The 101,965-nt window shown below is 40.5% G+C and overlaps 4 protein-coding genes across 7 annotated transcripts; 2 read left to right on the top strand and 2 right to left on the bottom strand.

Moving 5' to 3' along the window:
• Positions 1 to 637: 637 nt before the first annotated feature.
• On the bottom strand, positions 638 to 17,263 carry LOC104361390 (serpin B12). 4 transcript variants are annotated; one of them, XM_032992003.2, is made up of 8 exons: positions 16,934 to 17,263; positions 8,715 to 8,899; positions 7,000 to 7,113; positions 6,506 to 6,637; positions 5,514 to 5,631; positions 4,128 to 4,270; positions 2,379 to 2,549; positions 638 to 2,255 (listed from the first exon to the last, which is right to left on the bottom strand). In XM_032992003.2, exons 1-8 carry the CDS (start codon positions 17,031 to 17,033, stop codon positions 1,851 to 1,853), a joined length of 1,368 nt encoding a protein of 455 aa, XP_032847894.2. In that variant the 5' UTR covers positions 17,034 to 17,263; the 3' UTR covers positions 638 to 1,850. The 4 variants fall into 4 exon arrangements, with proteins under 4 accessions (XP_032847894.2, XP_032847895.2, XP_009965820.3 ...); XM_032992004.2 differs by lacking the exon at positions 16,934 to 17,263 and adding an exon at positions 14,004 to 14,765; XM_009967518.3 differs by lacking the exon at positions 16,934 to 17,263 and adding an exon at positions 9,956 to 10,230.
• A 486-nt stretch (positions 17,264 to 17,749) lies between these two features.
• Positions 17,750 to 33,586, bottom strand: SERPINB5 (serpin family B member 5). Its single transcript, XM_009967516.3, has 7 exons — positions 33,423 to 33,586; positions 27,555 to 27,729; positions 24,721 to 24,858; positions 23,536 to 23,653; positions 22,010 to 22,152; positions 20,367 to 20,534; positions 17,750 to 19,278 (listed from the first exon to the last, which is right to left on the bottom strand). The coding sequence occupies exons 2-7, from the start codon at positions 27,726 to 27,728 to the stop codon at positions 18,886 to 18,888; spliced, it is 1,134 nt and encodes a 377-aa protein (XP_009965818.2). The 5' UTR covers position 27,729; positions 33,423 to 33,586; the 3' UTR covers positions 17,750 to 18,885.
• An 11,729-nt stretch (positions 33,587 to 45,315) lies between these two features.
• Positions 45,316 to 65,613, top strand: VPS4B (vacuolar protein sorting 4 homolog B). Its single transcript, XM_042806834.1, has 11 exons — positions 45,316 to 45,480; positions 47,914 to 48,025; positions 49,394 to 49,544; positions 50,811 to 50,878; positions 53,841 to 53,960; positions 54,197 to 54,353; positions 55,823 to 55,971; positions 56,146 to 56,227; positions 58,203 to 58,422; positions 61,415 to 61,552; positions 63,352 to 65,613. The coding sequence occupies exons 1-11, from the start codon at positions 45,454 to 45,456 to the stop codon at positions 63,451 to 63,453; spliced, it is 1,326 nt and encodes a 441-aa protein (XP_042662768.1). The 5' UTR covers positions 45,316 to 45,453; the 3' UTR covers positions 63,454 to 65,613.
• Positions 65,614 to 77,341: 11,728 nt separating this feature from the next.
• On the top strand, positions 77,342 to 101,671 carry KDSR (3-ketodihydrosphingosine reductase). Its single transcript, XM_032992002.2, has 10 exons — positions 77,342 to 77,634; positions 84,502 to 84,591; positions 85,681 to 85,737; positions 89,602 to 89,667; positions 89,818 to 89,913; positions 91,020 to 91,211; positions 93,024 to 93,107; positions 95,951 to 96,034; positions 97,824 to 97,925; positions 98,280 to 101,671. Exons 1-10 carry the CDS (start codon positions 77,527 to 77,529, stop codon positions 98,397 to 98,399), a joined length of 999 nt encoding a protein of 332 aa, XP_032847893.2. The 5' UTR covers positions 77,342 to 77,526; the 3' UTR covers positions 98,400 to 101,671.
• The last annotated feature ends 294 nt before the right edge of the window (positions 101,672 to 101,965 follow it).

Raw genomic sequence — 101,965 nt, forward strand, 5'->3', positions numbered from 1 at the left:
ATTAGTCTTAATTTCATAGCTCGTGAGATTGTGGCAGTAATAAAACTGCTGCTATTGCGTGTACCAGAAATGTCCTGGACGCATTCCTTATGCTGTGCAGGGCTCACCACACATCTTCATGTCTCTTGTACTCTGGCAGGAACAGCCTACCTTAGGTGGTGCTAAACAGGGACTTTTATTGCAAACCTCCCCCTCTATTTCTTTCACTTTCAGCTAAGGTTCTTCATTCTTCACTGGTGTCAAGTGCAGATCCATCCCCCTGCTAACCCACAGTGTCGTCAAAAACTCCTGCTTTAACTCAAGGGTGCCAAAAAAGGATATGCTGGGGGTTGGGGACTGTATACTCATTTCTGAGAAAAGGCAGGAATAAAGGGAAGTTTTTTCCCCTGTGGCATTTGCCACTTCACCACAGGAATCCCCGTCCCTGCATTTTCAAGAACATTGTTGATTTTTGAGGTTGCAGTGCTCAGAATTTTCCCGGGGAATGTAAACACTTGATGATGACAGCTTCGGGTAACAAAAATATCATCTAACAAGCAAACTGGGCTGCCAGCCTCCAGAAGGGAAACATGGACACAGCCTGGAGAACTGCTGCAGCTGTACTGCACCTTCAGATTAGACAGTCAAGAGCAGTTTGTTTATTTAACTCGTTTATTTTCCTGCCCCGGTCTGTTCTTGCTCAGTTATCATTCACACTTATTTCCTAGATTTTCTTGTCCAAAGAGCCCCAGGTAATTTACAACGCATAAACTATGGTAATCATGAATGCAGAACATGAGTGTGCTTTCCACACAATTATTATATGGTGAATGGCTAATGTATATTTTCCCTTTCATGGGTCATAAAGCACATTGCAAATGTTAATTTGTTAAATCTCATGCAGAATCCCTCTAAGGAATATGTCACTCATGTTAAACCATGAGATTAGCAGTAATGTCTCCTTGTCAGTCAGCGGCAAATTTTATTTTTCTCCCACAGACTAAAAACCTTTCCACTTTATGTTCAACTGATTTCTGTGATTTACACTGCCCTTTACAAAACCCTTCTTCATTTCTCAGAGCATGGAGAGAGCCCTGACTTTCAGATCTGCATCTCAGATCATTAAAATTCACCAGACAGCAACATGCAAGGAAGAAAACACATCTCTTGGAAGTTCATGGCTACAGTTTTCCATGTCAGTAATTTCAGTGGGGTGCTTTAGGCTATTTTCCTCCTATTCTTTGAGACTGAAATCACTTGATTTATCCCTGTATAAAAGGCAGCCTTCTTTACTATGTAAATAATTAACCATCTATAGAAATGTGTGGGTTTGTATCCTGTTCCTGCAGACATCGTACATACAAAATTCTCTTTGGAGACATCTGAGAACTTAGGAGCACTTAGGGGAGGTTGTCCAGAGAGGTGGTGGAGTCTCTGTCCTTGGAGATATCCAAAAGCCATCTGGACATGGTCCTGGGCAACCAAATGTAGGGATTGAGCAGGGAAGGTGGACCAGACAACCTCCAGAGGTCCCATCTAACCTCCACCCTATTGTCACCATTATTAATATGCAGGAACATATATGAATGCAGAAATACAGGAGCATATGTGGGCACTGAGGAAACAAAATGTTATTTATATCCAGTGAGTTTAAGGCAATATTTACTCCTGTTCTGGATTCAGATCAATATTTAGAATTCAAGGAGCCTAGCGACAGAGCATCCAGTTGATGGGTTCTAAGCTAAATTGGTTGTAGTGATTACTTTGAAATACAAACTAGATGTCAAAGGATTAAGAATGAATTGGGGGAAAAGTACAATTTCTGATTTTCATCCAGGTGTTTCTCACAGTGTTAGAAAATGGTTCTGATTTTAAGGTGAGCAAAGTTTGCCAAAGAAAAGAATGGTATTGCTTGGATTGTGTCTTATAAAGAATAAGAAAGGGTGGTCAGCCATAAACACCTCTGTGAGAGGAAGAGACCTCCTCACAATTACAGCTCCTGTACCAGCTGCTGCTACAGTACCTTCCTCATTGACTTCCACGTATGTCTTATGGATAACATTTGACAGCACCAGAGATTTTGCAAACGACATTGCAGAAAGATCAGCTTTTGATTCGGTGAAGATGTCAGTCATCCCCATCTCTTGTAATACCTCATTGAGGTTAAAGGTGCCTTCAAGCTTGAACCGGGGGAGGTATACCTCCACTGTTGTCTCAAACATGTGCTCTGAAGAGGCCCACAGCATTAAATTTTCATAGGTCATTGTGCTTTCAATCTAGAAGATGGGGGGGAAAAAGAGCTTAAAATAGGCGGGCAGCTTTGAAAAGTTTAGGTCTTTACCCAGCCTTAATTCAGATAAACAACTTTCAGCCACAGCCCAGGATCTATACTGCCTTACCTGCTCCAGCCCACTGGTAGATCCATCATCCGTGTCACCTGGCAGCAGGATGATCATGCTCAATGACTTCTGAGCATAAGGGAGTTCAAGGACCTGAGCACTCATCTCCTCAATGTAGCCTAATTTAAATGTGCCTTTCTGATACATCATCTGCACAGGTTTTTTCTCATTCTATTTAAAAGAAAATTATACAGTTACTTAAGCAATACAGCTCTTAACATTTAAACTTACTATAGGTGTAATATCAGTAGTCAGGGTTTCAGCAGTAATTGCTGTTAGGCTGAACATTTTTCTTTATTTTGTTGCATCTACACTGACGCACAAAACATCAGCTTTGCCATGCATAAATAAAAGGGATAATTCTTTGAAAAAATAGCACTGCAAGAATCAAGCTGTCATTTATCAGACTGATTGTTGAGACAGGAAGCAATAAATAGGTTAAGAGCAAAATCATAGCATTTCTCAAGCATCCTCTTCTAGGTCTTGTTATCTTGCCTTTTATGTGATGGGGTTATCAGAAAGCTTTATAAAGGTTCAAGTTTCCTTTTACAGTTAGATAACTTCTTAGCTAGCTTCTAAAGCGGTGAAAGAAGACTTTTGTTAGATGACACACTTTCAGCAAAAATCCTGCTAGTATTGACTATCATATGAAGAAAAATCTATACAGCTTCTCTAGTTTTTCCTACTGCAGCAGTGCACCAAATGTTCTCAGCTGTAGACCATTGCCAATATCCCTAATCAAAGACATATTTAAAGTCACAGATGTAAGTACCCAATATGACAATTTCTTAACAATGTCTTAACAGTGGAATGCAACACAATAACTAGAAATATATGTTTTTCTGATCTTTTCCTTTGATATATGAGGAACTCTCAGAAGAGAATTTTTCCCATACAAAGCTCTGCAACTTAAGATCAGACTTAAATCTGTTGGGTTTTTTTCTTTTGTTATGGATGAGAACAAACAGAATACTGGCACAAGTATGGAAAGAAGACAAAACTGAATTAAATGAAAGTAAATGTTTTGGGCTGTCTTTTTGATAATGTCTATTAGACTTAAAGGGCACACACAATACTTGGAGGAACGTGCTTGTTAAAGAAATAAATTTGCAACCATATTGACAATAACTTAGTTAAACAATGAAGGATTTGGTGACATCCCTAACACAGAAAAAAAGGGCTAAAAATTAAAATATATTTAAAATAAACTTTCAAATGTTGCAAATACAATTAAAAAAATGAAATATCCTATAATAATTTCTCCTTTTTCAAATTGCAATTGCATTTTTGTAGTTTGTTACTATCTGGGTTAGTGTGTTTTGTCTGTTTTAATCTCTCAAATGCATAACTAATGTTAAATTGTATTGAACTTATAAACACTGGGATGACCCCTTAGAGCCTATATGAAATGGGATGTTCAGATCTGCTTTCTATGCATGACAACTACTTGTAATGACTAGTATGTTCAAAAGTGCTAATCAGGGCTAACACTTGCATTTTGCCAGTCACCAAAGCAAAACTCTGAGTTGTTGCAAATTCTGAGTCTTAAATATTTTTTCAGTACAGATTATGCTTTTCTGTGAAAAACCCTCCTGCCACCTCTACCCAACAGGAGACGCAGGTTAAATTCCCAGCACACCCACACCTTACCCAAATGAGCCCTGGACATTGTGCTTTGATATTATGCTTGCTACAACACTCACAGTATCTAGGGTAAATAATGTTAAGATTTACAGAATATAGATGTACCTGATTCAGTTTAAAATCTCTCTGTACTGTTTTTTGTTCCTCAAACTTGTGTTCCCAGGATGCTTTGAAGTAGATTACATTCACCAGCACCAGCAATGCATGTGCATTGATCACACCAGGAGCAAAGAGTTCCTTGATTTTACCTAAAGGAAATTTTGGAATACTCAGTAAATTGTTAGTTGTCATTAAGACTCTGTACCAAGACTTAATTAGCTGTCTGTGAACTTAGTTTTGGAGAAACTTAGAAATCCAGTTCTTGGTTTATTCAAAGGACAGGGACAATTTAGGCAAACAAATGGTAGATTCCTCTGCACTGTTACTAGCCAGGCAGGACAGTGGGGAGTGGGGGTCACCAAATTAGTCAACTGTCAGTGACCATACGTATGTGCCAGGTGACATTAACCCAGGGAAGGAGGCAGCACAATAAATCACATACTTCGGGTTACATGAGGGCAACTTTCCTTTCGCACCAAGCACAGCAGTTAACCAACTGTAGAACTTTTGACTTTCTATACAGAGGCTGAAGTAGGAGTTAGCAGGTCCACAGGCTTCATATGAGCACCCAGAGCAACGATGACTCCTAACCCTGTGCAAGGTGGTTCCTGAACCTTCATCCCTCTTACTGGGAGCCAACTGGGGTTAACACCTCTTCCCCACACCAGTCACAGGCCACTCTGTCAGTACAAGGACAGGTTTGGTCAGGAGATGGGCAACTGAGAAATTACAGAAGCCTTCAAATCTGTTTGCCTGTCCCCCAGTAAGCTCTGGTTTATGTTCAGCTAGATTTAGAAAATTTTCATCCTGGTAATACTGCAGCTCTGGCAAAAACTAAAGGAAAATGGCATGTATCATGTTTAGTCTGATCATCAAGAGCCAATGACCCCTGCTAGTCTATTAAGGGAAAGAACTATCACTTGTGATAAGGAGTCTTGCTGGTGGTCACATCTCTTGTCTTTGTGGGCATTGCTCTCTATATAATCAGCTCCTCAGTCGTCCTCCTCCCTGCTCCACCCCAGGCTGTTCCCAGTCCCGCCATGAACCTCACAGCCTCCATCCCCTGCTGTCCTGTATCTGCATTTGTGGCTGTTCACGGAAGCAATTTGTCTGGTCAATCCTTATAGATATTATTGCAGTTATCATGCCAAGCATAAGGGTGAGAATACAAAATTCTTTGACAACAAACACACCTTTAATTCAGAAATAATTTAGCTGATAACTTACTCAAGTGTTTCAAGAGTGGATGGGAAGGCAAACTGTCTTTAAACAGCATAAGACTGAACACCCAGATATAGGAACAAGTCTTTGCTTTTCATACCCTGGAATTTCTTTTGTTGAAGCAGTGTAAAGAGGCAGTGATAGTATGGCTATAGTTTTACTTTGTTTTACCTTGTGTCTCACTTTCAACCCAAGTGTTAATTTTCATTCTGGCAGCTTCAACAGCACCATGAAAGTCCACTGTTTGCAGCATTGCTCCATACAGTTCCTTAGAACACATTAGAAATTTCTGTAAAGCAAAGTAGGAATTATTAATTAGTCAAATCTGTTAAGAACTTATTCCTTTTTGAAAGAAATCAATGGTTCAGAATTATTTTAGAAATGGTGAAGGACCTGTTGACTCCATAAGGCAAAATTTCATTTTGGAAACATTAACTATCTGAAGTTTATTCACAGAATCTTTGAAGAAGAGATAATTATTCTATGGCATATGCAAAAAAAAAAAAAAAAAAAAAAAGAAGTAATTAAGTAAAAAGAAAGCCCAAAGAAAGTCTTCCCACAGAGAACCACATACCTGAGGTCCAGATAAAAACAACAGATTAGAGAAGATGCAAGATGTGTTGTTTAATGCTTAAGTATCCAAATCATTCAACAGAAATAATTGACAGAAAAGCAAAGATGTGACTATCAATTTATCCATACTAGGTAGTCTAGAGACCACTCTGTCATTCAGTAGGAAAGGAGTAAGAAGTTCAGCACAGTAGCTCTACTCAGCAACTGTATAACATCAGTGATGAGCCCTCTCCAAGATTACTGCTGCCCAGACGTGCCACTTGCAAGCCCACAAGTAGCTCACAGAGAGTTTGAACAGGCCATTTTTGGCTGCAGTCACGGCTCTGGCTCAGTGTAGACATATGCCAAAAGCGAACAGACCCCTGCTTTATTTTCACTCTATAGCCATTGATATCCACCGGGTGGTTTTTCTTTTAACAAAAGAATTGAAAGTGGACACTTGTCTCTCTTCCAGCAGCCCCAAGAGATACAGGCTCCAAGAAGCACATGAACTGCTCCAATATACACGTGACGGGGACAACAGCGAGGATCACAGTTACAGGGAAGCTTGAGGTCAGAGCCACAGCAGTTAGCAGATACAGGTAACTTACCTGCTGGAGTACAAATCCTTGTTGTATAAAGAGATTGTTGGCCAGGGTTAAAACATATCTTTCACCAAGGTTTTGTAGTTGTAACAGCAGCGCCTGGAACTCTTTATGGTTAAGGTCCCCATCCCCGTTACACTGGGAATATTACAAACACAACATTTATAACAATTCCTCCATATAGTTTTGGTTGTTAGTTTGCATCCTAATTAGATTACACTATAGAGCTAACTCCTGCTGTACTGAATTTTAAGTCCAGCTAGTCTAAGCTTTGTAGCCTGGTCCTCCTGCAGATGAGATCACTGAAGGCTTTGGTATTGACTTCATGGAAGACTTGGCCCTTAATAAAGTAACACCTTGTATCAGGCATTTCCTAGTGAATTAGGCAGACTCCGTGCATGTGATCCTGACTCCCTCCAGTGGCAGATCCAGGGTTTTATACCTGGTAGCCTGCTCTGGAGTGAAGGAAAGGCTCGGGTGCTCCCCATCCAAGGACCCACCTGCAAGAGGGAAGGCTGTCTCTCCTGGCTTCGTTCTGGCCCCATTTCTGGGGCTGCGCTCTCAATATCAGATCCAAGGCTCATTCTTCCTGCAGTTTTCTTGACATGGAGCACCTGCAGTTGAAGATGTGAAATTATAGTCACTGTAACTGGGATAAAAGCATTTTCCTTGTTTAAAAGATTTGCTATACTGTCCTAGATAAATGGTGTAGATTTATGAAAGATATTTGCTCAGCTTCAGTCAGGCTGAAATGACAAACTTGAAATTGTTCGTATACCCATGTTCAAATTCACATTTTTATATTAGCAAATGAAGAAGAACTTGCTCTTAATCTCTAAAAATGTTATTCTCCACTACCTCAAAATGTTTGCATTTCATTTGTATTTTTATTGCTACAGTTGCCTTAAATTTCAAAACAAAAAGTTGCCTCGGGCAAAGAGATAAAAATAGTTTTCTTTGAAAACATCAGAACTGTCTTTTTGCAATCATTCTTAATCTTTGCATCAGCTTAGGAGATATATCAAAACCACAGTGCTCTTAATGGAAAACGGTCCTTCTTTCTAATGTGCAAATATCTCACTGGAGAATTTCCAGCAGCTTCTCCATTAGAATAATGTTGCATCATACGTAGACTTAATCTTTTTTAGTGAGGATACCGGATCCTCATTGCTTTCCTAAAATAAGCAAGATTCCCTGTGTATTGGGTTTATATGACAAGGTTATGGTAGCCAGGGGGCTGCCGGGGTGGCCTCTGTGCAAGGAGAGCAGGGGCTGTCCGCATGTCGAACAGAGCTGGTTCCAGCCAGCTCCAAAACAAGTGGACCCCGTTTGGCCCTGACAGTAATTGGTGAGTGATGTCCCTGTCCCTATCTGTACCCACAAGTTCTTGCATCTTATTTTCTCTCCCTGTCCTTGTTGAAGAGGAGGAGGGAGAGAGTGGCTGGGTGGGCACCTGGCAGCGGCCAGCCAAGGTCAACCCACCGCAGCCTGGGAACCGTGAGGAAGGCAGCCGGACTGTGCACGTGGCAGTGTTAGGATATAATGGATGAAGATCTACCAGTACAGAGCCAGCTACTGACAAGAACCTCTGCCTTGAGATTGTTGGTTTTTCCCTGCTCATGGGCACAAACAAGAGTGTAGAAAGCAGAGCTTGCACTGCGGGGAGTACAGGCGCAGGGATTGGAGGGGTGGCCTTTTTCACCTCCTCCCTGCCCACCTGGGTCCCTGTGAGCTCTGCTGGTGAGACATTTTGACTCTTGAATGCCATAAGCAATAAGTGAGCTAACACTTCCAGCTACCCAGGTGCAATCTCTTCAGGTTTCTGCAACTCTCCCCACTACCCACCCAGATTCACACTTTCAGGATTCTCATAGCAATCAGGAGAGGAAGCGCCTGCCTGTAATTTTGAAACAAAGTCTGACATTGTGGCAGCAGGCTGGGGGAAAGCCAGGGTCCCCCACTGTGCTGTATCTCCTCCTCTCATTCAGCTCTCTCCATGCTCCCGGGTCTGCAGGGGGGCATGGTGCGACTCACACAAGCAGACGGCAAGGATCATAGCTCACCAAGCACAGCTGTGAAGGCAGCATCTGTGCTTGTATTCCTGCTTGTTTCCTACAACACGCTTGCACACGTGTCGTGCTAGGATGCCAAACATTTCCATTAAGGGAACAGCAAGCAATGTGGAAGCATCTTGGCATGTTTCATTAATACTTACTTTTTCTATCTGAGCAGCAGTGTTGTTCTTTGCACCAAGGTAGACCAGGGCCAAGGCAACAGAAATGCTCATTGGAGAGAAGACAATGTTTGTGTCCTCTGCGTTTCTGTTGAGTTTATTGTAGAGATCAAGGCAAAACTCAGTAACTGGTCTAGAAATGGAGCCCATCATGAAGCAGCTGCTGACTGGGGGCACAAAGGAAAGAAGAAATTTAATGCAGCTTGGTGCCTAGCTAGATCACACTGTGAAGCATCTGTCTGCCCTGAGATTGTCGCATAGTTGGCTGCTAAATAATAGAAGTTTTATGAATTCTGAGAGTTTGAAACAGCCAACCTTGCACACATCTGTCAGTCTATGATACACAGCAGGAGCAAGGACACAGTGGGTTTGGAAAAGGGACCCACGCTCAGAACATACGTGAATTCCTCAGAAAGGATCATTTTCCTGTCTTATACTATTGTGTATCTTATTTCAGATCATGGTATTGAAATCAGTCAACTGTGGATTAACATCTTCCTTCTCCAAACTGGTTTGATGTATGCAGTTATGTCAACTCTTTCCTCTTGAAACATATACGACAGAAACTTGGTGACAGTAACTACTCCTGCATATAACCATGTCTGGTAACCACAGCTGTGGTATGAAGGTTTCAAACAACAGGCTTATAAAAATAAAAATGCTGTTAATCATATGTTTTCATATATGAAAAAATGTCATTAACAGCTATGGAGACTGAACTACATATGGAAACACGAACATTTTGAAATACACTTTTTTCCTCTTCATGACTTTTCCAGGAGCCACATAGTCAAGCAGGAGACACAATTAAAAAATTCAAGCAAAGAAACTGTTCAACAGCCCTGAAAATAAGTCTGCACATTTCTGCTTAATGATATGACAAGATCTGTGTCACTCTTTCCTTTTGTACTAGAAACATTACAATCTGATACATTTCCCACAGGTTATTTACATTAAATCCATTCTGTTAAGAACAAATTGGGACCAAGTTCCAGCTTGGTCCTTGCAAGCAGGAGGCCATCTGAAAAAGAAAAAAATGGGTTTAGAGACTCCTTTCCTATCCCTTAGGAGAAGAATTATAAAACTGTTGTGTGGGTACCAGTGGGATCACATGAGCTTTTCTGGAATCACTGTACCCAAAAAACCCCACATCACTTTCAGTGTCAAACAAATGATATTTTGGACAGCACACCACAAATGTGTGAAAAGCAAAGCATACAAACCTGCTTGCTTGTAGACACAGAGATGAGTAGCTGTGGCTGGTGATCCAGAAAGGTGCTTTACTTAGGGGAAAATGCACAGCCACAGTATGGAGAGCAGGCCCTCGTGTCTCCCGCGGCACAGATCTGGCTGGTTCCAGCTTTCAGCCTGCACTGGGACGAGCACGGGTCGGGTCCGTAGCAAGCTGCCAGACCTCCTCTCAGTTGAAAAGATGGGAGAGTGAACAGCCGGGTGGGTATTCCCACCGCCCACAGAAGGCCACGGCAGAGCAGGCGCTCTTTCTCAGCCCTGTGCTGCCCAGCTGCTGCAGCCTACAAGGCCAAGTTATGTGAGGAGCTCCAGCCTGCGTCACCAGAAGGGTGGAGAAAGGCTGGTGCAAAGCTGAACTTCAGCACTTTTTACCAGCTGAGCCCTTGTACAGCCTGTCCTGGGCTGTTGGCATCCAGCAGCCCCTTTGAGGGGTCGAGGGCCTTCTTGGGAAGGGGCTGCCTGGTGATGGGGACATCCATCCCCTTCCAGCCAATGCTCTACTGACACCCAGCACTCCCACCAAGGCACAAGCTCTTCTACAACAGCCACAGTCCTCTCCTCACAGAAAGCCTGACCTTCCCAGAGTTCTCTTTACTGAAAGAGCTACTCAAAATGTCTTGCGTTGTCCTCAAGATGCAAAATGCATGCTACCTCTCACTCAGCCATGAGCCAGACACAAACTTTGCATGAAAAGCTGGAGCTCAGGTGCCAGAAGTTACCAGGGTGTTGGGAGTTGTTGTGGCTCAGCTGAGATGCAGCATTTATCTGGTCAAGCCATCTTAGCCCACAGCAAGTGCCAGACAATGGGAATGAACTCTAGACCCCAGGAAAGCAGACTTAGCCTAAGACAGATTTCTGCAGTGGCTTGGAAGAGCTGAAAAGTCAAGTTGCTGAATATATGAAGGTGCCACATGTGGCAAATGCAGGCGCTTCTTGACCTTTTGACTAGCTTGAAAAGCATAACAATAATCAATGCTTCATCATGTTTCTGACTGATACTCTGTGGAAAGAATCTGCAATGCTGAAAGAAAAAGCTCATACATGTTTCATACTGAGATGTTTGTTTTACCCTGAAGTCCCAAAGTACTTAGCATAAAGACCTATTACAAATGGGCAAAACAGAGGAGAAATACTCAAAAGGTTCTCTGAACAAACAAAGTAAAGATGAGCTATATCTCATTAATTCTGAAAACAGCTGTTCTAAGCTCTGCTGTTTGTGTCTTGGTATGAAACACGGTTTTCATTTTCCTTTTAATAACACAGTCATCTTACCACAAGAAAAAGACATTGCACTAAATAATAATTTCTATTTTCTTCTACCTTTATTACATACTATCCAGAAGCTTCTGAAAACAAAACTCAGTGCTTCTTTAGTGCTGAAGTTTCTATTGCTTCACTTCCACACCTCTTGAAAGATCTGAACTGGAGCTGTGAAATCATTCACCACAAATGTAGGTCATGAGACGTATTGTAGGTGTGCCCAAACCTCCGAACCAGTCAAGGAGAAAAAAAGAGTTAATAAACTTCCTCATTAGGAAGGAGGCACCTCCACCCTACCCTGCAGGGAGAGAACTGACTGCCAAGCATGGAGGGAGAGCCCAGGAGCTGGGAACAGGTTTTAAAAGTGAGTGCCTGGTGTACTGAGGTAGCCACTCCTTTAGAAAACACAGCAGGCTGTCTTCAGGGAGATGTTCAGGTGCAAACACTATGGCCAGCTCTGTGGTTTTGTGAGTGGGAACTACTTAGAGAGCTGCCCTGGAAACCCAAAGCAAGGGAGGGGAGGTGTGGGCTGGTGGAGAAACTTTCTTACTGCAGATTGAAAGGCTTTAGTAAGCTTTCTTAATCTAAATTGGTGCAGGCACAAGTGTATGAATGATTCCACACCATAAAGCCATGTGTGTAATCCATGTAATCATTCAATCAGTGAGAGTTTTGGAGTTACTGCAAGGACAGTGGGGTTCGGAGAACAACAAATGGTAATGTTACTTTTAAAAGGTCTTGGAGTGGTAAGGAGAGAAGATATAAGATCAGAAGAAGTGTGCCAGGAAGATCATAGCTGCCGTTCTGCACTAGCCAAAGTGTCTGCACTGAACATTAACAATGGCGCAGGCAGCAAGCAGGGTTGGGGCTTTACTGCTGATGAAGGGAGATGCTTTGCACGATGGTTCAGTAGCTTTTAATATAGTCTGTCAGATGGAAATTGCTGGCGCTGTTATACGTGAGAAAGAAGCTACCCAGGGAAAGAGCTTTCTTCAGAAGAAACCACTGTATACCCGAGACCTTGTACAGATGACAAACTTCTTCCATGGCTCTGTGAAATGAAGAACACTCCTCTTCTAGAACTATTCATGATCTGTTCTCTCTTTACAGTTCGTTTTCAGCTAAGGGTAGATGAAATAAAGACAAAAGCTCTCAGAGAATAAAAAGCTGTGCTCAAAACTATCGTAATTAATAGGTGTATTAGATTATATTATGCAGTCAACAAGAGGAGGCGGTAAATAAGGTGGAGAGGCTAAGAGCACTGTAGCCTTGTTTTTAAGGTAATTCTGTATTTAATACAAGGTAAGCAAGAAGGAACCTGTTCTCCCTGATGCCACATGATTATTCTCATTTCATGTTTCACTTATTCAATCTGACTCCCATTAAGGTGCTTTAATGCACATTCGCTTCTCATGCACAAAGAAAGACAGACTTGGCAGAAATGGCATGTGTCTATCCTAGAAAAGGAGCACATGCCAGATTGTACTGTCTCCTCACATGAAAAATCAGTGGTTGGTAGAAGTGACTTTCTTATTTTTCATGACCATCCATAAAAAAAGACATTTCCAAGTGTTTCTGTGATGATTTGGAGTGAAAGTGACAAACAGAAATGAAATTCCCTACAACACAGAAATTGTAATCATCCCTATGTGACACAAAGCATTTCCAAAGTAACATGCTTTAAATTAAAAATCAATACATTTCAGTACAAAATAACTTCTCGAGGGAAATGTCACCAAGTTCATTTTCCAAACAATTTAGCCTCTCAGGCTGCTACTTTTATGCCAGAACAGGCTTTTCCTGACTGTTTTTTATTATTTTGCATCAGTACTTACAATATCTTTTCCACTTCTTTCTAGGCCAATTATTCCTGCATGAACAGTCATGGATGTACCTTGGCCTGTTACAGGCTGTACAGTGGCAAGATGTTTGGTATGCCTCTGTGCAGCTGCACAGGCTTCTCAGCAGGCTTTTAAACGTCGTTGCCAAACCCAAGAGCTAATATGTTGATAGTGAAGACTAGCACTCCCACTAACAAAACAAAATCTGAATACCACTCCACCCTTCCTATTTTATATAGTCATTCTTTAAGAACATAAACAGTCCCCCAGCAGCAGGGATCAGGGTACAGGGAAACGCCTAAGCACCCAGTCAAAGAATTCCATGCCCTCTCTCTCTTCTAGTGACCATTTCAAGGCTTTTTCTTGTGTCATGGAAATCTGAGTAAAGAAGGGAAATTAACCTGTATCTCCCACTCTGTAGGTGAGTTTGCCCAAGCCAACAGCACCATCACTTCATGTGAAGCCCATTTCTACCCAAGTGGGTAGAGGTGCTCTGAAAGAGCCTGCCCTTCAGCCCTTCTGGAGATACAGGCAGAAAAGCCTCTACTTTCTGGTATAAGCCACTGATCTGATCAGTCATGTGGTAATTAGAGCTTTCTGGATGGGCAGAGATGTCCTGAGGAAATTTCAGCTTCAGAGATCTGTGAAATTTAGGCAAGAATCTTTACATTCATAGATTTGGATATGTGTTCCTAAATTCCCCATCTATGTCCCACTGAAGACCAGCTCCCTTTGTGTGAACTCTTGAGCCTGAATTTTAGCAGTGTGTTTTGCTGCCTGCGGCTTGTAAAGGTATCTCCCCCCTCTGTCCCATCTGTAAACATGTTGCTTACTTTATCAATCTGTAAACTGCTTTGGATCTGCCAAAAAAAAATCACAAGTTATTGGGGAAAAAAAAAAAATAAAAATAATTGTTTACCTTATTGCCTGAAGAGGTTAAATGAAGAGCACAACAGCTGATCTCGGGAGCACGTTCTTGTGAATACTCTATTACAAAAATCTTGCACTCTCTTGTGGGAAAGTTCAGCCTCTAACCACTTGATGATAGCAGTATGTGGCAATTTAATGCAAATGCCATCAACATGAAGTTTGCTGCAGAAGACTGGTTCCCCTATATCTAGCAATATGCTAATAGTATTTCTCTCATAGCTGCCCAACAAGTTTGGCAGGCGGTATCTGCTGGCAACATCTGCTGATTGCAATGCCAAGTCACCCTCAGCTGGAAAATTGGGCATTAACCCTAGAGATCCGTGGCTGTACTGCTGTGTGTAGTCCCTTTCAGATTTGACGGGGTCTGGCCTGCCCACAGGGGTGTGCAGGGTTCACGCCAGGATTCAGAGAAGCCCTGTCTGGAGCAGAGCTTGCTTGCAGATACAGAGCAAATGAATGGGAAATGAATGAGCTTTATGTTGCCTACAGCCATCTCTCTCTCTCAGGTAGGGAGTCAGCTTTATGTGTATGGAAGGAGCTTAATTAGAGAGGGGAAACAAGTATTTCCTTGAACTGTAACAGGAATCCCCAGCCAGGGGGTATTCTTTTAAATCACTGGAGTTAAGAATAAAAGAAGGCCGGGAGTGGTTGATGACATAGGTTATGTCTCCAGCATAAAGTGAGAGGGAAGTAAAGAGATGGGAAGCATGGAACTGCACCAGCACAGTGTTTGATCTCCCCAGATTGGCACCACTTAGCTCAGGTGCAACCTTGGGTTATGGCAGCTGGACTCAGGGGTAAAAATTAAGTTCTCTAGGGTTATATGTGCCTTTGCAGCCCTGAAATTTTTCTGTCTTTCCTTTCTCACCTCTTATTTTTTCCTACAAAGCATAAAACTGGCTTTGGATTCATAGGATATTTGAGGGATCAGACATGGTGAATGGGGAAGGAGGAAAGAGGAAGAAGGTCTCCCAGCACCATCTTGCCCTTCCCACACTTCCCTTCTAGTGCTGAAGCTGGGCCACCCTCTTCCTCAGGCACAGCTCCCACCAGCTTTGCTGTTCCCTGCTCCTCTGCCAAGGTCTCAGCCCAGTTGCCCAGGCTCCAGTGCCCATCCAAAAAGAGGGATTTGTAAACAATGCAAAATACAATGATAAAATGAGTGTTCTTGTTACCCCTATTCTTTTCCTCGTTTTTTTTCTTTTTAGTTCCATCTGCCATTCACTTCTTTGTTTCTCTTTTTCCTTCCTGAATGTTTCTGTTGTGTTTCTTAGTCTTCCTTCTCAGTTCTGTCTCTTTTTCTGTTTGTTTTTTTGTTGGTTTTGTTGTTTTTTTGGGGTTTTTTTTGTTTGTTTGTTTTTTGTTGTTTTTTTTTTTTTCAATTTATTTCTGCACGTTGCCATATCATGTATCTTTTCTTCTGCTGCTTTTATGAGTCCTAGCCTCTTTTCAGTGACATTCTAAGTATTTTTAGTACCTTTCATGACTTCCCTTCTTCCAATCTCTGTGCTTTCTCCCTCCTATATTAACACAATTCCTCCATTAATTTATTTTACTTGCTCTGTACACGTATTCCCTCAGAACTTCCTTGGCATCAGTTTAACTGCTTTGCCTCAGGAAATGTCAATGTATGTGCAAATTCTGCCTTTTCTAGGCCCTTAGGATAGTATATTCAGGGTTCAAAACTGTACTGCTTTTCCAGTGGGGCCAATTGGCTCTATGTAGCATTTTTCAAGTGTCAAAACCAAACTGCTCTTCCCCACAAACAAAACATTAAGAGGTTACCACAAGACATTAAGAGGTACCCCTTCTCTTCTACAAAATACTGGGAGCAGGAAGTGGGCAATGACTGTGCATCTGAGCAAGTGAGGTGATGACTAGACACATAACACTGACATTTGCAACTGCCTGCAAAAGCCAGCCACAACTTGCTTTGTTCCATCAGGGCCATCACCCATCACTGAATAGTAATGCTCTGTTGAAAGGTGAGGTGGAGCAGCTTGGTGATCTGAGCAAGTCCTCAGCTATGTTCACTTTCTCCATTGTAACCAACACCTTTCAGCACGTAATACACAAGCTCCCACACACGTTTTCCCATGTCCTCCCATGCAATTTCTTGCCCAAGGCCCAGAGGACAGCACGGGTGGAACCGAGCAATAGACTGTAACAGCATTTCTCACAGCAGCAGGAGCTTCACTGATACTTCTCCCTCACCTGCTGCAAGATGGATAGGCTTCATAGTGGGAGTGGTAGAGAGAAGAGGCAGAAGTGAAAAATGAACCTGAGCTTTTCATGGGTAAGCTACCCTGTGTATAAATGACCCATAAATGGGCTTGCCTTCTGTAGACTAAGACAGCTTTGTATCTCTAACATCTGCTTGCCTTGCATAGGCTGGGATACCTTGGCATTAGTCAGGAGGTGCAGAAAGATGTGCCCCACCCCAAGGCAGTGTTTCTCTCTGCTTTCATGGGATAACCCTTCCTGGAAAAGCTACCACAAGGAACTCTCTGAGAAGATGTGCTTACATAAATTTGTGTGGATGTGCTAAGTGCTCTGGTCAGCATTTAAACAAAGTATGACCTCCACTGAATGTAGACTGGCTCCTGGACTGGAATGTTTTCAGAACCTGAAAAAGCTGAGAGAGTAATGTCTGAGTTTTTCTCCTTCAGGAAATCTCATCCAGTCAGAAAAAGAGGGATGGGGCAATCTGCCAGAGGATTTTTATCAGTCTAGAAGACCAGCACAGATGTAGCAATAAGTGTGACATGGCTGCTGGACAACTGGAACTACCTGACAAAGAGTCAGTGCTCAGACACAAACTGTACAGACTATAGGCAACTAGTCTATCTTGCCTAGGTATGGCCTGCCTGTGGAGCTGCCTGGTCAGTCAGCAACCCCGTGTGCAATGCCCTGACCCACCTCCTACAGAAGAACCAGTAGAAACCAGCGACGACAGCTCTGGATAACTCTGATCCCAGCCTCCAAAATAGATCAGACAGTGACAGGGTGTATAAAACATTTCCCAGTCATTCAGCTATCACTGAAGTTACTGAACTGGTAAAGATCTTCGCAGGCAATTCCTTTTCAGACAGGATGGACTGAAAAGAAATTGTTATATTTTGCATTCTTCTTCAGACTACTATCCATGTTATCGTGACACCTGACACATATCAGGAAAGACCCCCAGAGGTCTGCAGGATCTCACCTCCCATTGTTTCTGGAGGGAGTTTGTCCCTTCAGTATCTCCAAAGATAGGGGCCAATGACTTCAGTTAACCCTCTGGTATTAAAATGTGTTAGAGCCCATTAAAGGTCCACAGAAGGTAGGAAATTGGTGAAACCACTGGCTCATTGTGACTAAAGGCTTCTCGTGGGTTGGCAAGGCCAAGAATCAGAACAGAACTCCTGTCTCCAAATTCACAATAACCACAGCGCTGATCTCTGGCGTTAGAAGAGTACTATGCGTATTAGGCATTGCATATTCCCATTTAGAAATCTCTTTCCAGTTTCTTTCAGGCCTGAAGCACCAAGAAGAATTCTCAGATAAAAGGCTCCCATTTTTTGAGGATACATAATTGAATTTTCTGTGTACTGTGACCATCTAGTAACGTAATCCTTACTGGGAACTATCATCATGTGGTCCAGAAGGTCAATCTGGACATTGATTTAGTTTTTTACCAAACTAAATGTGTCAGTGAACACACAGGATTGAACACAGAGACTGATGCTGGAGGTGTTGCAGACATTTGACACGGGTTTTATAGTGTTTTATTTTGAACAGTAATTAGGTAAACTAGTACTGAACATATGCAGCAGGCAGTCTTTAGATAGAAATGAAATCTGATTACCATGACTTCATATGGAATTTGGAGACTGGTAATTACGATGTTAATCTTACTCAAGTTGAAGTCCTTATTTCTTTTTCATGCCTCAGACATTTAAGTAATTATATGGAGTCTCCTTAATGCTGAATCAAGAACTAGAAATGGCAGATAATCTTTGCATGAAAAGTGTGGCACTTCCAGTATTAATCCAACTGTTTTCTATCCTAGACTTGCATAACGTTCTTTTTCTCAGGATATATACAACAGGGCTCCTCACAGCTGCAGTGAACTGGTCCTATCTTCCATGTCTGAAGGACAATGAGTCAAAAAATCCCACGCAGCAGTGTCCAACCTCCCCCATCTATGCAGTGATGTAGCTCACGCTGAGGAGTCTTCCGGGCATATATTTTGTCACCATGATTACTGCCTCTTGCATCCATAGGTCTCAGTGCAGCTGCTGTTTCAGAGACGCAAGCTCTGCCGCTAGCCTGAATTGCCTAGCTATGCTGCAGAACTCGGGCACTGGGTCACTGGGCACTGGCAGGGTCTGGGAGGGCACCCTGGGCTAGCAGAGCATAGCCAGGTACAAGGGGAGGGCTGTCACACCACACGTCCACCTCTTCCCCTTCTAGGCATTAGGAGTCCACAGAGTGTGGGTCACGAGGGTGAGTGGTTGGGCTAGGGAGCAGGAATGTAGCTCTTCCTCCCAGAGCCCTTTCCAGCTCCTGGTCTATCTAAAACAGGCTCTCAGTCCACTTTGTTCCGGGAAAAAGATGTCACGGAGGAACAAAATATACTTGTCGCTGAGGCTGGGATACTTCTCCGTAAAATACGATGTGTTCTTCACAGTGGGAATCCTTCAGCTTAAGGGGATGAAACATAAGGAGATAAACTAGTTCTGCTGCATATGTAGAGTACATTGTATTACCCAGCTGATATATGAACCTCTCAGATTTCCTTTCAGAGGTGATAGTCAGGATGCCAAGCTTTACAGGAACATGCATCACCATAAATGTAATTGTGCTTTTTCACAATGAATACGCCCTGCTTAAGGGGAACAGAATCGGCCTGAAAGAATCACATTGCGGGTTTTGTTGTGCCTAAACAAAAAGATAAATGGATGGTCAGCTTTAAATTCATCTTTGTGTTGCAGAATCCGATATCCTGGTACCTCTCGGGACTCGCCACCTTGTTCATTTACTTCCAAAGAGACTTTATGGATGATCTTTGACAAAACCACACCTTTTGCCTCACACATCTCAGAGAAATCTGATGCACTCTCATTGAAGACATTTGTCATTCCCAGGCTTTCCAGAAGTGGCTTCAGGTCATAATCACCTTCCACACTAAACTTTGGAAGAAATACATTCACTTTGGTGTTGGCCATCATGCTGGGATTGGTCCACTGTAACAACGTCTCAGGGGTGAGTGCCTTTTCTAGCTGAAGACATAAAGGAACAAAGGAAATTCGTGAGCAGTCCAAGAAAAGAGAGAAAAAAAATAGACCATTCCTGAACTTCCCACTCCTATCAAAACCCAAAAATATAAGAGTTCAAAAGGGAAGATCCAAAAGTCTTGATTCCTGATCCTACAGAGTAAAGAAATCACTGGTATTTGGGACAGAAAAAAACAATAAATCCAGAGCCTGATCTCAATCAAACATGCAGCTGTTTGAGCAATTTTTTAAAAACTGGAGGCAGAATCTGGAGCCACAGCAAATTATATTGGGAAAGGCCTTGCTTGCATTTTAAGGTATGTGTGATCTGTAATTTATTCCTATGCATAAAAGTACCTTGCAGCTGCAAAGGCAGATTACTCCTGCCTTAAAACTTACGGCTAGTTGTAGCAAATTACAAAGGAGACTTGTGTGATCATCTGTCTCTTAATCCTTAAACTTTGAAGAGAGGTGAAAATATGTTCTAAAATTTTCATAGAGAAATGATATAAGAAATAGTTGTTCTCTAGGAAATGCCTTATTCATTTTCAAATTTATGTGGAATTTAATAAAAAATGTCTTGTTTTCAGGCACCTCTGCTGAAATTAAAACTTAGAGAAGTGTACAACCTTAGTAAAATAAACCACGGATACACGTCAACTGAAAAAAATGAGGATACCAGAGTAAATGTCAGCACTGTTACTGGGCACCCAGTAAGTATGACTTTAAGCACTTTACTACAGCAAGAACAAAAATCTTATGATGAAAATTACTTTGGGGGTCCAGATTTTCAAATTGATGCAGATTCCTAAAGCGCATAATGGACACCTTCTGCACTTTGTCTTCTGTGCACACCCTATGTAAAACAAAGCCTTGTTCACAACCTCACACTTGGCCACAGTAGAAACAATGATGTCACAAATATGAGATGAGGAAGAGAGAAGCAGAATGAGAAGGTAAATTCACAGGAAACTTGCTATTTGTCTCCTTCTATATAGCATTATAAATAATAAACATCTTCCATAAGCATGTGGCACTATCAGCAGATTGTTTCCAAGGGAAGCATCATACCAATTCTATTTTTTTTCTCTCACCTGCTCCAAGCCAGTGGTTTCATCTTCAATCTCTTTGGGGAGCAGAATGAGCATGCTTATATGTTTGTTAAGGCATGGAAGCTCAAGGATCGCAACATTTAATTCTTTTACATAGCCCAGGCAAAAAGTAGCTTCCAGATTCATCATCTGTACTGGTTTTGTTTCAGTCTGCAAAAGACAGAGGAAATAATCTAGCATTTCTTTTAATCCACAAATAAAATGGCAAGAAAGAAAAGTTTGTAAGCTTGCATGGAAGTGGTGCATTGAGGTACCACCAGAGAATTTGTTGAGTTTCATAGGTAATGAAACCAGCTGTGTGAGACCTTGTTGGCTTTTTACAGTAGGGAGCTTTCCAAAGAAAAGTGGAACAGACTTCTAATACAATAGCAACATATTGGGGATGTGCCTTGAAGGAGAAATCTACCTAATATCAGTGGCCCTTCGTGCCTGTTTCACCGAGTGCTACAAACTGCACTGTCTACAGGGCATCATAGTGCCAACATGTGTCAAGCACTGAGCACATCTCAAGAGTGAAGGTCAAGCTGTTCATATGAATAATTGAGATTTTGGTTCAGGAGCTGAAATAATAAGAAGAAATATTTCAGGCTTACCTAAATCCGTATGTCTTTGCTTTTAATGAATGAAACAAAACAAAATAAAACTCCTTATTTCATGGGGAAGATTTACGAACTGTTCTGATTACCTGGAAACTCATTTAAAGTTCAAATTCAGTAGAAAAAAGTTACTTTAGAAAAAAAAAAAAAAAAAAAACTTGAGATGTTTCACTTCAAATTTTTAGTGTTGATTGTATTGTATGATTTTTAAAACTTTTTCAGCTGAAACTGTTGGCTGAAGTGGTAATTTATTAATATTTTCAGTGAACCTGAAACTCCAACTTTTCTCATGCACATATATATATGTATATGTATGTATGTATAGATCTGGAGTATAATCTCTTTATCCCACACGTGCTGCCCATATTTTCATCTTGGTTTAAAACTGACTGTCTGAACACAATGTTCATCACTGGTCACAGATTCCTGAAGACAACGGCCACGGGTGCTGCACCCACTTGGACCTCGTGGCTAAGCAGGGCTGATGTGCAGAGGGCTGCCATCCTGAGCCTGACTGGGAGGTGGGAGATTGACGGGGCACCGTCCCTGAAGAGGCTCAGGGCACCTGAGGAGTATACTCAGAGAGAGCCCCACGGGTGTAGATGTTTCACTAGCTCTGTGACCACGAGAAATGCAATGTTTTGTGCTTCGCCCTGCTGGTTTTGGGATGCAGCCTGTACCAGAGGTTCCAATCTCTTGGAAGAAGCTAACCGTGAGAATGTGCACCTCCTTGTAGGCAATGGCTGCTTCTGATCATTTGTACTTGGCTCCTGTTGTCTAAATATAGTAACAGAACAGTCTGTTTTCACAGTGGGCCACTGAAAGATGGATGTGAAAGCACAAGCAAAGTTTTAAAACGCAACAAGCACACTGGTTTAGGGACCCTTGAAACAGCATATAGGTTTAGATAGAGTCTAAGAATGACGTGGTAATAATAAACATTTCTCATTTTCTCTTGTTGGGATTTCTGTAGCTCAAAGTTTGCATTTTCTTGAGTGGAAACAGCACTCTATTTTTTTCAGAACATACCTTGTTGAGTTTAAAAGGACATTCTTTGACCTCTGCCTCTGGGAACTTCTTCATCCAGTTTGTGACAAAATAAGCTGCATTAACTAGGAGGATCTGAGTCTGGTCATTTACACTATCCTCATTCAAAATAGTCTCCATTTTGCCTGTGAACGGGTTTAAGATGGTTGTTAATACAACAATACATTATCAGTATATCATTTGCTTCCACTAAATATGGAAACATTTCACTGAATTAAAAAATCTGTGTCCTGTACCTCATCAATAAGAGATTTTAATTCTAATAGAAAATTCCAAAAGGAAGCACTTACTTAAAACTGTAGCTTAATGTTTGAAATGGGATTTGGGATCAGTGCAGATCTTCCAAATGTTTTCTTGGCTTATATAGCATGGAATCAAAAATATACCTACTGCTTTTGTTCAGTAAAGAAGGTACTGAATTTTCAGCGACATTCAACAGGTGTAAGCGAAAAAACATTTGTCATTTGGAGAGCAAGACTTGAAAGGGAAGTTTCAGATTAGCAACTACTCATTTCTAGACTGATATATGAGAATGAGATAACAGAATAAAAAAACTCTGCTGCTCCGATTGCAGTTCATAAGTAAATGCTGCTAGAGACTTCAAAAAGAATATGGAAATGTTGTTCCCCGCTCACTCTGGTTTAGACCCGTTCAAGCACTGCTATAAAAGTCACTGGATTCAGAGCACTGGGGAGGCAAGTCCTGCCTTCATGCACAAATTGCAGAGGCAGGGCAAGGTGCTGCCACATGGGCACCAGTGCCAGACTGGGAAGGTCCAGACTCACGCACCCCTGTTTTCATTCTCGCACCACACAAGGGCAAGAGGCAGCAACCGCCCCCAGAGCTGCAGACAGGCCCCGTTATGGGTGCTGGGAGCTCGTGGGGGCCAGGGCTGGACCTCTGCCCCCACAGATTGGGCAGGCTCTGCCCAGGAACCCTCACGGTCACCAGTGAGCATCTCCTGCGACTCGGTCCAGTAGCTGGTGCGGGGAAAGTGCCCGCACCCCCGCTTCTACAGGAGGGCAAGTAAGAGACGCACATCTGCTTGTGGCACCCTTGCTGGCAAAAGCATCTGAGCTGAGCTAGGCTGAGCTTTTAATTAACAGCCGGAAAGTCAGAGTCCAGAGAGGTCTTCCTATTACAAAAAAAACTTTTCAAGGAAACCAGGTCCTGGCCTCAATGTATTGATGTCAGATGTTTGTAAATCTCCACAGCCAGGAGCTGTCATTCTCCCAAACTGTTCTGCTGCAGCCAGGGTGAGCAGGTTTCTCCAAAGCTAATTGCAAGGTCTGTCTCACATTTCCACCTTCAGAAATGCTGCTGTAGTGAAGTTATTGATTTCAAAACAGGCTGACATTGCTAATCGTCTTGAATCCAAATAGTAGGTCTGGTCCCCTTGCTTTCACTTCATATTTACTTCTAAAAGCATTAGTAAAGAAGTGTCATAAGGACAAAGTTCTCTTTCTCCAAAGAGGCAAACAGCATCCCCAAAGTAAAGCTGTACTCACCATCAGTCAGCTCTGAAAGAGATTTGTTGATCTTCTGCCGAGTTTCCTCAGTTTTTTCTTTGAACTCCACTAATTCCAGCTCAGATGGAAAAGGCCTCTTTGTGGAGTTGACAAAGTCCTGGAAGACACAAGGTACCAAAGTCATCCTTGGTTAAATGCCATCCACTTGATGGCTCTTTACAGAGCCTGAAACATCAGAATCCCAAGCTTCACCACAGGGTAGTTGGGGAGTTTATTATGATGGACAGCTATTAAATAAGGGTGGGTGACAACCAGGACGCACAGCTGATTTCAGCACATTGCTCCCAAGGTTGTCTTCAGCCCAGTGGTGTTACAGCAGCAGCTAAAGTAACTTTGGTATTGCAAGAGTGACCACGTTCCCAGAGTTTGAAAGGATAAAAAACCCTCAGTCCAGGCCTGGATAAGAGAGCGGACTGAGATAAAGGCCACAGGCTGCTCATACCATCTGTCCTCACCAGATGAGATGTTTATTGATGGGGATGGGTAGTGGCCTTTGCTGTAGCAGAGGCTGAACAGCGGGCAATCTGATCACAGAATCATTTAACCATGCTGAGTTTTCTGAAACATCAGTTTTAGGCTGATGTTGTCCTTGCCTGGGGCCCTATTCAAAGGCAACTTTGGGAAAAAAAAACAAACCACCACATAACATTTTTTCTCAGTTATTTGCAAGGTCCATATGTTATAAGACCAAACATCACCTTCCTCACTTGTGTTGTTTCAGTAGTCAGGCTTCTGCCTCCTCAGACAGATTAAGAAAACTACCAGTTATGCAGCAATTACTTGGGTGTGTGAACTAGACACACAGTTGCACCGCCAACTCTTTTTAAACTGCTTTTCACTCATACTTACAATGCAAAGACCTTGATGTGGCACTGAAGTTATGTTGCATTCAAAAACTACTGAGCTACCGACCTAAAGCATATTAATGAAAGAATTAGAAGTGTTGTAATAGTTGCATAGCTTGGGGTCAAGCAGCACACTCATCCATCCTCCTACAAACTTTTATGGCAGCAGAGAATATTATGTTGTTCATCATCCAAGTCCAGTCAAGTAACAGCCAAAAGTAAAAGAATTTATTTTAAATAACATTGCAGTCTGACACCACAACCCATCAACATGCTGGCCAAGCAATTCATAGCACCAGGGCTTTTCTGTAGTACTTACTGTGGTAGGATTAAGAGACTTGTCTACAAAGAGCCTTTTGACCATTTTCAGTGCAAAGAATGAGCTGAGTTTGGAAACATCTGAAGTTACTGTTTGAAACCCAAAAGAAACATCTTTGACATCTTGTAAATGGAGTACCTGTTAAACAAACATAATAAAATGCTAAGCATCTTTTTTTATTATTATTATTATCTAAACATTTCTAACAGTTTAGCAAAAAATGATGCTAGTTTGTGATCAGAGCTGTGGCTTTTCGTATTTAAGCTAACAACACAACTTCTGGCTGCTGTAACTTAAAAATAATTTATTTATTTGGCAGTCTCACATAAATTGAAAAACCTGATCCTACCAGAACTTTAACCAAACGCATTTCTTTCCTGTGAACAGTCCAAATAAATCAACAGAGCTGTTCTTGCTGGTGATGTAGCTTAGTTGATTAGTATGGAGTCATAATGTTTTCACCGAAGTTACATTTCCATCCAAAAACCTGGAGCTTTTAAGCCACAGGGTCCCAGTTAATCTCCTTTCTACAAGAGGGCTACACCTTTAAAAATGCTTAACAGATCATCAAGTTTTCTGATTGCTGTGACTGATACATGACATCACATGATATTTCAGCAAAAATTGATCAGATAACTACGTCTGTTTTGGTGGACAAAGTGCGAGCTGGAGGTAGGGCTGCTGACCCACACATGGCTGCCTCCCAGCCCCTGGGAATGATGAGTCCAGTAGCAGGAAATTCTGGGGTGCCCTAATACTCACTGCTTTTAGTCTCCAGAGGTGAGAGGTTACTGCTGGCTTTGTTTGAAATTAACCTTGTAAATATGAATTGAACTTCTAGTGCCTGGGAATGACAAGTCAAGTACTAGGAAGTTCTGGGGTGCACTAAAACTCGTTGCTTTTGGGCACCAGAAGTGAGAGGTTACTGCTGGTTCTGTTTGAAAATAACCCTGTAAATGTGGATTGAACTTCTAACGCCTACTGATTACAAGGTCTTTGATGGTGGCTGTTTCATTACAGACAGCCTGCCCAGCACTCCTCGCTTGTCTCAAATACCCACATGAAGCGTAGCAGGCGCTAACGACCTTTTTTTCCCTTTGTCCTTCACTCCCTCTCTTTCTCCACATCCTATCTTCACAGACACAACAGATTGCTGCACTGCCTTAGCCACCCCTCTGTGTCCTCCCCTCTCCTTGCTCAGTGGGAGCAGAAGGAAATAAGCTCCCGAGGATACAGCACCAGCACGGCTCAGCCAAACTCCACAGTCACTTCCTCAGAAACAACTTTCTCAATTTATTTAATTTTCCTCCAACAGTTTTATTTCTTAGCATGTTAAATGCAGAAAGCTTCTGTGCCTGGAAACTATGTCTGGGGAGAAAGCTACTCTACTGCAACTTTTCTACTTGGGAGGGCTTTCAGTACAAGTTTGCTAACTGATACTCCAGAGTAAGACTGACAGTCTGGCTCTTTTTGTACCTAGTAGTTAAAACCCAAGCATGAACTCAGGGGCAGGCAGAAGCTAGAACAGGCGTGGAAAATAGGAAATATTACATTTTAAAACATACCAGGTTTTCCTTAGTATCTGTAGTCAGCACTTCTTATATAGCACTTGAGAAATATGAAACATAAACTCGCTTGTGTAACAGAGCTCCATTTGTGGATGTGTGCACTAACTTAGTACAGGATGGTTCAAAGCAAATTGCAGACACAAGTGAAAACAAAATTAAGGGTAGGTTAATATTTTGAACTCTCCCCCCAGAAAGACAACGCCTGAATTTTGAAATGGTGGGGAAGCTATACGGTGTCATTTAAATAAATTAAAAAAAAATAATCTAGAGTTAATTTAATTTTTTTTTTTAAAATAACAATGCTGTTTGGAAAGATCTGCAATACCTGGAAGATCTTCATGGATATATTGCTGTGCAGCTCTGTGAATAGCACAAGACTCATTGTAATTTGTGGCATGAGTCGGGGCATGGGAGGCTGTGCTTGAGGGTATCTCCAGTGAATGGGGAAGTACAGGGAGGAATTCCCAAAGGAGGGAAAATATATTTAAATATGTACAACATCCCTCAGAGCCAGGTGATAATCTGCATATAAATGCATACTGAATTTGCTTCTCACCCACGTTTAGGTATCTGCAGAAACCGTGGGCACCCTCACTGAGATAAAAATGAACTACACAAATCTCTGCTTACACAGATGCAGCAGATGAGGCTGCAAGGCTGCCACTGCACCACAGGGTAAGTTTGATAAACTGATTGCATCATGACTGCCATGCTGCATCATGATATTGGAAACCCCCTAAACACCATGAGCTGACTGTAAGGAGAAACATGGTTGAAGTTGTGCCCTCCTCTGTGGCATCCACCTCCTCTTAGAGATATGGCAGGAGAAAGGGGGAATGTCAGTGACAGGGCTGGTAAGCATACTTGCTGCTGACAGAATATGGCAAAAATATTTCCAATTCTATAAAGCTTAGGCATTCCTGAATAATGAAAAGAAAGTGCAGTGATCTGGACTGTGACTTGCAGCCACAATCAACACCACACTAAAAGGAAACATGACTTTAATGCAACAGTTGAGGACTCTGCCACGTTCCCTTCAATCTTTTATACACTTGAGAAAGCTTTTTCTTTATGCCAGATTTTCAAGCTCTTTTACTCTGTGGGACCATGGAATGTGGAACTGTTCGGGAATTTCAGATGGACGGTTTGCAGCCTGGCTTACAAGGGAACCAGACATCCAGCTGAATATTAATAAGAATAAATAAGAAAGCCACCTCCGACAGCCATATAATTTTGCAGCCATGGAACAGGATGCTGACATCTTACCTGTTTCATTTGGTCTGCAGTATCACCTTTTGTAGCTTTATATGCCAGAGCCAGAGACGTTGAAGTACACAGTGGGGCAAAAATAATATTGGCTGTTTTGTCCTTCTCACATAGTTTTTTGAACATATCAACTGCAAAGGCAGTGTTCGCTAGTTGCAGAGCGTCCATTGTCATCCTGAAACAGAAAAGGCAAAAGAGAGATGACTCAGAGTGTAACTCTAGCTCCTACTGTGGTGGGACTGGGTCAGAGCACTGAAGGGGGCTGGACACCAGTGTGGGGACTGGGCAGCTTGAACCTTCAGGGAGAGGAGGGCCTGACCAAGCCCACTCAGCTTCAGAGCACATTGGCAGTCCCTGAGGAGCAGGGAAGGTCTCATCCATGTCCAACCAAGGAAATGCAAGTGGTTCAGTAATAGTTCTCATCTTCAAGTGACAGCTGGCAATGCCATGTGTTACATGAAGCCAGTATTACCAGAAGCAATTGGGGAAATCTGGGTAGGTCACGGTGACCCACGCATATCGAGTCAAATTGGACCACATATGAATTTAATCTGTTTTTAATTGATACTCTTAAAATGTGCCAACTTATAAGGTACTTCGCCTATGCTCTGGGCTCTCCTGGCTCTCAGACAGGCCTTTAATAGTCTCATGATCTTTCCTGTCTCTTGCTTCATGGCTAATTGTTAATTAAAGCTTTAGCTTTGGTATATGTCCTTCCTCTAAGGGATGATTCCCCATTCTCCCTAGCCTTGCTAGAAGTCTCCAGAAAGCTGTCTCGTCCTGTAGGTTGAGATTACCCTAGAAACTTAAAGGATGCCTCCTAAATAAATACTGCTGTGTGCCCACTCATCACTTACACTGTTTTAACTGCAAATATTTTCCTAGCCATTCTTAATAACTGCAATTGCCACAGGGCTTTTAGATGATCTGTGCAGTCAGGAATGGGAAGGGTGGTGCCCAAGGGACAGTTGATGCAGTCCATGCTCTGGGAAAGCCAGAGTATTCCCCTTTTCCAGACTGCTTCCACATACCTGAAATTGCACTTTGGTGTAAGCACATTTGTGTAGACTCAAGCTAACAAGGGTGAACCATGGAATTTCAGTCAATAGCACAAGTCTGGCTTTAGACCAGCAAAGCACACAGAAGATGACCCCTTTGGCATAGTGGATTTGACACTACTCTGCCCCCAATATCAAGTATCCCTAAAAAAAACCCTCAATCTGTTAAAATTGTTGTTGAACAGCTCCACCAAAGCAATTGACAGAGACAGAAGGGAAATGGAAAAGATTAATATTGGGAAAAACTTCAAAAGGCATAAGATTTCACACAGAACCTAAAAAGTGTCTCCAGAATTTGCTCTCTCCGGGGAAAATGGCAAAATAGTGGAATAAATATGGTGTGGAGGGGTGATTTTAAAAAGTGTGTTCTTATCCTGATATGTACCTATCTTCATTTGCAGTTCAGGTTCTGACACTGAAGATCTAGGGGTCCTATTTTACCCTATTATGAAAAGGAAAGTCAGTTATTTCTTACATTTGTAGGAGGTTTGTTAATCTTTTGAGTAACACCTTAAGGACAGGGATTTCTCTCCAATAACTGACTACTTGATACTGAAGTCTCAAACATTTACTTACATAGTTCATATCATTTGCATCCTAGCCAGGAAAGATCTCAGTGAGTGAGAGCAGAAAGGTACAAGAAGACAGAAAGCGGAGGAGGGAACGTGTGGGCGGGGAACCGTCTCCAGCAAGGTGACTGTTCACTCTCATCCCGGTTTGGAAAGGCATTCTGAATCAGAACAACCTCCTCTGTGAGTGCATGCGTCACACTGCCCAAACTTAGCTGAACATCTGACACCGTTGTACAGGTGCTGTGGAGCAGTTGTGGTACTTGACAGTAATGAGTGGCTTCCAAGTGATCTCTGGTATTTATACATTTTTATGGGAGCAACGGGACAGGTGCACAATTTGCCCATGACATGGTAGAGAAAACACTTTGATTTACTCAAAAGGCCTGTTTAATTAGAAAAGGCCTTTAACAAAATAAATGCCTTTATTTTAATAAACCTGTACACATTCTTGGATCTATTTGATAAGGCAACTGGTTTATCTGGCAACAGGTTCTTTTTGGGCTAAAAGATGCTCTATAAAAGGTTACTGAAATGCATTGCACAATCTAATTCAGTAAAAAAAAAAAAAAGACACTGGCATAAACCCAAGGCTTTTTAAATCCATGTTTGACAAGCACACCTAATCAGCACTGCACTTGCAAAATATTCTGACTGTTGGTATTAGCAACAAATTGTTTGCTAACAAATCCCCTCCCAGAGGAAAAAAAAAAAAAAAGAAATTTGTCTTGAAGAGGGAAAACATTAAATATATATCACTGAAGAAAGTCATCCCCACATAAAAATATAGCATATGCTCTGCAACATCTAGAGGCTTTGCCAGAATCCTGAATTCAGAATGGGTCTGGCCAGATATGTCCATCTTCCAATAGCCTGGCAGCACCCATCAGCTGCTCGGAAAAGGGAGATGGTCCATGTGAGATTCCATCTCAGTGTCAGCCAGCGCCGAGATGGTGTCAGAGTGAGGTTAAAGAAATGCATCTCAGAGATCTTATGGGTGTAAAGGGAGAACTAAGTGCCAGCCCAGCACTGCAACTGTCTCTCTCATTTATGTAGTCACAATTTCTCACACATGAAAGCAACTAATTAGCAGAAAAGCCAAGCTTGCCAGCACACACCTTGAAGGAGGAGAGCTTTCAGCAGAACAGTGGCAGAAGACAGTTAAAACAAATCTGAAGGACTGAGACTGTTGATGAGGGAGTAACTTGGAACAGCACGGCAAAGGACCAAATGTAGAATCATCCTTTAAACTGCCTCTCTGCAGTTGCTCATCACAGACGTGCAGCTTTATGCCTGTGCATGTCTTAAATAAACTCCCTTGCACAGGCTACCTATCTTATCTTTTCTATGAACTCAACCATTCATAAATGAACACACAATACCTATGTATACTTCATCTCCTTCACTCTCTCCCTCTGCCTGCCTCGCAGATAAAATCTGAAGATTTGGGGCAAATACCAGTTTCCCAGGTATTTCTTACTGAGGAGCTGGTGGAAAATTACCCAGGGAACCAAGAATGTGTCATTCAACACCTACTACCCTCAAGAAGACAACCTATATGAAGAATCTCACAATGCAGAATGAGGCATACGGTTCACCTGAAAAAAAAAAAATCTTATTTGTTAGTGGGATAGAACACCATTCTTTAGTGCTGGATGGCCTGATATTATTCTATTTAGGCCTCTGGATCTTCCCTACAGGCTAATAATCAATATGTAACCATAACTGCTTAAAAATACTTCGTGTTCCTTTCTGGCTTAATATTGCAAATGCTATGCTGACATTCTAACATTGGTATTTTCAGTTATATTGGCAAACCCAGGGTGATTTTAAGACATGTATGTGTACCAGTGTTTTGCTTCCTTGAGTTACAAGTGATTCAAAGAAAACAAAATAGGAAATTTTCAAAATTGAATGAAAATCTTCTTCTTTATGCCAGTGAAAAGCTGCACCATGTCTTAAAAACTCTTCTGACCTTGTTGGTAACTGATACTGTTCACGTTGAATCATTTTCTACAAAGTTTCAATGTTCCTTTTCAGTGAGGAAAATGGGAGGTATTTCATGGTGAAACTTTTATTTATCTTTTGCTCATTCAGTAATTGCTGATACTGTCAAAGCTTCTTTTGTGCTGAGTGAAACTATTTCTGGCAGTGGTAAAGCTCTCCATTCTTATAATTTCTTTCTTGTAATGCTACTATTGAAATAATGACCATTCAGGGCATTTTCTTGGGAAAAAAGCTCAGTTTCACCCTTAACCTTGAATAATGGGCTGGATAGCAAATAATAATCTCTATTCCACCATGCTTTTCAACCGCACCTGGTCAGTCAGGTTTTTTATGCTAAACTTATTAATAACGTATGATATTTAGGAGCTCATGCCATTCATATTCTTGAAAAGAATTTACGGTATTAAAAACTACAGAATCTTAAATGTTGTTAAAGCCTTGAGCATCCCAAGCCCTGTGAATCCATTAAAGCCAGTTCCACTCAAGTGAGAAAGGCTGAAGCTCCCATCAAGAGGAAAGCCCATTAGCTGTCCACTAACAGTCTTAGAAATCAGGGAGCAGCTCCTTAGTCAGTAATCACAGGGAACCCTCAAACAGGGAGGAGTCAAAAAATTGAAAATGAAATTTTAAAAAGGCCTGCTGCATGGGTTCTTGTTGAGTCTCTCCTTTCCCAGGAAAGCGGTATGTCAGCATTTCCAGGGAGGCCCGCGGCACTGGGGCATCTTCTAAGCACAGGTAGCTTGTGATCCACCCAGCTTTGCTTAAAACTGTGACTCTGCCACAGTGTTAGAGAAACACTTTCAGATACAGAAGGGAGCTGAAAGGCTACTGAACCAGTTTAGAAAAACCTGATTTAAACCTGTTAATTGGTATAAGACACCGTTTTTACTTAGTCACTCTTGAATGCAACAACAACAACAATAACAACAAAACAAAACCCCCAAAAAACAACAGAGAGGTTTTGTTTACTATCTGCTTACTAAGAGAAAAGCTAAATATAGCTTCTCTTTTCAAAATATAATCAGGAGAATAGCAATGTCTGTGTGGAAATGTCTGACAAGTCAAGTTAGCTATAGGGTAGGGATAATCTGATAAAGTAGAACAAGTATTTATTTTATTCTTGTCTCAGTTAAGCAGTCCTTCCTGGAGAAGAAACCTATGGCAGATAAAGCCTGGACAGTGCTGGCTGTCCAGTGCTGGGGGGCTGTACTGGATTTACAGCTCAGGAGCTGAGAGCACCAGCACTGCAGTCTCTCTCCAGTTCAAACAAACTTCCACCGAGAGGACAACTGATATGAAACAATCCACACGCATGTTTCATGAGCGAGGCATTAATATCTGGAACTAGCTCAAGCATTTAACATGACCCCATTTCAGCTCTTACTTGGCAAACACAAAATATCAAGGAAATAAAAGACTTCTGTGAGTCTTCTTTCTTCTACATAAATGACACCTCTCTGCCTGGCAGACTACCTGGCTACGCAACAACAACACATTTATTTGAGGAATGCAAGACATCAGACTGGTGTGGGACCAGAATGTCTTGTATGATTGGGGAAAAAGCACTGTCAGCAATATAGCAGGGAAAGTCACTCCAGGAAGGAAAGAGAGAAACGAGCCACTGCAATACGCTTTGTTGTACCTCTATAACCAGTGAATTCTTCAAACTAAATGGTCACACTGAAAATAAATTCATGATTACTGGACGTAAGTTCCTGCCATTCACTTTAAACAAGTGTGGGTTAGTCACTTGATTAATAATGCAGAGCAAACAGAGCAGAGTGTACACACCTCTGCAGAAAATGAGAGGAATACTCCTCTATAACAGAGACATACAAAACAGTCTAAATACTGTTTTGACACATGGAGCATTTTCATGGCATCATACACAACCTGCTTTTTCTGATATGGGGAAAGCCATTTGCAATAAACCACCACATTTTAATAATTCTTAATGTCCTTGCTGTCTCACCTGCCAGATTCTATTCACCGCTTCCAATTAACCTTTTCAGGTGGAAGAAATATAGCATAGCAAAAGCAGCAGTTTTGGAATAAAAACAAAACATTGTAATTTGGGAAAGCTTTTTTGCTCCTTTAATTCCACATGATAGGTTTTTGTACCAATTTCCTTATCCCACTCCCTCTATGCGATTATGTTCCACAATGGAGATTTCTTAACTATTAGTTAGTCATTGATTAAAGTATCAGAGGAAGAAAAAAAAAACTGTACTTACTTTGCAAGGCTACAATCCTGGTAAAGGAATCAATTAAATTGGTACAGCACGAAGAACTAGCTACCTGTGGTGAAACCTTGCTGAGCAGAGGACTCTGTTAGCTTGCCTGCTCATTGACACCACTCCCACTTTCCCAACCTTAATTTGTGCACACACACACTCCCTCTCACTCTTGCTTTCTTTCCCCCCCCCTCCCTTAATCATTCTTCATGGCAACTCCTACACTGGAGGAGCAAAATGACTCACACCAGAGTTGTCTGTGCCTGCCCAGCTACTGAAGACAACAACAAGCTCTGGCAGGAAAGAGCAGCCTTTGTGTGTTGCCTTCAGCAAGCACAGTACAAAAGGCACCAGACAAGAATGAACGAAGACTACGAATGAGAGAATACAGAAGTGGAGGAGCAATTAAAAGTCCTTCTGAGCAAAACCAGTACTCCAAGTTACATTGGAATTGCCGCTAGTTGCAGAAAACTTGTAATTGTGAAAAAGACACCCAGGAAGACAACCAAAACGTGTAGGAGTGCGTGGCTGGGCACTTTGTATCTGTATATGCATTAAGCCAGCGTCTGAACTCTGTAAGGGATGCATGTGTGTATCTGGTTGCCTTAAAAGCCTAAGGCCAGACTGGAATTAATGCTCAAAGAAAAATATCTGTCCTTCTTGTTGATGTAAAGCCAGAGCTTCCTCCCATAAGCAGCCAATTCCTCTGCACGGGAGCAGCCTTCCCCGCTGCTAACCGTTCCCAGAGGTGGGAGGGCAACAGAAAGTCCCATCCCTTCCCCTCCAGGATGGGCACCGCTGCGTTCGTGTCATACAGTCCATGTTACTACTGATGAACACGACAGGGTGAGAGAAGAAAGCGAGAGGGAGAGGTGATAGTGCAGCCCAGCAGGTCTATTTTTATTTGAAAAATGTACACGGTCCTCAGCCAGGAAGAGGTGGCCTACCCCTTCTCCACACCACTCCCCGGTTGGGCAGCCGAGCCGCCCGCACCTGGGAGCACCAGCAGGTACTCACCCCTCATGAGTCCTCATGAGGAAACAGTGTGCCACATCCCAGGCACAGCTCCGGTTCACACCTCAGTAACCCCAGGTGACCCTGCATACTTTTAGGCTACAAAAAGTAAATTCAAGATAACTGAGTTTGCAGTGCTGGCATGCCCAGCTGCCCAAATGAAAAGGCGAGGAAACCAAAGGATGTGCTTTCACCATCACGGTGCCTCCTTGGTGAGAGTGTGAGCCAGGGAGCTGTTACTTCCTTCTGGAACAACCCTTCCCTGTGTCGCTTTGTGCATAAATCGCACCACACCATGGCCTCCTGATCAGGTCCTACCCATGTTTCTCTTCAAAAGGGTCCTAAGAGCTTATTACCCAAAGGAAATTATATTTTGCTTCCTGCTGTGATGCAGATGTGGTTTACCTTCCATCATTACCAGACAGCAAATTTAAAATTTGTATGCTCTGCCGTACGTGAATTCATAACAAAGACAGGGTGTGAATATGTTTAAGCAATTAAAATAAGATACAGGCCAGCTGTCTAAACTGTGCCATCTGAGCCATAATTGTTATGTATCTAATAACGCCTTCTGTAAGGGAAATTTTGATGAAAATCCACAATAATGTCGACTGCCAGACTCTTCTCAGAGGGCGGCAGGTAATCTAAAGCCAAATATTGCCATCTCTGCAGGAGCAAACTTTCCTTCAGGCCCAAGTCTACCAAGCATGGTCACTGTGAAGTGGCCCAGGCGCTTCTCGATAAGCTGCAGGGGAGCAGATAACACCCAGACTGTCTTAACACAGACAGCACAACTCACCAGACCCATTTTCTTGCTAGTGATAGGTGGGAAATAGAGTTATAAGTAGGTGCATCAGTTTCTTTTAAAGGCTGGACGGTAGGAAAGGGAAAGGACTCTGTATTGCCAAGCTGGAGGTGTGTAAACATCACTTACCCTTCACTAGATAAATGCTCTGTGATAGCTGAGGTCTGGCACTACGTAGCTGTACAGAATGCTTCAGCCTGACCTAGTTGCTGCTGAGAAATTAATTATTTCTGGTCATGGTGCCATGAAATAATAATCACTGCTGCAATTGTGATGCCTCAGATGAAGGAGTCCACACTGGCACTGGTAACTGAGTGGCTCAGAGGGCAGTCCTGCTTCCTCTGAGAATGGATATTTTGGGCTTATTTGCTGTTCAAGGTATTGTTAAAATAACTGTGACTTCCCAGTACCTTCTTATTCATATTTATGCGAATTCCTGACATATGACTGAGTCTTATGTGTACCCCAGCCAGGAAGATGCAGAAAAGCAGAAGATCCTAACTTGAAAAGTAGAAGATGCTTAACCTCAGGTAGTTGAGGTTTGCAAGGGGCAAGAAGTGAGCAGTCCTCCCCCAGCCCAGGAACACTCGTACTCAGTCAGACTGAATAACAACTACTTGAATCAGCTTCCCCATCCCCTGTATTTACCTGTCACTAAATTAGTCTCCTTCAGTTTAATCTCCAAGTATTTTCAGCACACACCAATTAGGACCTGTATTTCTATCACCAAGTTAAAAAAAAATAATAGAACCAATAACAGGATTTTTCCTTATCAAAAAAATCAAAACTATTTTTAAGTCCCCTCTGAGTTGGACACCTCCTACTGTGATATTGTCTCAGATAATAAGGTAAATAAATAAAGTAAAAACAATGGGAGTGTGACATGGAACACTTTGAATATTCAAGTCTGAAGCCTTGTAACACAGACGAGTTACAGACTGACGGCAAAGTAATAACAGAGCTCTTGTCCTCACTCTTCCAGGTCTTCAATAGCCCCAGGAAAAACACAAAGGCATTGCTGGATGTGAGGATCCAGCAGTTACATATGTGTGTCTTCACCTACGAACCGGCAAGCCGGACACGCCTTGCCGCAGAAGGGGCGCACACAGCCAGGTGACTCCCCTGTTACTCAGCCTGCTTTTGGCCCTCACTCCCCACCGCTCCCTCTGGACACCTCCCAGGGATGCTGCCCCCACATGCTGCTGGAAAGGAAAGAAAAACAGCCGCCTTCCCTCCACTCTGAACAAGCTCATTTGGGGGCAAGGGAATGTTCCTGCTGCTCAACACAGCAGGGAGAACTATTTCAACTATTTCAGAGACCCAAAGCATCCACTGTAGTCTTTTTTCTTTTTTCCTTCTCCCACAATCACTAATGGTCGGTGAATGTCTGATTGAAATTAATGCTGTCATGCTTGCCAACCGTAATGGGAAATTGTCTACAAGTGGGACTGAATAATGAACAGAACAAACTGGTGCATTCTTTCTACGCTGCCAGGCATGGAAGGCCTTCTAATCAAGTTACAACTTCCCCAGTCAGCTTTAGATCTTGCAAGGAAGCCAATGATAGGAGGTAATTTGTACACTTGTATTTTGATTCAGTGACCTACAATTTTAACACAATTAGAAAACTTCAAAGGGTAAGACTGCAGTGTCAGCAAACAGGTATACACAGCAGAACTTTCCATATTCGTCACATAGCATGGGTCTAGATTACTATTTAGCAACAGGAATAGGTCATAGCCAAAATATTTTATGTTTTCATAAGAAATGCTAGCAAAGTTACGACTGACAGTTATAAACCGCAAGTTAATTTGAAATTAAAATAACACAGTAATAAAGTGTTATTCTATGGTTCCATTGAGAGAGACACAAATTGAACAGTAAGAAGCTGTCTCTCTTTTTCTTTCCAAGGCGTTTGCACTGATACACATAAAGGATGGTGTCACATAGCAACACACTGATTCAACATGTATGGTAGCAATATAGTTTTCTTCAGATGTGCCTGCTGACGTAGAAGTATTACTCACCAGTGATTACTTCTAATAATGGACAGGAAATTAATTTCTCATACTTGCATGTTCTCACTTCTGGGTTTTTTTTTTTTAGTGAAGCTGTTCTGGACTGGGATATGAATTTCACTGGGGAAAAAAAAAAAATAAATAGAAAACCAAACAGCTGACAGCTTTCAGTGAGAACAAAGCCTTTAAGCTGCAAAATGGGTAATGAATGATCCCATGTGCTGGAAGCAGGTTGTTGCGGATCTGACTATTTTCCCTAAAGGCATTGCTCCCAACACTTAGCACCAGGCATAACGCTTGATGTAATACAAATAAATCACCTTTATAAAGAGAGGGATTTGACTGACTTCTTGAAAGAACCTGTGAGAATAGCCTCCCAATAGGACTAGGAAGTCAAAATATAAGGGGAAATCCATATATGTAAAAGATAGAAAACCCCCTGACACATTATTCTGAAATTTTATCTTTTTCCCACTGTTCAAAGACTAAGATCAACTTCAGTGAAACAAAAGCAGAGAGACAATGCTTTGGATTAATTACTTCTCACAAAAGCATCTGTGATCCACTCCTTCCAGGAAGAAAAAATTTTGAACCCATCCCTGTGTGCACTTCTGGTTCAGGGTGCCATCTCATGGGGACACAGATAATATTATTTTTCCTTTGTCACTGATGCCTGCAATTACTACACCAGCTTCCTTTGCCAGGCTGGAACTATGACTCAAAATCACCTGTCTTACTTTGTCATAGAAAAAATGCAAACACACTCACATTTGTCATGTTTCCTCGGTTATTTTTTTTCCATTTAGTGATAGTTTCAAATCTTTGAAGTGCCACTCCCTAGTACTGATTAGGTGAATGGATTCAATTTATTGAAACCACCTTACTATGGAAAAACCATTACTGAGGATGCTTTCTCTACACGTCCACAATTTATTGAGCTTGATTATAGATCTGTGGAGGGCCTCAGCTAGTGAGTTATTAGCAGCATAATAACCTATCAGTAAGTTCCTAACTGAGCAGTGGAGCAATTTTAGAATTATCCTCCTCCACCTAGCAAAATATAATCTGTGTGGGAATAGGATTGCTCCCATGACTAGATCAATGTGGAAGCTCCAGAGAGAGAGGAGATCACATTGACATAAGGTAAATTAGCAAAAGTACCTTTCCCAAGAGGAGTAAAGGGACCAAGCAGTCCTCTCCCTCGGACACCTAACTAGTTTTAACTGAGAGATTCAGCAGTTTCTGGAAGGGATTATGTGACCTTCACTGCTCACAACAGCAGACCTGGAATCTGACACACAGCTTCCCTTCCAGCTCTGTGTTTGTATCCCTTAACTGTCTCCTTACAGTGTACGGAAGAAGAGGGTATGAGAATTAGGGATTTTTTTCCCCTCCTTCTTTTACTCATTGTCATCAGTAGATGAGTCGCTTTCTTCTGTAATCCAAGTAGTTATGTGTCTCTGTGATTAATGTGAGCGAAGGCACTTCCCCAGAGTTGCTTAGTGCAGTTTCACAGCCTGACTATATGCATTTTAAAGGAAAATAAAAATCAATATTTGCTGAAGATTTCATTGGAAATGGGCATGCCTTTACAGGCTGAATTTTCTCCTGTTGCCTGTTTTCGGTGGAGGATGGAGTGAAGGCCTTTGTTTACCCCTGAATGCAGCTAAAATGAGGTGTGAACATGTTAATTCTTACATCTACAGCTGGTATTTGGCATATCCGTTAAAGGCAACCAAATCATAGTGTGCATTCTTATGCACTACTTGAAGGAACTCACCCTGCACATTGTATGATCAGTAAATTATAGAAGTTATACCTGCAAACCTATCTTGACTCCCAGATGTAAAATTTACAAATAATGGCCCCAAACCCCAGCTACTGTAAATTGATTAGTGCCCATGAAAGCAAGGGAGCTATTCCCATACTCAGAAGTTGATTCAGCTCACATCACCACTAACCATTTTACCATATTCCACCACTAATCATCACTAGACTTGCATCACAAAACACATAGAAAAGAATATTGTATTAGCCCATAATAGGAAAAGTATATAAAAAATTGCAATTTGTAAAAAATATTCTATATTTTACAAAAGAAAATGCTAAGACTTGATAACAGAATGTTTCCTTTTCACTTTCCCAGTTACATTTACCCAGGCGATAGGTAACCTACTGAGAAGTAGCTTTCTTCAGACCTTCCAAGATCTAATGGTCCCATTAAGCTCTATGGGGAAACTTCAGAGGATACTGCATGCATATTCCAGAAAGCTAACAAACTTAATAGTGCAATAACATTAACATTTATATAACAGGAGTAGGATGTAAAGACATAAGTAGGTCTATAGGAACTTGTGGTAATGCAAATACCTGTCCATCTGCCTATCTAAGGTCAAGATTCAAAGCCCACTGTGAAGATGGCTACGGACTTGGGTGGGTTTTGGGCAAAACAGGGCAACAGAGTTATTAGCAAGAATTGTAATGAAAGGTGTGGAGAAAGTGTTGTACATGTGGAAGGATTACAGACAGTTTATGGTAGAATAATAGCCTGGTTCAGAGCTACTGTTTAAGATGAAAATTATTCTGCTAAGGGTGGCTTGAATAAAGAGGAATTTAAATGACTTCTCTATCCAGTTTTTGCTCCTTTCCATACAGCACCTAATTAAAAGGCTTAGGGATTAATAAAGAGGGATCTAGGAGAAAAACGATAGCTCAGAAATCTAGTGCAGTCTAAATTGCAGTAGCTGCACAGCCTGCTACTCCTAGTACAGCTGCTGGCCTTCGGAGGTTGGAGGACTACCTTGTGCTCCCCTGAGCCTGCATAAGTGAGAGGTGCAACAACAAGTGTCTTAGCACTGCGGTCCTCATCCCCCAGTACACCACTACTGCATCTTCTGTACTGTGGAAAGAGAACATATTGGTTGGAAGACACCTTGAACAGTCCCATTTCTTCCTACTCTCCCATTAATTAAAGAACTGTGAGAGTTCTTCTGTATTTAAGGTCTTCAGCAGTTCTGAAGCAGAGAGCATGTTTAGACCCTTACGTCTTAAAATACCATTTTGAAGAAAATTATAAGATAAGCCACCATTCAGAAAAAAAAAAAAAATTATTTGAAGGAGCTGTAGTATGTAATAGTCCCAGACCAGTTCTCTTCTCCTTATTAATTCGGACTACAAGTCATTCAGTAATGTTGTAAACAGTGCTCTCTACAGTCACACAGGCAAAAAACACTCTGAATTTAGCATGAGAATAAAGTCTACTGGAAGTGTCAGAGGTAGCACGTCAGTTTTAAAATTTACCCATGCAGTGTGACTCTGTTTTGCAACAGCTAAATTCAGTTATTCTGCTGTATACTGGAATGGCAAAAGTTATTCCCGTCATCAGTGTAGAGGAGTCTGGTAATACTTTTAAAAGTACCTACTGGAGTGGAACTGCTTTTCTGCTTCTCACTGCCTAACACAATTTAGATTCTTGGTACTCTGGCAACAGAAAACACTACATGCTTTCTGTTGCACAGGAGAGCAGATTCTAAGCAAGAAAATCTGGGTCAGTTCACAGATTTGTGTCTTTTTACGACAGTGAGACACAAGCTGTGACAACTAGCCGGCTTGAACCCTTGCATAACACAGGCTGTAGAATCTGATCTACCGATTTTATGAGACCCATGATTTCTCTCTGGATTACAGCACATATTTTTGAAAAATCTGGCAGTGATTAAAAAAGACCCCCAGGTGATGACAGCATCTACAATACCCTTAGGAGTTGTTTCAAAGATTCTACAGGTCATCAAATTCTTAAATGAAGGCAACATGAAGCAATCTAAAGTTCACAGTCCAAACCTGAAGTTTTCTACACTTGAAGAAACACTGGCTGGGGAACATTTTAAAATTTTTTTAACAATAAAATCTCTGAAGTGAGCAGGGCTGTAAGCCTGTTAAATGCTGTCGCTGTAAAGACATTTCAAAGGAAAATGCTGCTACATCAAACTCAACAATGCATAGCACAAAACACCTCCCTGAACTCACATATGGGCGGAAGAGTTGGCAGTTTCAGCTGGCAAAATTGGATATCTTAAATGAACATGAGTCAACCAATACAGCCATGAAGCCACATCTGCTCAACCTTGCATGAAGCCATCATCAAAGAGATTTTATTCCATTCAATCTCAATGAGTTAGCAAGAGTTAACATATGAAATTCTATGCAGAAAAGACCCAGGTGAAATGTTTGTCCTTGGCCTGTATACAGAATGCCAATACGAGTGTCTCTGCTGAGTTCATGATGAGGAAAGCCTCAGAAATGCCCAAACTTATGCTATGTACAGCAAATACTACCCTTGAAGACAGCACAAGCAGAGCTAAGAAAAATATTGTTTCAGATTTCATTCTGGTTCCTGACAATTTCTGCTGTATTCATGTGACAGGAGAAAAAAGTCTTGAAATTCAGTATGCTAAATGTTGTTCAAAAAACATAGAAGTAGTGGACTGTATATTTCACAATTTAAGAGAATAAGTTACATTTTTATTTCTGTGCTTTGAGTGCACAGTTCCAAAATGTGACCTCAGTTGTATCTGCAATCATTTTCTCAGGATATTTTCCTGATGTGCTGGATTAATCTCACTATGAAGTACAAGCATAGACATCTGGAGTCATTCCATTGCCTAAAGTAACTTATTCCAGAAGATAAAATATTTCATAAATACACACACCTGAATCAAAATCATAGTGGATCTTCAAGCATTTACATATTTTGAGTTTCCCAGTTTAAAAACTAAACCAGGAGTGAAAATTAACATAACTAAGAAATTTGAAGACTTTAGCTCAAAGGGTATAAATTTAAATTTTCTTTTCCAACAAGGCACAATCAGACCCAATACTGTACTACGCCAACAAATATACTGCCACCATCCACCAGAGACTTTGAATGTCTTCGCAGTGAAATGGATGAGCAAAACCAAGCTCTACCAACAGGCTTCACATTCTCTCAAGCCAGACTGTAAAAGCAGGAGATGGAAGAGGACATGGTAGTTTTTGGATGCCAGTTTTGCAGAAGTAGACGACTCATCCTCCAAACTTGGTTTAAATCAGATCTTTCCCAACAATCTGTGACCCCGTGGCCCTGCCCAGCCACTCTGGGGCTGTGTCTGACCCTGCTTTCCCTCATGGGGGCTGACCCTGACCCCTACCCATGGGGCCACATCCCAGCCCAACCTCAGCTCATCCCCAGGGAGGTGCCCGATGCCCAGGGCCGGGGCTGCCCTGGTGCTCTTAGGACACAGCCCTCCTCCACAATGCTGGCGTGGCTTCAGTGATATTAAAAGTGGCTACAGATGGCAGCCATCCACCTGGGAATACCGGAGCAGCAGTACTCCCAGAGGCAACGCTACAGGCAGACACGTTCCCGAGGACAGCTGGTGGCTTGGGTCTCTTAGAACAGAAGTGCTCCTGCTTTTTGGCCCAGCGTGTTCCCCAGTGCGGAGGAGGAGGCTTGCAGGCCACGTGGCCAGGCTGACCGTCTGCGCCCAGCACAGCGGCACGGCACGGCCACTGGAGGCCCAGTCGCGGGTGCGTGAGCTCATTGCGTGTACACCAAACCAGATCAAGGTAATGGATTTGGACACCCTGAATTCTACTTGCTTGATTTATTACTGACAGCTTTTGTTACCTAGGTCAGATTGATCTTTCTGCATCACTTCATCAGGCAGAAAAATATAGAAAAATAGAGGTTATCTTCTCCTACCTTTCTTCTCTGCCTTGTCTATCTGCACTGTTAAGTTCTCTAAGGCAGTGATTTCCCTTATGGCATGGCTCTTGTTTCATCTAATACTGAAGTCTCACTCTGATACTAACATTAATCATCTCTAGCTACCTCTCAGCTGCCACAGTGGAGGGGAATCACAGATATGAGGCGTGGCTGTGCTGTAGACATGACTTGGTTTTTTGAGGTACCCATCTATTCTTGGCCCAAAGTGTTCATGCAATGTGCGGTGTGGACTCCTTCCTTCCATGCCAGGAGATGGTAGCAAGAAGCATTCTCCACAACAGTTTACTCAGCCTTTAGAAACATGGGAGATCACGCATACCTGTGCCACCTAACATCATAGCAATGTGAGTAACGATGCCCCAGGCACTTAGGAGATGGGCTTAGCTGAGGCCAGAAGGTACCTATATTAACATCCTTAGTATGCTTTATTTTCATTGTACTTAGTTGTACACTTTATGATATAGATTCTTAGAATATGGTAACACAGGAACTTCAGCACTGGGAAGTATTAGATAATGTGACTGCACTTGTCCCTCAAATTGAAGTAATACCCTTGACGTGACACTTCATTAACTTCTCAGAAATTAATCTTGATGTCATTACTTAGCATTCAGCCAGTCTTTCCTCAGGCAAAATTAGCTGCAAAGTCAAATTCTAGTAGGAATGCTATATGAGTAAGATATATAAGGACTGCAAGATTTAGCCTGTTATCTGTAAAGATACAGGTGCCTTTTCTGATTTATTTTTATTTTAATCTCATTCACATTTGCAGAAATCAGTTGTTTTTTTCTGGAGTTTCAGAAGCCAGTTCAGTGTGACTGGAGAGGCATTTATTATCTATATGTCTGTGACATATTGTTTTAGACCTAGGTCTAAAATCTAAATATAACATTACAGATTTGAAAGTCATAGGTATAGATGACAGAGCCAGAAATATCAGTGACAGGAACGTATCTGAGAATACTGTTACACTAATCAGAATGAGAAGGTAAAGACAGAAAGGAAATTATATCCCCAAGGAAGTAGTGTGTTTTAAATAAAATGGATGTTAAAAGTATACCAAAGGCTCCATGATGGCATAATTGACAATGAAAGGGTAAAAAGGATGGTTTTGCCTCATGCTTTGAAGATGGAATAATAAACAAATGGATATATGTGATTTAACCCACAGTTTTCTTGAGTGCTTCATACCCTCAATGCTATGCTTGAGTCCACAGCTATAAGGTTCCTTTGAAAATCATCAGCTCTCCCATCACTCAGCCAATTTCAGTTGTCTTTTGTTACAAACTCAATGAACTGCACTTTTCCCACCATCTCTCTTTATCATCTCATTTCCCATGCCTGATTACATGACTGAATCTTGGTACATCATGTCTTTTCACATTTGCAATTGAGCCAAGGAAAACAGCTGTTACTGACCACACCTAAAAATCAGCCAAAGCATCCTCCAACATGTGGGTATATGAGGACACCTAACCAAAATAAACTGTTAACCAGACGACTCAAGGAAGCCATTACCACAGCCTTCCCAGGTATAGGGGTGACTGTGGATGTGCCTTTTACCCACTGCCCAGAACAGGCATCCTACTGACAGTATCAAAAATGTTCCATGAACTGTTTTATTGCAAAACAAAATCAAAACGTGTGACTGAAATTATTAAATTGAACTTGCATTGTGGCTACGTGAAGGTAGTCGGAAGAATGGGGTATATTAATCTAGTGAAGTTTCCCCGATACACCTTTTTTGCCCTAAAGAAATCAGAGTAGCACGGGGAACGATACGACACTAACTTAGCAGACGTTCATAAATCCATATAGAAAGTTATCACTACAGAACTGGTTTGGGATTCGGTGATCTGAGTCACTTCCAGATCCGTAGTCTGCAGGCATCGCCCATCACCTGAGCTTCACTCCCAACCCACCGGTGAGTAACGCGTGACTGCTGATGCGTCTGAATTTATGAAGAGCCGGTTCTGCGCACAAAAGCATTCAGTGCTTGCATCAGGTGATGAAAAAGACAGTGCCACTGAAGGCAACCGAACCTTGGGGGAGGGCAGGGCAGAGGTGTTATAAAATTCCTTGAATTTAGTGTGAGGGGGAGGCGACGGGGCGGGGGGGGGAATTAATTTTAACTCAAATCTCCGCAACAACCTTTTAACATTTGACAGGAGCAACATAGGCACCAACGGAAGTGCGTCACGCAGCCGTCAGAGCGACACGCATGCGCAGCGCTGCGGCTGCTGAGCGGCGGGGCTCCCCGGCGGGGGGGGCGGGGCGGCGCCCGGAAGCGGAAGCGGCAGCGGCGGCGGGAGGTGGAGGCGACGGTTCCGTTTGTGCGGGGCGGCGGGGGAGGTCGGTTCCGCCCCACCGGCAGCCGCGGTGCTGCGCTGCTCTGCTCTCCTCTCCTCCGGCCCCCTTCTCCGCTCCGCCATGGCGGGCAACACCAGCAACCTGCAGGTGGGGCGGGGCGGGGCGGGGCGGGGCTGTTGGGGGGCCGGGGGTGGGACAGGGAGCGCAAACCCCCGAGGGCGCGGCGGGGGGGGGACGCGGCCTGCGGCTCGGAAGCCGCCGAGGCCCCGGGTGAGCCGAACCCCCCGCTCAGCCGCGGCCTAGCGCCCGCCTGGGAGTCGCGGTCGCCTGTTGCGGCCCTTCTCCCGAGACCGCTGGCTGCGGGAGGCCTTTCCCCGCTCTGCTTTCCTGCCGGCCTTAGCCCTCCGTTGCGGCTGCCTGGCGGGTTCTGTTTCTGGTTGGCAAAACAGATCCGGAAAGGACCTGTGTCAAAAGTAGACGCGTTTCTCTTCAGCTGTTTTGAACCATGATCGTTTCCGTAAGCTCATGGCGGCCGTGGAGTGCTTGTACTGGCAAAGCTCGGGGAGGTGCCACAGGGCCTGGAATAAGCAGAAGGAGAACAAGACCTGTCTGAGCTGACACTCTTGGATGGTGATGTTCATCAAACTGTCGAACCGTAGCGTGACAAATACAGTTTGTGCCCTGTGGATAGTTGGCTGGTCATCTGTGCCCTAGTTCATACAATTTTCTAATAAATTATTTGCTGTTTGATAGCAGTGTTCTTCAGCACAGTAACAGATAGCAGTGTTCTTCAGCACAGTAACAGGCTAAGGTGCCAGCTGATGTAATGAAGTACTAGAGTTGAGAATCTAATACCCAAGTAGTAGTTTCTGGATATTTATAAAAACAGTGTATACCAAAACCAGACAGCACATGATGTAGAATTTTTTCTATTTCAGAGGATCAGGACTGCAACGTACCTCGTTTTTACACAGTTCCATTTTAGCAGGTGGTATTTGCCATTTATTCTTTGGATTTAGTGTCGCGTGTATCACTGTCTTTGTTGTATTGGATTCCGGAATCATTGGGCCGTTCTGTGGTAATTTAAATCGTGAATTAAGAACTTCAAATAGAAAGTAACTTCCTTTTCAGGTTAATTTTTGCTCTTTTGCTGGATTTGAGTGGCGCATAGAGTGGCCTAACAGAGCCCACACAGATGAGCAGCAAGGAGGGGACTGCCCATTCACATGTCATAAACTGCTTATTAGCTCTTGGTCTCCAAAAAGGAAAGACTAAGTTCTGTTCCAAAGAAACAGATGCTTACAGTGCTCCAACACTTGCAACAACGGAGCTGTAGAGTCTGTGTTATTGGATCATTGTTTTTAGATAAATTACTCTTTGATTTCAGATAGATCTGTTGAGATGATCTTTGCTTCCAAGACAGCAACACAAAGTAATAGAATGAGAGATTTTGCTGCTTACTCTCTCATGGCTACGGTTTACTAGCTTTGTTTTGCCTCAAATGCATCAGTGTCCAGATAATAGCAAGAGTATCTGTACTAAAATGTCTAGTGAAAACTCCCTGCTGCAGTTGAAGCTCCCCATAATCATCCTGAGTATGCTAAACAGTGCTTAGGAAAAGAAATTGACTGAATGTGGAAAAATACATATGGGGCTGTAGAAGATTTTGTTAACATTGGTTACCTCTGACTAACTGACTGCCTATTTTAAACTTATGTGAACTAGTCATTCAGACTGACAGTTTTAATTGTCTTGAAGTGGTATAGGCATTCCAAGGAGCAAAGTGTAATAAAAGATAATAAGTGCTCAAGAGCAAAGGAATAACGGTGATACCAACAAATCCACAGGCCAGTGTATGCAATACGACGGCTTAGATAACAGTCAGTTTTGTTTGAAACTAGCTCAACAAATAAAGATCCATCCGTAACTTTTCCTAGAACTTTTCTTGATGCTTGTGATTTGGGTGGTATTCTCTATCTGGTGGGTTATTCTTCTCCCCTCCCACTGGAGTGGTAATTAAAATTTCTCACTTGGATATCAAGAACCTAAATCCTTCTAGAGAAGCCAAACAAATAGTCAGTCTTTGAAGATGTCTCCCGACACAGGGTTGGAAGAGTGGTAATGCTTATTGCACTGTGTTAAAATCAGGTACTTCCTGTATAGACACTGTACTGATGGGGTTTACTGATGTCATCAGTCACAGTTCAGAGTGTCTGGGTCTGTGAATAAAAATAAACTTAGAATGGATTTCCAAATCTTTACATAATAAGTGCGGGAGATTGGTAAGGAAAACTGCATAGGCAAACCAGTAGTAGTTCCAACTCACTATACAGGAACTTACTCTTTTACTTTTGTGTGCTAGTAAATCTTAGCAGTTTGTTATTCACTGTTCAAAAAGGACAGAAATACTGTCAGGTACAAAGCACCAGCTAAGACTTGCAATTGACTGCCTTCAACTTTTTCAGGTAAATGTTGAAGAGCATTAAAACTGGCCATCCAAGAATAGTCAGAGCAACAAAATGTCTCTTTGGTCATGCAGAATGCTCTCGTGCATCACTTAATTGTTTGCTTGTGTTACAGAAAGCAATAGACATTGCTAACAAGGCAGCGCAGGAAGATAAAGCAGGAAACTATGAGGAAGCCTTCCGCTTGTACCAACACGCTGTGCAGTATTTTCTCCATGTTGTTAAATGTAAGTGTAATGTCTTAGATGATTAAGTACGTTTAGCAGTCAAATTGCACAGAGTAATCTCTTAGGTTGACATCATTATTTAAATTTTTACTTTCATCATTAGTTGACACTTGCTAATTGTAGTGTGACTGAAGTCATACATTTTGCAGCTTTTGCCTTTCCCATGTTGTGTGCTTGCTCTATTCTCGTAAGAAATCAGATTGTTTTGTTTTAGGGGTTTTTAAGACAAGGAGGCAGGGACTTGCTGTCAGACTCTGCTCTGGACTTCTGTAGCAATGTTTCAGGCTGGCCACGGCACAAGGAAATGTGACAGTAAGCACAGGGATCCCTGTATGGCTGTTGTGCTGAAAACCACGTGTTACACAAGAAGTCTCTGCTGCATCCACAGAGCATTTTTTGCTCCTTAACTCATGCCGCTTGCCTTTTTGCAACCTCTCTGCTGGCATTTTTTGCTCTTTAATGTCATAGTCTTGGTCATCTTAGCCAACAAAATGTATGAGGTGGATTTGTATGTTGTAATTTTTCTTCAGTTTCCATATGCTCATTATTTTATGCCTTTTTGTACTTCTCTGTACCTTTTGTGTCACGTCCATTGTTTGTATGCAAGGAGTGGGCTTTTTTAATGTAGATGCAGCCCTAATCTAAGTGGGCTAGGGTTGCTCACCTGACATAAGTACACTTATAGATCTCCATGATTTGAAAAAAATACTATTTTCTTTATAGTCATGTAGGATAATTCGTGTTTATCACTTCCTATCCATTTATATCCTACAGCCTTTATCAGGATATCACTCTTCTGTGCTTTTAACAATACTGATGTACTTTTGGAAACTTAAAATGTTAAATTTTGATTGCTGAATTGAAATACTGTAATAGTGACTAAGAGAGTAGTGTGGCTGTTGAACCACACCAAACTTTTAGATGCTTTATGTATTTTTTTTCTTTATGATGTGAACATCTTTCAGAATCAGCAGGCTATGGAAACATACAGTGCTAAGCAGTTTTTATTTAGAAGCATAAAAGCATTTTCTTGCTGAGCTATTTTAGAAAAGGAGTTAAGACAATGTATAGTAACTTGAAAGGCTGATAGAAGAGCTTCCAGTGCCATAGTCCTTCATGTTTTACAGGCAAATTTTAAGCTAAAGCAATCTTTCAGCTGTATATTGGATTGCTGGTAGACAATGACATCCTTCCTGTCACTTTCTTCCATGGTATAGTAGAAAAATAAGTAGTTGGGGTGTTTGGTTATGTGGTGAGCCCTGAGAGGGGTATATTGATAAGATACGAAGAAGACATTTAGTCTTGTTTTCTCCTTGATGCACATGTGTTTTGCTGTTAACAAAGCATTGTTTCTCTTCAAACTCTTAGATGAAGCACAGGGTGATAAAGCAAAACAGAGCATTAGAACGAAATGTACAGAATACTTGGACAGAGCAGAAAAGCTGAAAGAATATCTGAAAAAGAAAGAAAAAACTTCACCAAAACCAGTTAAAGAGTCTGGTCCTACTGATGGAAAAGGGTATGTTTTTGGAGAAGGTAAAGCAAAATACTTCCTGAACTCAGCTTATTCTAAAATTAAATTCTTCGAAGATCATTTTAACTAGTGTTTTTGAAATGCTTCAGATGACTACTAATGCTGAAATACAGTGGGCTAATGAAAGAAAAATAACATGAATTAGCAGCACAGGCATTTCTGTGCTTGTTTATTAAAGCGTGTGAACATTTGTGTAGGAAATTCACTGAAGAATGAAAACTGTTTCAGACTAACACATGCTTATCTCATTTAATGGCAGTGAGCCCGATGACCCTTAAAATGTTTCTGTATTTAAATACTTACTAGAATATAAATTCAGACTGATGATTACTGTGGCCTAAGTTTGATCTGCCTCACACTAGATAAGAGGTGCAAAGCTCTGTGCAGGGTGAAGTTCTGTAAGGTGAATCATTCTAATGCCTTGCTGCTGCCTAGCCTCTCCACTGCTTTCCTTTTATTAGATTTGCTTTTCATTTAGCGTATCAGAGAGCTGAACAAGCAGAGCCACCTGAACAAGTAGAGCCTCTTTTGCATTTGCTGCTGCCTTCATGAGGATAGGAGAGAGGAAGTGTTCAAGATGATACCTTCTGGTGGGATTGCCCTTTTTAGCAGTCCTGAACAGCTAGGGTTTGCTCAGTTGTCTCTCGAAACTTCACCTGATTTTCAGTCTCCTTCATTGTCTACTTGTCTCATCAGTGTTATTTTTTGAGCTGTACTGTGTTCTGCTGGCTTAAAATAGAAGGAAGTGGTAATATCATAGAGGCTTATGTGTATTTTCATGACCTCTACTCTGATTGTTCTTTATCTAGTCTTTTCTTTAACTTCTAGTTTCCTTTGCTCTAAGAAGACGAGGATGTAGAGTTTCATAGTACTAGATGGAAATGACCAAATCCTGTTGCATTCCAGATAGAGGACAGGTGCCAGTGTCTAAAAATAAACTATTTTATCATTTCCATGTTGCTCAATACAGGGGCTTTTGTTTCCTAAAGGCTGGCTCAAACCATGTAGAAGTGTATTAAGAGGGCTCAGACCCATAAGAGGAAGTTGCAATGGTGAGGAGGGTGGATTAGAAAGAACATGGTGTAGAAAAGCAGGAGTACACTGATGTAAACTTGTAGAGATCTGAAAGCGTCTCAGAGTTTCTTTCATTCCTCAGACTAGCGGGTTTACTGCTTTTTGCATTCAGATTTTTATCTTAAGACAGCAGGCTCTTTTATTGTATTTCATCACTTTTTCTTGTTTCCAAATCAGGAATGACAGTGATGGAGAAGGGGAGTCAGAGGATCCTGAAAAAAAGAAGCTACAGAATCAACTTCAAGGTAATTTTGAAGCATCCTTTTCTTTAAATGGGGGTGGCTTCAGTCAAGCAAATCCCTATATTTTTGCCACCTAAATGGTATGGATTAATTTACTGTCTGTAGGTGGATCAACTAGTATGTACTCTTCACATACAAAAGCATAGTCTTTATGGAAGTATGGGTTTCTGTGCCATGAAATTATACAGTGACTATGTTGAAATGTATCTCCTGTACCCTGTGCTTCATGTTAAAATTGTACCATTTATCAGGATAGCATTTTCCAACAGGGCGAGTTGCAAGATCCCAGGTAGCTGTTGGCTAAGCTGAATCAGCATTTTTTACTCTTAGGTTCATTAGAGTATTGCCTAGAGGCCAAGGTAACAGTCATCATACAAACACTTAGTGTAAGTAGGACCATTTTCATAAAAATTCTTGTGTTCAAGTTCAGGAGTTGAGAAAATGGATTCTTGCCTGTTTATAGTAACAGGCAGCATTTTCTCATATGCTGTGATGATGCTTTCCCACTTGAGTAGCATAATAATTTGGGGTTTTGAACTCAAATGCCAAATACAGTCAGTGACGCAATGTATAGCAGCTACCAGTAGTTTTGTACATAGTAAAAAAGAGGCTTTTTTTGATATTTATTACCCTTTAATGGTGAAGAACTGCGTGGAGCTTCCTTGCCAGAAGGTGCTTATGGACCTGAAGAAACTTCATTGTTCTCTCCCTATTTTTCAGCATAACAAAGATCAAATGTATTTACCTCTCTGCCTGTAGGATTTCAGGAGCTATTGTATCATATTTGGAAACTGTGCCATGCTTTTTCTACTTCTCTGTGCATTTATTTAATCCAATGCACAGTTATATGGGACAGTTTCCTGTATTTTAAAATGACAGAAAAATGTTGAGCACTGGACTCTTATCCTGTCTCTCACTATAAAGACTTTGTTTCTTTCCACATGAATCTGACCTTCAGCTCTTACTTCAAGAAATAGTTTCTTGCACCCACCACTTCTTTGATACTTTCTATAAAATTATAATGTTCTTGCTGATACATTTAATTGATGGAAAGTCTGAGGTGTGAGATCCTTGATACCTTTCATCTTAACACAGGAGTCTCTTACTCAGATAGTTCAAGCTCTGGGCAGCCTTCAGATCACTCCTTTTCATTTTGCTTCCCACAACAGTCACAGAAATTTCCTGTATTTAATTTTGCTACCTTGTTACTCCCAGCTGACTGTGCCTTATGGAACTTTTCCCACGTTGGTGGGTATTTATCAAGATTTTCCTTATAATAGCACTGTGGCTTACTTTGGGAGAAGTGATCAGTAGCATTCAGACTGGATAGTAGTTGTGGGTCTATTGTCATGTACTTTTGTTTAGAATTTTAAAGGCATTTTGCACTCTATTGCTTAATCTTCCAGCTACTAATGTACACCTACAAAATTAGGAATCCCGTGATTCCAGTTCCATTTGTGTCCTGGTACAGGTAATCTCTTACAGTGCAGTGATTTCAGTAACCATGGTATGTCTGCTGCAGATAATTCTGATAATTCAACTTCGAAATAATCTCCTCTTCCTATCTGAACTGTTACCTGTTCTGTGAATTATTTTAGTGATGAAGCCCATAGTTGTGTTTAAGAAAAACTGAGATGTAATCAACCTAGCAAAAGAATTTAATGCCTTGGAAGTGGGTGGCTGAATTAGTTCTAGTATATAGATTGCAAGCTATGACAGTTTTCGATCAACTTTATAACTTTTTTAATATCTTTAACAATACAGTGGACTCTAAATTCCAAACTGTTAACAATTGCACTTGCTAACAGAAATTGTTCATTTCAATCTGATAGAAGAGGAATGCAGCAAAAGAAAAAAATCTCAACGGAGATACTTAAAAAGTAATCAAGTGTTGTTTGCTTTATTCATTAATCAGCGAGTAACAGTAAATTTTCAATCATGTAGAAGAAAAAAGCCTTAAATTACTTCACAGAGGTCTGAAGGCATAAAGTGAAAATGTCAGGAAAATAGCTGGTGAAAGCCATTTGTGAAATTATAGAAAGCCCATTGTAGAGAAACAGGGCAACCAAAACTTCTGTGTGTTTTAGTACTTAGATAAGCATGGACTTGGTTGGCATGTGTTCATCTGAGAAAATTTCTCTGACTTTTTGGATTTGCCTTGGCTAGGATTACAAGATCTAATATTTGATTACTAGCTCAGATCCAAGTTGTCCCATCTAAAAGTGGTTCAGACAAAATCATTTTTGGCATGTCAGACTAACCAGTCTGAAGAGAAGGCTAAATTACAGCTCAATTGGCTAAAATCAAGCTGAACTTGTTGACTTGTCGACTGAGCAAGATGAGACTTGGTGATAAACTTTGAGAGAACATGGCTAGACGAAAAAGATACTACTTCTGCAATTAAGCAGTCTCCACATAACCTTCCTGATGCCTTCAGCCTTAGCTCTCAAAGTTCTTTACCATTAGATGATCTGACTGTTTGCTGCACGTCTGGAGATTCCCAACAAATTGCTTCATCTGCTGGAGAATCTTAGAAATCCTGGGCTAGTGCAGCTACATTGCTTCCCTTGTTTAAACTGAAATTTCAAATTTTTCAGGAAGTACAGTGGTGGGTTTAGTGAGGAGATGGTGCCTGTGTACCTATTAGAGAAGGTACTCCTCTGTGACTACTAAATGCACATTTGCTGCTCAGTTATGGCGTAGATTTGACCATTTCAGGACTTTTACTAACTCTGGAATATTCTGATTATCCACAGTTCATTGTGGTAAATCAGTGTAACAGATTTCTGTAGAAATAACATCTGACTAACAGTATTCAGCGTTTACCTTCACTTAGAAACACTTTGCTTTTATTCTGTACGGACATGGGCATAGATTTCTTAATATTTTTTTTTTTCCAAAATGGAATTTATTGAAGTTGTGAGAAGATAGGTGTGTCACTAATTTATACAATCTTTTCTTATAGGAGCAATTGTTATAGAGCGACCAAATGTCAAATGGAGTGATGTTGCTGGCCTCGAAGGTGCCAAAGAAGCACTTAAAGAAGCAGTGATCTTGCCCATTAAATTTCCACACCTGTTTACAGGTCAGAATTACAGCCTTTATTTGCTATTGGCAACTCAGGACCAGCACTGGGGTCTGAGTGTTATGCCAATGCATCAGAGACTCAAGATGAGCTCTTAACAAAGAGATTGTGATCCATCTGAGAGAATTTTCATGGGTTGATGTTGAAAATTCCTGAGTAAATTAGAGGGGCTTCATCAGAAAAAGGGATTCAGTCTTTCTACAGTATTTTGAAGGCTGCTGGTTTCTCTCTTGCAGGAAAGAGAACACCTTGGAGAGGGATTCTCCTGTTTGGACCACCAGGAACAGGGAAGTCTTACTTAGCAAAAGCTGTGGCGACAGAAGCCAACAACTCTACCTTCTTCTCAGTATCTTCCTCTGACCTTGTCTCAAAGTGGTTAGGTGAAAGTGAAAAGTAAGTTGGAGTTGCCAGAGGTCCAGGAAAACAGTGGCAAGAAGGAATTAATGTAGAGCTAGATAAGTTGCTGTAAAGAAATTTAATTTGAGGGAAGAGTCGTGTCTTTTTAAAAACAAAATTCAGGTGTTTCTATGCTTCACGCTGCGGTGCTGTGTAAGGATACCATCATCTGCTGCATTTTGTGCTGCTGCAGCTGGACTTCTCTTCAGTGCTTAAGGTAGTTTTAAAAGGTAGTTCAGGAAGGTTTCAGGACATCACAGAGCTCATTCCCCTCTGAACTCAGCTGTGATTGCACACCACATCAGTCTGAAGTGTTGGGGTGCTCTGCCTCTTGGCATCTCTGCAGTCATCTGCCCCAGCAGCTGTGCTGTTAACACATGGCATTTCTTTGTCCATACAGAGGTGTTTTTTCTTCATCCTGATTTCAAACAAAATCTGAAAGACGTAAGAGACTTGGAAAAATAGGTTGAAGGAGAGGAGCAGCTATGAAAGAAAACATCATGGTTCCCTATGCCAACTCCTTGTTACTGTGTGATATGTGAAGACCAGGAAGCCTGAAGTGACATGTTAGCTGCCGTCTAGAAGTGCAGGAGTTTGTCCATCTAGGCTTCCAATTAAGATTTCCTGAATTAAGAAAAACTTCTGAGTTTGTACAGAAAGGACTTTCATATGTTGATAAGAATACTTGTCAAAACCATTCTTTAATAGTTTGAAGTGTGGGACAACCGAGCAAAGTTGATAGGATGAGGAAAAAAGGCTGTTAGATTAAGTGTTTGAATGGGGGGGGGGGGGGGGGGGGGGGGCGGGGTTTCCCAAAAAGCTTGAAACCTTAAGCTGCTTTTCTGCTGCAAAAGGAATACAGAACTGGAGTCCAGTTTGGCTGGAGTCCAGTTTTTTTTTCTGTTTGACTTCATTTGAGACTATTGCCTGAGATTTAGTGCTGGTAATGTGAAGAATTTCCCAGCATTTCCTGTTTATTCTCCTTTTTAATTTAGTGAAATGTGTTAATAAGATATGGCTATGTTTTTTTTTTATTATTATTTTTTTGGCAAGTCAACATCTCGTCATATAAAAAGTATGTAGTAACGTTGTACAAAGTAAATGTATGTGTTATTTCTTACAAAATAGTCTGATTAGGTTACAAATGTTAAATAAGATAAAGCCGTGTTCTTTTGAATCTGTCTAGAGTGGTGGTTTTGTATAGTCTGGGCTGTCCTGTAGAAATGTAAACCGAAAAAGGGCTTTTTCTTGCAAAATGTTTCACATCCCTTTATACTTAATAAGGGATATGTCACTCAGCATGGTGCTGAATCTTGGAGCTGGAAGAATGTTGTATCTTTGAGTAGCTTTATGTTAATAGTTTCTTTTCTACCTTTCTCTAAAGGAAGTGACTGTATCATAATCTTAAGTTATGTGTTTTTACCGGTGTAATCATTAAGATAATTGAAGGTGTTTCCTTTTTTAAGATTAGTGAAAAACTTGTTCCAGCTTGCCAGAGAAAACAAACCTTCTATTATCTTCATTGATGAGATAGATTCCCTCTGCGGGTCAAGAAGTGAAAATGAAAGTGAGGCTGCTAGACGAATAAAAACAGAATTTCTAGTCCAGATGCAAGGTAAGTTTACTTGGTTTTCAGAATCGGTCAGAGGAATTAAGATACATATTTTAAGCACAGTGTGCATGAAAACACTGAGATGATCTGCAGTTCCACCCCATTGAATTTTGACAACATTTTAAAATAGTCTCTGTTTATCATCTAAATGGTTAAATGATTTCTGCCCTGGTATAGGGGTTGGTGTTGACAATGAAGGAATCTTGGTCTTAGGAGCAACAAACATACCCTGGGTTTTGGATTCTGCTATCAGGAGAAGGTATGATGGCATTTTTTTCATGGTATGAAATTTGTAACTGTTGTTAGGGTTCCGTCTGAGATTACTTGAGGCAGTAATCCAGCTCATGTTTGCAGACATGACTAATGTCTTACAACTCAGTTTCATGATATGGACTGAGCCAAACTAATAGCCCCTTGCCCCTTTAAAGGGGTAGGTGGCTCACTCTTATATTGGCCCCATAGTTTATTTGATTTCTTGGTTAAATGATTGTGCTTCATCAAGCAGAAAACTATTCTGTTTCCTTGTTGCTTGTTTTTTTGGTGGGCTTGGGGGACAAGCTACAAAATATGTACCTCGGAAGGGCAAGAGGAGGTAGAGCTTTCATTTTCATTTGTTAACAGATTTGAGTAGCTTGAGTTCTTTCAAGGAAATGTAGCCTTATGTTACACTATTGGTCAGGCATAATTTGTGATCTTTCAGTGCATGTTTTAACTGCTGTTTTGTAGATAAAAGGCTTGCATTCCTGTATCTGATTAGCTGGATCTTTGAACCGCAGAGCAGCAGAGGACAAAGACAGCTGTGACAAATATGATTATGTTGTGGTGAGGACACAGCTTGGATAACGGTCACTTTTGTAGGCTAAAGAAACACTACATTTTTGTGACTGTCACTGACTTGAATTCAAGGTGGCCATACTTTGATTGGAGGTTGGACCAGGTGACCTCCAGAGGTTGCTTCCAACATGTATGACTATCGTTTTGTGTGAGAGAGATTTAGAGGTAAATGTGTTGCTTAAAATTTCAAGTAATTCTTGAAATTCCAGCTCTGGGGTCCGTAGTACCAGACAGACATGGATGTGTTGGAGCGAGTCCAGAGGAGGGTGACAAAAATGATCAGAGGGCTGGAACATCTCTGCTGTGGAGAAGGGCTGAGAGAGTTGGAGTTGTTCATCCTGCAGAAGAGAAAGCTCCAGGGAGACCTTATTGCAGTCTGTCAATGTGTAGAGTGGGCTTATAAGAAAGACTGAGAAATGTTTGTGGTTTTTTACCAAGGCCTGTAGTGACACGACAAGGGGTAATGATTTTAAAATGAAAGAGGGTAGGTTTAGATTGGACATAAGGAAGACTTTTTTTTTATGGTGAGAGTGGTGAGGCGCTGGCCCAGGGTGCCCAGAGCAGCTGTGACTGCCCCCTCCCTGGGAGGGTTCAAGGCCAGGCTGGACGGGGCTGGGAGCACCCTGGTCTAGCGGGAGGTGTCGAACAAGGTGACCTTTAAGGGTCTCTCCCAACCCAAACCATTCTGTGATTCTCTGCATGTGAAAGAGTAGCTCTCTAACTCTTGTCCGTAAGACTTAAAGAAACTTGTACAGCAATGGGAGTAATTAATTTTTCATGGATTTGGCTCACTTTGACATGTATATCAAGTTAATTGCATTCTACAGAATTTGGAGTCACTGGTGGGAGGTAATCCCCACTGTGAGAACAGATGCTGCTTCAAAGGAAGAACTGCAGTTACCAACATTTTTTACTGACAACTGTATCGAGAATATGACTTCAAATTTGCTTCCAACTATGAGGTTTTCTTTAATTTAGTTGGAGACTGTAGAAAGTAGTTGTGTCAGCTTATCAGGCGCTTCTTTCTGTGTGAAAACTGTTCAAATACACTTCAACACTTAAAGACTTTTTCCCCCTCAATATTTTCTTTTAAAACACAAACTGATGGAGAGAATCTGGAAAAAACCCAGTCTGAAGACATGATCTTTGTCATGAAAGGGAAGTAGTTGTTATATTCTGGATGTTAGCTTATGTTACCTACAGTATTATTTATGACAACAGGTTGTAGAATATCTGCCTTAGTTTTTTTTTTTTTTTTAAAAAGGTTTATAATACTGAAACCGCTTCTTTCTAGTGTTGTTAGGAACAAACTATATACTTATTTGCATAAGCTTATTTCCACTGTGCACCTGCATGAGCTACCATCTGTGGAACATTTTGTTTTTTCTTTTTTAAACCAGGTTTGAGAAGCGTATTTATATTCCTTTACCTGAAGACCATGCCAGGGCTGCAATGTTCAAACTTCATCTTGGGTCAACTCCAAATGTCCTAACAGAATCAGATTATAGAGAGCTTGGAAAGAAAACTGATGGCTATTCTGGGGCAGATATAAGCATCATTGTACGAGATGCACTGATGCAGCCTGTTAGAAAAGTGCAATCAGCTACTCACTTCAAAAAAGTAAGTAGGAATCAACAATTTGTTGAGTTTTTTAATCCGAGAACTAGCTTAATTTGAAAATTCCTTGCAAGTAAACCAAATTTGGTTTGGGGTAATACTGCACACTTACGAATGTTCTTTTTATTGACTGGGGAGAACCTGTGTGTATTTTTTTTTTTTAACTTCTGCTTTTCCCCTTCCCCCAACACTGCCCCCACACCACACCCACCACCACCACCCCCCCCCAAAAGTCCTGCCCTAAGTCTGATGGAGCTAGTTTCTGGGTGTTCATGCTGTGTAATCCAAGCTCTGATGACTCTTCATGTCTCTAGGTAGTGTTAAAAGCATTCAGTTTGAAGTTTGACTTAAATGTGAGTGTTACAGAGGTGCTCTTTTTCTGGATCAAGTTACATGGTCCATGTTTTTCTACCATGTTTAAACAAAGGTATCCCTCATCCACAGGGGAGCAGATGGATTATAATTATGCACATTCCGCGTGGATATTTTTTGAACTGAAAAATTAAGGTTCTTGTAAAGTTCTGGTAAAAACATTGAATCAATGTCACTTGTGACAGTCATAAGGATGCAAGACAACTGAGCAAGGTCTGTGTTTCATTGTTTGGGCAGCATGCTGTAATGTGAAAACTAGTTTACACTTATTTAGGTGCACTTTAAAGAGACTTGAAACTATATTGGTTGGCTTATCTTGCAGTTACAGCTACATAATATGTACTGATTTAAGAAACATTTCTTCTAAATGTTTGGATCTCAGAAACTTTATCTGACAAAGAACCAGCTAGAGTTCTTTAGCACCAATCTAAATCCATTAAATCTGAGAATGCTTTGCTTTTTTTCCTACCCCAGAGAATTTGCACATATGGGTCTTGTTCAATCAAATTAATTGTTCTCTATAAACTGTTAAGATCTTCAATGGGAAAAAAAAAAAGTATGATAATGTTATCAGTGGTTATAAAAAGAGTTCCAAATACATATACCATATATCAGTTAAATAAAATTATATTTTTCTGTGAAATTTTTTTGTAGAGTAGACCCAGACTAGAAGTATTTTTTGTTTACATTTTTACTGTAAACTTTGATTTTACAGAAATTCATGTATCTTGGGTGAAGGTAGGTCAAGATATTCTGCAGAGGTTTTTGCTGCTGTAAAGGGAAGCTTTCATTTTTTGTTTCTTAAAAGAGCAGATGTGGGGCTGGGTAAGGTAGGAAAAATTTTAGATCCTAAGCTGTCAAGAGAAACATACCATGTAACTTGTGTTGGCAGCAGCAGTTCTTCTTCATCTTGGTTACAATTTTTTTACCAATAACTCAGCCTGACATAAAAAGGTTAAGGGCCCTAAACTGAACGGCTGCATTTATTTTGAATTAAAGGTAGGCTGTTTGTGTTCCTTGGAAGAAACTACTTGGAAAAGTACAGCTTAAGATTTGAAGAGAAAGGAACACTTAAATCCAATATGGTCCAGAGTCTGCATGAAGGAAACCTTGGTCAACTTTGTATTTATTAAAATAAACATGTAGCCTGTCATTTTAGTGTGTGGGGGGGGGGGGGAGGGGGGAACCAAACAAAACATATTTTAAAGGGGTTTTGAGGAGCTTTTCCCAGTTTAAAAACAAAACAAGTATTTTGAAACACCGATTTGTTAAGTTTCTTCTGGGGACAAATCAGCAGTAACAGTGTGATGTAAACTGTGTTTGTTTAAAAATAAACAGCTGTTCTTACATATCAAGGATTTTCTAGATGCTTTCTCCCCTTAAGCAGTGATGTCTGAAGTATTTATTAATTGTTGACTTTAAGTGCCAATGACATTTCTGGCTAAAGCGTTATTACCTTTTAGCTTTTCATTCAAATTTGGAAGAATCTGAGGCATGCCTCTCACTACCATGGAGCAATGAAATGACCTCAGTTGTCTCAGCTTGTGGAGAAACCCAGAAGGAATTCTTACCTCCTTTTGCCCCCAAAAAAGGAAGAAAAGAACCCCAGAACTGCAGTACTTCGAGGGCTCTGACATAAGCCAAGTTGATTCCATTTCTGTTATTAGGACTTTAACTGGATGCAATTTCCTATTTTTGTAAGCAAAATCTTTGCTTCATTTATTATTTGCATCATACCAGACAATGTGCCCCAGTTAAACAGTGCTTTCTTCTATTATTACTAATTCATTGTAAACCATTCCTTGCTCTATGTGATAATACAGGTTTATCTTAAGAAACAATTAAGAGTGCATTTTGAATATTACAATCTGTGCTCTCCAGCTCTGTGCTTTAAATGCAGTTTGGAATAGCAAATCCAGTTCTCTGCTGTTGGAAATAGCCAGCTAGCTTGTTCTCTTTCAAGCTTTGCATATGTTTTGAGTTCCCGTGGATATGTGATGCTTCAGGTAATGATCAAGGAAAATAAAACTGTGGGTCCCAGATAATGTGTTGCAGAAAGGGAACAAGAGACCTGGTGCAGGTTTTTTGGGTCTGTCCTTGGATGGTGTCTGTTTTCCCACTAGATGGCCCTGGTTTCTATCGGGTGCTGCTGAGCTGGTGTCAGAAAAGGTGCTCAGAACTTTGTAGTGCAGTACCTGAAAGGTTGCAAAGCCACCTCTGGTTTCCTGACGTAGGGGCACGCAAGGGTAATCACTGAGAAGTTTTTAGAAAGCTGTTAACCAGTGATGAATGAGCTCCCAAAGTGACCAGGGACTAGGAAGGGTGATCTTCTCCAACTAGGTTTCCTGGCATGTTAGTTTTCTACAGAAATCTTCAACCTTAGGAGAAGCAGCTCCTGAGATTTGACTTGATGTGAATTTAACTGTATGGCTGTAGTTGCATGTTTCCAAGTGAATGATGCCAGTACATTGATAAAATTTCTCTTTTACAGGACAGGTCTCCCCAGTGGGTGAGGCATCTGCATGAAATCAAGGATTGTTTTTGCTCTAAAGGTGCTGTTCGGCTTCTGGTTTTGGTCTTTAAAATTATAACTCCTATAAACTGAGTATTTTCTTATTTTTAGGTAAAAGGACCATCAGTGTCTAATCCAAACACAATGGTAGATATGTTCACCCCTTGCTCTCCAGGCGATCCTGAAGCCATAGAAATGACATGGATGGAGGTTCCAGGTGATAAATTACTGGAGCCTCAAGTTTCCATGGTATGTATTCTTTTGTAGCATTTCTTTCTTGCTTTACCTTAAAGTCTTTTCAGAGATCTGCAAAGACTCTTTTTCAAGTGGTTATTCAAGGAAATTGGATGAGTTTGTTTTCAGAAATGCTGGGCATACCAGATAGCATTTGACTTCCCAACATACAGTGATACAGTACAGTATGCTTGTGAAAAAGCCAGCACTCTATCCCTCATAAGCATTTCATTCTTATTGTCCATAGACAGCAGGTGGCTCTTCCACTGTTCTTTCACTTGTCTCTTATTTAGAATCTTCAGGATCCCTGCCCCATGATATGCTTTCTTCCTGTCACTCTGTAGCATTGATACTGGAAAATTATATTTAGTGTAAATTGGGAGGTGCTGTAAGTAAATATTGCCCATGAAATAAATAAAAGCATAAACAGTAAAATGAAGGAAGGTCATGAATGTAACGGTAGTTTTGGTTAAATTTCATCACAGGTGATACAACTCTTCCAGCTGTTTTCTTTGTGCATGTTAAAATATTTGCTTTGGTCAAGGAAATAAAATACATCATTTTAAGACAAATTGAAATTTTAGTTCACTGCTGAAAAAACAAATAATTGTTGGACATTCGTTCTGTACTTTTTTTTCCCCCTAAGAGCAGTAAAAGATTCTGAATTTAAGTACAGTGTTTGAGGGGAAGACTTGGTAACAAACCTGTGCTGCTGTCATTTCTTATATGCAAACAGTGCTGTAATGAATGAAAGAAATCATTGTATTTTATGAGGATCACAAACCTCTAAAACAGTAGTCACTGCTTTGTAAATATAACCGTCACTGTATTTCAGAAAATAAATTTCTGTGCGTATTTGCATACTGAGGAAGCACAGAAGGACATACGCAGGTTCAGGCCTGCCCTAAAGCTTCTGCCAGCATGGTCTAAGCAGATTTTTAATCGGTCTTTCCTGGGATTAACCATAACAATTCCCTGTGTGCTCCTAATGGTACCTGGCCTCTGATGCACTCTAGACGCATAGGTGGTTGTTTCAGTGTCCAAAATCGGTTCTTGTCCTTAAAAAGATCAGGCTTTAATTCTTTCTAAGCAGGATATCTCTCATCTGAGACAAACCTCAAGTCTAGAAAATCATGTTATTACCTTTTGGGTTAACCCATAATTTTATAGTAATATGAGATGTTAGGCATCTACTTTTTTCAGTTGCCTTTGGCTAGGACTTGAGTTTTCTTGCCCCTTCTTACCCACAGGGTATTCTAACTGCTGCTTTCAACTTCATAGACCTGCAATTTTTCTGAACTCCATTTTCTAGTATCTTAAATAGTTATCTAGGAAATTGACTGAATTGAAGAGACAGAAATTACAGGTCATGAACAGTAAAACTTTGCTAGAGATGAATCACAAACTACTGTTCTACATTGTTGGACTAGGAAGAGTACATGGGAAGATACAATTATTTTCCACTTTAAACTGCTGTAGGTAAAGATGGGTTGAAAATAGTAACTGATAATAAAAAAGGAAGTTCAGTTCTTTACTGAAAAGAGATGAATAAAACTAGAATGGATGAGTGGCTTAAACCTGAACTTGAGGTTGCGGTTTCTGTATTAGAAAACTCACTGACAGTTGTGTGTTCACAGAGTTAAAGTACTGCCTCCTTGCAGAAGTGTTTAGGCTTATTTAAAGTTTTGTGTACGGAGGAGCTCCTATGGTCGTCTTGGTTTAGTGGGCTTTTTAATGCATATCTGTCTTGACAACAAGATTGTTAGCAGTGGTGCTATACTTGTTTCTGAAAACACGTGTTTTTTTCCTGGCAGGACGATATGCTCAGGTCACTAGCTAGCACAAAACCAACAGTTAATGAACAGGACCTGGAGAAGTTAAAGAAGTTTACAGAAGACTTCGGTCAGGAAGGATAAACCAAAGATACATGTAGAGCATTAGAACTTTCTGCTTTCTTAAATATTCTTGTGTCTTTTATTGATGGCACTTCAAATAAATGCCAATAAAATCACTCCTTTCTTACTTTGCAGAAGGAATAGAAGATACCTTTGCAAAGACCCTTAGGCTTTTGTATTGTATTGTTTTCCTCAGATGTCTATTAAATGTCTTCTATTGAAAAATAATATGAAAATACAATTTTAGGGTGAGACAGCAAAGTCATGTGGTAACGTCTATTAAATACTAGAAGACTTTAAATTATTAGTTCAATTTTAGATATTATATTAGGCCTGGGTACAAGAGAGTTTTAAACTCCCAGTAGGCTCAAAAATCCCTTTTTTGAGGGGTGGAAGGGAACATATTTGTCAGGTGTTTTTCGTGTCAGACAGCCTAAATATTACTTGCTCTCGTTTCATTTAGAAAAATGCAACAAAATTTACTAATCAAGCATACTGCAAGTGTGGGTTTGCTATTAAAGTAAGAAAGAAAACACTGTGAGGATAAGACTACGTGAGCCAGTACTTTGTTTAGACAGAACTGGTATTTGGCTTTTTCTGCTACTCTGTGTTAAAATTTTGCCTTAAACAGCAAGCTTTTGTTTTTAACTCTTTACTAGCTGATATACACTGTCACTATGCAATTTAGCAAAAGTTTGTTAAATGCAAGTATCTCAGAAGGTTTTTTGCTGCCTGTTCTTGTTCGTTTTTTGGGTTGGTTTTTTGTTGTTTTTTGTGTTTTTTTTTTTTTTTTTAATCTGGATTTACTTTCTGCAGGAGTTTGACTAAAGTTAGAAAAAAGTATTAGTAATACCCTATATGATTCCACATGTCAAGGCTGGCAAGGTATAGATAGGTAGTCTTTGGAGAATGTACGGGAGGAATTTTGGGAAACAGCATACTTTCACATGCAAGGAGAGTCTGAGAGATGTTTTAGCCACAGACTTTCCAGTGATAAATTAACTCAGAACCCTACTGGTTACTATTGTGATAGGTTACATCAGTTTAGTGCTTCAACTTTGAGAGATGGTTGGCACTTCGGTACAGAAGTAGCATTTCCATTGATCTTTTTCTGAAGAACTACAAGTTGAGATGTGCCTGAATGTAACTTACAACACTACAGTGTGAGCATTGAGTTTGTGCCTTGTAAGTTTGCACTGGCTGTAGATACAAAACATCATTAGGACCCCTAGAATACTCTGTTCCATTGTCATTGTACAACTCTATCCTGCATATGCTTTGTTTAACTTGCATTAAAAGAAATTTGCACATTTTGTGTATGTTATATGTACACATACACATGATCATCTTTTGATGGGGTTTGGTTTCCTTTATGTACATATTTTGTGTACTTTATAATAATCATAGGATGGGTGAAATTTGCTGTACTTAAATGAAGTAAAATGTTATAGTACACCATCAGCTATGTTCTTTGAGTATTTCTTCAATATTATGTTCAAGTATTTACTGCTTGATTATTTTTTTTGTTAGACTTCGCTTTCTATGTTTTAACAGCTAAACATAACATTTAGTTAATTCTTTGATCTGGAAGGTGCTGAGCTTTTGTTTACTAACACGATGAAACATTCTTTCCAAAATGGTTCAGTTACACACAGCTTTACCTTTGTCTTACGTTGGAATGTGTAAATGTGAATCGGCGGGCTGCAAAACTTTTTGGGGGGGTTTGGGGGAGGGTGGTGGGCAGGAATTCCAGTGTAGGTGCAGGCAACTATGGTTAGTAAACTTAATCCTTGTAGCAACAGGATTGCTTTTTCGTAGTTGCCTGTTGTGAACGCTTTAGAAGTGAGCCACGTACTGCCTGGGCTCTCACTCAGATGTTTGAAGCTACTATCTGAAGTACTTGTCTCTTGACCTTTGTTAAAATGAGTCCTTACAGCAATCTTACAATTCTCAGGAACGTTTTTTTTTTCTTGTCGTAGACTGATTTGTCCTATGGGTTTCCATAAGCTTATCTTTAATGTAGAAGAAAAGTATACTGTATGTTTTAAATTTACATCTTGCTGCTTGCTCAGTTGTGGGATGACATCTGTAACAGAAGCATTAATGTTTGATGTTTCAAGTTGTTTTTAGAAATATATTCCAAATAAACATTGCTGCTTTTAATTGCAGCTATAAGGACAACTCTTTCATTTGCTGTCTTTGTAAAATGGGAATAAATGAATATATGTATCAGAGCTTCCTAGCTAAATTATCCCAGAATAGACGATAGCCAAATTGGGGGGGGGGGGGGGGGGGGGAGGGGCAGGAAAGCAGGCTGCAAAATAACCTTTTAGTTTTCAGTGTTAATTGGAAATACTCTAAATTGAAACATTTATGAAAGGTTATATTTGCTTTACATAATCAAAACCTCTGTAAATACTGGATAAATTAATTGTACATTTTTTTATAAGGTCTGATATATGACTCATCTTTGGCTGGCTAGCTTACAAATTTTTTCTCTTAACTTCTGGTGTTACTGCTTGCTCTGACTGCAATATGAAAAAAATGTCATTTTTCTTCCTGTGGGTAAAATAGTTTTTCAATTAAATCAGTTGTATATGTCCTTGTGGTGTCATTCACAGATGATTTCTTCACATTAAGATTTGGATGTGCTGACACATGTGGTATACATCTCAATGCATATACTCGTAGGGTTAGAAAAGCTCAGTAAATTAACTAATTAACTTGCTATATTTCTTTTCCCATGTTGCCTGACTGACCTCAAATTCCAGAATCTTGTTTCTTCCCGGATTTACCTGTCAGCTTTGTTTTGTCATTCCCTGGTACAACAAAAACATACAAATCTCCTGTAAATGTTTGGTTTGATTGGTTTTGGTTTTGCGATTATCTGTTGGGTTTTGAGTATGCTTTTTTTTTTTTAAAAAAAAAAAAAAAAATCAGTGGAGCAGAGCACATGTAGCTGAAGAAGATACTCCTGAATTGGCTTTTGTTCATGCTGTCTGTCTCTGATCAAAGTTTGCTCTTTTTGTCAGCTGAAGCAAAGAAGCTGCTGAATGTTTTCTGGTCAAGCATTCTGATCTGCTTTCGTGTTTATTTAGTCTTCTTCCTAATAACAATATATTCTGATTTTTTTTTTTCTTGTTATTTGTGAGGATTATCTTGACAGGAAGCTTTCTATTAGTTCTGAATTCATTGAAATATGCAGGAACATCTTTATTTTGCTTGTTTACTCTTTGCTTCCTCCAGAATGACAAGCTTGTTTCATGATTAGCTTCCATACGTGTTTTTGGTCTTAACCAGATTCATCCTAGTAATCATGGTTGACTTAAAACCATTCCTGTAACTTACGTAAACTATTGCAAGAACTTGGTGGACTGTTTGTTTCCTGTTATGCTGTTAAGTATCTGCTTTTCCAACAGATACTTAATTCTTATCAAAACATTGTTCCTTCTGTTCTTGAGCAGGTAGCTTTTGTTGTAGCTCTTGTGGCAGAGCTCCAGTGCTTTCCCCTTCGCTTTTTCTTTAGCTTTTTATTAACAATATTTCAATCTAGTGATTTTATTCCACAAATCCTCTGTCATCATAATTAGCTATATAAAAACTTAATTGTTCCACAAATCCTCTGTCCTGGCATTTGTGTACTGACAGCCCAGGTATTAGATAAGCTTGTCCTGTTATTTGTCTCTTGGTCCCTGTGACCTAATTACGATTCTTCCCCTCCCTCCCTACCTCTACATACACACAAACACACCCTTCTGAGGGCAGCTTTTTGACTAGGTCAGTGTTTTGTGCCATTTTCTGTTTATTCACCTTTGCATCCTTTATCCTGTCTAAGAGGCTCCAACTTGATGAATGGATGCTCAAGAATACCTCTTCCCTTCATCACATCAACTCAGTGTTTGGGGACACTGGAGTCCATCTGTCCGTACCATCTGTGCATGGTACCTGCCACGTGTACAATCTGCTAGTCTTTTGCAGAAATACTTGACATTTTAGGGCTCGTTTATTTGAGCCATTAGTGATGAAAACAGAATACAAGGTCCTATCTGCATCATAGCAGGAGCTCAGTTTTCTTCTAAAAAGGGTTTGGTCATGTTTTGAGACATCTCCAGGAAATAAGTCACTGACACCTGAGCACAGCCCTGATGTTGATAATGAAGCCAGGGTTTTCTTTCCTGCTTGGCGACCTATTACCAGGCACCATGCCATGAATTGGCAAGACTTGCTTTTGCTTGCCCTCCCTCCTCCTCTGCTGCCTCAGCTAATTTAAGCTATTCAAGGCAGGGACTTTGCTTTCAAACATGCTTAATGTCACATGCATTCTGTAAACTATAAACAGTAATTTCCTCTGACTCACTCTGTTGTTGACCGATGACTGTCCGTGGGTAATTTGTTACAAAAATCTCAGCTGGAGTAGTTGCCTTCTGCTACTGCTCTGTCCGTGTCTCAGCAATAGAGTCAGCTAGGCAAGGGACTGAGAAAGTTGCTATAAATATCACCATCTCGTACAGGAAATATAATGACAAATGAGGACTGTTACAGTGTGAGTCGGGCTCTGAAGGAGTCAAGTGAATCATTTGCCCAATAGAAAGCTAGGAAAAAATGAAAATTAAAACTGTATGAATTCAAATGATCATTTCTCCTTCCTCCCCTTCTTGAAGGCTTGGAGCGTGGGCCATAGCCAGGAGGCTCTGACCTGTGAAGGCTTTTCTTTAGGTAAGATTTTAGAAAATCTGCAGAAGTAGTTTACTGTTTTCAAATATGCCATCACAAAGATAATCAGGGGGCTGGGGCACCTCTCTTATGAAGACAGCCTGGAGAAGAGAAGGCTCCAGGGAGACCTTAGAGCAGCCTTCCAGTGCCTAAAGGGGGCCTGCAGGAAAGGTGGGCAGGGACTCTTTATCAGGGAGGGATAAGATGAGGGGTAACGGTTTTAAACAGAAAGAGGGTAGATTTAGATTAGATCTAAGGCAGAAATTCTTCCCTGTGCGAGGGGTGAGGCGCTGGCCCAGGGTGCCCAGGGAAGCTGTGGCTGCCCCCTCCCTGGAAGGGTTCAAGGCCAGGTTGGATGGGGCTGGGAGCACCCTGGGCTGGGGGAAGGGGGCCCTGCCCGGGGCAGGCAGGTGGAACTAGATGATCTATAAGGTCCCTTCCAACCCAAACCATTCTGTGATTCAAAATACCAGTTGAAATGCTCATGTTCTTGCCCAGCTGAGCCTGAGCTCACTTGGAGTTTTAATTATGTTTTAATGAATTAATCACAGCCATTAATTGCTCTGTACACAACTGAACAGCAAAGCAATTACTGTTTTTTTTTTCTAATCCTTCCACCTGCTCTTGTTTTGATATGGACTTGTGTGTTCATGTCCAGCCTTGTTCTGTCTCTGTGATTTGAAAATGTTTTTTGGTCTGTTTTTACCTGCTTGAAAACCTTATGCTCATGATGCACATGTCCACTGTCAGTATGGACACAAGCAGGTGTTTTGCCTGCCTGAGAGCAAACCTTGTGTAGTTGCAGCATGGCAACAGTTTCCCCAGGAGCTACCGGGCCTGTTGACAGAGCCTAAAATCTTCCATCTGCCCTTCATCTTCACTATCCCTTCACCAGCTGCAGGACAGCCCATCTATACAGATGCTGTCATTGCCTAAATGCTCACAGAGAGCTGTGATACACATGCGGATCCATGTACACGAATACTGGTTACAAAAACCCCCAAAAGGTGCGTGTACCTGTGTGATGACCCACCAAACACACAACAGGTAGTCACTGCAAAGTTACCTTTATCCAGCACTTGTGACACTGCCACGTGCCTGCTTGGTCCAGGTTTAGATGGGCTCGGCCCTGCAGGGAATGAACATGTTGGAGCATTTGTGGGGTTTTTTGGGGGGGTGAGGGCCATGGTGGTGGTGGTCTTCCTGGGCAGTCTGAGGTAAATGCATCTACAGCCACGTGCGGGGTGAGAGACGCTGGTCTGCGCCCCAGACCTGTAGCTGCCACAGGGTGGGAATCAACTGGTGAACAAGGACAGTGATGCGGATGGTCTGGGCTCCAGTGGCATTTTGTCCTGTTTTTTGTCCTTGTTGTCAGCTGTGTGAAATGGTTTCCACAAGCTTTGCGGCTATTGGGCTTATCCTCTTGGGCCTTCTTCTTTGTAAAGCATGCTCGCTTCATCACAGTAGACACTGGAAATGCATGATGCTTCTTAAGAAAAAGGTCTTGATCAGAATTTTCCTTTTGATGTGAAATGTTAATTGGCAATCTATGCCTGACTCATTCCTGTTGCTTTTGAGTAGTATTCTCTCTTTTGCTGTTCTAATGTCAGTTTCTTTCTTTTTTTTGACTGACATACCCTCTGTCCTTCACACCGTTTATTTTTTTTTTTTCCTCAAATGTAAGATAAGGCATAGATTCCTTTTTAAATCCTATTTCAAAGCTCTTTATGTTCCTGTATTTGTCCAGTGTTTATACCAAAGCAAGCTGATACGCAGCAAAGCAAAAGCTGACAAAGTGTCTCCAATTTCCCTTTTTCCCTTCAAAGCAACAGGGCCCATCTGTACATGCTGTCCTTTCCCTGGCTGACAGCAGGATGGCAACGGGCCGCACTGTTAGAGGATGGAGACAGACTTGAAGGAGCACAAGCAACTCTGATGTATTTGATAGCGATGCAAGGGGGATGAGGGTGGGGAAGGGTTGAATTGCTTGTCTTCAGCAAGCTATTTTGTACTCGTTTTTTGGGTTGGAGAACTGAGTTACGTCCAAGGGATCTTCTAAATTTCCATTGCATAACAGAGTCTTCTCTGCAGTTCATGCCAAAGATAACTTATCGTTGACTGATAACAAAGGCAGATGTTGTGTAATTGCATCCAAGAAATAAACAGCAGCCTCTCGCCAGTGCCATGTATATCCAGTGTGTTACCTGGAACTGGAAATGGGCTTAATTTGTTAAAAGATTGAGCAAAGTTCTCTGAATTGCTTTGAAAGAGGATCTGGCATGAACCTGAAGGAGGTAACTTCAGTTCTTCCAGTATTTTTAGGAGTGCAGCTACAAAGCAAAGAGCAATGGCAGAGTATGAAGCGCTCTCACACAGCAACCTGGGGTAGGTCAAACAGCTCTAGAAACGTGAAACATTGTTGATGAGAGGCATGAAGAAGATCTAGAGAGCAACATGGTAGCTTTACAAGCACAGAAACTACCTAAGAAGATCAGCTACGAAAGGTAAGTTTTTGAGAAACCAGAGGGCTACCAAGACTGCAGATCATTAACTCAACCTTTTGTAACAAGATTGAGTCATATGAACGTGTGCATAATAGACACGGCTTGACTGAATGACTTGGGGTGGTATAACTGGTAGCTTAATCCCAAACAGAGCAAACTCACAGAAGTTTAGGACCTGTCAATCTTTACAGATTACCTAGAGGTATGTGTTTCCAAAGGCATGAAATAAAGCATGAAATTATGCCTATTTTGGAAAAAAAACCCAAACAGTAGCAGCTTGGGTGGGAGCAACTTCAAGTTGCTGACCAGAAATCAGGCAAAGTGAAAGAAATAGGCCAGAAGTTGCTGGAAGTATAATTACAAAAATGTTCCCTATCTCGCTAAAAAATGAAAGCATTCATGAAAATACATATCCAGGAAGGTCATAATGACAGTAAAAGGGGGAAGAGTGCCTCTGAGGAAAGGCAAAATGTGATATATTGAAGCTATCACATTTCTTGAGCAATGGTGATTCCTGGAGGACTGGACTGAAAACAGCCAGGAAAGGCTTCCTCCCTCAGCTGTCCAACTAGAATTACTATCTGAAAACCTAAAAACATATAGTGACCAAGGAGCTAACTTCTCCACAGATGAATTTCTGCATTAAAGCAGCAAGCTGCAGCAGTGGTGGATTTCCCAGACATGTAGGGAACGAGGGCTGGTGAAACCATGTTTGTTAAACAAGAGGTCAGCAGGGCTTCTCATGTCTGTGACACTCTTCCTTTTCTCTCATTATCCACTTTTCCAGCAGGAAGGAAATGCCACCCCACAGTAGGCACAGCACTGGCATCTTCTCCTCTTCCGTCCCCCTGAAGCACAGATTCCCTGTTGAAGTACAACTTCGCTCCCTCCAGATGGCAGATCCTTGTTTTACGCACTCAGCAGTTCAGCTTCTCCCTGGGACACTGGAGAAAGGGGGCAGCTGCCACCAGGATGGAGATCTGTGAGGCAGGACAGGAGTCGTGGCATCTGATTTTGCTGGCAGAGGAGGAAAGGCTCTACCACAGCCCTGAGAAGTAGAAGGTTGCAGAGGGAAGGTATGGAAAGCCAGAGCAACTCTAGAAAAGACTGGTATGTGTCCCATCTTGAAATACTGTTATTGTAAAAATGACTGTACTAGACCACTTTTAGGACAAAGACCCTCAAGATACCAGGACCAAGCCTTCTGCACTAAAGGTTACAACATTTCTGCTATTAGAAAAACAATCACTTTTTATGAGGAATTAAAACATTCTCTTGCCTAGCATTTGAGGTAGAATTAGTAGTGGAGAAAATCATACTGCATCTGAGAGGAAGGTGATTTTGGTGGAATTACATTTCCAAACTCACCAATGTATCCTTTCTACTTGTACAGTGCGTTTTCCTGTACACATTCAGTTGTGGTGGCCCAGTAGCAGGCTCCCAGGGGCTGGGTGCAAAATACTGGGATGGGCAGTGAGGCAGTGGGGGTATTGTACAACCTGTCGTGGCTTCTGTGTCAGGCAAGCACACACTTTGTGTCTCTGAGGCTTCATCTGGTCAGATGACTGTTGTTATCAATAATGCCACATGTATTATCTTGTAACATGAACTTCCATTATAATCATCGGCTTAAATATAATTATCAAGGCCGTAAGGCCAACTCAGAATGGGTGTTCTTACGTCAAGAGGCAAAGTGGCTGTCCCTGTGTGACAAGCCTGCGTTCACTTCTTACAGATACTTAAAAGTTTTAGCACGGAGCCTTCCACTGCAAAGGATATCCACAGTCTGCTCCTGCCTGCCTGCAGCCGTGCTTGCTCCCGTGTGCTTTCCATGCCACTTGAGGAGAGGGAGGCTGCTCAGCCTTCGCCTCCAACCCACAATCCACAGCACCCCTAGCAATATTTAGCAAGCTAAAGGAGTCGCTTATGTCCAAGTGTGAACAGCAAATTGTTCCAAGGTGAAGTCTGGTATAAGCAGGTGTACTCAATTAAAAGGAACACAGATAATAAACGAAATTCAGGATCATCTTGGTCCCAAGTTTAATTTATGCTCTTTTAAATTAGACAGTAAAGATTTCCTTTTACTGCTGTGTTGTCATTTTTATTTTAGCGGATCTATTGCTCAACATGCAAAATATCAGTACAGTTACTTTTTTAGCATAAAATAAAAAATAAATTAATTCTAACAGATAATGGTTCCCAATTTACGAGTCATTAATTTGGGAGATTGGTTTACCTTATTTTTTTAAAACAACTGTGGTAAACACATTAAACAGTTAAATAAGCTTGAAGAACAGCATGAAGACAAAAATCTGATTTAAACAGTGCTTTCAGCATTTTTCTTTCCAGTGTGTTCATCCCCAAAACAGCTGCAAAAGCCCTGGGGAACTAGGCTGGTGCCTGAGCTATGTATGTACACGTCACCTACTTTTGTACTACACAGTCAGCCACCACCACCACCTCCTCTGCTCCCACCAGGCAGCCTCCGCTCGACCTGAGCCTGGGCTGCCTACAAACACCACCTGCCTGCGTGATGGCAACCTCGGGGAGCCATTCTGCAGAAGTGCCTGGGCCATCAGCTCACATCCCAGTAAGGGTACCTGGAGTAGCTGGCACTGGCGAGAGCGCTGGGATCTGTCCCTGCTGCAAGCAAGCACCTCCTTGATGCTGAGTATGGCAACGCTGGAAATCTTCTAGCAAGACCCACAAGATCAGCCCGACGGCTCTCCAGCGGAGGGGGCACCTCGACAGGGTATTCTGGCCTGGGTAGCACTCTGGGAACTGTTTTGCCCTCCAACAGAAGAACAATTCTATGGTCTCCACCCAGCATGACAACCAGTACGCAAGCTGTTGTCCAGCTACAGGGAGCCTGTTTTTTTGGGGAAGCACAGACAGGCAGACAACTGGGTGTGATACACATTTCAGTCATGCTGCGTTAGTTACCACCATATACAGGCCATCATTACTTTCCCAAGTATCCTCTACAGACAAGCGTCAGGGACAGACAATATGTTTGCTAGATCTTTTTCTGATCAAGTACAGAAGCTTTTACATTTCCTATCAGCTATTCTTCCTCAAGAGGTAAGGGATCAAGAAAGTTGGTTGACAGAAACCACTTGTCTAGGTTGCCATTATTCTAAAACCTGGAGCTTCACAGGAATCCCAGAATTACTAAAGTGGCTCTAACCTCTTGTAACCATTAAAACTCATTTCTTAACAGGGATGTTGGATGCCACACCTAAACTTGCTACAAAAAAAAAAAAAAAAAAAAAAAAGGGAGAAGGCTGGAAAAGAAAGCAAGTTAATTTGGAAGCATTAAAGGAAAAAGTTGTTTTCCTTGGCCATGGAAGTTACTCTTTCACCGCTATTTCTTTTTCTAAATGAAGTAGGACATGCTGGATGAAAATCACGTGAAGTCTCTGGCTTTATCACAGTGTAGCCTATAGATCCTGGTCTCCCCTCCCCTTTCCCAATATTCAGAAAACAACCAGAAAATTCAGCAGGTAAATAGTCAGGCACAATATCAGTGACTCCAGAGGCTGGAGGCTGCAACCTTGCTATACTTGCTCTTCTAAAACTTCTCCCATTCTCCTGAAGATGTCTTCAAACAAGCCATATTTCTTTCATGGGTACCTGGTGTGTTTTGGGAGCATTTAAGATCATCAAAAGGACACTTCTAGTATCAGTCATTTGTGCTATAATATTACCAATTCACAAATTTGTCTCCATGTTTAAATGACTACTTTGATTCTTTAGTTGCCACACTTTGGTTCATATTGAATATTTCAACTCACAATATTGTTATTGCAAAAGTCTGTTGAAAGATTTAAATTAACAAAACTGAGGAAGCAGAAAACCACAGCTGCAACAGCTCTTAGTTTGGCTGCTTTCATCTACTTGTATTCCCTCTCCTTCTCTAAGCACACCACTGTTGTATTGAAGCTTCTTCTAAAGATTAATTAGCAAAGCAATGAGCATGTTTTATCCATTTTTTTTCCCTCCCTGTCCTCAGGGTATATACAGACATTGGTCAGCTTGCTCTTTAAAATTATACACTTTATGATGTTATTTATGAAGGTCAGATTAATTAAGTATTGCTTTATGTACAACTGCAGTTTGGAGCGGAGAGCAATGATGTTTACGTTAGCGTTCAATTTCCAGTTCCACAGTCATTGAGAAAACACTTTTATAGTAAACAATTCCCTTGTGCCAGGAATGCATTTCCTCCGTGAATGAGGTCATATGAGATTTAATAAAAACCAGATAGCTCGGGGAGGGCAAACTTTAGTTTCCGTTGGCGTATTTTAAAAGAATCAAAAAAATCTGCTGAGGAATTCATTGGTGAATGACACGCAGTTCATAAGGTCTTCACCTTTGATTATATTTTTCACATAGAAATACATGACACTTTACAATCCAGAGAACAAAACAAAGAGCAGACATTATCAATGTTGCATTATGAACCCCACGGTTGTGAGGTGGCCTCTTGGCCAAAAGGAAAAAGCAGTATGGATCACTCCATAAAGTCAACTATAAGGTAACTCCACGCTAGTCTAGAAGGGCCTTTAAAATGTGGTTAGTAAGATGTGATTATAACTGTGACTGATCAGGACCATATCATGTGTTCAAGGCTTTTAAAGGCCCCCTACCAATATGTGTAACCTTCATTTTACTAGGAATTTACTGCAGACGATTTCTTGCACCCATGCCCTCACCTCACCTTGATGATGAGAGTGATATTTTATTGTGAAAGATGGATTTATCTCTTTCTGCTTTATCTCCATACTGCTGACATTTGAGCTTTGAAAGTCTCACCATCTTCTGTGATGGAAGTCTATGAATAGTCTGTAGTTATTACCAGATTAATCTCTGCTTTTGTGTTAATATTGTTGGAAAGATAACACATATAGACTGACCTATATGTAAAAGAGGAAATTAACATATTTGATTGCTGCTTTTTCCAGTCCACATCTTAGTTTGACTTCTCCTAACAATATAATTAACATACTGTCTTTTCTTAGATGGATCACTAATCAACTTCCACTGCTGCCACTGTAGCAGCTAGCATCTTACTATGCACGATTTCTTCCTCTCACTTCCTCATACCTCCACCTCTGCAGCACTGAACTCAGAATGCCACTGGACATATTCCAGGTCAATGCCATTTCTGCACTAATTCTTGATTTCTCATCCTTTTACTGCATCAAATTTAGGTTCTTTGTTCTCACCTTGAAAACTCCATAATCCTTGCCAACATCTCTGTTCCCATTTCCGCCTACTCCCTACTTCTAATCTCCTCTCCAGTATTATTTTCACACCCTTCTGCACACCCTCTTGCCTAGGGGTTTTTGGTCTCATTTTTGTTTTGCTTTGTTTGTTAAACTATTTTGTACAAGTCAACGACTCCATAATAACTAGTGAGAAAAAGTAAGTTGAGAGAGGTTTTCAGTTACAAATAATTATACTTTAAATTTTAAAAATATCAAATGCAGACACTTATACTAAATAAGTATCTATACCAAATTTACAGTATTATTTTATTTAGACTGCTCTGGAAGGGTTGTTTCTTTGTTTTAATCTTTATTATTACACCTTAAAGCTGAAAACCATGCTTTCCTCTTTTTTTTGTGTGCATAACACAAAAAGCCTGTAATTTCACCCATCAGGGAACATGATGCTGAAAAAACAAAAACCCAAAACAAACCCCTCGGATTTAGATTTTAGCACAAGGGAGCGGCATTAACTCCAACTGCAGCCAGCAGAAACCGGTGGAGCTCAACTGCTCTGAAAACCGAGTCTCGCAGAATCCACATCAGTTTTTACTGGAGGCGATGATGTAAAACAGGCTTTAAAACCCGCCCGCGATAGTCAGTTAATTATCTTTCATAAAACGTTTGTTTTCTCCCGCACCGACGCCCGACGTTTTCCCACACAAGGGAGTAACTCGCCGCTTTCGCCCCTTCCCGAGTCCGCGCCGCAGAAACGGCCCGACACCTCGCCACCATTTTAATCGCGTCAATTGGTAACCTCGGGCAACGTATTAAAGTTTGTGTAGAAACAGGTGCTTAATATTCAAGACATTTTGTAAGCACGCGAGGAAGCCAAGGTAAGCGCTTAATATTGCCGTGCTTAACCAACTTTTTTTTTTTTTTTTCGTATTCCCTCCCAAAACTGGCGTTCACCGCCCCGTCCAGGGGGCATTCAAGGCCAACACCGAGCATACGGGAAGGGAAGGGGGCGCCCGCGGGCAGGGTTCTGCGCTAAGCGCCGGTACCTTCACCGGAGACGAGCTCTTCCCCCGTCAGCTCCGGGGCGGCCTCAAACCGCCCCTCACGGCCCGGCCCCGCCCACTCCCTCTCGGCGGGAAGCGCGCGCCCCCGCCCCACGTGACGGGGCGAAGACACCCATCCCGCCCCGGCCTGCGCTGCCGCTCCGCCTGCAGGGGGCGCCCGCTGGAGCCCCGCCCCCCGCCCTCCGCCTCCAACCCTGACCCTGCAAACACCCCGGGGCTCCAATCCCCGAGCCCCGTCCCGCCCCTCGGCCAATACCCGGGCACCTCTTCCCCCCCACCACCCGCCCACCACTCGTTGGCCAATCCGAGGGCGCGGGCCCGCGCCCGCCTCGGCAGCCAATCCGGTCGCGGACTGGCGGCCGGACCCTCCTCCTCCTCCTCCTCCTCCTCGCTGGCTCCGTGGTGGCGCCTCCCCCCCCCCACCCGGTGCCGCGGCGCAGGCGGGCGGCTGCTGCGCCGGGCTGCGGTTGGTGCCTTCCCCCCACCCCCTTCCCCTGCCCCCCCCAATCCCCGCAGCAGCCGCCTGGCGGGCCCCCCCCCCCCCCCCCGGCTCGCCGCGACCCTCCCGGGAGCGCGGCCTGAGCCATGCTGCTCCTGGCGGCCGCCTTCATCGTGGCCTTCGTCCTCCTCCTCTACATGGTGTCGCCGCTCATCAGCCCCAAGCCCCTCAAGCTGCCCGGCGCTCACGTCGTGGTGAGTGGAGTGAGGGAGGTGCGTGGGGGGGTCCCCCGTCCTCCCCCCCCCCCCGCCTCGCCGTCCCTCGCCGCCCGGCGCTGAGGGCAGCCGCGCTGTTGGCGGGCGGCCGCTCGGCCCCGGAGCGGGGGGGGGGGGGGATGGCGGCGTGAGGGGGAGCGGGGGGGATCCCCCGCGGGCCGGCGTTGAGCGGCGCCCGGAGCGGGGCTGCCGGCGGGGGCCGGCGCTGGGCTGGGGCGGCGCGGCGTTCGGGGCGCCCGCTGGGTTGTGAGGCATCTTGGCAGCGCGCTGCAGCACCCCGAGCTACCAAAACGTGGGAGCCGCAAGTCCGAGTGATAAGGAAATGACCTGTAGTGATGACTCTGACAACCGCTGTCTATCTTGGCTGGCTTAAGGCGATCTTCTGAGTCACCAGAAATGCAAACCGTCTCCAGGCTTAACGCTGGCTTTTTGAGACGTTCCTTTTGTACTCTCGAAGTTATGGGTCACCTTGAGTTTTGTTTTCTTTTAGCATCTCCCGAGGTGTTTAAGTGGTGTACGTGCTTATAAACAAGAGGCGAAATCTAGGGTTTCCTTGGTTTAAAAAACAAAAGTCAGGTGTGAGGAAATGGGAAGACGTGCAGAGGAAGTGATCGGATGACACTTGTGCACCTTTTTTAAGTGCATAGATGCTGATGCCTGTGAGCAATATTTTGACTGACTGTAATCAAGATGATAGAAATAAGTCTTTAGAAGGAAACCCTCGGAAGCACGTGCTGTTGAAACGGTTCGTGAGTAGTACACGGCCAGAAGTTGTATGGATGTGTGTGTGGGAGGGGGGCGGGAGGAAGGGGAGCAATGCCGAGGTGCTTTCAGGTGGATAACAAAGCAGTGAATTTGGCCGCATGAGAGCAAGTAAGTTAAGCAATTGAAAGAATCAGAGTCCTAGAATCAGTTTTTTTAACTTAGCTTTAAATCCCTAAGGTATGTTCTATGTAGAGAAGCTGCAGTTCACCGTTTGGTTAAATTTGCTTTTAAGGGTTGAGTAGCACTTTTATTACAGTGGGAGTTTAGGGTCATCCAGCAGTTAGACCTTTTCGGTGCAAGTGAATTTACATCCACTGGACGTTATTATTTTTTTTTTTTTAGCCTATAGGGTGGCTTTTTTGTTTTGTTTTGTGTTTCTTACTATTATTTGTGGAGCTCCTCCTAGGAGGATGGACCTGACCCCAGAATAATTTAGACCTGTCCAAGGTGTAACAGTATTTCCAAGTTGCTTTATGCGGTAGGTGTTACTTGAATGTTGTAACTGGCTTTACAGCATCCTAAACTGTGTGAGGTTCATTTGAGCTTTCATTAAGGTTCTCTGGCTGCAGCTCTTCCCACAGAAGTAATGTTTGGAAGGAGGAACCTTTCAATAGGATTTTAGGAACCCTTCAATACTATGTAAAAGCAAAGATGAAGCGGACTTAAGGGCCACCTGTGACTTATACAGAATACCAAACAGTGCAAAGGATTTTATTCCAAAATCTTGCTGCTTTTTTTTTTTTAATAATATATATATATTGTGATTATCCCCAGTTTTGCCTGTTCTTTATGTAATTAGTCTTGTTAAAAGCTACTGTGCTAGTTCTTTTAATCAGATGGTTCATTTTAAAAAGTTCTTGTTGCAAATGAGAATATTCTTGTTGGAGAAACCTCTCTGTAACCACTGCTGCTAATTATATTAGCCTCTTAAACTCGATTTGATACAAGTGGAAGTCTCAAAAACAGTATGTCTGCAAATTTTGTAAAATTGGGAGTCCAGCTAGGGAAGTAACTATATTAATATATTGATGGAGGGAAATGCTGTAGATATTTAAGTTGATGATACAAATAAAAATCTGCAGGTAAACGGTTTTACTGGTGTCACCACTGGCAGAACTACTCGTTTTATTTTGACTTTCTTTAGGCTCTTAAAGTATTAATGCAAACTAATGAAATATGGAACAACTGTTTCACAGTTCACTAGTTGTTAGATTTGTAGATGCTGTTAATAATGCTAGATTTGTACATTTGGGTTTCAAATTTTCTAGTGTAATGCATAAGGGAAAATATTGGATGATGATACTGTAATGAAGAAATTTTGTTTAATAAATTGTTCTTATGAAGCAGAAAAAGTCAGTCTTATCTATAAACTCTTCTTTCTGGAGGCGTGCTGAAAGCACCATGAAAATACATGTTACATTTCTGAAGAAAGGTCGTTGGGCAACTTAAGAGGCTATTACATACCAGTTACTGAATTTTCAACTTAAGTCAGCATTCTTTTCACAGTTAATCCTTCATAAAATGTATTTACCTTCACACCTAGCAGTTACAGCTAATAGATATTTGAGTTATGGTTAAGTAACTGACTCTGGCTGCCTTTTGGAATAGAAAACTTGAGTGTTTTTTCTGTCCTCTCCCAGAGTCATTTGCATGATGGAAGTGCTTGTTGTGTTAGGCAAGGCATACTTTCTGGAGCAATCATGATTAGAGGAGTCTCTTTCTTAGAAAAGAATAGGACTGTTATTCAGAGTGAGCATCTACAGAGCTACAAATGACTATTGGTCTGATCTTGTGCATTTCCCCCCCTGCCTCCTCTTACTGCTATGTATTTTGGTGACCCTTGTGAACACCATTAAATAAAAAGGACTTCTGCAACAGGTTCAGATTATTTAAAACAAAATGCTTCTTAGATGTTTAATACTACTTGCTCTGTTTCTAGCATGGCTAGGAAAGTGTTCTCAAACAAAGGGTACAAAAGTTATTTTTGTGCTGGAAATTTGCTGCCTCTTGTGCTGAACTTTTTCATGCTTCAAAATCCAGAAGACTATTTTACGTGTTTCTTATTTTGCCTTTAATTCTCTCCTTGGGTCTCAAGCTACATACTAGCAGACATCCCATATTCTGTGAGGGTAACCTGTTGTTTTGGTTCCTGGTTGTAATAGTAGACAGGAAAATGAAAATAGATTAAGGCAGTTGTCACTGCTCCATGTACATCACGCTCACTTGCATCACATTTAACTGACCTTTGTCAGGGATGTTAACCTGCCCTACACATGTTCTCTCTGCTCTTCCTTTCCATTTCTCTACAAAGGTACTTAGTTTCTAAACATCACACAAGAAATTTACAGAAGCAGTCTTTGCTGAAATACCAATGCTGACCTTCCCCCTCCCTCCCCTCCTTGTTTCAGCCTTAATCTTTCTAAAACTAACTTGAAATTCCTGCGAAAAAACATGAGATCTTAGTGATATGAATGCAGTTTCTCAAAGTTTGTGGACTAACAATGGCAGGAAATGTAAAGATGTTCTCTGCTTGGGACTGTCTCCCATTCAAATTGAAAAGAGCCTTTCACTTGGACATGGTTCAGGATGATTGTGCCAAATCCACATGCATAAGGGTCATCTCTAGTCTAGGAGTACTTCCACCACTTCTGTGCTGAGCCCCACTTGGTAACTGCAGTCAGCTTTAAGGACGGCCAGTCTTGGTGGCTCAGCATTGCAGTTCTTGTGTTGGGAGTGATATGGTCTGTCATTTGGATGCATCCGAGTGGTTCAACAAGAGGTCATTTTGAGTCTAGTCAGGCATATGAACCACTTAGAGCAGGTTACAGGGATGTTCTGTTTCTGTGGGACTAAATACCTGCTGTCGGAGCACTGTCTAAGAGCATGAAGCCAGCTTTCATCCAGTGCTAAGTGAAAGCTAATAAGCTCTGTTGGAGATACCACCTCAATCAAGTCTTGATTTTGAGCGTTCCTAATGATAGTTCTGTTAACTTGCAGTTGGACTGCCTCATCAAGTGAAGCAAATGTCCAGTATCTCAAATTTGGAAGTCAAACACAGCAATTCTCTGTACCTTACCCCAACATTTCTATCTGTCAAGGGGAAAATAAAACTTAAGATCCTTAGAAGCGGAACTCTGTTATCAAGGATCATAGCTCAAGAAATTGGAGCCAGACCTTTGCGGAATAGCTAATTTGGTACCTGTTATTCTCAAACACAGAAACAGCTCGGTAAAGTTCCTCAAGGGCTGGTATAGTATTGTATTCTGAACAGCTGAATTAATACTGGGATTTAATTGTCCCTTCCTGTCAAGAAATTAGTCTGTGTTCTGAGTTGCTGTGACCAGATTTTTATTTTGGCTAACTCCTGAGGCTGTGTTATAGTGAAATTTAAAAATGGGATCAGTGGCAAATCAGATGCCTGAATCTGTTTAAATGCAGTAGCACTGTAGATCTATTGGCCACAAGGATAGGTAACCATAATAATGTCTTGTTTAATGGAGTAGATGTGTGCTCTTCCTTTCATTCTGAGCATCTATGTTAGTAACTTACCTGCCTATCAGACTTCCTAGATTTGCTTAGGCTATCTTAATTGTAGTACAAAACGAAGTTTTCACTAGTGTTAGGGATTATTTTTTTTCTGTTACAATAGCATTCACAATGAATGTTCCTGAAAGACGTGCATATTAGGAACAACTTCCTACATACTAATAACAGCCTCCCACCTAAATGCTAAAGTTCCCAGCTAATTGATATTGCCTTTTCTCACTGATCTTTCTGACACGAGCCCTAGCCAGTGTTTTCGGGTGCGACTGTGAATAAAAATTTCCTTTTTCAATTTGTTGCATGACTTCAGACCTTGTCTTTCTGAAACGAACGTTAGTGTTGTTTGACAAGCCAGAGGCTTGGTGCCAGCACCTTCACCTTCAAAGAATTCCTCAAGCACTGGTGTAGTTGACCTGTTCATGATACTCAGCAGTTTATGCAGGTAGTAATCAGCTGTCTCTCAGTGCTGTGCCAAAAATTGGAATTGGAGCAGTCTTCCGTGCACCTTAATTAGTTCATGTCCTGGTGTACCTGCTGCTGTTGAAAATCTGTAGAAGCAGCTCATAAGTGCTGTGGAACTGAGGTCTGCCTGAATGTATCAAACTGAGTCTTTTAATGTTTCCACAGATGTATTGAAATCTTGCAAACTGTTCTGTGAATAAACTAAAATTCTTAACTTCTTTCCGTCATGGAGCATTAAATTAATTCTGGTGTTGTGCTGAAGTCCCAAATCGTTAACTAACACTTGTACTCTTACAGACTTCATTTACATTGAAAGCAGTCATCCTTGGTTCAGAACACTAAAGACCAGGTTTCGTATTTCTAGAACAGGACATGCATCTTAGAGCCTCAAAGGCTAGCGTAGTGTGAAGCTAATCTTTCAGGGAGAGTCCGATTAGAAACTAATCTGAAGCAGCTATCTGTAATAATAGAGGAAGCCGAAAGGGCTGAAACAAGTCTTTGTGAATGTTACACCCGTTCTTCACCCATTTGTGACTGCAGAAGAACCAGTTGGAAACTATGGACCATGTAAATATTTGTTTTCTGGGATTATTTGACTTTCACTAACCTTTAAAAATAGCTTAGTGTTGAAACACTCATATGAAAGAAGAGTTTAGTGAGTCATGGGAATGTACTTCTGACTCTTCTGACTTTACTGCCTCCAGAAGTGGAAAGAATTTTAGGGATAATGTATCTCTGAAAGCAAAACTGAGTCTTTGGCGGGTGAGGCAATGCAAGGCTTTTGATAGAGTGTGTAGTTAGAGGTTGGGGGTTTTTGCTCTTCCACTAATTAGCTTAATACTTCCATTTTCTCATACTTAAAATGGAGGTGATACCTTACTTTCTCTGAAGTCTCTTGAAAGATTTTGATAAACCATAAAATGATGGTTTCCAGAGCATTTGGAATCTTTTTCCATTTATTAGGAAGCCTGTATTTCTGAACTCATTTCATCAACAGAATCTGTTTTTTACAATGTCTGCTTCTAGGCATTTTGTTCCAATATTTTCTCAATTATAGCTTCTTAATATGCTTTTAAAAGAAAATCCAAATAATTTGAGTATATAAGGAAGATATCAGTGTTTGTTTAAGGACTGAAGGCATATTCAGACTCTGGGCTTAAATGAACAAGTAATCTAAAGGCAGTGTCAGGCAGACATTTTTTATTTTAGTCAAAAAGAGAGGTCAGGATTGTTATCTACATCTTGTTCCATATGGAGCTCACAAGCAGACTTACTGAAGGCAGTGAGAGCGGTGTTAAGGTGACACTAACCTGTATATTAGCATCATTTGACAGTGTATCCTCCTACAACATATGATGCAGAGCTGTAGTCATCACCCTGCATTTGTCTATAGATGAACTATTAATTTCCTGTTTGCATATAAGGCTATTTAGTGTTACAGTTTAGAGGAAGAAGAAAAGGTTGTGGAAGTTTAGGTGCTGGCATCCCCACAAAACTGGAATTGCAAGATGGCACGGACAGTTCAAGATCCAAACTGGGGGACTTAAAAATATTCTGTAAAGGGCCAACTGATTTTTTTTTTTTTTTCCTTCAATGAGAGAGAAGGTATTTTCCATTTGTGTTTATGTGATGATATCTTCATCAGGCAATCTGCAATTGTTAATTTTACAAAAAATTTCTACTGTGACCTGGTATGGAGGGGTGATATGTAATTGTATTATTATGGCTAACATTAATGGTTATTTCAAATTTCTGCTTTTAGAAATAACACAAAGAACTTAGTCAAAAGCATGTGAAGGAGCCCACGTGGGAGTGGGTCTAAGTGTGCCTGATGTAAGAAGTTAGCAAAAAATACCACTGAGGTAAAACTGGCTTTGGGGTAGAAACAAATGCTCATCGATCTACTCAGATCTTATTTTTCATTTCTACTCAATAAATAAACTAACTTTGTATTCACGTTTCATTGGATGATATTTTAATCATGATGTATTTTTAGAATTTTTATTTGATTTGACTCATCATATGGGAGAAGTGATGAGACTAGTGGACTAACTGCCATTTTCAAATAACTTTTAGGTAACTGGAGGCTCCAGTGGAATTGGAAAATGTATCGCTATTGAATGTTATAAGCAAGGTGCTTTCATAACACTGATTGCAAGGGATGAGGTAAGTGTATGTGTATTTTTACTGGCCAAACTCTGTTCACAAAAGGTGTATAGATGGAGAATAATTTGGGAGTTGATAGTCAGTGTATATTTTAAGGGGATCCTAAGCATTTGAAATAAATGCATTTGAATAGCAGAGGTGGCTGCTGTTTTAAGGAGTGTAGCCCAGCATGGAATTTGTGATTAACTTGCCTTAAAAGTTTGCCAGTGCTATCACTTCTGTTAATGACATTAATTATTTCACCGTCTAGATCTGTGGTAAGGTGCAAAAGCAGGAAAAATCCTATACTCCTTAAAACCGTAAAATTTCCCTACACTAAGTGATAACTGGGGGATTAAAGACAATTCTTAAAATTCACAGAATATTTTGGTGTCTAATCAGCATCATATCACACTTTTTACTAGTGAAACTGTTCATCGAGACAGCTTTGGAGGAAAAGGTTTTGTTTTTTTTTTTTTTTTTAAACTAAGGTATTCAGAATTTAGTTGGAATTACTCTGTTTTCATATTATTTATTGAGAAAAAAAGCTAACTATTCAAGAAATAAAAGCACCTAATTTGAGGGGAGGAGGGAGGGAGGGGACACATGGACAGACTGTAATTTACTTTGCGTAATCTCAAATGCAGCCAGAATTAACACAGTTTTTCTTGAAAGGACTATGACAATTTGAATTTAGCAAACTTTAGTTTAATTTTTATGATAATTCCATGACAGTGATTGCTCTGTGGAATAGTTTGTTTAATATTATGTAAATATAAAATAGAACCAAAATACAGGAGAGAAATTAATACATCCAGTCTTAGGTGCTCTGTGTAGTTGTATGAAACAAAAGCATTGAATCTGCTAGAGAAGTTGTTACTGGCTTTAGAAGATGAAGTGAAAAATAGTTGAGTTCTGGTAGCTTGATGGATTTCATGCTTTCATCATATATTCATAAATCTGTAAAATTACAATAATAAAGTGCTGTAACTAGTTGGTGATAACTTGGGGGGGGGGGTTTAGGGAATGTTTTTAAGCCTTATTGAAATACTGAAGACGAATATTGCTCTCAGAACTGCAATGCTTTAACTGCTTTTGTATCCATTTCAGAACAAGCTGTTGCAGACTAAGAAGGAAATAGAAAAGAATTGTGTTAATGACAAGCAGGTGAGATAATTACTAACAGTGGCTGTTGTGTGTTTTAAGATAGGACTACTGAACTATGTTGTAGTGATTGTCTTTAAAACAAAGCTGTTTGACAAAAATAAGTGGGGACTCATTATTTGAATCCAAAAATACCAATCTGTTTACGTGAGATGTTCTGAACTCTGCTACATTTGATGTTGCCTAGCTAGTGCATTAGCCTGTTTTTCTTAGAGAAAAAGATTGATGTCTTCAGCTGTAGGTGTAGTACACTTGTTTGGATAGCTGCAATTCACTGTTACTCTAAGCGTTTGTATTCTTCAAGATGAAGTGGAAGAACCACATTTTTTTCAGATCTCTTGCTTTTTGCCGTTCATAAATACAGCAGTTGTCTTGGGAAGGAAATTTAGATACTTGTTTCCAGATTTAGTTCACTATATCATACTTGTGTTCTTTTTCCTGGCAAAGTACTCTAACAGATACAAGTTAAATTTGTGAAGTTCTGAGACTTCAAAACACTGAAGCAGCTTTGGTAAATAGATAGTGCACTCGTGCATAAAGGCACTGTTTTAGAGCTTGTGGAGGTACTAGCTTAAAATAGGTAAGCTTGATATGTTCAAAATAGGCAACTTCAAGATGAAATGCTAGTATTATTTTTTTTGCAGTACTAATAATCAAGGGGAGAGGGGAAACAGTACTGAGACTGTTAATATCTTTGACTCACTTTTCCTTTTTTGTGTTCCAGAACTCTTTTGTTACTTTCATGATTACAAATACAAGCGATTTATTTGTCTGTGGAAAGGTATTTGAGTTGATAAATTGGATAGTCTGTTGAAAAGAAGCAATGGAAAAAGCTGAATATGTGGAGGCAATAATGTTAGTACTACCTGATACAAAATTTTCATAATACTTCAATTTATAAGATAACATTCTGTCTTCACTACCTTATATTTTTGTCAAATGGCTCAAGCTCTTTTTTTTTTCTTGTACATGCTGCCTTTCTCAAATCAACTTTATTTGAAAATCTAAGCCATGTGAGGTGAGGAGAAACTATATTTTTCCCAATAAAAATAAATAAACAAATCCCAATAACCATTTCCTTTTAGCTGCTCTAGTAGTTTTCCAAGCTTAGCATTAATCCCTTGTCAAACACTGTGTCAGGATGTTCTTGTTAAAATCTGTCCAAGCTTGATAGATGTGGAATAAAAGAATATTACCTGGTGGATGTTCCTAAGAGTTTCAGTTAAGATCTCTGAAAGTACCTTCAAGGTTGAGCAAGCTCTGGTGTGGTCTGAACAAGACTGCTTTTGCAGAAGCAGCCTTAGACTTGCAGCCAGGTGAAGCATTAGCATTGGGAGTGATGGCCAGGCTGGCTCTTCTGTAGCTACTGTTGGGTTGTAGACAAGATGGCAGGGAAGCCTGCCTGATCTAAATGCAAAGAACAGAACTGGAAAAAGCTGGGAGTCTGGGGCAGAGCTCACTGAACAGCAGATCAGAAGCTGGGAATTGGGGGATAGCTGAACTGAGAGATGCTGTACAAAAGGGTTGCTGAAAGAGGGTAGAAAAAGATGTCTGATATGGATCACGTACACTGACACATGTACTACATATTGAGCTAGCAGGCAAAGATCCTCAGGAAAGATTAGTTTTTATGTGAGCATACGCTGTCACCGTTCAGCTCTTGGGTATACATGTGAAACTAGATTGCATTGTCAACCAGGGTCTGACATCTCTGTACATTTTAGTGTTTGACATTTGCATGAAATCTAGAGTGCTGACAGTGCAGCCTTTATGGGTATAGGTGTGCAATGGAACAAACCCTTGCCCTTAAAAGGGTTTTTGCAATATTTTTTTTTAATCTTCTTCCTAATACAGAATATTCCCAGTTACTTCACTGGGAGTTGAATTGATCTTTTGTTGTGAGAGCTTTATGAAGAATCCAACACCATGCAATATTTAGAACAAAATGTGAGGAACAGGGCTGGGGATATTAAACTATTTCTGGCAGCATATGCTGTGTCCTAGGCATGGATCTATAGTTCATGGTTTGGAGTGAAGGTAATCAGTATATTGTAGCAGAAGAAAGAACATACGGTAATAGAAGCAGAGGCGATTTGTATAATGTGACAGTAGTCAGTAAAAGCTGTGGTAGTTCTGAGTGTGTTGTTCACCGTAGGAATAACTAATCTGTTCAATCTGATATATTAACCAACTGCTGCAATTTTGATACAGAACTGTGATATTTTTTTTTTAACCTCCTCACTGATCTTGCAAAGACATCCAGATAATAAATCAATGTCATTTTTGTTCCATTGCTGTTTTGTTCTTAAACTTATGTAGAAGATAAATATTTCCAAAATGTAATAAATGCCCTAAGGGGAGATGCATGCAGACCTGTCAATAACTTGCACCACAACTTTACTCTGATGTCCAACGACACATAATGCTGGGAGGCAGGAATAGCCAACCTGCTGTACAGGAATGGCAAGCAGATTCTGTTTATGCAGCTAAGAAGTGTTGCAGCCTGACCAGAGGCAGAACTGATAAATGACTAGCTGCCAAAGCAGCTAGTTACACTGTGGCAAGCTTTTTTTTTTTTTTTTTTTTTGGCATGTGTGTCCATGTGCTCCATGACAAGTGATGATACTTGTTACAAACTGGTAATGACTTAGTTTTATTTCACCTCAAACTGAGTTTAAATGAATTGACCAAAATAACAGAAAGGATAGAAATTGGAACACGAATATGGGAGCCCCTCCTTTTGTTGTGGTATGAGATTGCTTTGCCTTTCAAGATGATGAATTGCCCCGAAGCTCTGCTGATGGCTTGTCAGAGAGGGTAGCTTATTTGTCAATACCTAGCCAAGCTAGAGTTTGTAACAAGCTTAGAGTTTGTAAGTGGTAACCCAAAGGCAGTGCTTCCTTTGGCTAGAAGTTGATGTGAAGGTGCTTCAAAACTTAGATTCTGAGATCATCTTGCTGAAAGTAATCATTAACTTTCAATAAAAACAGGGACTAACTTGCAGCTGCAACAAAACAGATATCACTGTCATCTGTCTTTTGTCATCCTGTCCTGCCTGCCCTCTCTGCCTGTTTATTCTCATTTATTCTCATTCCCCACTGTTTATTCTCATTTTTCTGTATCTTTCAAACTAAACCCCATAATCTCCTTGTTTCCAGACAAGGAGTAAACATATACACATTACTTCACTTTTTAGGTGTTCTTGACACTGCAACTAGTCAGTTTCTCATAGAAATTTTATTTTGGTTTTGCTCTTGACATGCCCCAATTAAACAGTATGCAACTAAGTTTACTACTATTCTTCAAAAAAATTTTACCAGTACTAAAGTTAGCAGATTTTTAACATTTGCTTTATAAATTTTGGAAGTAATTTGCAGTGCTGGTGCTGCAGTCTCAGATTAACAGTCTGCAACCATGCCTTTATGATGTGGAAATAAAATTGTTTTTCTTAACGATGTGTCTAAGCCACACAAACTCAACTTGTGTTTAGTGCTCATGAAAGTTAAATGTAGCACTGTGGAACTTTGCCTTAGAATAGAAAACTTTATGTAAATAAGTCGTAGTGTGCCTTAGTACAGTAAATTGGAAATTATACTTTGCACGTGAGTAGCTGCTTTGAAGATCCTGAAGTGCTTATTCTTTCTGAATATAATCTTTATTATATAAGAATGTGTGTGTGAGAGGGGGAGGAGCTCAGAGGGGGCAGGCATTGCTTTCTCTAGTGTGGCACATGTGCAAATTGCCCTGTGAAAAAGACTTATTTTTCTGGAAAAGATTGCACTGGATTTTGTTTCATTTCGAAAGGCTCAGTCAACAGTTACTGGACTTCCTGCGTTGCAAAAATGTTCTTTTACTTTCCTTTTCTAGGTTGTACTATGTATTTCTGTTGATGTATCTAAAGACTATGAACAAGTGGAGAACGTTCTAAAACAGGTGAGGAAGTAACTGATTCACCTATATATCTTAAGAAGCTTATCTGTATGTGATGTATTTCTAATGGAAATAGTTTCTTATAATGATACTGTGCTATAGGAAGGTTTTTTTCCTGCTAAAGAACATCTTAACCTCTGTCTCCTCTTCCAGGCTCAGGAGAAGCTGGGGCCAGTTGACATGCTTGTAAACTGTGCAGGAACTTCAGTTACAGGAAAGTTTGAAGATATTGAAGTTAATTCTTTTGAAGTGAGTGAGCATACTTCTTTATTATACGATGACTTCTTATTCAACCATTCTAATAATTAGGTTGTATTCCTGTCTCTTTGCACTTTATATGAATAGTGATACACTTGACTTATGGTAGCTGTCAGAATGAGAATGTATCTTTAGATTTCTAAGGACTGCCTCTGATTTCTCACTTATTGGTCCATTAAGGGGTTGGAACACTAAATTTTCCCTCTGGGATAGAGTTCTCAAGATGGCAAAAAAGCTCGGCATGTATTTTTATAGCTTAATGCACTGTGAAAGGTGCTGAATTGCACATGATCTCATTTTTTTCCTGGTGAAGATTTTTCTTTTAAAACCTGAAACCTGTTTAAGAAAACTTTGTCTGTTATCAGTGTTCAGTTCTGAGGTGCACAGATTGTTTGCAGCTTGAGAAGCTGTTGTTCTGATGAAAAGACAAAAAAAAAAAAAACCTCAAACCCCTGTGTTTTGGTTGCATTATGCCCATATCCCTCAGGCCCCAGTCATCTACAGATAACACTGAATCATCTGAAAATACTAAATAGACATAATTTTATAAAAAATTTGAGTCATCCATTCTGTTGCTTGTATAGGCTATCAGTTGTGTTTAATGTCTTCTAGAGAGTGAAATTAAAGACTTCCCCTTATCCTGACAAAGATTAAAATCTCTGAAATGCTTAAATACATAGAATTTTTCCTGTTTCCTGTTTTAGAAAGCTCTTTAAACTTTCATTTCAGCATGTTTTCATACATCATGCATAAATGGATTGCTTCCTGGACGCTGTTTAGGTTAGATTTTTCCCTCAAATACTCTTGTTTTTTCCCTGAAGGTCACATGGTTCACAGTATTATCAGCATCCTGGATGCTATGAAGACTTGTTAGATAGACTGGATTTCAGCTTGGAAGTGAGATTTTTAGCTGTAAAACAGTTTATGAAGTGGTAGAATAGAAAACAATTGTTTCTTTTGCCAGCTGATAGAACTACAAATCTAGTGAACTTCATTGTTAAAGCAGACTGAAATAGGGGTTTTTTGATAAATAATACCAAACAGCTGAAGGATTCTGAATTTGTGGCTCAAATACCATATTAATATAATTTGTGCAGAGATTAATGGCAGTCAATTACCTGGGTAGTGTTTACCCCAGTCGAGCAGTAATCGCTACCATGAAGGAACGAAGAATGGGAAGGATTGTGTTTGTATCATCTCAGGCTGGGCAATTGGGCCTGTTTGGCTATACAGCTTATTCTCCAACAAAGTTTGCTCTTCGAGGCTTGGCTGAAGCCCTGCAAATGGAGGTATGTGTGCAATAATTTAAGTATTTTTGATTGTAAACATTTTTTTTTAACTTAACAGCACAGAACATTTTCATTTAAATAGTTCTCTTTTTGTCTTGTGCAGCACTGCTGATATTTGTGTGCTATGTTGGCCCTTTCTTTGGCAGCAGTACAATCCTATTGCTGTCCATGGGGCTGCAGAAACTAAGCTGATTTCAGTTGCGTAAGAGGGAATAGATTGAATCTGCTCCTAGAACTGAAGATGACCACATGTGCAGACTTCTTTTTTTATTCTTTTACTTTAACTAAAAGAACTTGGATTTTAAGGGTTTTGAGTAAAAATCTTTTTCAAAGCTCCTATGTGCAGAATGATATTGGAGATCCCATGGATGCGTGAGGGGTAGGCCAGTGATTCCCAACTTGTTTGTGAGGCCATAGTAAGTGGTATGTGAACTATATGAAACAGTAAAACTTGCAAGCTGGAATTTTAGGATTGTCCACAAAAAAAATTTGTGTTGACAGTGGTTCACCCTTTTAAATTTTAGAATATATGAGCTTTTTATAGTGCAATGATCTAAGCTTATGCTTAAGACTGAAAAACAAACAAACGCTATTTTCATTGTTCAGTGGAATTAAGTTGGTAAGTACATTGTATTAAAACAGATAAAATTTATTTGAAAATTATTTCCCTTATTCTTCTGTTAAGAATGTGTGTTTTAGTTGTTAAGTGTTTGTATATTAAGTGTCAGTGTTTGGTTCCAAACCCTTGCAATAGTCTCTGTTGTTACCCTGTTCTGTTCAGTGTAGTTGTATGTCTTAGGATAAGACTGTGGGGTAAAACTGCCTGTGATCACTTATGGCCTGCCAAATAGAACATGACTGCAGGGTCTTTCTTCAGACTGGTGACAGACATTTTTGTGAAGACTGAATTATTCAAAAGTACAGCTAGGGCTTTTATGGACCTGTGATGTGGTATTTCAGTAAGTGTTTTCAATATAGAATGTTTCATAATAGAAATAAAAATGCTTAGTGCTTTACAACACTTTGCTTTATCTTAGGCCTCTGAATATTTTTGTTAAAAGCTCTATTTGTATTGGAGTACAGTTTTGCATTGTAGTAGTTTCTGAATAGTAGTGCAGTGATGTGGTTCCATGACACGTACATACAAATACATAATTAAATGCAATCCTTGACATGAGATCTTCTGTTTTTCCTCACACTTCCTACTTATTTTTTTGTCTCCTTAGACTCTGACCCCTTACAAGTTTATACCGTGGGTTGAAAAGCCTTGTGACTTAAGTTTACCTCTTAAAGATACGAAATTTGAATTCTGAGTTTTTGTTGTCTTTCTCATATTTGTCCAGCAGTGAAAATACGTTGACATAAACAGTGAGAAACCCCATGCTAATAAGCCTCAGTGAAAGCCTTTTTAGTCTCATATTTGTGAACGTTGGGTACTGGTATTTGGCAATGGTTTAGTCTACGAATTTCAATTTAAAAATAACAAATTATAGGACCAAACTACTTTCATATGCCTACTAAATATCTTAAAAAACACTTAGATTTATCAAATAATTTGCATCAAATGTGAAGTTTTAGGATACTTTCATTAAACAAAACAAACAGAACCATGTTTTTAAATTCTTTGCTGTTTTGCTTTCTCTTTTGACAAAGCTGTGAGTCTTGCAAGTTCTGAATATGAAGGTGACAACACTAGAAGCAATTTAAATTAATGCTTGCTGTATTATTTTTGTACAAGATAAATTAATGAAGTTATGAGGGACGTATAAAGGCTGTCACTATTAAGGTAACACTTGCTTTTGTAAAATACAGGTAAAACCTTATAATATCTACGTAACGGTGGCCTATCCTCCAGACACTGACACACCTGGCTTTGCAGAAGAAAGTAAAACAAAGGTAAATTGTTCTTCAGCAATACTGTAATGTTTTTAAAGCCTCCCTTCATAGTAAGCAATTCATTTCAGGTTTTATTCACTTTGTAGTATTTTTGAAATCAGTGCATAGTAAGATATTTAAGAAGTACTTCTATACATTTCGATTTTATCAACTTAACTACTCAGAGTTAAATAGCTTATAGGATAATTTTGTGTAGTTCACTGTCTGGCTTAAGATGGAAGAACTACCTATCTTTAATAGCTGAAACACTGCAGAGTCTTTCTGTACACAATTCAGATATTGTTGTGGAATGGTAAACTGTAAAACCACTATTTGTTTTGATATCAAAGTTTTAATGAGGCAAAAATAATATTCCTATTTTGCATCTCTGATAATATACAGCTGTTCTGATAGATGTGACAGATCACTGAAGGAACTGAGGTTTATTTTGAAGTCTGCAAACTAACCATGCTGTATGAATAGATGTAACGACACAATTCAGTAGCGGCTGTTGGCTGGCATTGAAGTAGGAAGGAAATGCTCTTGCCTGGTGTTTGTAGTGCAGACGACAGTATCACTTTTCAGAAGGGCGTGTTAGCAGTAGGCCTTCTTCATTTGGCTTACCTTAAAAGTGAAAGTTTTGACTGTCAGAAAATTTAGTTGCCTCTCATTTGACGTATCCCGACACATGAAGTAGAATTCCAAAAACTCCATTCAGGCTTCCTGTTCAGACAGAAGTATCAGGTAACCAGAGAAAAATGTGTCTTGTTTTTTTTATTTGCCTACTGTGAACTAGAAACCTGATATCTAAGGAGATCAGCCTTTTCAAGATGCCCCATAATGTATAATAGGAAATCAGGATTGAATTCCATTTTGTCTTTCACCCTTTGTTTGGGAATCAATAGGGACTGTATAACACAACTAATTCTTACTTAATCATTTCTTGATATAGATATTCTGTATTAAATGTATACTCCCACACATCCCCATAAAGTGCCAGTATTGGACATCTGCAGGTGTTTGTATAGTTTGCATGTTCTCTGGGACTTTTTTCTTCGTAATAGTGTATTTCAGGGAAATGTAGTCACCAGCAAAATGCGCTGTTCATCTAAGATTTCTCTTTAAAAGAGATTCAGTGAGATTTATCTTATTTGTGAAAAAGATGTTGTCCTTTAAGCAAAGACTTATGCTTTGGTTTAGTATATGTGAAGTCTAGGTACCTTCTTCTGTCATGATAGTGCACCTTAAATCTCTGCAATATTGAGTTGCTCTGAGAGTTCAGCTAATAAGTTATTTTTGTTGCATTTATTTAATACTGCTTAGTTTAGAACATCTGTCTCTATACTGTGTGTCTCTTTAGGACTAGACTATTTTTCTCTGTAATTACCAAATACAGTAAAATAAAACGTCAAGAACTAGGATACAGCTTTCCTGTGTTTAATAATTAAACTTTTTTTTTGGCTGGCAGACTAGCCAGATCAAGTATTTAATGGCTGGTTTCTGCTTGCCTTTTTCTCAACATGTCATTAACTGCTGCTCCTGAAAGAGCTGCTAAGTTTTTCCCCAAACTTATGGTATTTTAATTACTGTTGACATCCCTGTATCTCTTTCAGATTTGTTTGATACTAGCCAGTAAGTTCAAAAGTACATAGGCGTTATGAGATGGAGATGTGATGGAGTAAGTCATGTCGCTGTAGGAGAGCATGTAAAAGGTGTTTGTATGTGATGTCTGCTGGCAAAGATACCGATTCCTTCCCCTACCCCCCCTTAAAATACACATACTGAAAAATAAAAAAAGTTTTCAGTGAGCCTGGTTGGTGGAAACAGGATTATTAATTCTACAGATATATGGAAATAGGCCTGTTTCTGTGAAATTTAATTTCTGTAGTACGTTGAATTGGTAATGAGTGAGAAACCTGTAATTGCTCAGCTTTTCCCTAGAAGTGCTTTTTTAAAAGTGTTATTTCAAAGTTAAGCTAGTTCCCAGTATTTGACTAGGCTTGAATGCCTCGATTAAGTTTTGTTATTAAGTGTAACTGAATTAGTCACTGCAACAAGTCGACTTGTGACCAAGTACTCTTTTCTCCCTAATGTAGCACTGTGTTTTCTTCATCAACAGAACCATCTATCTTAACATACTGAGCATTTAAACAGCTTGCTGTGCAGTTAGGTCCATCATTGTTTTATTTGTTAAAAGGACGTGAATGACAAACATGCTTCTAAATACTCTGAAGTGTATTTTTGCCGTTTGTTTTTGTAAGAAACTGGACTTGTTGGTTTGGTTGGTTGTTTCTTTTTGTGAAAGAAATTGTGATTGCTAAAATAACTGCCATAATTGCTTTCTTCTAGTGAGGAAAAGTGGCATAAATGCTCTAAACCACAAAGAAATAAAATGCAGTGATGGATTTTGGTGGATACCAGTGTGTGGAGTTTGAGAAATTAAAAAAAAAAAAGTTTTGTAGGATCTTAAAATATTCCATGTCTATATTTTACTTAATTTCTGGTGAAGAAACATAATTCAATTAATACAAGTGTTGAAGAGAAGTTTAAGCATTTAGATAGCTTCTGCTGAAAATAAAAAACTTGGAGGGGGAAAACCAGTTTTTCATATTTTATTAGTAATAAACTATTAAAAAAAGTACTACTACTCAAGGAAAAGTTGGCAGTTCCCTTCATAAAATTAAACTATTATTTATGAAGGTGCTTTTACCTTTCTTTAAGTGGATGTTTTAGGTGACAGTATGATACCACTTGCTAACAGTGATGTCCTCCATAACAAAAGACTCAAACCCAAAATTTTACTTTCATATTTCTCTCTCCTGTGTGTTGTTAGTCAAACTTACATTGGTGTTTTTCTACTAAAGCCCTTAGAGACGAAGCTAATTTCTGAAACCTCATCTGTTTGCCAAGCAGAACAAGTCGCCAAAGTTATAGTCAGAGATGCCATAGTAAGTAAATGATCTTCTTAAAGTATTTTCTTTGTTGGAGAGACTAGGATTGTGTGTGATGCTTGGTTAAGACTGTAAAACAATGGCTAAGCTAAATGCAAAATCAGTTTACACAAAATAGTACTCTTTGCTGGTTGGTTTGAACAGCAAGTATTTTCTTTATTCTTTTGCTACTGTGCTCAAAAAAGATTTTAGACAGTCTCTTGGAACTAAGTAGTACCTTACGTTGTACATTAGACAGAACAAAATGATGCATCAGTATGATGCAATGTCTCAAAGGCAGATCATGACTGACTTTAAAGCACTAAACTCTATTGACTTTTTATGTATCAGATACCATTTGTCTAACCTCAAAAGCTTGTTGGACTATCTATTTTTCTTCAAGACGAGTTAATATAAAAATAATCTTACCATAAATGAAGTCAGTCAGTCTAGCCTCTTTGGCTTCTAATGTCTTAAATATGTGAGTGATTAAAACAGATAAAATGCTGTTCTTGGTGATTAAGGTGTATTGCCTTTCTGAGGAATTTTTTTTAATGTTTTGTGCTATGGAATGCTTGTTTGCTTAATGAAGCCCCTCAGAATAGAAAGAGACGTGAAATTTCATGTTCATAAAGCACAGCAATTGAATCCTAAAATCTGTAATTATTTTTCAGTTCCAAATACTCTTAACTTCAACGTGATTTACATCTACAGCAGGTGTTCAGTTGTGACTTTTTTTACAATATTTTCACAAATACAGCACATAAACACAAAATTATGTCCATTTCTGGGGTGGTGAGTTTCCAAAGCAAGTGCTGCTGCACAGAGTATTCTGCTTTGGTGCTTAAGGAAAACTAATCTCCTCTCTAATCTTAAGCATCTGGTATTTCTACACCGTGCTTTCCAGCACTTCAGATGATCAGTTAGTTCAGACATGATCTTTATGCATTCAAGCCATCAACTGAGAGACTAAAATAGAAATTGGAAGGTACCTTCATACTGCATGAACTCGCAGTCCTCTCAGGTGTGTGTTGGTAAATAACCAGATCTCATACCCTCTGCTACTATGCAGAGTCTCACTGCTACCCCTCTTTCAGCAACACCACCTCCTCCTTTTGCTTACTCATTCCATCGATTTAGTCCTGCAGTGTTTCAGAAAGTCTGTTTTCCAGCATAAAGTCTGCTGGAAACAAATTGGAGAAGCCTGGGAGTCAGAGCTATGGAGTTGCAGTTTTCTTTATGAGCACTCAAACCTACCAAGCAACCAACGTTTCCTGGTGTTTGGCCCCCTTGTCTGCCTGCCAGCAGGATTGCTTAGCAGGCTGTATCTTGTGGTTTTGAGGAGGGCAGGTTAAAAATCCCTGACGTAGATAAAGAAAAACCTGTTACCTAGCATTTGAAATACACCCCTCTGCCAAAACTCACGTGATAGCAAACATTTTAACAAAAGGGAATCGGTGTTTTGTTGGTGATCTGACAGAGTTAGGATGTAATTCTGTCTCTGAAATATTTTGACAGATGGGGAGACTGTCATGCATTTTCTCCATTAGTAAGCATGCTTCAAGAGGAAATTTAGAGCCTTTCTATCTTGTAAAGAAATCTGTAGTAATTTAGCACACCTCTCTCTCGCGAGGTCAGCTTCCTTGACCGCTTTTAAGTGAATGCCTTTGTGTTAATTGCATTAATATTTTTCTGTATAGCGACATCAGCTACGTTCATCAAGAATAGCTGTTGAAATAAGACGTATCATGATTTGCCACAGCTGAGTAAATTACTTTTTCATAATTGCTGTTTTCCTTCCATCCAGCAAGGAAACTTTAACAGCTCAGTTGGATCAGATGGTTACATGCTATCAATATTGACAAGTGGAATGTCACCAGTCACTTCTATTACTGAAGGTCTTCAGCAGGTGAGATTTGAGGAGGCCTCATAGTCACAATTTCTTACAGTTTAAAATACTTTAAAATATAGAACATTATGCAAACACGTATTATTTTTTCATCAGATGTCTGTTAATACTGTGGAGACTTGGGTTTAGGAAACTAAAGTAATATTTTCAAGCTGAAGCAGCAAGTTGATGGGAAGGCTTAGGTTACTACTTGCTACTCAGTCCTGACTTACATAGTTATAATGGTTTTCATGTGTTTGTTTTCTTGAGGTCATATAAGTACCTGCCTGTAACTTTTTTTTAATTTCACAAGTAAATAATACGTTGCAATCTGGGATCTTAAATGAATTGAAAGATGTTTCTCTCTGTTTCCAGGTTGTTTGCATGGGCATTTTTCGCATCGTTGGCCTATTTTATCTAGGAAGTTTTGACAGCATAGTTCGTCGCTGCATGATGCAAAGGGAAAAATCTGAAAGTGCAGATAAAACTGAGTAATCTTTACTTGAATTGAAAGAAGAATGTCAAAGTCCTGGACAGCTTGCTGCTTAAGTGGGACTCAGTTTTTGTCCTGAAGGATTTAGACTGAAAGTACTTGCATATGTGACAGATGAGTCCCCTCAAAAGCTATGAAAGAAAACAAAAGTACAACTCCAGAAAATGCCAAACTATGCAAAAGTGTGAATGAGGATTAGATATATTTTTTGTGTGATTTGAGTTGGAGAGAATTTGGGGTACTTGTAAGTGGTCTGCAGAGTAGAGTTTGAAAATGGGCTATGTGTGGTAATTCTGGACAAATGCTTAAGTTTTCTCACCTTGGTGCTTACGGACAAAAAAGTACCATGACAGACTGGGCTGAAGTAGATTGAAGTCCCCTGAACAAGTTGGTACCTTTTGCTAACATTTTGGGACTGTTTTTAATTTAGAATGTTAACTTTTCCTTTGGCCAATCTACAGATCCTTCTGTCAATGACAGCTTTTCTTATTCTAGCCAACATGCAACTGTTGAAACCTTAAGATGGCAGATACATTTGTATGATCCAAGCTTTCTCAGCCTGGGAGTAATTAAAAAGTATGGTTTAATATATGCATACTTTCTAAAGGGAGATGAAGAACCCGTTCTCACAGAGAAATGCTAGGAGAAGTGATTGGGTCTGTAGCTCTTCTGGCCTTTGAAGTATGTTGTGAACAAAAAAAAATCAAACCAGTATCAAGTGTGTTGATTATGACTTTCAGCATTTTAAGCCATTGAAATGATGTACAATTTTTACAGATGCTTACTTTTCCTTATCTGCCAGATTTTGCTCTGGAAAGGAAAGTAGCTTAATGCTACCTTTATGCACATTATTTTTCAAAGCTGCAAATGATGAGCCAAACCACTAGATGATAGAATCAATTGTAATTAAAATGCCAGGCTCTTCCAGTAGCAGGAATGTAGCTTTTTGGGGCAGCGGGTTCGGGAGGGGGGAAGGGTGTATGACAGAATGGCATTCCACACTTAATTTTATCACTGCATGGAAAACCTTTCACATGACAAGAAATTATTTAAAATACTCTCCTTCTATGCCCCGCTTCTAATTTGTTTCACTTATAATATACAAAACAAGGCTGCTCAATAACTGCTTCAGAATACACAGAACCCAGTGGTTGTTTCTAATAAATCTTAACACTGAAAAAGCTTGATGCATAACAATGATGTTTTAAGGGTGCACTATATATACTGTTTATTTAATGGACCACTATAGCAAGTGCCTTGTGAGCTGCTTTATTTTCAAAAGCTGCATATTTTGTATTTGTTAGCACTGCTGTGTTTTCATTGTCATATTTTCCATTTTTCAGTCAGTACTCTGAATCTAAAATTAATTGTAAAACTGGGCACTTTCACTTCCCTGAAAGTAATACTTAACAAAATAGGCAACATCGATTGCTTTTGTTAAGATATTCTCTACGTCTGTCTAAGAAGAGGTATTCAATTAAACTGATATGAAAACCAATAGGCGGTTAACTGGAAAACCTTTAAAATATAATTTGAGGCTAGCTATTTTCCTTCTTTGAATTCAGTTGATCACTTTCAAATTTTCTTCACATAGACTAAACTTGCTTTAATACCTGGTTTACAAACATATTTTGGGGGAGGGTCACAGTGGTACTCTCATTTTAAGTGGTTAGACTTTCATTAGATTGCAAATGTTGAGGCATTGTTGAATTCTTCACAAAGATGTTGTTTTAGGTCCTGCCTCCTGATTTAGTTTAGATATGTGAAGTTGTGCATGCCTATAATATAATACTGGTTTTGAGAATAGAGTGTATTCCTGCATTTTTAAACAGCTGGGCTTCAGTGCAAAGAAATCTAGTGTGCATATGTGTTTCCTGTGCTGCTTAATGTGAATGACATAATGGAGCATTTATCATACATCCATTGTCAACATTGCTGTGTTTCTTAAAGCCACATAGCAATGCTATTTGGACCCTATTATCTATGTTAATTCTTATTTTGATACAAATCTAATATTCCTTTGGCCACCTGCAAAAGATACCAAAAGGGATGAATCCGTTGTGCTGTAGTTTGAAAGAAACGGTTATGTAAATGGCTTGACATCAACACAAGCTTGAAGGTCAGGACTTAAAACCAGTAAGACTTTGGATACTTGAATTTTTGGATCTTCAACTCAATGTTAAAGGGTTTGTATTTAAGAAACATAATCCAGAAGGTCAAAGGACACACAAGACACTGTGGCAGCTGGGCCTCTTTTGAACATACTTCAGGTTGGACATCTTATCGCTAATCACTCTTTCTTGACTGAAGAGTCCTCCAGATAATGGCTGATTTAATTCAGCACAAGTGTCTCTGAAGGAGAAATAAGAATACTGGGTGAATGTTATGGCTGATCTATAGAGGCTTCAGTTCACACCTAATTTTGCATAGTGTAAGTGGTTGTATTGACAGTAAAACTGTAGGTCAAACTTCTCAGCAATTGTGGAAATTGGAACGAGGCAAGTTTTTTTTGAAGGAACAAGTAAAGAATAATCTTTTTAAATGTTCTAGTTTCTGCTGCTGCAAGTTAATGCAGTTAATTTTAACTGTTAAACTTTTCAACTGTTTTACTGTCAAAACATGGTAAATTGTCAACTGCAGCAACCTTTGGTGTAAATTTTCTTTTCTTATGCACATTCTCTGTCTACCAATATACTCATTTTAAGGTCCAGTATTAAGTGAAGGAGATGCCTTGTAATCTGTGGAAAAATGCTTAGCAGCCAAAAAACTATTTTGCCAGTTTAAATGTTACAAAACCTCTGCATTGAAATGTTTTAGCAGTGTATTAGATCCGTGAAGAACTTCAAATAGGCTTTATTACTTTTTGTCAAATTGTCAATAATTTAATCATTTGTGCCATATCAGTTGGTGTCTTGTCTCTTGTTTTCTTGGTCAATCTTTAAGATTCGATTTAGGCTTTGATAGTCTTTTCCTTTCCATGTAGTTTCTAATGACTGTCTGCTTTAAATACAGATTTATTGTAACTTTACATATAGTTTACTTCACCAAGGTGTTCATGTGCAATTTAAATAGATTTAATATTTTACTAAGAGAAAAATATATAGGTAAATAAACTTTATTTGCTGTGAAAAACTCTAGGCACTTTTAAATGGTAAAAATATATAGCATTATTTGTAAAAAGAAATTTGTGCTTATTGCTTCATCATTTTTGTGCCAGAACTGTTAACTAGTTTTCATATTTTATATTTCTCAAAATAAATGAAGAATCAACAAAGCCTGTAACTTTTAAATTCTTTGTGGGGATTAAGAGCAACGGATAAATTCATTTGCAGGGCTTGGTGGGGTTTTGGGGTTTTTTTTGGGTGAGGGGTTGGGAGGGGGTGTCTGTTGTTTTTTGTGTTGTTGGTTTTTTTTTTTGTTTTTTTTTAATCTGGGATTAGTTCAGCAGACTCCATTTTGTAGGACAGCAGAGGGGGTAATATATCCCTCCATTTTAGCAGTTTAGGACAGAGGTGTACAGCAAATGAATGATGTAAAGAATTCAACTGAATGTTGTCAGCGGACCCGG

The sequence above is a fragment of the Tyto alba genome, unplaced genomic scaffold (assembly GCF_018691265.1).
Source record: "Tyto alba isolate M040663 unplaced genomic scaffold, T.alba_DEE_v4.0 Super-Scaffold_48, whole genome shotgun sequence".
Taxonomy (NCBI): domain Eukaryota; kingdom Metazoa; phylum Chordata; class Aves; order Strigiformes; family Tytonidae; genus Tyto; species Tyto alba.

Coding starts and splice junctions, on each gene's coding strand:
- LOC104361390 (XM_032992003.2), bottom strand. CDS start 17,033: ATGTTTTATACACCCTGTCACTGTCTGATCTATTTTGGAGGCTGGGAT. Junction 6,638..6,999: donor GACAGCCTTCCCTCTTGCAG/GTGGGTCCTTGG, acceptor TAATATTCCCAG/TGTAACGGGGATGGGGACCT. Junction 4,271..5,513: donor GGTTGAAAGTGAGACACAAG/GTAAAACAAAGT, acceptor AATTTCCTTTAG/GTAAAATCAAGGAACTCTTT.
- SERPINB5 (XM_009967516.3), bottom strand. CDS start 27,728: ATGACAATGGACGCTCTGCAACTAGCGAACACTGCCTTTGCAGTTGAT. Junction 22,153..23,535: donor TCTTTCAGAGCTGACTGATG/GTGAGTACAGCT, acceptor ACCCGTTCACAG/GCAAAATGGAGACTATTTTG. Junction 19,279..20,366: donor AAACCACTGGCTTGGAGCAG/GTGAGAGAAAAA, acceptor TTATGTCTTCAG/CTAGAAAAGGCACTCACCCC.
- VPS4B (XM_042806834.1), top strand. CDS start 45,454: ATGGCGGGCAACACCAGCAACCTGCAG. Junction 54,354..55,822: donor TGGTTAGGTGAAAGTGAAAA/GTAAGTTGGAGT, acceptor TCCTTTTTTAAG/ATTAGTGAAAAACTTGTTCC. Junction 55,972..56,145: donor ATTTCTAGTCCAGATGCAAG/GTAAGTTTACTT, acceptor GCCCTGGTATAG/GGGTTGGTGTTGACAATGAA.
- KDSR (XM_032992002.2), top strand. CDS start 77,527: ATGCTGCTCCTGGCGGCCGCCTTCATCGTGGCCTTCGTCCTCCTCCTC. Junction 77,635..84,501: donor TGCCCGGCGCTCACGTCGTG/GTGAGTGGAGTG, acceptor AATAACTTTTAG/GTAACTGGAGGCTCCAGTGG. Junction 96,035..97,823: donor TTATAGTCAGAGATGCCATA/GTAAGTAAATGA, acceptor CCTTCCATCCAG/CAAGGAAACTTTAACAGCTC.